The following is a 144,179-nucleotide window of genomic DNA, read 5'->3' as shown; positions in this document are numbered from 1 at the left end:
TTACAACATAATAATTTGATATATGTATATATTACAAAATGATCAGCACAAGTCTAGTTAACATCCATCACCACACATAGTTACAATTTTTCTTCTTATGATAAGAACTTTTAAGATCTACTCTCTCAGCAACTTTCAAATGTACAATACGGTACTGTTAACTATAGTCACCATGCTGTACATTACATCCCCATGACTTATTTTTTTTATAACCAGATGTTTGTACCTTAATATATCTTACTTTAAAGATAAAATACGCAGCAAAGTCGTTTAAGTCTCAAGGAAAACTAAAAACAATTAATATGATCAATTTGCTTTGTAACAACGATAGCCTTTCCTCAGGACCTTTCCTCTTAGCTCAGATGGCCAAACCCTCACTCCCTCAAAGGTCCCTCTGTTACGAACCCTCATATCTCTTGGAGACCCTCTCATGACTGTATTAAATGATTGTACACTTCTGGTTTTAAGATGCTACAGACTGACTTTTCTGTTCTGCCACATCACTTCTGAAAACCACCCCCAAAACAGTAAATGAAACAAGAAACAAAAACACAAGCTCCATCTCTATTGAGCCTAGGAGTCATCTGAAATCCTCAGCCATGGTTATATACACATGGAAAGCAGATGGAAGGTGGTAACTGACTTAACCAGTGGAAAGTTTAAAGCTAAGTGCCTGCAGAAGGATGTACTGAAGAGAAGCCAGCCAACAGAATCCCAAAACCAGGAAAGCCTCAGGTATGGGAAGCACCAGGTGCTGGAGAGATGGGGATTCAATGCCCCATGAAACTAGAGTGTTCGGCCAAACTCCACATATGGAGCAATTGTTCACCCCCTCTCCTATCCTGGATCCTCACCTCCACCCTGCAAGGCCCTGAGCTAAGGGACACGAGGCAGAGCAGAGAACACTGGGGAGGTGGCACTGACTGCTCATCTTCATGTTAAGCAGTGAGGTACCAGGCTCTCGTCCCACCTTCCTTCTGAAGCAACAATCAGATTGACACACTCTTCACAAGACATTATAGCCTCCTGATGGGCAGCCCCAGAAACAGACCAACAGATACCGTATTTGAGGGCTTGTCAATGAAAAAAGCAGTTCATAGTCTCATTATTATATACTGACTCTCACCACCTCACAAGTTCCTCACGTACAAGCACCTCCAGTCTTAAATATGTACCTCACTACGTTCTCAGCAACTTCCCTTTAGGAATTTCTCCTAAGGGAAAAATCAGACAAGTGGACAAAGATGTGTATACAACAATGCCTAGTAAATAGAATATTGTAAATCAACTATACCTCAATAAAAAATTAATTAATTTATTAATTAATTAAAAGAAGTATGAAAAAATGCCTAGTGCAGCATTACTTAGAATTGTAACAAATTAGAAGCCTAAATGTTTTCAACAATAAATGATTGGTTAAAGAAATGTTGTACCCAATAAAAAGGGTACAATACATGTATTGACATGAAAGATACTAATGGCCTAGTGATTGTGAAAAAGGCAGGTTTCAAACATGTATGTTACAGTTCCATTTATATAAGTATATCTTTATATATGCATAAAAATTGAAGATTTGTTAAATAGTGGTTATCTCTAAGAGGTAGAACTATGAGAAGTTTTTCATTTCTCTGTAAATGAACGTTTTATCAAACTTATATCAGAAACTCAAAGGGAATTCCTATTCAGAAAATAAAATATGTTACAAATAACTTTAAATATGGTCCTTGCTCTTAATTATAAACTTATAGCCAAGAAGTAGCAGACATTTGAGGAAATCTTCAAATATGAAGGACAGAAATCTAAATTAATAAACTTGGTAGGAAGGAAAGAACCTTAGAAGTAAGAGAAACAATGCAGGGAGAACTGTTGGAAAACAGCCAAAAAACTACCATTAATATCCTTAAGGGGAACACCTACTGAATGCTGGCAGAAGACCTCAGACTTCCCAAAAGGCAAGAAACTCCCCACATACCTGGCCGTGTGGCTGACAGGGTCTTGGTGCTGTGGCCAGGTGTCAGGCCTGTGCCTCTGAGGTGGGAGAGCTGAGTTCAGGACATTGGTCCACCAGAGGCCTCCCACCTCCACGTAATAACAAACAGCGAAATATCTCCCAGAGATCTTCATCTCAATGCTAAGACCCAGCTCCACTCAACAACCAGCAAGCTACAGTGCTGGACACCCTATGCCAAACAACTAGTAAGACAGGACCACAACCCCACCCATTAGCAAAGAGGCTGCCTAAAATCATAATAAGGTCACAGGCACACCAAAACACACCACCAGATTCGGTCCTGCCCACCAGAAAGACAAGATCCAGCCTCATCCACCAGAACACAGGCACCAGTCTCTCCACCAGGAAGCCTACACAACCCACTGAGCCAAACTTAGCCCCTGGAGACAGACACCAAAAACAATGGGGACTACAAACCTGCAGCCTGCGAAAAGGAGACCCCAAACACAGTAAGTTAAGCAAAATGAGAAGACAGAGAAACACACAGCAGATGAAGGAGCAAGGCAAAAACCCACCAGACCAAACAAATGAAGAGGAAATAGGCAGTCTACCTGAAAAATAATTCAGAATAATGATAGTAAAGATGATCCAAAATCTTGGAAATAGAATGGAGAAAATACAAGAAACATTTAACAAGGACCTAGAAGAACTAAAGAGCAAACAAACAGTGATGAACAACACAATAAATGAAGTTAAAAATTCTCTAGAAGGAATCAATAGAAGAATAACTGAGGCAGAAAAACGGATAAGTAACCTGGAAAGTAAAATAGTGGAAATAACTACCACAGAGAAGAATAAAGAAAAAAGAATGAAAAGAATTGAGGACAGTCTCAGAGACCTCTGGTACAACATTAAACGCACCAACATTTGAATTATAGGGGTCCCAGAAGAAGAAGAGAAAAAGAAAGGGACTGAGAAAATATTTGAAGAGATTATAGTTGAAAACTTCCCTAATATGGAAAAGGAAATAGTCAATCAAGTCCAGGAAGCACAGATAGTCCAATACATAATAAATCCAAGGAGAAACACACCAAGACACATATTAATCAAACTATCAAAAATTAAATACAAAGAAAAAATATTAAAAGCAGCAAAGGAAAAACAACAAATAACATACAAGGGAATCCCCACAAGGTTAACCGCTGATCTTTCAGCAGAAACTCTGCAAGCCAGAAGGGAGTGGCAGGACATATTTAAAGTGATGAAACGGAAAAACCTACAATCAAGATTACTCTACCCAACAGGGATCTCATTCATATTCGACGGAGAAATTAAAACCTTTACAGACAAGCAAAAGCTAAGAGAATTCTGCACCACCAAACCAGCTTTACAACAAATGCTAAAGGAATGTCTCTAGGCAGGAAACACAAGAGAAGGAAAAGACCTACAATAACAAACCCAAAACAATTAAGAAAATGGTAATAGGAACATACATATCGATAACTACCTTAAATGTAAATGGATTAAGTGCTCCAACCAAAAGACATAGACTGGCTGAATGGATACAAAAACAAGACCTGTATATATGCTGTCTACAAGAGACCCACTTCAGACCTAGGGACACATACACACTGAAAGTGAGCAGATGGAAAAAGATATTCTATGCAAATGGAAATCAAAAGAAAGCTGGTGTAGCAATTCTCATATCAGATGAAATAGACTTTAAAATAAAGACTATTACAAGAGACAAAGAAGGACACTACATAATGATCAAGGGAACCATCCAAGAAGAAGATATAACAATTGTAAATATTTATGCACCCAACATAGGAGCACCTCAATACATAAAGCAAATGCTAACAGCCATAAAAGGGGAAATTGACAGTAACACAATCATAGTAGGGGACTTTAACACCCCACTTTCACCAATGGACAGACCATCCAAAATGAAAATAAATAAGGAAACACAAGCTTTAAATGATACATTAAACAAGATGGACTTAATTGATATTTATAGGACATTCCATCCAAAAACAACAGAATACACTTTCTTCTCAAGTGCTCATGGAACATTCTCCAGGACAGCATATCTTGGGTCACAAATCAAGCCTTGGTAAATTTAAGAAAATTGAAATCGTATCAAGTATCTTTTCTGACCACAACACTATGAGACTAGATATCAATTACAGGAAAAAATCTGTAAAACATACAAACACAGGGAAGCTAAACAATACAGTACTAAATAACCAAGAGATCACTGAAGAAATCAAAGAGGAATCAAAAACTACCTAGAAACAAATGACAATGAAAACACAATGACCCAAAACCTAGGGGATGCAGCAAAAGCAGTTCTAAGAGGGAAGTTTATAGCAATACAATCCTACCTCAAGAAACAAGAAACATCTCAAATAAACAACCTAACCTTACACCTAAAGCAATTAGAGAAAGAAGAACAAAAAAATCCCAAAGTTAGCAGAAGGAAAGAAATCATAGAGATCAGATCAGAAATAAATGAAAAAGAAATTAAGGAAATGACAGCAAAGATCAATAAAACTAAAAGGTGGTTCTTTGAGAAGATAAACAAAATTGATAAACCATTAGCCAGACTCACCAAGAAAAAAAGGGAGAAGACTCAAATCAATAATATTAGAAATGAAAAAGGAGAAGTAACAACTGACACTGCAGAAATACAAAGGATCATGAGAGATTACTACAAGCAACTATATGCCAATAAATTGGACAACCTGGAAGAAATGGACAGATTGTTAGAAAAGCACAACCTTCCAAGACTGAACCAGGAAGAAATAAGAAATATAAACAGACCAACCACAAGCACTGAAATTGAAACTGTGATTAAAAATCTTCCAACAAACAAAAGCCCAGGACCAGATGGCTTCACAGGCGAATTCTATCAAGCATTTAGAGAAGAGCTAACACCTGTCCTTCTCAAACTCTTCCAAAATATAGCAGAGGGAGGAACACTCCCTAACTCATTCTACTAGGCCACCATCACCCTGATACCAAAAGCAGACAAAGATGTCACAAAGAAAAAAAACTACAGGCCAATATCACTGATGAACATAGATGCAAAAATCCTCAACAAAATACTAGCAAACAGAATCCAACAGCACATTAAAAGGATCATACACCATGATCAAGTGGGGTTTATCCAAGGTATGCAAGGATTCTTCAATATACACAAATCAAGAAATGTGATACACCATATTAACAAATTGAAGGAGAAAAACCATATGATCGTCTCAATAGATGCAGAAAAAGCTTTTGATAAAATTCAACACTCATTTATGATAAACACCCTCCAGAAAGTAGGCACTGAGGGAACTTACCTCAACATAATAAAGGCCATATATGACAAACCCACAGCCAACATCATTCTCAATGGTGAAAAACTGAAACCATTTCCTCTAAGATCAGGAACAAGACAAGGTTGTCCACTCTCACCACTATTATTCAACATAGTTTTGGAAGTTTTAGCCACAACAATCAGAGAATAAAAAGAAATAAAAGGAATCCAGATTGGAAAAGAAGAAGAAAAACTGTCACTGTTTGCAGATGACATGATACTATACATAGAGAATCCTAAAGATGCCACAGAAAACTACTAGAGCTAATCAATGAATTTGGTAAAGTAGCAGGATACAAAATTAATGCACAGAAATCTCTTGCATTCCTATACACTAATGATGAAAAATCCAAAAGAAAAATTAACGAAACACTCCATTTACCACTGCAACAAAAAGAATAAAACACCTAGGAATAACCCTACCTAAAGAGACAAAAGATCTGTATGCAGAAAACTATAAGACACTGATGAAAGAAATTAAAGATGATACCAACAGATGGAGAGATATACCACGTTCTTGGATTGGAAGAATCAACATTGTGAAAATGACTATACTACCCAAAGCAATCTACAGATTCAGTGCAATACCTATCAAACTATCAATGGCATTTCTCACAGCACTAGAACAAAAAATCTTAAAATTTGTATGGAGACACAAAAGACCCTGACTGGCCAAAGCAGTCTTGAGGGGAAAAAATGGAGCTGGAGGAATCAGACTCCTTGACTTCAGACTATACTACAAAGCTACAGTAATCAAGACAGTATGGTACTGGCACAAAAACAGAAATATAGATCAATGGAACAAGACAGAAACCCCAGAGATAAACCCACGCACATATGGTCACCTTATTTTTGATAAAGGAGGTAAGAATATACAATGGAGAAAAGACAGCCTCTTCAATAAGTGGTGCTGGGAAAACTGGACAGCTACATGTAAAAGAATGAAACTAGAACACTCCTTAACACCATACACAAAAATAAATTCAAAATGGATTAAGGACCTAAATGTAAGGCCAGACACTATAAAACTCTTAGAGGAAAACATAGGCAGAACACTTTATGAAATAAATCACAGCAAGATCCTTTTGGACCCACCTCCTAGAGAAATGGAAATAAAAACAAAAATAAACAAATGGGACCTAATGAAACTTAGAAGCTTTTGCACAGCAAAGGAAACCATAAACAAGATGAAAAGACAACCCTCAGAATGGGAGAAAATATTTGCAAATGAAGCAACTGACAAAGGATTACTCTCCAAAATTTACAAGCCCCTCATGGAGCTCAATATCAAAAAAGCAAACAACCCAATCCAAAAATGGGCAGAAGACCTAAATAGACATTTCTCCAAAGACGATATACAGATTGCCAACAAACACATGAAAGGATGCTCAACATCACTAATCATTAGAGAAATGCAAATCAAAGCTATAATGAGGTATCACCTCAAACCAGTCAGAATGGCCATCATCAAATAATCTACAAACCATAAATGCTGGAGACGGTGTGGAGAAAACGGAACCCTCTTGCACTGTTGATGGGAATGTAAATTGATACAGCCACTATGGAGAACAGGATGGAGGTTCCTTAAAAAACTAAAAATAGAACTACCATATGACCCAGCAATCCCACTACTGGGCATATACCCTGAGAAAACCATAATTCAAAAAGAGTCATGTACCACAATGTTCATTGCAGCACTATTTACAATAGCTAGGACATGAAAGCAACCTAAGTGCCCATCGACTGATGAATGCATGGAGAAGATGTGGCACACATATACAATGGAATATTACTCAGCCATAAAAAGAAACGAAATTGAGTTATTTGTAGTGAGGTCAATGGACCTAGTGACTGTCATACAGAGTGAAGTGAGTCAGAATGAGAAAACAAATACCATATGCTAACACATATATATGGAATACAAAAAAAATGGTTCTGAAGAAACTAGGGGCAGGACAGGATGTAGAGAATGGACTTGAAGACACGGTGAGGGGAAAGGGTAAGCTGAGATGAAGTGAGGGAGTAGCATGGACATACATACACTACCAAATGTAAAACAGATAGCCAGTGGGAAGCAGCCACATAGCACAGGGAGATCAGCTCGGTGCTTTGTGTCCACCTAGAGGGGTGGGATAGGGAGGGTGGGAGGGAGATGCAAGAGGGAGGGGATGTGGGGATATATGTATATGTATAGCTGATTCACTTTGTTATAAAAAAGAAACTAACACACCATTGTAAAGCAATTATACTCCAATAAAGATGTTAAATATATATATCCTTAAGGGGAAAAGAGAAAATATTGTATCCATGAAATAAGAAGGAGGTATAAAAAGGGAACAAATAAGAAGGAAGAGCTTTTAGAAAAGAAAAATATGACAGCAAAAAGAAAAAGTCCAGTAGAAGAACTGGAAGATTAAGTTAAAAAAAAAAAATCTGCCAAGGAAATCCACAATGAAAGAAAAACATAAGAGAATCTGAGTATCAGTGTAGACTGTTGTTGAACAGCTGATGAACAGAACTGACAGAAAGGAAAGTGAAAGTGGTTGGGGGAAAATTATCAAATAAATAATATAAGAAACATTACCAGAACTAAAGTTTACAAATCTGAAAAATGAAAGGCCTTGTGAGAGTCTGGTATAACTAATGAAAAATATCCACATCAAGAAATTTTAGGACACTAGGGGTAAAGAGAAGATCCTAATAACTTCCAAATGAGAAAGTAGTAAACCCGGGACACACAAAGGGTTAGGAATAAGAATGGCATCAGACTTCTCAAAAGCTATATTGGAACACAGAGGACAATGAAACAATTTTTTTCCTCAGGAACTCTTTTTTCTCTCAAAACAAGTGAGCAAAAGAAGAAAGAGAAAAATATGCACTTCAAGAACACAGAAAATTCAATGAAGGAAAAAGGCAAAGGAAAATGCCAGGACCACAGGCCTCCAGAGCTACTGGTTCAGATCAGGGCAAGAGGACACAGGATCCAGGAGAGATGTTTCCAGGGAGAAAAAGTCAGGAGGGAGGGTACAGGGAGAATGTGAGAGAGAATCTGATAGATTAACCCCAAGGGAAATTGTACAGGGCGACCAGAAGAGAGTATAGAAAGACATATTAATGGGTACAAAGAAAATAAGTCCAGTGAAAATCAAGGGAGTTTGTAACTCTAGAGAAAGGAAAACATACATGAGAGAAGAAACGTAATCACGTTACACTACTTGGCTCAGGCAACAATATTTATAGTCATAATTTTATAAACTCTGAAATACTGATTGAACCAAAACTCATGGGGAAAGACTGGAGGGTTGTGTAAGAGAGCTAAGTTCTCTCTACCAGAGGAGATATTCCACAGATAGTGAGTAACACTGATGACTCAAGGGGAAGGATCATGCACTTATTGGGAAATATGGAAGTCATTCCAAGAGAAACAACTAGAAGAGCTGAACGTAGTCAGAGGATGGGAGGCAAAGCTTTATCATGTAGTGAATAAGACAGTTACTCTTCACGGAAGACTTTTATAGCTTTTACCTAACGATGAACATCAGTTCTGATACACTACTACAAAGTGCCTTAGTTCTACACTTTAAAACGTAGATTACCATGTCCCTGTAAACACTTAATATCAAAAGGCAAAGAAATTCCTCCCATCCTACCCCTTTCATCACAGGCCTGCAAAGCCCTCCGTGCCAAGATGAATTGAATCAGACTAGACAGTTTTCTGCTGGCCTGAATAAAATACCAACTGTTTCCAACTTGCAGATGGATTTGTTTCAGAAATCCCCAGGCCAGTTGTTTGGAACTTGGGAATGCTTTTTCTTCCTCATCCCTATCCCAGGAGACATATTTTAGATGATTATTCATCACAGGATTCTGGATGGTGGCTTCCTTGGATTGAGGAGCAGGGAAATGGATGGGGGGAAGGGGGGATGACCATAAGTAAGATGTAGGTTATTGTTAAGACTGGGCTTTTGTGTTGGATGGTGGGTTCATGGATACTTATTACCTTAGAAAATTATATTAATAAACAAGTAAACAATAAAAGCAGGACCAATAAGAATGTAAACCAAAAATTTGAACCAAAAATTATCAACCCTGGGGCTTTCCTGGTGGCGTAGTGGTTGAGAGTCCGCCTGACAATGCAGGGGACGTGGGTTCGTGCTCCGGTCCGGGAAGATCCCACATGCCGCGGAGCAGCTGGGCCCGTGAGCCATGGTCGCTGAGCCTGCGCGTCCGGAGCCTGTGCTCCGCAACGGGAGAGGCCACAACAGTGAGAGGCCCGCGTACCGCAAAAAAAAAAAAAAAAAAAAATCAACCCATTTCTACATACCTGAAGCCCAGTGGAGACAAAAACATATTATCCCAGGATCCTCTTTAACTGATAATATAATAGATGGCACATTTACCTATATAATCAGCAATTACCTGAAATAATTTTTTCAATTTTTATTTATTTTTGGTTGTGTTGGTTCTTCGTTTCTGTGCGTGGGCTTTCTCTAGTTGCAGCGAGTGGGGGCCACTCTTCATCTTCATCTTCATCGCGGTGCGCGGGCCTCTCACCATCACGGCCTCTCTTGTTGCGGAGCCCAGGCTCCAGACGCGCAGGCTCAGTAGTTGTGGCACACGGGCCTAGTTGCTCCGCCGCATGTGGGATCCTCCCAGACCAGGGCTCGAACCCACGTCCCCTGCATTGGCAGGCAGATTCTCAACCACTGCGCCACCAGGGAAGCCCTGAAATAAATATTTATTAAACATATCCTCAGGGGTAACACACTGAGCAAGTCCTATGGTTATGGTAATCCATAGAGACATGGCCCCAGGGCTGGGGGTACTGGAGAATCATCTTTATCTTTCAGAATTCATAAATTATATGTAAATAGATGGACCATTTCAAAGGTCTTTAAAACATACACGTAGTAGTTCCCTTATGTATCCCATGACTAGTCATCCAAAAAAAAAAGAAACACAACAGTAAAATACGTTAGGAAAAGTATATTTTAATATTGATTGTTGGGACTGTGAAAGCAGATTTGATTAGGAATATGGAGAGTTCCAAGAAGATCCAAGCAGGATATGAAGAGATACCAGGACCCTTTTGAGGCCTATAGTTGCTGATGATGCTGGTCCTTCCCTCTCCCTTGACACATATGTCCTTGAGTGCTGCTTTAAGCTTATCAGTCAAGATTAGGGACATATTTAGGTATAGTAAGTACATGTTAATACTGTGAAAGTAACTAAAGTCTCTAAATTCTCTACAAAAAACAAATTTTCCCATTATTTCTTGATTCTTCCTCTCTTTTAAACACATTCTTTTTCCAGAGTTTCTCTCTAGTTCTCTTGAGTTTCCTTCTCTCATTCTAAAAATGTCTCTGAGAGTCTTGAGTACAAAACAGGCTTTAACCCAGAGAGATTCTGGTTTGACACCATATTCCATACACCTCACAGACCACACACACTCACCTCACATATACCTGCTGGCTGCTGCATAGCCTGCAGGACCCTGAAGGTCAGGTCATACATCAGGGCCAAGGCTTCACATGGGCTCATTCAGAGAAAATGTACTAATCCTGCAGTTACACCTTTGCTGGGGGCTGGGCCTGTAGGCAGGTGATGCCTGATTCCTGGTCCCAAGACACACAGCCTTGTCTGCCTGCCTCCCAAAGGAACAAAGTTATAGGAAAATAATAGGCGAGGTAGTTAGCAGAAAGGTTTAGGAGGAAAAAGTTCTCATGATTTGAGCAACACTTCCATAGCATTTACTCTTTGCCAGGTCCAAGTGCTTTACGAAAACTATTAACCTGTGAGATAGACACTGTTATACGCATTAAAAGATGGAGGCCAGAGAAATTAAGTAATCTGTCTAAGGTCACACAGCTACAAAGTGATGGATTTGATCCAAGCAGTCTGGCTTCAGCCTGAGATAGGAAGCCTTCTCTCTACCCTTCTAATTCCTGGAATCACTAATGAGCTGATTTTTCTATAAGAACGAAGAGAGTGCTTAGCATAAACCCAGAAGCTACCTTTCCAGCCAAGCAGAGGGGCAGAAGCTACAATGGAGAGTGAGGGAAGGAGGGCCAGGGAACAGGTGCTTTAGACACTGAGAATCGGGTCTTCGTGACCAGACACACATGCAGTGGATAATCCTAGTGGCCAAGGGAGGGAGAGTTGATGCCAGGTGTGGAGGTCACTCACAGATAGAAAATAAACCATAAGAATCCACCTGCCAGTGCAGGGGACACGGGTTTGAGCCCTGGTTGGGGAAGATCCCACATACTGTGGAGCAACTAAGCATCACAACTACTGAGCCTGCGATCTAGAGCCCGCGAGCCACAACTACTGAAGCCCGTGCACCTAGAGCCCGTGCTCCGCAACAAGGGAAGCCACCACAGTGAGAAGTCCATGCACCACAATGAAGAGTAGCCCCCACTCCTCACAGCAACTAGAGAAAGCCCGCGTGCAGCAACGAAGACCCAATGCAGTCAAAAACAAATATAAATTTAAAAATTAATTAAAAAAAAAAAAAGAAAAGAAACCAGAAGTGGAGGTTAACGTCTGCCTGAACTGAGAAGAGGATGCTCTGGCTCTCTGTGGATGAAGCACATTGAAAAATGAAGCCAAACCACTCTCATCAGAGAAGCATATAAATAGCATTTACAGACCTTGGCTTCTTTGCCCATTTAACTCTATGAACTCTCAGAAAAAGCCTACTATGAGGAAAGCACGACATACGACAGAATGGAGTAAGGAACACGGCCCAGATTTTTCTCATCTCAGTGAAGTCTTGATTGTGGGCTTGGTATGCGTGAGTGGAGACCTCAGCTGCCAAGGGCACTTCAGAGCACCTGACAGTACAGTCTGCGGGGCTGAGAACAGCTGAGCTTCTTGGAAGCACCACCAGTTGGAGGGAAAATAAATAAATAAATGGGGAAAAAACAGAGGAGCCAACGTTAGTCAAGATAGAAGAAACCCACAATAGGAAGGTCAGCCACTCTAAGAATGACTGTCCTGCAAACACAAAACCAAGGCAAATATAACATCCCCTACCTCAGCTCCAATCATCTGCCTTTTGAAGTCAGTGTTATGTTTCTGTATTGTTTTCTCCTTTATTCCCTATGGGTTCTTCTAAGGTAGGCCATTCTCTGTGAAAAGATATATGTGAGGGAGGTTTCATTTGACATCCGTTTTCCAGCAACTAAATTTGCGGTGGTTATTTTTAGAACAAAAGATAGTTTAAGAAATAATTAGATGCCCATATGTGATACAGGCCAGATAGCAGCAAATGTTTTTATGTGTAAAAAATTCAAACTGACTGAAAAGAAGGAAAAAATAATGTGGATTTGAAGTTTATTAAAATGATCAGGTTTTTAAAATTCAGCAATATAATGTAGCTGTACCTCAATTTCCCCAATTGCATGCCTCACTGTTGTTTGCATAAAACAACTGCCCTGACCCCTCCCAGCCCCCAGTCTGTGAGGCCAGCATGATCAGTTGGGCTTCCAGCAGTGGTGATGGATTTGCTGTGATCCACCCTCACCCTCTCCTGTTTCTGCCCATGATGAATGGACACCATTACAAGATGGCGTCTGGGGTTAGGAGTGCAGCCTAGGGGAGCTCACCCCCATGGGGGAATCAAACACTGGACCTTGGCCTCTTTTGTGTGATGCCTTAACCTACAGAACTAATCAGCCACGGAAAAATAAGGATGCTTATCACTGACTTGCCAAATAGCTGTGCTGTGAGAATATATTCTTTTTAAAAAAGAAAGAAGGGTGATCTTAGAAGCTTTGCTTCCACAGTAAAACATCTATTTAAATACCAACTAATATTATTTTAAGTCAGGAACAGAGGCAGTGGCAATACAAGCGGCTTCTCTAAGTCAACAACTGGCTAGAGACTACATGTGCCTACAAAACGAGTTTCATAAGATTGTGCTTATTTTAGAAACATCAATACTAATACAACAGTAACAGTTTTTCCCCTTAGTTTAAGCACTGCTTGGATATGCATTATATCCAGCCAAGCAATAACTGAACAAATTCCCCTCTTAAATTTCCCCAAGTTCAAGTACAAGGCTTTGAGAATACCACAAGCTTTATAAAACAGCCCAGCTTTAAGTATGCAATAATCGCTCATTTCCTGGCCATTAATTCAGACATCATGCAATCACTCAAAGGCATCCATTTTCCTTTGCTGCTATTTTGGGGACTGCCGCCCTATTGTCATCCCTGCCTTAGACCCCTGACTTCGCCGTCTTTTAATTAGAGCAGCAAGAACGACAGGCGGAGTCAGTCTGCTGAGGGTGATCCATCACAGGGCTCACTTTGCTCCCTGGCCTCGTAGATGACAGTTTATAAACAGGACATCTTGGATATCAAGATAACTGCTTAAGGAAACAGAAGAACAAATGGTGACCATCTTGTAAGCTACTTGCCTAAGACTATAAACTCTAGTCTAGGGCTGTATTTACTGACACTGTGTTTTGATTAAATATCCAAATAGACTTTACCAATGATGATAGTTTAGAAGATGTTTTGTCTGAGCTTTCTCTCAAACTGATGTCATAACCTAAGAGTTGTCCAAGGTGTTAACTCATATTCTCACAACTGAGTGACGGGATCTGCTTTTGAGCTAAATCCTTTCCACATTGGTCAACAGCAGTAGTCCCAGTCCTGAAAGAGAAAAAAACTCAACACTCGTGGGCTCATTCATTGTCATTACAGAAAGCACTACATATTAGCCTGCAGAGTATTGAATACTACTATACAACAGTATTTTCCAGGTAAAACTAAAGGACTGATTTATGCCTGCTGTAATCTAACCCTGTTATCCGGAAGAGAAGACATAGGATGCAAAGTTATATTGCGCTGTAATTCAACTCTACAATGTGGTGAGCTGGTGCGTGTGCTAGGTGCTGGATTACAGATACCCAGCCTTGCACTGCAGAAGCTCGCTGTTATAGGGAGCGGTGCTGGTGAGGCTGAGGTGTACAGCATGACACACATAAAACCAGCAGTGTACAGTACAGAAGATGCTAAGACACAGGCTACAGCCAGTCTGCCTAGATTTGACTCCCAGCACCTCCATTTAGGGTGCAGTTTACTTAAAACATCTGTATCTGTTTCATTACTATTTTGATGTATTTCCTTCCAGTCCTCTGAGTGTGTCTGTATCTAATATATATATACATATATACATACAACAAAGTTGAAATCATATTTTTGCATATTTACATATTTTATACACTAAAGAATACATCAGAAGCATTATTCCATGTTAATATTATTTCTCATGCCTTATAAGAATACACTGTATAAATACCCATTAACTTATCAAGCAACTCCCTATTGTTGGACATTTACACTGTTTCCATTTTTCACTATGGTAAATTGTGATGCATATTTTTTTCCTATCTTCTAAAAGAGTTTAACAGTATTGGGTTGAAATATTCCAAGAAAGATTTAAAAATCTTAATAAGGGCCTCCCTGGTGGCGCAAGTGGTTGAGAGTCCACCTGCCGATGCAGGGGATACGGGTTTGTGCCCCGGTCTGGGAGGATCCCATATGCCGCGGAGCGGCTGGGCCCGTGAGCCATGGCCGCTGAGCCTGCGCGTCCGGAGCCTGCGCGTCCGGAGCCTGTGCTCCGCAACGGGGGAGGCCACAACAGTGAGAGGCCCGCATACCGCAAAAAAAAAAAAAAAAAAAAAAAAAAAAAAAAAAAAAAACTTAATAAAATTGTTAAAACCCAATAGTTTAAGAGGTAATTATTCCATAACTTTTTCAGTCTTCCTTGGTGATGTTCTATTCCATTTTTTAAAACAATACAGACTTTACAGATACTGTAAGATAGAAAATGAATTTGATATGGAACAATGAATGTTGATTGACTTCCTAGGCTATTTCCAGGCATTGATTTAAGTGCTGAAGATACAGCAGTGAACAAAACAGACCAGCTTCAGCCTTCATGGAGTTTACCTGCCAGCAGAGGAGACAGAAAAACAAATGCACAAATAAACATAAAGTATTTACATCAGAAGGTGATGGTACTTGAGAAAAAGCTTGAGAAGGACACAGGTAGTGCCTGACAGGATGGGGGAGGCGCTATTTTTTTCTAGAGTAGCCAAGGAATAATTCAGTAAGAAGGTGATATTTGAGCAGTGATTGAAGAAAGAGAGGTGAGAAAGTGGTCCAGGCTTAGTGAACAAGAAACAGCATGGAGATCCATTTGACTGGAGCCTGGTGGGTGAAGGAGGACGTGGTAAAGGTGTGTTCAGAGAAGTAGGAGTGGCCAGATCGTGTTGGGCTTAATACAACTTTGTAAGGACTTGGAGTTGAGTTGGTAGACATGAGTTCTTAATAGATGCTTTCATACACATTCTGAAAGTATCCACTTCTTTCTAAAGTCGTTACACTCCAAATAACATTATCTGGTATGCATTCTCATTGATGTATTTTTATAGACTTTCTTCCCATTCTAATAACCCAATATAAGTCCTATCAAAATCATTCTTATCCAAATGGCTATTCATGAATTTAAGAGCTCTATTCTTAAAAGCGTTGTGATTTTGTCAAGGAGAGAGAAGTATAAAGGCTAAAAACAAAAAGTTTCCATAGAGATCAGAATTGGGACCATCTGATGTTTTATAAGTATCTTGCAAGAGAGAACAAGAAAAACCTCCTGGATTATAAATGATACTAAGATAGCTAATATGTGAAATGCCCATAGAAACAAAATACTAGAAGGATCTCTCAAAATTCTGTGATTTCATGTAAATGAAATGAGTGATGAGTGCCAGCATTTAGAAGTCATGCAAAATGTACCTATGAAACTCCAGGATCTGGGCTTTCAGTTTTACCAAAGAATTCAGGGGCTTTCTCTACAGATACTGCCACCCTGCCATGGGTACAAAGAAGTGAATAAATGTAGGATGGCATCAGAAAATGTAACAAATAAACATTCTTTCAAATAAATATGTACTAAACACAGACTAGGTGCACTGTGTTTGCTGTTGGAAATACAAAGCTTATAGTCTCACAGCATGACAAATTGATGGAGTGTGATGAATTCTTTCCTAGATGACATCACATGATGCTACATGGAAAAAGAACACATAGCCTAGATGGTCAGGGGCAAGGAAGGTAAAAGAAGTGGTGGGAGTTAGCTGGATACAGATGGGTTGAAAGGATTTGGTGTCCCAGAATGAAAAAACTAGAAGAGAAAAGGCCCACAGGGAACCTAAGAGGTGTTGATGAAGCTCTTCTGAGTGGGTGGAATGGAAGTGGAGAGATGGGGTCTGGGAGTGATGAGGGGTGAGAGGTAAATACTTGTTCTTATCCTCCTGAGTACAATGGTACATCTGTATCTGGAAAAGTGAATGCAGTTCTGGTCCTTGTACTTAACATCCACACATGGCCAGAAGCTTAGGTAAAAGGCAAGTAAAATGATCATGTTCATGAAGCAGTTTTCATAGAAAGAGAGTCTTAATAAATTAAGATTCCCTACCTCATAAAGACTAAAAGGGAAAGTGTACCAAAATCTATGAAATTAAGATAAACGATTAGTAGGGTAACATGATGTACTTACTCATTAAATCCCACAGATCAAATTCTAGACAAAATCCAGCCAACCAGAGTATTTCATACATTAACCCTATCTAGGTCAATGTCTCCTAAACTTGCAGAATCTCCAAAAGATGGGCCTTGAAATTTATATTTTAACAAATGTCTCAGATGCTTCTTACACTTAGGCAAGCCTTATACAGCTTAATGAACATGGTATGTAGGTGCTTCTAAAACATACTTACGTTTCAATAGTTTGTAATAAATGAACGTGTTCTAAGTAAGAGCTCGGTTCTTACTTTGTAACTAGAATTTGTAACTAGAATCACAAATACAACTGTTTCACAGCCCAAATCCCAAACTCCAAATGTTTGGAACAAGGGTAAGAGCTTCATTAGTCTGAGTCAAACTTGATCCCTTGTTTTTTGGTCATTTCACTGCTTGCTAAAGCCTTCAACAAATGGCAGAGGAAATGTCACAAATCAACCAAGGACAGATGCTGATTCACTATATAGGGACACCCACAGTCTGAAAAGTCCAGAAAGACCTTTTCCTGGATAATATAGGAGACCAAGAGAAGTTTCTTCTGGGCAAAATTTCTCATATGCTAAACAAGTGCAACAACTGTACAAACTACGTTTACAACTTAATAAAGGTTACCAGCCAAGATCAGGATCACCCTACTACAGCCAAGTAACTTCTTACGAGAATTATGTGAATTTCTTATATAATAGGGAAAAGACACTATCGCCAAAAGAAGGCAACTGTTATTTTTAAAACACATATTGCCCTCACATGATGAGTGTGTAGGCCATTTGATAATGGTAATTCACCTATTCAGATGCTTTCCCAGGAATGGGTTGTGTTCATTCTATCACTTCTGTTTCTCCATATAATTAAAGACTGGCCACTTGTGATGTGGACCCTTATTTAGAAGAGGGGATAGTTCTCTAAAAATGTCAGCCCTAGTCATAGGTACCTATCAACTATCTTTCATTACTCAGCACTTTGTATTACAAGACCCTTTTCAAAATAAATTATGAGCCAATATACTTGTTCATCTGGTATATTTGTGGACCCCAGACACACATCAATGTTATTTTCTTATTTCCCCTTCAGTTCACTGGATGATAGATCTTAGCGCTGAAATGTTTCTTTCAATTAAGCTTGCAGTAGATCTAAAGATTCAGGATTGTAAACTCATTATGATGGGGGTAACATAGGAGAACAATACCACTGCTGGTGGCCCTGGATATCCAGATGTAAGCGGGTAGGGGTCCCTTATAACAAGTTTCAAATTATATCTTTGTGTGAGTGGACTCAATGTCTATGAAGGAGACAGAATAGAAAATCAAAATCCAATAAAAGGAACGCTGGGCATGCAAAATCCGTAGTTGTGAAATATTTAACAAAAGCCAAATATTGAACTTGGACTGGGGAAAGAAGACTTTGTTCCTATTTTGACCTGTTGGAAGTGAAGTGGAAACACCCAGTCTCACATCAAGCCAGAAAGCAGAAAGTGGCTGTGTGATCCAGCTCAGAGAGACTTAACTCCCTACAGAAGGGGGGTGTTTTCATTCTCAGAACATTGTACCTTACTATTTAATCATTCTAAAGGTTCTAAATGCCAAACAGGTAAGTTGTACCAGGGCCTCTGGACAAGGATTACAGACAGATGTCTATAAAGACAAAATAAACACATAGGTTTGGGCTTATTTTAGCCATAGTTCTGTGTTAAACTTTATAGATAGTAAATTCTTACCATATTTTACCATGAATATGGTTGCCAAATTTAGAAAAGATATATACTGAACACCAGTTAAATTTGAATTTCAGATAAATGATAAATAAATTTTTATTACTGAAGTAGGTCCCATACAATACTTGGAACATACAAAAATATATTCATTCTTTATCTGAAATTCAAATTTAACTAGGCATCCTACATTTTATCTGGTAACTCTACCAGCTCACTGCCACAAAGGGAGATCACACTTGAGTCTACTATAAGAAACTAAATTTGAACTAATTTGCCTGGTTCAATATTAGTTGAAGACCACGAGTGCTTAGGCCAAGAGCAGTAGATTTGGTACAAAGGAAAACCTCAGTGATAATCTTGTCCTTTCCTAAAGTAGAAGGACATTGCATGTTAATGTAATGCTTTTATTTTTGTTAAATTCCCTTGAGTTAACATAATACAAAAACGTAATACTTTGCATTTTATAGTAGCCTGTGTGAGGAATGTCGTCTCTACGAGAGTTTATGCACATTTCTCACGAGACTACAGTGACAAGGGACTACATACACACCTGAATTATATTTAACATAGGGAAGGAAGGGGTTGTTGATATGACCCTTAACACTTATAGATGGGCAAATTTGGGGGGGGTTGACTTGTTTGGGTTTAAGGTTTGTGTATATGTGTGTGTTTCAGGGTTCCCCCTTACAACAAAATAAATCTCAGAAAAGCACTGACAGGACTCCCCTGGTGGCACAGTGGTTAAGAATCTACCTGCCAATGCAGGGGACACAGGTTAGAGTCCTGGTCCAGGAGGATCCCACATGCCACGGAGCAACTAAGCCCGTGCGCCACAACTCCTGAGCCTGCACTCTAGAGCCCGTGAGCCACAACTACTGAAGCCTGCGTGCCTAGAGCACGTGTTCCACAACAAGAGAAGCCACCACAATGAGAAGCCCACACACACCGCAACGAAGAGTAGCCCCCGCTCGCTGCAACTAGAGAAAGCCCACGTGCAGCAACAGTGACCCAATGCAGCCAACAAAAAAAAGAATAGAAAAGCAGTGACTATTGCACTAATATGAACAAATTATTTTTTAAAGTCGGCAATAAAAATTAAAGTATAAATATTTTGGGCAATGCAGAATATGTTTATCTCTTGTTATAAAAAGGTAACTGTAAAGGGCACAGAATACCTCTAATTAAACATTTATTTGAGTTAAGAAATTAATTTGTAGTAAAATACCAAGGTGACTCAAGATCAAAGATTACCGTATATCATAACTATTACAACTGATTCACAATAAAGGTACCAGAGTAATTCAATATAGAAAGAACTGTCTTTTCAACAAATGGTGCTACAACAGCTGAATGACCATATGAAAAAAAAAAAAAAAAGTCTATGACCCTCACACCATATACAGAAATAAATGTAAAAATTAAGACTCTAAAATTTCCAGAATAAAATAATAGAAAATTTCCAGAATAAAATAATAGAAAATCTTTGTGGCTCTGGGGTGAGAAAAATTGTTTTAAAATGGGACACAGAAAGTACAAATGTAGAAAGAAAATAATAATAATTGTACTTTATCAAAACTTACAACTTTTGTTCTTCCAAAAACATTCTTTATAAAATGAAAAGGCAATCCACGTACTGGGAGAATATATTATAATGATGACAAAAGGCTTATACCCAGGATATTTTTAAATAAACTCTTAGAACCCAATTGAAATTGGACAAAAGATTTAAACATACACTTCACAAAAGGTGACAGATGACTGGCCAGTGAGCCTACAAAAGATGCCCAATATCACTGTCATCAGGAAAATGTAAAATAAAATCACAGTGAAATACCACTACTCATGCACTAGAATGGCTAAAATTTAAATGACTGCCAACACCAAGTGATAGCAAGGATAAGGAGCAACTGAAACTTTTAAATATTGCTGGTAGGAATGCCACATAGTACAAACACTTCAGAAAATATTCTGTAGTTATTAATAAGTTAAACATACATGTGTCATATGACTCAGCAATTCAACTCCTAGATGTTTACCCAAATGAAAACATATATCCACACAAAAACTTATACACAAATGTGAATGTTTATAACAACTTTGCACAAAATAGTCAAAAACTGAAAACAACACAAATGTCCATCAACAGGCAAATGTATAAACAAACTGTAGTATATCCATATGATTTATAAAATGGATTTTTAAAAATGCACAACTGATACATGGGACAACAGGGATGAATCTCACATAGTGTTGATTGAAAGAAGTCAGACACAAAAGAGTACATATAATATGATTCCATTTATATGAAATTCTAGAAGAGGTAAAGTTAATCTATAGTGATAGAAAGCAAATTAGTGGTGGTCTAAGATCAGGAGTTGGGTAGGGAGTGAGGATTGACTGCAAAGGGTCATGAAGAACTTTGGAGGATGATGGAAATATTCCATAGGTTGATTTTGATGATGGTCACCCAGATGTGTACTTTTCTAAACCTGAATACTGTACACCTAAAATTTACATTTACTATATGTAAATTATACCTCAATAAAATTGATTTTAAAAACTAGACTGAGATACTATTTCTTACCTATCAGATTAGTAAAAATCAAAGAGTTAGAAAACATACTTTGTTGATGAGGCTGTGAGGGGAAAAGGAACTCTCATACATTACTATGGACAATACAGAATTGGATTATCCATAGGAAACTTGCCAATAGTTACCAAACGACATATGCATTTACCTTTAACCCACAAATCTCACTTCTAGGACTCTATTACAAAGGTATATTAGCAAAAATATGGAAAAATATGCACACAAATTTTTATTACAGCACAGTTTGTTCTGCAATAGAATAGAGAACAATGGGAAAACACCTAGATACCTAGAGAATATGGTATATTCAGGACAGAGATACAAGCTAGACTTCTCTGAACATGCCTTGTGTATCATTTACATATATGAATATACTTATAATTATAGTTCCTAGTTCTGTTCACTGAAAATGCCTAAAATGATGATCAGCCCCAGGAGCAATGAGTATCACTAAATACCACTAACCACCAAAAAGAACCAGAGTTTTAAAGAGATACAGCTGATCCCAGGTCTGAGAAAGAAAATGTATAAATTGATCACAATAAAAACCAAGGAAGCTGCCAAATACTACCCCAGTCAAAAGGACTCAGAGGTCAAGCTGAAAAACCTCCCACTGGCCAAAGATGTGACCATCTGAGCATCAATAAAGATGATAAATACGTGGATTAAACAAACAAACTTTTAAAAATCCATTTGTTCATAATGATTCTAAAACAACAACAACAAATACACTCATTGGTCATTGAAGAGCATTAGGGAACAAATTCGTTTATTTAGAAACTGGTAAATAAAGGGAAAGAAGATGCCATCAGCAAATTCAGACTGCAGAAAAGGCTACAGGACAAATACCTAGTTTTTGCCACAACTAAATGCCAAGAAAAAATAAAGGGATGGAGGAGTTCTTTATAGCTTAATCAAGAGTAAGTGATGCATCAACCTGACAGCAATGTGTGGACTTTATTTAGATCTTTATTCAAACAAACCTAATTTTCAAAATACCTTTATGAGACAACAAAGGAATATGAACATTGACTGCATATTAGATGATAGTCAGGTATTATTGTCAATTTTGCTAAGTGTTATAATGGTACTTAATAAGGTTTCAAGAGAGCCCTTACCATTTAGAAATATATACTATGTTTAAAGATGATATATATCATCTAGGATCTGATTCAACACAATGACTTACAGAAAAAATGGGAAGAGAGGTATAGATGAAACAAGACTGTCCACGAGTTCATTACTGTAGAAGCTGGGCGATGGGTACAGGGAGTTTATTACATTAGTCTCTCTAGATTTTTGTATGTTTAAAATTTGTCATAATAAAAAAGATCTTTTAAGTGCCAAATGTTAACAGTTGAAAGAAAAAGGGAAATCAAGAACTGGACATGTGAGCTAAAAATAGATGTCACGTACAGGAGAGATCAGACCTGGTGAAAGCTATAATAAAATGTAAAGAATTAGTTCCAAAACTCAATCAATGCAAAAAGTTAACACTCAGATAATATTTGATAAGTCCTGTTTGATTAATCAATTAATTAATTAAGGCCATGAGGTCCCTGGAGCAGGAAGGGAAAAGCAGCATATGGACCATGAGGAAACAGGTGCCCAACTAGAACAGAGAAAGAAAGGGGGCACCTCAGTCTGGAGGGAATAGTTAGCAAAAAATAAGAGAACAGTGAGGACCTGAAACCAGGACCAAAACATTGGAATGAAGATGATGGATGAATTCTAGAGACTATTCATAAGAACAATTGACAGTACTTAATATTGCAACAAGGAAGAGAGAGGAGCCAAAGCTGATTCAATTCGATTCAACAAATATTTACCAAGTATCTGTGTGCCTTTCAAGATCTCAAAGAACTAACAGTCTTCTTGAAGAGATAAATAATTCAAACTATAACATATACAAATGTTTTATAACAGAAATTAGCATGAAAGTTGTAGGAGAACAGAGATGAAGGAACAACTGAATAAATATTGATATTAACCAAAATGGGGAAAATAATGGAGGAACAGTAGTTTAGAAAGGACTGTATTTTTTTTTACGTGTTCATGGGACATTCTGTTGAATAGGTTCAATAGAGATAAGACATAGAGGTCATACATCAGCATAACGGCAATGACTTTCAAAATAAATAGACTAGTTAAGTTTGTTGGAAGACAACTGCCACCTTTACACTTTGGTCCTATGAGTAAAATATTTGCTCTTATCAGTATCTTCATCACATCTAATTATTTATTTATTTAAAGCTTTCCTGAATGCTAAGTAAAGAATATTCTAATTTAATGTTACAATAAAGAAATCCTGAAATCACCTAAACCTTCATGTCAAATTCCCTGATGTAACATTTAAGTGCATCATTTAAAAGAGATTAAAACAATTTATTTATAAATGCTTGCCTCACTGTACTTATCAGTACAGATATAAAATAGCATAGTGATAATGGCTACCTTCAATGAGAAAAATGTTATTTCAAAGATGGAAATGTAATAAATCTTTGTTTCAAAGGTTATATAATGAGAGAAGGCAGATGCAGCTCTGTTGATATAACTGAATGGAAGTAACTTTTCCAAATGAAAACAAATCATATTTCTCTTTAGAAATTTTTGTACTCAATTTCTGAATGCCGTTTTAGAATTTATAATTTCCTATAATTTAGAATTTGTGGTTTTCTTGGAAACTCTGGGAAATTGAGAAACTGTCTCTAAAGTTCATTTATCAGTGATCCAAATACATGCAATAGAGCAATGACTCAGGGGAGTGTTTATAACATTTGCTGTGAATGTTTACACTGAAAAACACAGTTTTCAATATCAACTGGCATCAAGAACTCAACAGTAAAAAGGGCCATATGGTATTACATTCATTTGGTAGAAATGGGGACAATGCTGTCTCATTTTAATCACCACTTACAGTCATTTTCTTGGGTTGAAAAAGAAATCCAATAATACCATATATAAAATTAAAGGTCACTATGAGGTATCATTGAACATTTGCACCTTAACTTCTTAAATTTATTAGAAAACATAAGAAAAATCCTTATGATGAGCCATTTTCATCTTATACACATTCTATATATCTTTCTAGTGAGAAACAGAAGTCAATATTCTAAAAAATAGCCTCGCCAATTTGAAAAATGAAGTAAAGTTGAGTAATGGTGTGGATGGAAAAGTTTAACTACAACCTCACCTAGATATGGAACGGAAGACTGCCTCAAGATCCCTATCCCATACCATGCACGTTTTTATTTTTATCTAAGCACGATACAGTCCATGACTAAACATAATCCAATTTGATTTGTGTTGCCGTGGTTCTCCAAAGAACAAATCTGTAAAATTACAACAAGTGAAAGCTTAACACAGTGATATAAAATGGCAGTGGCACGGTTCATATCTTAAACTGACAGACTGATGGTGATTATTGCAAGGACAATGCCCTGCATATGTCAAACGATTTGCAAATAATTTATGTCACCTTCCCCTCCATTATTGTTTTTGCAGAGGACATAAACTGTGTCACCAATATTAAACTGTCTGCAGAAAGAGCCGAGCTCAGCTCTCCTCTCTGAGAATGCAGAGCCATCTGCACCCAGACAAACATGCACGTGGCCATCATTTGTCCAACATCTTACACAGTGTGAAGGTTTTTTACTTGAAATGCCAACCTGTGTGGCAGATGATGTATGTGTTTCCTCAGTCCTGTGATTACCCGGCCCGCGCCGCTGCGCCGCGCTCTCACCTCATCAGTTCCACAAGCTGCGCTCCAAGGTGCGTGAGGCATTTGCCGCAATATGGCTTCTGACACGCGCGGGGCGGAGGCGCTCTGGTGTGAATACCCGACTCCGGATTTTGTTCCAATCAGGGTCAAAGTCTGACCCGCAGAAATTAGTGTGGGTAGGGATTTAGGACTCAAAAACAGCGATTTAAAAACTGGAATGAATATATTTTGATAAAGGGGAAAGCAAAGGGCACTCTTGCTACCCCCTGGTTAACTATTGTGTCAAATGCCTCGGAAATGGCCTTTGTTTTGTTCCTTTGGAAGAGAATGCGGTGTAAGGTATACTTGAAATCACCGGTGGTAAACCGAACTGGCTACACCTACAACCAGAAGGTGTGATTAGTTTTAGGGATTTGCTACAGACAGGAAGTAGAGGTAATTGTCATCCCTGCGGACTCTCTCACACACACAGACACACGGTAAGAGGGAGATCGTAAAACATAATTTCTAAACTATTAAGAAATCTTTTCTTTTAAGAGCTCTGCAGAATCCAGACACTCAATTCAAGGCAGAATACAGCATTTCCCTCTGTTTTTATCAGGGAGGGAGAGAGAACCACAGAGGAAGAGAACTAAGAAGTTTAAAGATTGTCCCAAAGGGATCCGTTTAGACATCAAATAGCTTTTACAAAACCACACATTTTGATGAGTGAAGTGTAAGTTCATCAGAAACAAATGGATTTATTTTCCTATAAAATTCACGTGGACATAAAATATCTTCCCAACCTCCCTCTTTTGGTGATGGGTGGGCAGCGGGGAGGGGGAGGAGTACTAAAATCAGACATGATATTTAGTTCCTGTCCTCCGCCATTTATCAGATTTGGACATAAAAAAGTTTTCAAACATGGACATTGAAACTTCGACCAAAAGTACCTAATTTTAATTTAAGAAAATAATCCCTCAAAATTTTTGTTTGAGTTTTTTTTTTTTTTTTGGTACGTGGGCCTCTCACTGTTGTGGCCTCTCCCGTTGTGGAGCACAGGCTCCAGATACGCAGGCTCAGTGGCCATGGCTCACGGGTCCAGCCGCTCCGCGGCACATGGGATCTTCCCAGACTGGGGCACGAACCCGTGTCCCCTGCATTGGCAGGTGGACTCTCAACCACTGTGCCACCAGGGAAGCCCGCTGACGCTACTTTTTCTTTCTCCACATCTGATTAGCTATCAGCCAAGTAAGCTTTTCCTTCCACACTTTTCTCAGATCTGCCCTCTATTTCCTTTCACTTGGTGACCTTCCTAATCCAGGTCTCTTACCTCAATTTAAATTAATGAAACAGCCTTTCATTTTTGCCTCCTAGCTGCAGGAAGCATCTAACACCTCACTTCCTGATCAAGCTTGCTCAACAGCCAATTTCATCATATCTTATTCTTCTCTCCAATAACAATAACACTTTGGATTTGTGGAATGCTTCATAATCCACAAAGTACTTTCACATTAATTAATTTGTTTGATCGTCACAACAAGCCTGTGAGGTTGGCGGAACGGGTATTCACATTTCCATTTTGTAGACCAGGAAGCTAAAACTTGGAAGGGGAGTGACTTGCCTGAAGTTGGTACATAGCTACCAACTGGAGCCAAGGGTCCAACTCAAGTCTTTTTGACTCCAAGCCTGGAGCAATTTCCATTATACCATTCTGTGTAGGATGACTGCACATTGCCTAAATGTCAAAATTTCTGAAGTGCACTCAAAGCATTTTGTAATCTAGTACAAATTTACATTTATAACTTCATCTTTCATGGCTATCCTACAGAAACCTTCTGATCCAACCACATTGATTTACCTACTGTCCATGAACTTGCTGGGCCCTTTTTACTCATACTGTGACCTTCTAATAAAAGTTTTCCCCTTTTCAAAATCTACCTACCTACATTTAAAATTGTAATTTAGTTGACCTTCTCCATGAATCTTTCCACAATCATTCTATTAAATGTTTATAATTTTTCACGTTTAATCTCAGGGTCATTTCTTGAATACTTAACTATGTATTACCATGTCCCTTCTTAAATTGTTGCTTTTTTGTACTCTCATTTAACTTTTCACACATCTTTGTCTGATCTACCCATATAGATTATTATCTTTTTGACAGCAGGAGCTATGTCTATCTTTGTACCTCCTTCAGAACCTAACAAATGCAATATTAAAATGTTCAACAAATATGTTTAATTGAATTGAATTGATTTTGATTGAGTTTTGTTAGTAGATGGTTTTTACACTTGGAACTTCCATTCTGGCATTATAATAGGATTCCATATACAGATATCCTGACTACCCTCTCTTAGATACTTTCAATCTAATTTGATATATTATTTTAAATTTTATTTTAAATACTATATTATTAATCATCATTAAATGAGGAGTTTAAAATAAAGTAACCTTTTTCTTGGTCTCTTCTAGAAATCAAGTTTTCATGTGACACATTATTTTCTGATTAGGTTTACACAGAGATGGTGTTCACTGACTCCTATTAGAAAACCACTTGAAACAACTTCGCTAGGAGAAATGTGTCATTAATCAGTGGTAATTATTAAATACATTGTAAAGCTTTGATGGCATACCAAATGAAAAGAACATAAACCTACATTTTGTTTATTCCTTTGTACATTTTTAATCATTTTAGGATAATTTTAACACAAGCATAAATATAATAAAGTTCAGCATTTCAATTTGCCATTCAGGATAATTTTCCTATCGTTTGAAAATATAAATGACAAATTTTTCAAGGCTTTCTCTACTTACTAAAATGCATCTTCTGAAAAGTCAGTCATATTAATCCTGGCTTATTTGCATTGATTCAGTCCTTAGCACCCTTTCAAAGCTCTAACATCAATTGTCTACCTAGAATAACACTTTATTTTACGTAACATTCTCTCATCTACCTTCTTGTACATAGGGAGTATAACAGCTGTTGTAACATCCTTATGTACTAATTCTGTCACCTCTGTCATTTCTGGGTCTATTTCTACTAATTTTTCTCCTCATGTTTCTTTGCATGACTGGTAATTTTTTCTTGCAGGCCAGACATTGTGAATTTTACATTATTGGGTGCTGGAGATATTTATGTTAAGGTTTTGTTCTGGGATGCAGTTAGTTATTTGGAATTAATTCTGTTCTTTTGAGACTTGCTTTGAAGCTATAGTAGGCAGGTCCAGACAGCCTTCAGTCTAAGTCTAAATTGGCCCTAATCCCCTTCTGAGGCAATACCCTTCTGAGGACTCCACTTGATCCCCATGTTTACCAGGTAATCTTTCCAATCTGAACTGGGAGGACCACAAGTTCTTTGCAGCCCTCCATGAGCTCTAAAGATTGTTCTGCTTGTTCTTTTCCAATAGTTTTTTTCCTGAGTCTTGGTAGTTTCTTCATACCCTTGTGATGGTCAACACTCAGTTGAACACTAGAAGTGGAACCCTCTACAGCTCTCCAGAGTTCTCTCTCTGTGCAGTTGGCTTATCTCCAGTACTCTGCTTTGTGAATTCTCACCACCTTGGCCTTCGTGAACTCTCAACTCTTGTCTTCTCAACTCAGGGAATCTACTGAGCTCTGTTTGGGTTCCTCTCTCCTTTGCTGTGGCGTGGAGATGCTTTCTAGGCAGAAGCGGGGGTAAGTGAAGGTTCACCCTGTGTTTCCCTTTCATGCAAGGATCACTGTCCTGAACTGACTATTGTTTCGTGTCTGAAAACCATTGTTTCATCTATTTTGTCTGGTTTCTTTAGCTGTTTAAGGCAGGACAATAAATCCAATCCCTGTTACTCCCATAATGACTGGAAGTGGAAGCTCTTAGATGGCATTAATGAAAGGTAAAGATTACTCTAGAAGTCAGAGTAAAAATGAGTTTTTCTTATTTGGAATTGTGGAAAAAAAAACCAAAACAAAACCTAACGAACAGAAATGAAAATTTACCCTTTCTAAAATAAGCCCTTCAGAAATGGTATTTAGTTCAAAGTAGAAAAAGTAAAATACATTGACTGTTTATAGTCGTCTTTAATTTATACATATATGAGGAGATAATTCAACATTTAAAAGGTTATTTACCTAACCTCTTTTGAACTCAGTTTAATTTCTTAATGGTCACAAAAATCATTGCTTTGATAGTCAGAAATATTTCCTAATGTACTATTAAAATATAAAGTATTTGTCCATTTGTGTTATTTGGTAGCAAAAAGCAAAACATAATGTGACTGGCTACACAAGTCTGTTCATAGTAAAAAAAGAAAAAAGCGAGGCAGAATGGAGAAAGAGCAAGAAAAGAAAGGAAGGAAATAAACAGAAAAATTGGCCTGAGCAAGCTGGTACTTTTTTTTCTTCCATGCCCCACTTTGTATTGGTAAGGCCAGATAATGAGTAGCACTGTTTCTTTGTAACAATTCATTAATCAGAGACATGATCCTTGCTAGTGTTTGGATGTTTTACTTAATTTGGTACCTCTGGCCTGCTGCCCCACTAGGGCCAAAATTATTATTTCTCACCCAGCAGGTGATAAATAACAACTTCAGTCCTGATTAATACCATGAATCCTTCAACCTGACTAATGCAAAAAACTTAAGACCTACAGAACAAGTGGGTGATAATTGTTGTGAGAACTGCTGAAGCTCTGCTCAGCTTGTGAGGAAAGAAAGCCACAGGAAATGAAGCATTTGCTAGCAGTCCAGCTGATCCTAAGAGGCTTCATTAAGCCCATCTCAGTGACATTCACCATTTGAATACCAGTGCTAGATATTCTCCCACCCAACGCTAAGTTTTAAGTATCTTCAGAGAAAAGAAACCACTAACTCATTTTTGCATACATTTAAATATTTATTGAATGGATGAATAAATGGATACATGAATAATACATGAGAAAATAGAATTCTTGCCTAAGTACTCGACATTGTAATATGGGTCATTTGAGAACTACATATGGTTATCTCTTGTCATTTCTCTAATAATGCAATTGTGCACAAATGTAGTTTTGCTAAAACCCACAGCAAAATTAACATTCTCTGCTGGCAAAAAGAAAATTGTTAGTAATGGCCAGTAACTAAAGCCACATGGTGCCATCAACTTGATTATGATCATTTAGCACTGGATACCAAGGCAGTATACCAGTCATCCTCAATTAGGCAGATGATAAGGGGAATATGTACTGTTTGAAAAGCTTCCCAGGATATTCCTTGCCTCTTAATTGAGAAACTTCTTTAAATGATACTATATATTTTAAGTCACAAGTCAATGGATTCATAATGGCGTCAACCAGTTGAACGTGGCCTAAAGACATATTTGCTTGGCAGGCAAGTTGTTTTAATTTCTTTAGGCTATTTAAATGCCTTAGTCAGAGGGATGCATTCACCAGTTTTGCACAGCCTCCACCATTCTCTATTGTCTTAATATCCGTCCATCTCACTCATTCTGACTTCCAAACTGAGTTTATGATCCCTAGCTAAATGGAAAGATATAAATAATAACAACCAAGGGAAAAAAACTGATAAAGTAACCTGGATCAAGATATGTAGCTAAATATATCCAGAGATTTTTCAAGAATCACAAATTATCTAAGCATCAATTTCTTCAGTTAAGAAATATTTTACCTCTGCCCTACGTAAACAAGCAATGCCTGGCATGGTATCAAGATCTCTTGAAAATTGCACAATGTTATAAGTGATATGGAAACACAGAAGAGGGTAATGTAACCCAGCCTAGATCTCAGGATAACTCTTAAGAATAGTTTTAGCCAAGATTTGAAATAAATGGAGAAAGAAACGGAATGAAACAAGAACCCTCTTCCCTCAGTAACCAAACATCTCATAACGCTTAATAAGAAGTGAAGAGGGCTTCCCTGGTGATGCAGGGGTTGAAAGTCCGCCTGCTGATGCAGGGGACACGGGTTCATGCCCCGGTCCAGGAAGATCGCACATGCCATGGAGCGGCTAGGCCCGTAAGCCATGGCCGCTGAGCCTGCACGTCCGGAGCCTGTGCTCCACAACGGGAGATGTCACAACAGTGAGAGGCCCGTGTACCGCAAAATAATAATAATAATAAAAATAAATAAATAAAAAGAAGTGAAGAAAAGTACCTTAAACTGAAATTCTAGACTATTGATTCATCACTGATTTTCTCTTTAAATTAAAATATAAAATATAAATAAAATACAAATAATACAAATTGAATTGGTAGTCAAAAATCTACTCCTCCCCCAAATCCAATAACCTTTAAGAATGACAATCCCTGTAAGTTTCAGAGAACAGAGTGTCATCTAATTCATAACTTTATATCAACTTTATTTAGGTACAATTTGCATAGAAAATGCAGTTTGATGAGTTTTGACAAATGTATACAACTTATCAACAAAATCAAAATACAGAATTTTTTCATTCCCCCCAAAAGCTCCCTTGTGCCCCTCTGTATTCAAGCAAAAACGAAAACAACCCCCCCAAAACCAAAATACCTCACCCCAGGCAACCATTGATCTGCTGTCAATATAGGTTAACGTTCCCTATTCTAGGATTTCATATATCCATACATAGAGTATGTATTTTCACTTCTGGCCTCTTACCTTCAGCCTACGTAATGGTTCTGAGATTCATCCGGGGTGCTGTAAGTCATAGTAGTCTATCCCTTTTATTATGAGTAGTATTCCATTGTTTGAATAAACTATAATTTATCTATTCATCTGTGGATGGAATTTGTTGTGTGTTTTTTTTCAAATTCCAGGCTATTATGAATTCAACTGCTATGAACATTCAGGTACAAATCTTTATATGGATGTGGTTTCATTCCTCTAGGGCAAATACTTAGAAGTGGATTTGCTCAATCATACAGTAAATGCATATTTAAGAAACACAGTTTTCCAAAATGCTTGTACCAATTTATACTCTCACTAACAGTGTGTGAGAATTCCAAGTTTTCCACATCTTTGTCAACACGTGGTAATGTCAGACTTTCCAATTTTAGCTATTTTAATAGGTGTGTAATGATATCTTGTGGTTTAATTTACTTTTACCTGATGGCTAATGACATTAAGCTTGTTTTCATGTATTTATAGGCCATTTATATCTTTTCTTTTGTATAATGTCTGTGTTATGTCTTTTGCTCACTTTTTAACCTGGGTTGTCTTTTTATTAAGTTCTAAGAGTTATTTATCTGTTCTGGATAACAAGACTTTTATCAGATATATTATTACAAAATATTTTCTCTGTCTGTGGCAAGCCTTTTCATTTTATAAAGTGTCTTTGGAAGAGCAGAGTTCTAAATGAAGTCCAATTTTTCAATTTTTTTTTTCATAAGTGCTTTCTATGTCCTATCTATAAAACCTTTACCTACTCAAGTACACAAAGATTTTTTCCCAGTGTTTTCTTCTAGAAGTTTTAGAGTTTTAACTTTTACATTTAGATCTATAATACACTTTGAGTTAATTCTTATGTATGCTTGAGGTAATATTGGGATTTGTTTTCCATATGATATTGAGTTGTTCCAGAATCATTTATCTAAAAACCTATCTATTCTCCCCTTTGAATTATCTAGGGTTTTATTGATTTTCTCTATTTTGTCTCTGTTTTCTGCGTCATTTTGGGTTTATTTTCTCTATTGTTTGTCCATTTCCTATTTTATTGATTTTCATTCTTTGTTATTTCCTTCATAGTACTTATTAGGGGTTAATTGCTCATCTTTTTCTGGATTCTAGAGATGGAAGCTGAGATAGTTGATCGTAAACTTTTTTCCTTTTCTAATATAAGCATGTACAGCTATAATTTTCCCTCTAGGCACTGCTTAAATTAAATCACATGAGCTTGGATATATTTTCATTATTCCTAAATTCAAAACATTTTCTAATATCCTTTGTGATTTCTTCCTTGACCATGGGTTGTTTTGAAGTGTTTTGTTTAATTTCCAAATATTAGGGGATTATCCATGACCTAAATTTACTTGGCAACTATTTGTTGAGCACCTGCCATATGATCAACAAGTTAGTAAGTTTCTGGAGATATGGGACAGGAAAATAGCAGATCTTCATCCTGACTACTTAAACTTGCACAGTCCCTGGCAAATTAAAGGTGTTTACTGAATGAATGAATATAAGCACTTTGGGGGGATGTAAAAATGAAATTTGATTAGAACTTAACTCTCAAGAGTATTAATCTAGTGATGAAGAATATGATTGATACCAAGGGACAAAGACTACATGGGTATTCAAGAACTTGCCAAAATAATGCTTCTTGTGCTAATGAGAAATTCAGCACTTCTAAATTCTCCAAGGGAACAGATAATGGATGCCTAATCTGATACCGCTTTTAGTTGGAAAAAACTTTTAGCATCACATAGTCAAATGGTTGCCAATAAATGATAACAGTAGATCTACCCCATATGAATAATGTGTTAAATTCTTGTTTACACCATTATAGCCTTATATGCAGGAACATATCATAGACTGTTAACTAACTTTCCAGTCTATTTAAAAAATCAGGGACTTCCCTGGTGGCACAGTGGTTAAGAATCCGCCTGCCGATGCAGGGGACAGGGATTCGATCGCCAGTCTGGGAAGATCTCACATGCCGCAGAGCAAGTAAGCCCGTGCACCACAGCTACTGAGCCTGTGCTCTAGAGCCCCTGAGCCACAACTACTGAAGCCTGCGTGCCCTAGAGCTTGCGCACCGCAACTACTGAAGCCCGCACGCCTAGAGCCTGTGCTCCGCAACAAGAGAAGCCACCGCAATGAGAAGCCCGCTCACTGCAAAAAAGAGTAGCCCCTGCTCGCCACAACTAGAGAAAGCCCACACGCAGCAATGAAGACCCAATGCAGCCAAATAAATACATAAATAAGTAAATAAATAGTCAACTATCATAATAAACAACTAGCTAGTTGGAGAAAGATCTTTCCTATTTAAAAGCCTAGACATTTTTAAAAATTCAATTGACTTAATTTAATTATTAGCTTTGTCTTTTCATTTTGAAACTCCATGTATGGTCAATAATGAGACTCTCGTATGTTTTTCCTCATGCACTTTCTTCTTGTCTTTCAGTTTCCCTGTTTGTGATACAAATTCTCAATGATATCCTTAAGTACATATATTGCTTATTCCAACAGAAAAAAGTAAAGAGAACTGGGAATTCAAATTAAATATTTACAATAAAAAGCTAAAAATAGCAATATCCTTACTGTTTTATTTTTAAGGCTCTCTGGTTTTATAGGAGTGAAACATTACACTGATGAAAGTACATTGTATTAAACTCGGTAAGCCAACATTTCTGATTAAAATACCATAAAATTAGTCATTTTTCTGGTCTAAGCTATATTATAGTCTTTTATACATTATTTTAAAAATAATTTTTGTTTAGTTTTAAAACCTAGGCAATGAAAAACAATAAGGAGCTAATCCCCCAGAAACAACTTTGTGCCTATAAATGGTATTTCTTTTGAATGTATGATTAAACCAAAATGAAATAATTACATGTGCAACATTAACAAAATACACGTTATGTGGGCACAGAGAGATTTAAGTATGCTCTTCCCTCCCCAGTTTCAACTCAATAATCACTGAAAGTTCACATATTAAATATTTGGGTGTGAAACCCACAAACATACTGAATAATATGTAACACACCAAACTTAGGACATTGATCTAATACTCAGTATAAATTAACAATCCATCACCTAAGATATTAGGTAATATTTGTAATTTGGTAATGTTTTCAAAATACTTAGTAAATACAAAGGATATGATTGTTTTTTAAGGTATAGCCTTTTACTATCTCTCACTAATGGAGGAAGTTAGGAATCAGGGGGGAGAAACATTGTTTTTCAAATTAGAATCAATATTTTTTCCTCCAATACAATCTCATCAAGTAGGCAGGTGAGGATAAAATGAATACTTTATACCTTTAGTGTTTAAATAGAATGTGAGCAAATCAAATAAGCTATGTTTTAGAACTTTATAAATATTAATAATTATGATATATACAGATGTATCTAGCATTCTAGCAATAGATGTAATCAATTGGCACTAAAATTCTTCATTCTAATTTTAACTGATTTTCATAAAAATAACCTGAAGCATTATAATATCCTAGAATACCTTCTGCTTCATTCTGAGTAATTAAGTTATGCCTGATGCTATTTCACTATTAATTACATCCTACTGCATTTTAATGATTTGAAAACTGAAAATCCATGTAACAAGAAATACTATAATTTACCATAATAACAAAACTTAGTGTAACATTTCTGGACAAAATTTCAAATTGGAATTTAGTATGATAAGTATGGCATTTCTAATCAGCGAATTCATAAAATTCTGTTGGAACAACTGGCTAGCCATTTGTATGAATAGGTAAATAAATGAACATACAAATAATAAAGCCAAATCCTTAACTCTCTCAATTCTTGCCTCAAGATAACTTCCAGTTAGACCAAAATAAGCATACAAATCAGAAAGCCATAATAAAGAAGAATATATGACAATACATTTTAAAAAATTTAACTTACTTCTGGAAAAAATGAAGTCAAAAGCAAATGGCAAGCTGAGGAGAAAGATCCACAATACCTATGAAAACAATGGGTTAATTTATGCATGATACAAAGATCACATGTAAATCAATAAGGAAAAGAAACAATCTAATTGACAATGAACAAAATCAGACATTACAAATAATAAAGATATGAAAATATGTTTAATCTCACTTATATAGAAACACAAAATCAAAGAGTAATGAAATACTACTTTTCACTTAGATTGGCAAATATTTAAATGTTTCATGGTGAAACACAGTTTTGTGTGATGTGAACTGATATAATTTAGCTATATGACCATGAACAAATTTCTTAATCTCTCTGTGCCCCCTTAGTTTTCTCATCTCTAAAATGGGGATAATATTACATCATAGGGTTATTGAGAAGAACACATTATTTAATATCTGTAAAGAGCTTAGAATAATGATTCACATCTGCAACTACTATAAGTCTTTACTAAATAAATACACTTTTAAAAAATAAGACTTTATTTTTTAGAGCAATTTTAGGTTCACAGCAAAATTAAAGGGAAAGTACAGAGATTTCCCATATATTCCCTGCACCCAAGTATGCAGAGCTTCTCCACCATTATCAACATCCCTCACCAGAGTGGTACAATTGTTACCACTGATGAACCCATAATGACACACCATAGTCACTCAAAGTCCACTGTTTGCAGTTCATTCTTGGTATTATACATTCTTTGGGTTTGAACAAATGTCTTTTTTAGAAGGATAATTTGACAACGTATACTCTTAAAATTTATCAAAAGCAAGAAACATATGCTTTCACAAAAAATTTCCATTAAAAATTTACCTTTCAGAAATATTTACATATTTTAAGATATATGTTCAAGAATGTTTATTACAATATAACATGTACACTGTAAACCACCTAAATCTCTTATTAATGAGGGTGATAATCTACTTATGGTACACCTTCATATAATGAAACATGCAACCACTGAACACGTGTCCACAATATTCTACCCTATAGCCCATAAACTGTCAGAAAAGATAAGTATTTTAAAAGAATATATCTATAGCAACAGTGGAAAACAAACAAACAAACAAAAAGGGCTACCAGAGGGGTAGAAATTCTGAAGAAATTCTGCTTTAAAAAATAATGCAGGGGCTTCCCTGGTGGCGCAGTGGTTGAGAGTCCGCCTGCCGATGCAGGGGACACGGGTTCGTGCCCTGGGCCGGGAAGATCACACGTGCCGTGGAGCAGCGGGGCCCGTGAGCCATGGCCGCTGAGCCTGCGCGTCCGGAGCCTGTGCTCCACAATGAGAGAGGCCACAACAGTGAGAGGTCTGCGTACCACAAAAAAAAAATAATAATAATGCAGATGGCATAAGATTTACACAGAAATAAGTTTGGAGGAAACCAAAGCTCCAAGTAGAAGCAGAAGGTTAGCACAAAAAATGGCAACAGTCCAAGGAAACTCCACTGGTAGGTACCACCTTATACAAATTGCAGGAAGGGATTTTAGGTATTCAAGTGATTAATTAGGAAAATTAATTCAGAGAAGGTTGGCTAATGGGGCTCTCCTCCATCTCCAGCTTTGGCTAAGAAAGAGGTGCTCAACAGCAATACAGTATTTGCTCTCAGAATGATATAGTGAGCATAGATCTGAGATTAGAGAGACAGTGAAGCACACAAGTAACTAATCCCAAGAATGAGGAACAACACACTCACAAACTGCCACCAAACTCTATTTAGAAGCACATCATGAAAAATGAGAAGAACCATACAAGGTAATATAACTAGCACCCACAAAGAAATGTGTAGCAATTCTCAAAAACAAAGAAAGACAAGTAGACAATGAAGAACTGGCAAACATATAAAGAAAACCAATTCCATGAGAGAAAGACACCCAAATTCAACAGAAAACTGCATCCCAGAACAAAGCTCAAGAATATTCATAGGAATACAAAAATATCCAGCCCCCCAAAAGACAAAATTAACAATATCTGACATCAAAAGTTACCAGGTATGCAAAGAAGCAGGAAAATACAACTTGTAACAAGGGGGAAAAGATCAGTTTATATGCAGCACAATATAAAACTTTCAAGAAGTACTCAAAAGAAAATCTAAATGAAAGGAGATATTTACCATGTTTTAAGAGCAGAAACTCAATATTTTTAAACTGTCAATTCCCATCTAATTAATCTACAAGAAAAGGATCTTCCATTTTTATTTAACATTAACATGGAGGTGCTAGTTACCACAATATGACAAGTAAAAGAAACGAAAGTTTAAAAGAAACAAAACTGCCATTATCTAGGCATTATATTATTTTATCTATAGGAAACCAAAAAGGATCCTTAGAAAGATTAGAATAAAAACATTCAACAAGATTACTGGATAGATTTCATACAAAAGTCATGAACATTTTTTATATCAACAACTTAAATTTTTAGTTGTTATTTATAATGGCTAAAAATAGAGTGAAAAATAGAAACAAAATCAACAAAAGATGTTCAAAACCTCTATGGTGAAAAACGTTATTGAAGGACATTAAAGAGATATGTGGAAGCATGACACATTCATGAATATAAAGACTCAATTTTGTAAACGCAGTGATTCTTCCCAAAATGATCCAGAGATTCAATGTAAACCCAATCAAAATTCTTCTTGTTTTTGATGGAATTTTAAAAGTTGATCCTAAAACTGACATTGAAGGGCAAAGGTCCAACTTCAATTTATGAAGATAAAGAATAAAACGGGGGATTTGCATTATCACATATCAAAATTTGATATAAACTATAGTAATTAAGAGAACTTGATTTTGATGCAAAGTAGGATAGTCATACATGGAATAGACCAATATAATAGAGTCATCATAAATTATCTCTAAAAAACTCTGTATAGAACACAGAAGCCAGGTAGACAGAGTTTAGTTTTTTGTAGAACAATTCTTCAAGCTTATCAGTTCTTGAAGAACTTTTTTTCTTTTCCTTAAGTTTTATATAGGAGTGCTATGCAGATGAAAATTATACCTTTCTCAACATATCTGCTGTCAGTTTCCCATTGTCTTTCTCCACAAATTTCAACAAAAAGTGCTTAGGAATTTCATAAAGTGTTCTTTGTGGTATTATCTTTAACATCTCATTTAAGGTCTCCACTCAAGTTGGTAAAGTAGGCAAGAACTTACAAGGGGAACACTAAAATAAATACACGGAAATATTTTGCTTAACATCATACAATGGGTATAGTTTCCAGTTACCTGCTCTATGACACTGAGATCTACTGGTTCACAAGACTGTGTCCACTGGACTGATTAAAATACAGAAAGTAAACTAGCCACAAGGCTTTAGGAGTCACTTCCCATGGAAAAAAAATTAAGGCCTTATTTTGGAGTCCCATGAATGAGAGGACTCTAAGACTGAAGCCTGACTTATACATAAGGATTGGGAAGGATGTCCTATATAAACTAGGCACAAAAATCTCAAATCATGAAGGAAAAGACTGATCATCACTATATAAAAATTGAGAACTTCTGTACATTAGAATACACCATAAAGGGAGTGAAAAGACAAACAACAGGCTAGGAGACATTTGTAACCCTTATAACCAAGTAGGCATTAATATCTATAATACAAATAGGACTCCCATAAATCATAAGAATAGGCAAACAACCCAACAGAAAAATAGGCAAAGGCACTAGGAAGAGTCATTTCAAAAAAAAAAAAAATGGAAGAAGAAAATGGCCAATAAATATAAATATGTACTCAGCTCATTGGTAATCTGGAAAATACTAACTAAAGCTCAAATGGAAAAAAAAATTGTCCAATAATTCCAAATGTCTGCAAAGTAGTAGATAAGTGTAAGTGTGTAAACTGGCACAAACATTTAGGAAAACAATTTGGAATTACCTAGTGAAAGACACATAGCTGACAACCCAGCAATTACACTCCTAAGTATATACCCTGGAAAAATTCTTACACATTTATATCAGGACACATGTACAGAATTGTTCATAAGCAGCATTTTTTTATAGCAGCAAAATTCCATACACAGCCAAAATGCCCACTGACAACAGAACAGAGAAATAAAGTGTTGTATTTGCATATAAAAGAATACTATGTAATTAACCACTGCTAGGTGCAATAAAATGAATGAAGCTTTTAAATGTAATATTGTGTGAAAGAAGAAAAACACAGCAGAATGCATATAGTATGATTCCATTTAGAGAAATTTCAAAAGTAAAAAATTAAATCATGGGAATGATTAACACAAAATTCAGGATAGCAGGAACCTCCAGTGGTAGAGCACGGAGTTGGGATTAGATGAAAATAGAGTCAAATAAAGGTTTTAAGATACCAGTAATGTTCTATTTTTTAACCTAGGTGTGGATATGATGTACATAACAACAAAATATTTTTAAGAACATGTTTATATATTACATCTTCAAAAGCAGACTTACATGAACTTTTGGGCAACATATATTATAAAGTAAATAAAGCATATAAAAAAGAATGGGGGTACAGACCACCCTGACTTGGTAAATGTTGAAGTGAGGTAGTGGTTCATAGGTACATGGGAGTTCTTCTTATTTTCTCTTCTTTTTGTATGTTTGAAATTTTCCATAATGAAAATGCTTTAAATAGTCAGCACTTAAAATTCTTAATGAGCACTTCTTGCCTCAAGAGTAAAAAACAGATGGCGGAGTAGAAGGACGTGTGCTCACTCCCTCGTGAGAGCACTGGAATCACAACTAACTGATGAACAATCATCGACAGGAAGACACTGAAACTCACCAAAAAAATACCCCACATCCAAAGACAAAGGAGAAGCCGCAATAAGACAGTAGGAGGGGTGCAATCACAATAAAATCAAATCCCATAACCACTGGGTGGGTGACTCACAAACTGGAGAATACTTATACCACAGAAGTCCAACCACTGGAGTAAAGGTTCTAAGCCCCACGTCAGGCTTCCCAACCTGGGGGTCTAACGATAGGAAGAGGAATTCAAGAGAATCAGGTTTTGAAGGCTAGTGGGATTTGATTGCAGGACTTTGACATGTCTGGGGGAGACAGAGACTCCACTCTTGGAGGGCACACACAACGTAAGTGTGTGCAACAGGACCCAGGGGGAAGGAGCAATGACTCCACAGGAGACTGAACCAGACCTACCTACTAGGGTTGGAGGGTCTCCTTCAGAGGCGGGGGATGGCTGTGCTCACCATGGGGACAAGGATACTGGCAACAGAAATTCTGGGAAGTATTCCTTGGTGTAAGCACTCCCAGAGTCGGCCATTGGCCCCACCAAAAGGCCTTAGGTTCCAGTGCTGGGTAGCCTCAGGCCAAACAACCAACAGGGAGGGAACTCAGCTCCACCCCTCATCAGACAAGCTGATTAAAGTTTTACTGAGCTCTGCCCACCAGAGGAACACCCAGCTCTACCCAACCACCAGTCCCTTCCATCAGGAAGCTTGCAGAGCATCTTAGATAGCCTCATCCACCAGAGGGAAGACAGCAGAAGTAAGAAGAACTACAATCCTGCAGCCTGTGGAACAAAAACCACATTCACAGAAAGACAAAATGAAAAGGCAGAGGACTATGTACCAGATGTAGGAACAAGATGAAACCCCAGAAAAACAACTAAATAAAGTAGAGATAGGCAACCTTCCAGAAAAACAGTTCAGAATAATGACAGTGAGATGATCCAAGACCTCGGAAAAAATAATGGAGGCAAAGATCAAGAAGATGCAAGGAATGTTTAACAAAGCCCTAGAAGAATTAAAGAACAACAGAGATGAACAATACAATAACTGAAACGAAAAATACACTAGAAGGAACCAATAGCAGAATAACTGAGGCAGAAGAACGGATAAGTGACCTGAAAGACAGAATGGTGGAATTCACTGCCACAGAACAGAATAAAGAAAAAAGAATGAAAATAAATGAAGACAGCCTAAGAGACCTCTGGGATAACGTTAAAAGCACCAACATTTGCATTATAAGGGTACCAGAAGGAGAAGAAAGGACCTGAGAAAATATATGAACAGATTATAGTCGAAAACTTCCCTAACTTGGGGAAGGAATTAGCCACCAAGTCCAGGAATTACAGAGTCCCAGGTAGGATAAAACCAAGGAGAAACATGCTGAGACACACAGTAATCAAACTGACAAAAATTAAAGACAAAGAAAAATTATTAAAAGCAATAAGGGAAAATGACAAATAACATAACAAGGGAACTCCCATAAGGTAAACAGCTGATTTCTCAGCAGAAACTCTACAAGCCAGAAGGGATTGGCACAATATATTTAAAGTGATGAAAGGGAAGAATCTAAAACCAAGATTACTCTACCCAGCAAGGTTCTCATTCAGATTTGACAAAGAAATCAAAAGCTTTACATACAAGCAAAAGCTAAGAGAATTCAACACCACCAAATCAGTTTTACAACAAATGCTAAAGGAACTTCTCTAAGTGGGAAACACAAGAGAAGAAAAGGACCTACAAAAACAAACACAAAACAATTAAGAAAATGGTAACAGGAATATACGTATCGATAAGAACCTTATATGTGAATGGATTAAATACTCCAACCAAAAGACACAGGCTCACTGAATGGATACAAAAACAAGACCCAGGGCTTCCCTGGTGGCGCAGTGGTTGAGAGTCCACCTGCCGATGCAGGGACACAGGTTGGTGCCCCGGTCCGGGAAGATCCCACATGCCGCGGAGCAGCTAGGCTCGTGAGCCATGGCCGCTGGCCTCCATGTCCAGAGCCTGTGCTCTGCAACGGGAGAGGCCACAACAGTGAGAGGCCCGTGTACCGCAAAAAACAAACAAACAAACAAAAAAAAAAACTAGACCCATATATATGCTGTTTACAAGAGACCCACTTCAGACCTAGAGACAGATACAGACTGAAACTGCAGGGGATGGAGAAAGATATTCAATGTAAATGGAAATAAAAGAAAGCTGGAGTAGCAATACTCTTAAGAGATAAAATAGACTTTAAAATAATGTTACAAGAGACAAGGAAGCACACTACATAATGATCAAGGGATCAATCCAAGAAGAAGATATAACAATTATAAATATATATGCACCCAACATAGGAGTACCTCAATCCATAAGGCAAATTCTAAAAGCTCTAAAAGAGGAAATTGACAGTAACACAATAATAGTGGGGGACTTTAACACCTCACTTACACCAACAGACAGATCGTCCAGACAGAAAATTAATAAGGAAACACACGCTTTAAGTGACACAATAGACAAGATAGATTTGATATTTACAGGACATTGCATCCGAAAACAACAGATTACACTTTCTTCTCAAAGGCACACGGAACATTCTCCAGGATAAATCACATCTTGGGTCACAAATCAAGCCTCAGTAAATTTAAGAAAATTGAACGTATCAAGCATCTTTTCCTACCAGATCGCTATGAGATTAGAAATCAATTACAGGGAAAAAAACGTATAAAACACAAACACATGGAGGCTAAACTATATGTTACTGAATAACCAAGAGATCACTGAAGAAATCAAAGAGACAATCAAAAAATACCTAGGGACAAATGACAACGAAACATGACAAAACCTATGGGATGCAGCAAAAGCAGTTCTATGAGGAAAGTTTATAGCAATACAATCCTACCTCAAGAAATAAGAAAAATCTCAAATAAACAATCTAACCTTACACCTAAAGGAACTAGAGAAAGAAGAACAAACAAAACCCAAAGTTAGTAGAAGGAAAGAAATCATAAAGATCAGAGCAGAAATAAATGAAATAAAAACAAAACAATAGCAAAGATCAATAAAACTAAAAGCTGGTTCTTTGAGAAGATAAACAAAATGGATAAGCCTTTAGCCAGACTCATCAAGAAAAAGAGGGAGAGGACTCGAATAAAATTAGAAAAGAAAAAGGAGGAGTAACGATGGACACTGCAGAAATACAAAGCATCCTAAGAGACTACTACAAGCAACTCTATGCCAATAAAATGGACAACCTGGAAGAAATGGACAAATTCTTAGAAAGGAATAACCTTCCAAGACTGAACCAGGAAGAAACAGAAAATATGAACAGACCAATCACAAGTAATGAAACTGAAACTGTGATTTAAAATCTTCCAACAAACAAAAGTCCAGGACCAGATGGCTTCACAGGTGAATTCTATCAAACATTTAGAGAAGAGCTAACACCCATCCTTCTCAAACTCTTCCAAAAAATTGCAGAGGAAGGAACACTCCCAAACTCATTCTATGAGGCCACCATCACCCTGATACCAAAACCAGACAGAGATACTACAAAAAAAGAAAATTACAGACCAATATCACTGATGAATATAGATGCAAAAATCCTCAACAAAATACTAGCAAACACAATCCAACAACACATTAAAAGGATCGTTCACCGTGATCAAGTGGGATTTATCCCAGGGATGCAAGGATTCTTCAATATATGCAAATCAATCAATGTGATACACCATATTAACAAATTGAAGAATAAAAACCATATGATCATCTCAATAGGTGCAGAAAAAGCTTTTGACAAAATTCAAGACCATTTATGATAAAAACTCTCCAGAAAGTGGGCAGAGAGGGAACCTACCTCTCAACATAATAAAGGCCATATATGACAAACCCACAGAAAATGCCATTCTCAATGGTTAAAAACTGAAAGCATTTCCTCTAAGATCAGGAACATGACAAGGTTATCCACTCTCACCACTATTATTCAACATAGTTTTGGAAGTCCTAGCCACGGCAATCAGAGAAGAAACAGAAATAAAAGGAATACAAACTGGAAAAGAAGAAGTAAAACTGTCACTTGTGCAGATGACATGATACTATACATAGAGAATCCTAAAGATGCCACCAGAAAACTACTAGAGCTAATCAATGAATTTGGTAAAGTTGGAGGATACAAAATTAATGCACAGAAGTCTCTTGCATTCCTATAAACTAACAACAAAAGATTGAAAAGAGAAATTAAGGAAACAATCCCATTCACCATTGCAACAAAAAGAATAAAATACCTAGGAATAGACCTACCTAAGGAGGTAAAAGACCTATACTCAGAAAACCATAAGACACTGATGAAAGAAATCAAAGATGACGTGAACAGATGGAGAGATATACCATGTTCATGGATTGGAAGAACCAATATTCTGAAAATGACTATACTACCAAAAGCAATCTACAGATTCAATGCAATCCCTATCAAATTACCAATGGCATTTCTTACAGAACTAGAACAAAAAATCTTAAAATATGTATGGAGACACAAAAGACCCTGAATAGCCAAAGCAATCTTGAGGGGAAAAAACGGAACTGGAGGAACCAGACTCCCTGACTTCAGACTTACTACAAAGCTACAGTATTCAAGACAATATGGTACTGGCACAAAAACAGAAATATAGATAAATGGAACAGGATAGAAAGCCCAGAGGTAAACCCACATACCTATAGTCAACTAATGTATGACAAAAGAGGCAAGGATATACAATGAAGACAGCCCCTTCAATAACTGGGAAAACTGGACAGCTACATATAAAAGAATGAACTTAGAACACTCCCTAACACCACAGACAAAAATAAACTCAAAATGGATTATTAAGACCGGACACCATAAAACTCTTAGTGGAAAACATAGGAAGAACACTCTTCGACATACATCACAGCAAGATCTTTTTTGACCCACCTCCTAGAGTAATAGAAATAAAAGCAAAAATAAACAAATGGGACCTAATGAAACTTAAAAGCTTTTGCACAGCAAAGGAAACTATAACCAAGATGAAAAGACAACCCTCAGAATGGGAGAAAACATTTGCAAACAAATCAACGGACAAAGGATTAATCTCCAAAATATATAAATGGCTCATGCAGCTCAATATTAAAGAAAACAAACAACCCAATCAAAAAATGGGCAGAAGACCTAAATAGACATCTATCCAAAGAAGAGATACAGATGGTCAAGGGGCACATGAAAAGCTGCTCAACATCACTAATTATTAGAGAAATGCAAATCAAAACTACAATGAGTTATCACCTCACACTGGTTAGAATAGGCATCATCAGAAAATCTACAAACAACAAATGCTGGAGAGGGTGTGGAGAAAACGGAACCCTCTTGCACTGTTGGTGGGAATGTAAATTGATACAGCCACTATGGAGAACAGTATGGAGGTTCCTTAAAAAACTAAAAATAGAATTACCATATGACCCAGCAATCCCACTACTGGGCATATACCCAGAGAAAACCGTAATTCAAAAAGACATATGCGGGCTTCCGTGGTGGCGCAGTGGTTGGGAGTCCGCCTGCCGATGCAGGGGACGCGGGTTCGTGCCCCGATCCCGGAAGATCCCACATGCCGCAGAGCGGCTGGGCCCGCGAGCCATGGCCGCGGAGCCTGTGTGTCCGGAGCCTGTGCTCCGCAACGGGAGAGGCCACAGCAGTGAGAGGCCTGCGTACAGCAAAAAAAAAAAAAAAAAAAAAAAAAAAAGACATATGCACCCCAATGTTCATTGCAGCACTATTTACAAGAGCCAGGACATGGAAGCAACCTAAATGCCCATCGACAGACAAATGGATAAAGAAGATGTGGCACATATATACAATGGAATATTACTCAGCCATAAATAAGAACAAAACTGGGTCATTTGTAGAGACGTGGATGGACCTAGAGACTCATATAGAGAGTGAAGTCAGAAAGAGAAATACAAATATCATATATTAACGCATATATGTGGAATCTAGAAAATGGTACAGATGAACCCATTTGCAAAGCAGAAATAGAGACACAGATGTACAGAACAAACGTATGGACAGCAAGGGGGGAAAGTGGGGGGAGGGGTGGTGGGATGAATTGGGAGATTGGGATTGACATATATACACTAATATGTATAAAATAAATAACTAATAAGAACCTGCTATATAAAATATAAATAAAATTCAAAAAATAAAAAGCAACTCAGATTTCCCATTTTAGAATGTAGAATGCTAAAAAGAGCATTGCTTCCTCCCTTACAGTAATGACGAACACCATACAATCTGCAAATTCACCCTGGTTCTTGAACCCAGCAGAGAGCTGAGGTTGCATAGCCAACTAACCCAAAATCTAAGGAGAAAAGGGACATAAGCACTTGTTTACCTGAGACAGACACTACTGGACAACAGTAAGAACTTAGCTAATATTTTAAACTAATGGCTAAAGGCTGAGTGTGAGCTAACAAAACCTATCAAAACCCTGGAGGCCACAAACGAAAAGAGGAATTCACATTTACTCACAGGGTCTTCTCGAAGGAATTCACAGGAAGTTCACACACACACAAAAAAAACCCAAACGGGAGACATGGTGGGAATCCAAGAAAGTGTCCCATGTGGTTCCCTGGAAAGGAGAACAGCAGCAATTACAGGAAAGGCACAAAACCCCACCTGGATCCTTCTTCCCTATTTCTCACATGAAACAAATATATCAACAAATCAGTTGTATATCCACATGCAAAAACACTCCAGAAAACACTTAAGACTCTTACCTCACCCCATTAAAATTAACTCAATATGGATCACAGATTTAAATGATATAAGAGCTAAAACAATATAACTTTTAAAAGAAACATGGAAGAAAATCTTTAGGACTTTGGATTAGGCAAAGATTTCTTAGATATAACAACAAAAGCATAATCCAGAAAGACATGATAAACTGACTTCATCAAAATTAAAAATTTCTGCTCTCCCAAAGACACCATTGAGAAAACGAAAAGACAAGCCACAGACTGGGAGTAAAGCAGTATACACTATTTGAACACAGGCTCTGATTAAAGATATATATTGTAAACCATGGGTAATCACTACCAAAAAAAATATTAAGGTATAAATAATAAGCCAATAGTGGGGATAAAATGGCCTCATTTTACAAAACACCTCAATCAATCCAAAAGAAAGAAGAAAGAATTAAAAGAAACAGAATAAAAGCAAATAGAAAATATCTGGCACAACGATATATTTTAACCCATTTTCATCAATAATTACATTAGGGCTTCCCTGGTGGCGCAGTGGTTGAGAGTCTGCCTGCCGATTCAGGGAACGCGGGTTCGTGCCCCGGTCCGGGAAGATCCCACGTGCTGCGGAGCGGCTGGGCCCATGAGCCATGGCCGCTGAGCCTGCGCGTCCGGAGCCTGTGCTCCGCAACGGGAGAGGCCACAACAGTGAGAGGCCCGTGTACCACACACACACACACAAAAAAAATAATTACATTAAATGTTAACACCTTAAACACATCAATTAAAAGGAAATTTTCAGGTAATCCAAGATCCAATTCTAAGCTGTTTATAAGAAAAAAAATGTTTTTAACTATGTAAGAAGGCTAAAAGAAAAATGATAAGATATATATAGACTTGCAAACTTTAAAGAAAAACTGAGTAGCTATATCAAATAACTAAATTAACTGAAATAACTAAATTAATATCAGACAAATAATTTCAGAGCAAGAAATATTACCAGGAATAAAGAAGGACAGTATATATCAATGAAGGGATCAATTTTTCAAGAAGAAATAATAATCCCAAATATATATATACCTAACAAAAGATCTTCAAAATGCATGAAGCAAACTGATAGAAATAAAAGGAGGGGGAAAAAAGCCACAATTCAACACCCCTCTCTCAGCAATGTAGAACAAGTAGGCAGAAAATTAATAAGGATATAAAAGACCTGAGCAACACTACGAACCAATTAGATGAGCTTAACATATATAGAATTCTCCATACAATAACAGAAAAATGCACACTCTTTTCAATTACACATGGAACATTCACCAAGATAAACCATACGCTGGACCATAATGCAAATATTAACAAATTTAAACGAACTGAAATATAAAATATGTTCTAGAAATACAATAGAATTAAACTAAGAAATCAATAATAGATATCTGGGAAATCCTCAAGTATTTTCAAATTAAAGAATACACTTACAAATAGCCCATGGGTCAAAGAAGAAATCACAAGGGAATGAGAAAATATTTTGAACCAAATGAAAATAAAAGCATGGCATTTCAAAATTCCCTCCAAGCAGTGCTTTGAGGGCAATTTATAGCATTGATGCTTATATTAGAAAGGAAAGCTTTGAATTAGTCTATGCTTCTATATTTAAAAACTATAAAATGTAGAGCAAGTTAAACTCAAAGCAAGAAGGAAGGAAATAATAATAAGGGTACAGAAGAAAATGAGAATAACAAAACTACAGAGAAAAATCAATGAAACCAAAAGCTGGATTGGGGAGGGGGCTGATCAATAAAAATTGATAAACCTAGCACAGACTGACCAAGAAAAAGAGAAGATAAAAATTACAAATATGAAGAAGAAAAGAAGGGACATCACTACAGGTACAGAAAGGATAAAAATGGAATACCAAGAACAACTCTATTCCCATAAATTCAACAACTTAGAGAAAATAAATTCTTTGAAAGGCACATGCCAAAGCTCATTCAAGAAGAAACAGATGATCTGAATAGTCCTAAATTTATTTAGTAAATAAAAATGTTTAGCTTAAAATCTTCCAACAAAGAAACCTTCAGGCCTAGTTAGCTGCATTGGTAAATTCTACCAAACATTCAAGGAAGAAATAGTACCAAATCTAAACTCCAGAGTATAGAAGAGAAAGGAATACTTCCTAACTCATTTAATGAGACCAGCAATAACCTGATACCAAACCCAGAAAAAAGCATTACAAGAAAGCCAAAGACCAACATGCCACATGAATATGGAAACAAAAATCATTAACAAAATACTAGGAAATCAAATCCAACAATATATAAAAAAGAGTAATACATCATGACAATATGGGGTTTATCCCAGGAAACTAATGTTGATTGAACATTTGAAAATCAATTACATAACTCACCATTTCTATAGTCTAAAGGAAAAAATACATATAATCACCTCAACAGATATGGAAAAAGCTTCTGATAAAATACACCATTCATTCATGATTTAAACACACACACACACACACACACACACACACACACACAAACTCTGAGCAAACTAGAAACAGAAATTTTCTCAACCTGATAACGGGCATCTACAAAAACCTACAATTATACTTAATGGTGAAAGACTGAATACTTTCCTCCTAAGATCATGAATAAGGCAAAGACATCCATTCTCACTACTCCTGTTCAACACTGTACTGGAAGTCCTACTGCAATATGGCAAAACAAGCAAAAGGCCTACCGATTATAAAGTATTAAATAAAATTATTTCTATTCACAGAAAACAAGACTAAGTCGAAATACTCAGAGACTGGGAATTCCCTGGTGGTCAGTGGTTAGGACTCTGTGCTTTCACTACTGAGGGCCCAGGTTCAATCTCTGATCAGGGAACTAAGATCTCACAAGCCAGCATGGCCAAAAAAAAGGAGAAATACCCAGAGACTCTACTACAGTCTTATGACAAATTCAATTACCATAATTTGATAAAAATGTAAAAAAAAAAGAAAACTAGACATCCGATCCCAATTCTTAGGAACTTAAAAATAGATTAGGAAAATATTTCTATCAATCTAGATATAATCAAACTTTTTAATATTTCCTTTTGACTCAATGAAATTTACAAATAATCTCATAAGAAGCAACTGGTTGTAATACTTTAAAACAAGAAAGTAAAATAAGTGCAAAAAATTATATCATCTTAAATTTTACTTTAGAATGTAGTATCTTGAAATATCTCAATGTACAACTGCTTTTTACCCATTCTCACTCAATGACAATCATAAACAACAGTAAGAAAGCTACTTGTTATCTATTCATCAAAAAAGTATCAAAATATATTAGTCTCTTAGATTGACATATTTTATAATTTCTCCTTTTCCTGGATTTAGGGATCCAAATGAATTAATACAATATCTACTCATTCAACATTCAAATCAATTAAAAAAGTAACAAGTTGGGCTTCTAAAGAGTTTTATAGAAGATACAGTTGGTCCTCCATATCTGCAATTTCCACATCGGCAGATTCAACCAACTGTGTACCTAAAATATTAAAAAAAAAAACAAAAAAACAGGAAGTTCCAAAAAAGCAAAACTTGAATTTGCCTCGCACCAGCAACTATTTACATTGTGTTTACAACTATTTACATGGCATTTACATTGTATGAGTTATTATAAGTCATCTAGAGATGATTTAAAGTATATGGGAGAATGTGTGTAGGTTATTGCAAATACTGTACCATTTTATATGAGGGACTTAAGCATCCAAAGATTTTGATATTTTTGGGAGGTCCTGGATGACTGTAGTTATTTTAAACCCAACAACGTACATCATTCAGAAGTCATCAAATGACAGGATAGACTATATCCATCTTGATATAAAGTTTCTCACTAATTATGACTTAAATTTTAATTTAAATAAGGAATCATGCTACTTACTTTAAAATTCAGTACACACCTAAGTGTTTTGGCAGCAAAACCTTTAACTCTTTGGTCAGCAAACTAGCTTTTCAGTGATAATTTTTAGCTACTGTGACTTGGCTTGATGGACCCAAATTTAAAAGATAAAAGCAGGTATTAAATAACCATAACTGAATGTCAAGGTTTCTACTTTTTAAGGCATTCTGTTTTGATGGTGATTCACTCAACACTAGAAAAAAACAAGACCTCTGTCAAAGTGATCCATAGTCAGTAAGTCTTAAATAAGAGTAAATATCTCAACTTGGAATAAACAACCATTGTCTGCCAATGTTTCTCGTATTAAGATAATACAGCCAGTTGTAATGATTAAGATTAAAATATCAGGGCCCATGTTGTTGTAATATCTTTATATCCAAAAAGCTCAAAGAAAAAACTCTAGATTTTATATACTGAGTACAGAAGGTACTTGTTCTATGAAATGAATGTTATGGCATTATTAAAAGAGCATCATTCAGTATAAAACAAGCATACAAAAATACATACCAAAAAAAACTGTCATAAAAATTGTACAAAAGCAAAGGTAACTTGGAATTTTTTATTTTAATAATAAAACAAATTACAAAATTAGTTCAGGAAAGCTATAATAATAGCACTATAGTCAAAAGGGAGTACCCAAAGTTTATGTGGGACTTGGGCTAAGGAGAACCTAATTCATCCCTTATAAGATATAAATCTATAATCTTTAAAAAAAAAAAATGTAGTGTTCTTTAAAAGCCAAACAGATGCCAGACGCCTAGGTTTGTATTCCAACTCTACCACTTACTAACCCTATGACCTTGGGCAAGGTATTACCCATTTTGTGTCTCCATTTCCTCCTCTGTGAACTGGGAATAACAACCTTCATAGTTTTTGTAAGGATTAAATGAGTTAAAATGTCTGGTACATAAAAAGGAATATAGAAGTACTACTATTCTACACATTTTCAAGAAATTATTTGTACATCTGACTCTTTTATAGCATCCCTGGCTTTACATAAAATATTAGAAAAATTGAAAGAAATACAGCATATAATCTTTTATGCTTATGTATAAATTGATACTTCTGTGAAATCTATCCTCCCTTCCCCACAAAAGGAATAAAACAGCATTATTAAAGTATTATTTTCTCCAAAAAGAAGTTTCAAAAAAATAAGGTCCTTGAAACTTATCCCTTTATCAAATGTAAATTATAGCTGCTCTGATAAAATGTTTTTAAGTTCAATAAAGTTTAGATAAGAAAAATGCTCTTAAATGGTAATCTGTTCCAGGATTTAATCACTTTGTAATCATGCGCATTTTCTAAGTCCTCACTGTTAAGAACATTCTTCCCATGACCAGGTTTACCATGCATTACATCTAGCAAAGTAATCTTGGGAGTATGGAATACAAATTATTGCCTTAGAAAAGACACTGTTGGGCCTCCCTGGTGGCGCAAGTGGTTGAGAGTCCGCCTGCCGATGCAGGGGATACGGGTTCGTGCCCCGGTCTGGGAGGATCCCATATGCCGCGGAGCGGCTGGGCCCGTGAGCCATGGCCGCTGAGCCTGCGCGTCCGGAGCCTGTGCTCCGCAACGGGGGAGGCCACAGCAGTGAGAGGCCCGCATACCGCGCGTCCGGAGCCTGTGCTCTGCGACGGGGGAGGCCACAACAGTGAGAGGCCCGCATACCGAAAAAAAAAAAAAAAAAAAAAAAAAAAAAAAAAAAAAAAAAAAGAAAAGACACTGTTTATTCCATATATAAAGCTCAGAGAGTAGCTTTCAGAAAGATGGAAAGAAAGTAAATACACTGGCCACACAGTTGTTTGAGCTTTATTTTTATATGCATACATGTGTCAAATAAACCAAAAATTTCAAGATATAGAATACAACATATCAAATGAAATCATTCAAAATTATTTTAATGTATACACAAATAGCAGTATAAGGTACACGTATATGATACATTAAGTAATTTGTTTTGAGGTTGTGAAAAGCAGTATTTTTGGTTTTAAAATTCTGATACCATTATCTATTACATTATTCAAGTAACATATATTTCAAAAGTTAAACTTTTTATAAATAATAATTAACACATAACCCTAAGACAATCTGATGGATGAGCTGACTTTACCAAAATAGTGTTGTTCGATTCTTCTACAGAAAGCAAGAAGGTTGCTATAGTTTTTCACCTTCTCAGAAAGTTCATCATTGGTCAACTGTGTAGTAAGAATGGTGTAGAGATGGCCAAATACCAGTGCATCTAATTCAGTAGGCCTAAGACAAAAGCAGAAATGAGAGTAACATGAACAGTGTTTAACTTGTATGGTAGACTATATACTATTTTTTAAACACTTTATTCATCTATTTAAAAGAAAAAAAGTCATGTAAGCAATAAATCCTACCCCGACTTGATAGAATTTATTCTATTTTATTGCAGTTTCTGTTATAAGATATGAAAGAAAAAAAGATCTTTTAAACTATGATTTGCTAGTTGTGTGACTTGCTTTTTTTTTTTTCTTACAACTTTACTGGAGTATAATTGCTTCACAATGGTGTGTTGGTTTCTGCTTTATAACAAAGTGAATCAGTTATACATATACATCTGTTCCCATATCCCTTCCCTCTTGCGTCTCCCTCCCTCCCACCCTCCCTATCCCACCCCTCCAGGCGGTCACACAGCACTGATCTGATCTCCCTGTGCTACGCGGCTGCTTCCCACTAGTTATCTACCTTATGTTGGTAGTGTATATATGTCCATGCCTCTCTCTCGCTTTGTCACAGCTTACCCTTCCCCCTCCCCATATCCTCAAGTCCATTCTCTAGTAGGTCTGTGACTTTATTCCTGTCTTACCCCTAGGTTCTTCATGACATTTTTTTTCTTAAATTCCATATATATGTGTTAACATATGGTATTTGTCTTTCTCTTTCTGACTTACTTCACTCTGTATGACAGACTCTAGGTCTATCCACCTCATTACAAATGGCTCAATTTCGTTTCTTTTTATGGCTGAGTTATATTCCATTGTATATACGTGCCACATCTTTATCCATTCATCTGATGATGGACACTTAGGTTGTTTCCATCTCCGGGCTATTGTAAATAGAGCTGCAATGAACATTGTGGTACATGACTCTTTTTGAATTATGGTTTTCTCAGGGTATATGTCCAGTAGTGGGATTGCTGGGTCATATGGTAGCTCTATTTGTAGCTTTTTAAGGAACCTCCATACTGTTCTCCATAGTGGCTGCATCAAGTCACATTCCCACCAGCAGTGCAAGAGTGTTCCCTTTTCTCCACACCCTCTCCAGCATTTATTGTTTCTAGATTTTTTGATGATGGCCATTCTGACTGGTGTGAGATGATATCTCATTGTAGTTTTGATTTGCAATTCTCTAATGATTAATGATGTTGAGCATTCTTTCATGTGTTTGTTGGCAGTCTGTATAACTTCTTTGGAGAAATGTCTATTTAGGTCTTCTGCCCATTTTTGGATTGGGTTGTTTGTTTTTTTTGTTATTGAGCTGCATGAGCTGCTTATAAATTTTGGAGATTAATCCTTTGTCAGTTGCTTCATTTGCAAATATTTTCTCCCATTCTGAGGGCTGACTTTTGGTCCTGTTTATGGTTTCCTTTGCCGTGCAAAAGCTTTTAAGTTTCATTAGGTCCCATTTGTTTATTTTTGTTCTTATTTCCATTTCTCTAGGAGGTGGGTCCAAAAGGATCTTGCTGTGATTTATGTCATAGAGTGTTCTGCCTATATTTTCCTCTAAGAATTTGATAGTTTCTGGCCTTACATTTAGGTCTTTAATCCATTTTGAGCTTATTTTTGTGTATGTATGGTGTTAGGGAGTGATCTAATCTCATACTTTTACATGTCCCTGTCCAGTTTTCCCAGCACCACTTATTGAAGAGGCTGTCCTTTCTCCACTGTACATTCCTGCCTCCTTTATCAAAGATAAGGTGACCATATGTGCGTGGGTTTATCTCTGGGCTTTCTATCCTGTTCCATTGATCTATCTTTCTGTTTTTGCGCCAGTACCATACTATCTTGATTACTGTAACTTTGTAGTACAGTCTGAAGTCAGGGAGCCTGATTCCTCCAGCTCCATTTTTCGTTCTCAAGATTGCTTTGGCTATTCGGGGTCTTTTGTGTTTCCATACAAATTGTGAAATTTTTTGTTCCAGTTCTGTGAAAAGTGACTTGTTTTTTTAAATAGCATCATTTAACTGTGTTAAAATAATATTGGTGTAAAAAAAAAGAATGTCATACAAATGGAATTATATAGTATGTAACCTTAAAATAATAATAATATTGGTGTAAATGATCATATTCATCTTATTCATTGATTTATTCACTAAATATATACAACAGGTCTCCAGTGTGCCAGGAATTATGCCAGATGCTAAAGATATAAAAGCAAGAAAGATATTCTAAGACATGGACATAAGACATAAATTACCACTACACAATTTAGTAAGTGCTTTTGTAGCTGCATAACCAAAATGCTGTCAAAGCAGAGGATTTCACTGTGGTGCTAGGAAAACAGAATGATACCTGATTACCTGATCATCATATTACATGATTTAATTTTAATTTTACCATTTTAAAAGTAAACTTAGCTTTCTGAAGGAGATGTAAGAATGGCTTCAACAAAATTTTTTCTATGTTTTTTCCCTTTAATTATATATTACTAACAAAAAGATTAAATTTATCTACCTTGCTACTAACGGTCTATAAATGGGACATCACCAATCTATATTACGTTAAAATAATTACAGTAGACCCTTGAACAACACTGGTTTGAGGGCTGCCCTGGTGGCGCAGCGGTTAAGAATCTACCTGCCAATGCAGGGGACACGGGTTCGAGCCCTTGTCTGGGAGGATCTCACATGCCGCGGAGCAACTAAGCCCGTGCGCCACAACTAAGCCCGTGCACCACGCCTCTCTGAGCCTGCGCTCTAGAGCCGTGAGCCACAACTACTGAGCCCGTGCTCCACAGCAAGAGAAGCCACCACAATGAGAAGCCCGCACACTGCAACAAAGAGTAGCCCCCACTCGCTGCAACTAGAGAAAGCCTGTGCGTAGCGACAAAGACCCAACGCAGCCAAAAATAAATTAATTAATTTTAAAAAAATACTGATTTGAACTGTGAAGGTCCACTTACACGCAGGTTTTTTTCAATAAATACGTACTATAATACTACACAATCCAGGGTTGACTGAATCTGCAGATGCAGAACCACAGATGCAGAGGTCTGACTGTAAAGTTATACATGGATTTTCAGCTGCAGCAAAGGGTCAGCACCCTGAGCCCCCTCATTGTACTGTACTAGTACAATATTACTAAAAGGAGAAAATACCATCATTATTATGAACTAATTATTGCTGTCAGCCCTACAGTGAAAAAGTTACTGAGAAAGCACATTAGTCGACCTAAAATGTAAAAATATGTTGCAGTAATGTGGTTTGGCAAAATAGATTTGGGGGTCCGTCAAATCCTAATTCTGTTACTTACTAGCTATGTGGCCTTGATCGCCACTGATGAATGACTTCTTCTAATAGTTTCATGGGGCTTCCCTGGTGGCGCAGTGGTTAAGAGTCTGCCTGCCGATGCAGGGGACACGGGTTCGTGCCCCGGTCTGGGAAGATCCCACATGCTGCGGAGCGGCTAGGCCCGTGAGCCATGGCCGCTAAGCCTGCGCGTCCAGAGCCTGTGCTCCACAACGGGAGAGGCCACAACAGTGAGAGGCCCACGTACCGCAAAAAAATAAAAAATAAAAAATAAATAGTTGTATGGCTTTGTATCTCTTCATGCCACTAATTCCTAAAATATTTATCTCCAATCTGAGTCTCTCCCCTAAAGTCCAGAATCATACATTCAAAGGCCTATATAACAATTCCACTTGAATGTTGAATAAGCATCTCAAACCTGCTTGTCCCCTCATCTTCCCAAAATAAAAGTCACCACTACCCACCACCTGTTCAAGCCAAAAATCTGAGTTACTCTTCAATCCTCTTTTTCTCTTACCCTCCCATATCCATTAGCAAGCCTGGTGAGACACAACCACCAAAAATGCCACCACTTATCTATCTCTCCTCCAAGCATAAAACATTGGAATGAATTTCCACTCCACTTACACTAACATGCCAAACTCCTTATCCAAAACATACAAATCTTAGATGATCTGGCTCCTGCTTACCTCTTCAGCCTCATCTCCTACCATTTTCTACACACAACCATAAATGGTTTTGCTTTTTCCATTTGAACATAAACTCTAGCCAATCTTAGGGCCTTGACCCAACTATTCCTGCTGCCTGGAACACCCTGCCCTTGACTTCATACTGCTGGCTCCTCCTTGTTTTTCAGAAGACAACTTAAATGTCACATCTTAGTTTGAGTGGTCAGCATCCCCTGACCACTCAATCTAAAGTGGACATATAGCCGCTGATTGTGATGTGATTCTATTTTAATTCTCTATATGGCACTTAAAACTATCTAATATTTGTTTTTAATTAACTGTCTATCTCTTTCTACCAGGACATTGTCTACTTGTTTCCTGCTGTGTTCCCAACACCTGGAACAATGCCTGGCCCAAAGCAGGTTCTCAATAAATATGTGTTTAATGAATCGATAAAAAGGTGAAGTACTTCTCATACCATACTATAACTGTTTACTTAATGTTTCCCCTATTATACTCTAAGTTCTCTAAAGATAACACTGCATATATCTTTATAACCCCAGTTCTTAGCAGAGTATCTATGGAACTGAATGGTTATTTGCTGAATGAATACATGAAAGAGAAAAGAAAGTATCCTGCCTAAGTTGTATAGGATATTTAATTTTTCAATAGTAGTTATTCACATTCTTCCAAAGCCTTCCCTCTTTTGACACATTCATGAAGTACTAATCAAAGTCAAATGTGCAATTTATGGACATGTTTAAGAGGGCAGTCAATAGGATAGTTGAAAAAAATCACAAGTGTCCTGGGACTTAATAGCACCATGATCCTAGCATTACAGATGAAGAATCAATAACAAATGGATACCTGAAAAAAACCAAGGATGTAGAAGGTGGATAAATATTGAGCTGAGGCACTTTGTGAGAAGTAATATAAACACCAACTCTTCCAGATCCCTAAACATATTTCTTAAAACGTGTATCTTACCAATTTAGGATTTATTTCCTTAATCCTTATTTAGGATTAACTACCCTCTGCTTCTTATACTAGAGCCTAAAAAAAGGTGAATATATTCTCTGATGCAGCTTCCAGTAGGGTAGATGGGCATCTTTTATCAATAAGTGAAGGTTCTGAATGAGCTCAGGTATGAAGGTATGTTCAAACCAGAGTAGTCTAGAAGTACCCCTGAAGTGGTCAAAGTATTATTTGCTTCAAATATACATCCACATAACTCAAAAGGTGCTGAATTATGTAGGGTAATGAGCATACAAAAACTGATCTTATGTTACCTAAAGATAGCAACTTCGTGACAAATTACTTTTAGAACATCTAACAGGAAGTAGAATACACTACACTAAATCAAACAAAACACACACATAACTTAATGCATATTTTTTGTAATGCTTACAAATTTCAGCAACTACTTATATTAGTTGACTCTGACATATATGTTATCAATTCCCACAATTCTTTCTTTTTAAAAAGTACACTGTGGGCTTCCCTGGTGGCGCAGTGGTTAGGAATCCACCTGCCAATGCAGGGAACACAGGTTCGAGCCCTGGTCCGGGAGGATCCCACATGCCGCGGAGCAACTAAGGCTGTGCGCCAGAACTACTGAGCCTGCGCTCTAGAGCCCATGAGCCACAACTACTGAGCCCGCGTGCCACAACTACTGAAGCCCACGCGCCTAGAGCCCGTGCTCTGCAACAAGAGAAACCACTGCAATGAGAAGCCCACACACCGCAACAAAGAGTAGCCCCCCAATCGCCCCAACTAGAGAAAGCCCGCACGCAGCAACAAAGACTCAACACAGCCAAAAATAAATTAAAAAAAAAAAAAGTACACTGTGGTAGTGGGGACACAACTGTATACCACTGCTAAAACTCACAGAACTATACACATAAAAGCGTCAATTTTACTTTTTGTAAATTATGCCACAATAAACCTGACTTTTTAAAAAAGCAATAAGCTCAGAAAAATATTTGCAACTCCTATGAGAGACAAGGACAAAAAATTACACTTTAGCCAATACTTCCACTGAATTATTTAATCAAGCCAAGATTTCATGTACCTCCAGTTTTAATTACCTTTTCTATACAATATGGAGAGAAAACATAACATTTCCACCCTTCTGCTTACTAAGTAGTTTGTAGATTGTAATTTGGATATAGATAGCAACTCTCCTCCTAAGACCTTCAACGTCTTTCACATTATTGCCTTCTCATCTTGCATTATCATTCTTTCCACATTTCTGTTGGTTACCTACTATTCTTTTTTTTTCCAGTTTTATTGACAAATAATTAACATACATCACTGTATAAGTTTAAGGTGTAGAACATGATGGTTTGATTTACATAATTACATATATTGTAAAATTGTTGCCACAATAGGTTCAGCTAACATCCACCGATTATCTACTATTCTTTCATTTGAATATCAAAATAAAAACAGTACCATAAAATGCGAATGTTTTCCTAACCTTTCCCACTAAAAATTTTTTTGTACTTATCTTTTTCATTTTCTTCAATTATTATGGTTCCACATTTCTTTCTCTCTTTCTGATACGTTTCACAGTCTAGTTTCAAAAACATTAATTTTGTCTGAATGTTCCCTAATTTTTCTTTCCCACTATACTACTAACTTGTCATTTCTTCATACTAACAGAAACAATCTACATATCCTTTCTTTATATATCAATCACTGATCTTTAGGACTATCATTCAAATTTGTAAATCAAGCCCCTTGCCATCAACTTTGCTATATTTTGCTTTTGGATATTTTGAGCAATTTCCCCTTAATTTTCTTAACTAGTGATTTCTCAATTGAATAAACTTCAGTGAAATCCCATTACCCCCTGAAATTTTTCTTAAGGTTCCCAAGTATAATTTTTGCATCATTTCTTCAAAATACCTTCCTATCAGTATATGAAGGTATATTTTCAAATTTTACCATTTACTTAATGGTTAATAGCAGTATTTTTTCTTTTTCAAACCTAACTCCTTTTCCAATTTCTCATTCAATTTAATCTAGTCTTAACCAATATTTACTGAGCTTCCTCTAACAGGTTTTGTTTGGAAAACACAAACCCTCAAGGAGCTCATAAATGCTTTGGAGTAGTATTAACTCTTTCTATCCTGATTACATTTAGAAAAATTATTTTTTTCTTCTTCTTCCCCTTTATTAAAAAGGTAACATGAAAATATCACTTCAAGAAAAGTTTTAGTTTTTTATTCCAAATCCACTCACCAGGTGAAAGGGAATAAATTACCCAGTCTTTGTATAGGTGTCTTAACAGATATCACATCAGCAAGATCACACATACAACAGATAACACAGATTTTGTTTGAGTTGCATTTTAGAAATATGATTTAAATATTTAAAAGCTACCAACTATATATTATGAAGGATAAAAAGGACAATTGTTAGTATCTACTTTGTATTATTTCTGATTTTTTTCAAATTCACTTTCCTTTTTCCTTTCCACCATTTAGCTTCTTTGTCCTCTTTTCCCAATTACTATTCTTGCTGCAAGATCTCCCTCAACTATCTTTCCCTTTCTCTCATCAAGGAAAGCTACTGAGTTTCTTTCATGAGGCCTCTCAACACGTCTAGTAGGTAAGCTAGAAGAAAAGCTGATTCTAATTTTAGTGGGTAAGGAGAGGATACACAGGGAAATAAATTTTAGTATTAAACAACTGGGTAAAATTAAAATTAAAAATGGAAACTATTCTATACTTCAATCATAAAAATGTGTATCTAAGTCTCATATAAGGTAAAATTATTTCAAAAACCTACATCTTAATACCAGTTCAACAGTTTCTCAATTGTTTTTGTACCTATTCTAAATCTTGAATTTTTCATTACAAGTTTAAAAATAATTATACCCGAGCTGATCTCCCTGGGCTATGCAGTTGCTTCCTACTAGCTATCTATTTTACATTTGGTAGTGTAAAATAGCTCGGTGCTTTGTGACCACCTAGAGGGGTGGGATAGGGAAGATGGGAGGGAGATGCAAGAGTGAGGAGATATGGGGATATATGTATATGTATAGCTGATTCACTTTGTTATAAAGCAGAAACTAACACACCATTGTAAAGCAATTATACTCCAATAAAGTTGTTAAAAATAATAATTATACCCTTATGAAGAAAAAAATTTTTTGATATTTCCACTGAATCACATGCCAAATGATACCTGGTTACTAACTCTTTGACACTGAGTTTCAATGAGGAGAAAAATAAGTTAGATCTATTATCCTGGCTTCCCATGGAGACAGGGTGCATAACAAAACTAACTCCTAAAACAGAGTGATGCACTTCAAACAATAAAATGCACCCCTTCTGAGCTTTTCAGCTCCTAAGAATTCCTATATCAGAAAGAAAGGGGACTACATAATACTAACATTTTGATACCTTTCTTTTGTATTAGAGACTGAACAACTAGAATCAGCATAGAAAACATCACTAGAAATAAGAACATAGCTGTAGAAACTTTACCTACCAGGATTTCATGGTTTGAACTCTATGACCTTTCTGCTTCAAAGATCAACAGAGCCCAATTTTATTTTAATATCAGTTATATAGCACATACATTAATATAACTTTAATATTTCCAAGCTATCATGATAGTCATTTTTGCTACAAATATTAATATCTCTACCAAAAGATGTTTGATATAGCTATAGATGAATGCCTATGAAGATGTAATATATAATAGTAAATGAACCTTTTAAAAAATTATCAATCTAGGCTGGGCCCGTGAGCCATGGCCGTTGAGCCTGCGTGTCCGGAGCCTGTGCTCCGCAACGGGAGAGGCCACAGCAGTGAGAGGCCCGCGTACCACAAAAAAAAAAAAAAAAATCAATCTAAAAGTCAAGACACTTTTATCTCTCTTAAGAGAGATAAAAAGATTAGAAGATAAAAAGATAAAAAGCCAAGAAAAGATTAGAATTCTAAGCAAACCAATGAGGTTAAACTGCTAATTTAAACCCATCTTAAACTGGATCACAGGATAGCTGACTCTGATATACTAAAATTGTAACTTTAAAAAAAAAAGGAAAATTCATTCTTTGCCTACGTTAAATATTATTTTCCAAATTACAAAAAAATTCTGTCTTAATAAAACATGAATTACTCAATTTACATATATACACATACATATATTTATCTATATCCTTCACAATTATTTCTATGCTTTACAAATATTTTCATTAAATTTTAAAAGAAAAGTTCAAATAACGCTTGTCCATCCAACAGTATTTTTTACAGTTTAGTTTTATTCACTTTTCTAGTCCTCAGGGTATCATCCTATACAGACAGGTATGGCTACACTTCATGTTTTAATAGTAGTTTGCAAGCTCAGATTTTGTTAAGATGTCATAGTTCCATACAAAGCACCTTGAACTACCTCTAGTAGAACCTCTATGATATCATACAATAATGACTGGTTTACATTGTCTTCCCTCAGGAGAAAATTCTTAATAGCTAGCACTGCATTTTAGAAATCTTGGTCTCCCAGAAGCTAGTGCTATGCCTGACACCCAAGAAATTAAATGGTTAATGAATGCAAAAATGAACTTTAATATAACTAAATCTTTTCATAAATATTTCTTGATAAAACAATTCCTCTATGATAAAATGTTTGATACGACATGTATGATAAAATAATAATATAGAAAAGAAACTAACTAAAAAGAATAAATTCTTACTGCTTATTGAAGAAATACGGTTGTGTTCCCAGTCTTTGAGAAAGAGCTTGACAGCACTGGTCTACATCTTCTAAGACCTAACACAAGCAACAGACCCCAGAGAAAAATATTTAAATTAGCAAAGCAATAAAATGTGTCTAAAACTTAATATGTATCATAGTTTATAATAAAAATATAAATTTAGGTAACCATTTATAGTATATTTAAATCAGACTATAGACCACATAGAGAACATACGTAATAATTTCTATACAAGAAACAGGAAGAAAATTTGAGAGCAAATTTCCTTTAAATACAAGTACATTTAAGTTACTTATAAGGATTATGATCAAGAAAGTTTTTTTCTCAAAACTCTACTCCCTACAAAAATGTTTTCCTGAATCCATATAATCAAATGACTTCACATGTATTAAAAAATCTGCTTCATAAAGATGACACTGCTGACCTACCATGAGTAAAAATCATTTGAATTGTTTCCCCACTAGTGGAAATAGATTTTATTTACTCCATCCCTATTCATTTACCCAATCCCCCTTGTGGCCAATGGCACACATCAATGAGCTGGCTGACTAGGACTAGGGGTATCCTTGAAAAAGAGACATTAATTAGCTTAATGATGCTCAAAGTCATGACCTTGACAAGATATATATTTTTATAATTTTGCTACTTCAGTAAATTTAAGACCAAAGAAAAGCAGGTATATTAAGCACTGCATCTAACAGGGTTGGGTTTTTCTTTTTAAGCCCTGATGCTGTAGATCTATATTTATTGGCATAAAAAAACGTCCACAATGTATTGCTGAATGGATAAAAAAAAATTAGGTTATAGAGTGGCAGGTATACTATGACCCCATTTAAAGAAAATGTTATTAAGAGACACCTAGGGCTTCCCTGGTGGCGCAGTGGTTGAGAGTCCGCCTGCCGATGCAGGGGACATGGGTTCCTGCCCCGGTCCAGGAAGATTCCATGTGCCACGGAGCGGCTGGGCCCGTGAGCCATGGCTGGTGAGCCTGCGCGTCCGGAGCCTGTGCTCCGCAACGGGAGAGGCCACAACAGTGAGCGGCCCACGTATGGCAAAAAAAAAAAAAAAAGAGACACCTAGAAGAATGTTCTCCATATAGTTATTACCAGTGGCAATTTCTAGATGGTAGGATTCCAGCCAACTTTTATTCCGTTTTTGAAGTTTTCGGTATTACGTAATTTGTTTTACAATAAGCATGTGTGATTTTTATAAAACAAAAAAGTACTTCATGTCAGAGAAAATAAGAACAAATGTTTTGTTAATTTTTTTTTTTATTATGTTGGGAGTTTTTTTTTTTTTTTTGGCTGTGCCACGCAGCATGTGGGATCTTAGTTCCCCCACCTGGGATGGAACAGGCGCCCCCTGCATTGGAAGCGCAGAGTCTTAACCACTGGACCGCCAGGAAGTCCCCTGGGATTCTTTTTAAAGGACCAACAATTAAAAATCTTTTTTCTTTATGTATTAAAGTTGAAGGTTTTATCAACTTCAATCTGAACTGACCTGGTCCAGAGTCTTGTTACCCCATCCAATAGCTTTCATCTTACGTTTGACTTCCCACTGTTTCTGATAGGCCAAAATATGATTCAGAGGCCAAGGGTAAGGAGATCCATACCTAGCATGAGTGATCTAAAGCAAAAAGATTATGTTAAAAACATGATTCTAAAGACATAGCCTGTTTTCACAAATAAAATTCTAAGGGAAATATATTTCCAGAGACCACAAACAGAGCAATCTGAAAAAATAAAATAAAACAAAACATAGCTTGCAATCTAAAAATTAAGATTTTAAACCACTCCCTTTAAAAATATATAAACTTTCACATACTCTGCAACCAGTTATATCAATGACACACAGCTTCCCTAAAATGTATGTGCAAGCAAAATTAAAGTGAAAAACTATATCACTAATGGTATAAACCACAATGTTTCATTTATGAGCAGGGACTTATGATTCTGAGCAAAAGTGTTTTTTCATTAAATTTTAATTAAGATAAATGTTGCAGAACCACTCACCTCCCCTACAGTAGCTTCATCACACCACTGAAGATACAACTAGGAAAGAAAAAAACAGTCACCAAAACTTTAAAGTATCAAAGAGAAAATGGATAAAGAAAGTTATTTCTTGCCAGGGTAATTTTTTATAAGCCAACATCATAAAAGTCACATATGTGAGGGTTGTTTTTGTTTTTTCTAGGCTAATGTTGCTACATAGAATTATTAAACTTAACAGTGGTACCTATAAAAATATTTCTTATTCATAGAATACATCTCTAAATGCCAGTAAGGTATTTTACAGATACCATTTAAGAGAATTTCACAAGACCAAAATAAAATAATAGTGGGCAAGAGTCACTCCTGTTTACAAACAGAAAAACTAGAAATGATAATATCAGGCAACTTGTTCAAAGATAATGATCAAATAATTTGGGTAACCACACTAGCCCTAGAATTTGCTTGACTGTTTTCCTATTTTTCAGTAACTTTAACATAACCCATAAGAAAGATGATCTTTTATGAGAGAAAAAGCTTATTTTCAAGGCCTATTATCTTCTATTATACCTCTGCAGTCAACAGCATATTGTTGACTAATTCCATGTAGGCTTTCATTTCTGCTTTTTGGACTTCATCCAGCCCATCACTAAGAGAATGGCCCTAAAGGGAATTTAAAAAACTTTAAAAGAGCATCATATTAAATATACAAAAACTTTCAGTTATCTTACTACCAAGTAATACAACATCAATGTTTTACTGCAAATGTTCAATGGATTAATTTCCAAAATGCCCCCTAAAACATAATTATTTTATGTGAAAAAATAATACTTTGCTATCACTACAAAATATTAATAAGAAGTATTTACTTGTCATTATAAAAACGTATCTTTCAAGAGACAAAATTACATTATTATTTCACAAAAGAAGAAAACAACGATGGTCAGTAAACCTTGTTTTTTTTAAGAGACTAACCTTTTTAGTAATAAAATAAATTCCAAAGATTGACATGTGTTACTTATAAAGTGGTCAAAGATTTTTTAAAATATTATTAGTAAAGGATAGGGAAATAGACACTAATTTTTAAATTCTAATACAGTATAGTAATGAGTAGATGCATAAAATAGTATAAGCTGTAGTTGTAAGATTTTTTAAATGCATACCCTATAACACTGTATTATCACTCTTAGGAATTTATCCTAAGGAGATAATTTAACAAGTATACAAAGGTGTATATACAAGAATATTTGTATTAGCACTCAATAACAGCAGAAAATTGGCAACAACTTCAGTGTCCATCAATAAAGACTTAAATAAATAAATTATAATACATCCATATGATAGAATATTATACAACAATTTAAAAGGATAACATATATTTATAGTCATTAAATGGGAGAATTTCCAAACACATTGATGATTTTAAAAGGCAGGTTGCAAAATAATACATAACAGTATGACCTGTATTTTTCTATATATGCAAAAAACAATTCTGGAAGCACGTTCCCCAAAATGTTAATGGAGGTTGTTCTTTGATAACTACTAAAATCTAAACTGAATAATAATTCAAATGGGTAAATTAGTATTGATACATTCAACTTTTAAACATATTCTATAACTCCCTTCTCAAAGGTTAACCTGATATTTTACAACAATGAAGAGTTTTCATTTGTGACCAAAATTCTCATAAGCATGAGTTAGAAAATTATCTATCACTTTGTAAAGATCAAATGGCCCCTTTTGCCATTGACTTACATTATGGGGGAAAAAAAACTTACTCTTTAGAAATATTTCTCTGGTAGTTTATATCAGCATTTTGTAAAACTAGGTTAAAATCAACGTAAATGTTACAACACCCTAAAGAATGATGAATGACTTATTTAAAAGTAACTGTGATCAAATGCATTTAATATCTTTTCTATTACCTTGGCTTTAACGAATTGGACTATTGGACCAAGTTCCGATACTACTTGATTTCCTACGTGAATAAAAGGTACTTTACCTGTTGAGGGAGAAAAAAAATGTGAAAACACTCTCCATAAATTAAAGTTTGTGCTAAAAAGGTAATCAACACAAAACTGGGATATGTTTTATTAATACACAGTTTCCTAACCCTATGACTTTTGAAAATTATAGTTAAATGCGTATGTTAAATTCTAAAAATTTTTAAACATTAATTACTAATTTTAAAACAAAAGAAAAAAACAAGGAGATTCATTTCTAGAGTTCTTATATGTAATAACAGATCACAATATTCCCTTTTCAGAGCTAACACTAATAAATCACTATATAGCAGTAAATACTAATTATTCAAATTATATGAAACAAGCCTAGTCATTGGTTCATGACCACTGACAGATCCGAAAAAATTAAACTGGGCCTTCTCTTCAGAGTACAATGTATCAATCTACATTTAAGCTACATTTATGAAGCTTTTTTTTTTTTTACATCTACTACTTTCAAATCTCAGGTACCCATTCAGATCAATTGTTTAAGCACATAATGGTGCATTAATAAATGTATCTGACTCAAAAATATCAGGAATTAATAACAATCTTTGAAGGTATGCTAGCTTATGAATTATAATACAAAGTATGCTCTTAACACATGTGGGGAAAAAAGAAGTAGCATGCTTACAAAAACTGGTTTCCCTAAATAAATGCCACATTAAAAAAGTAATATTTCATTTTTTAAATACTAATAATAGATGAAATTATCAGCGATGACGATCTCCAAATAGCAATAAAGTCTACCTCAAATGCTAGAGGATGAAACTCTGTCAGACCTAGTTCAAATAGAGTTCACACTAACAGCAGGCTTCTTCGTGGTCCTTTTCAACAGATTCACTCCTCTCTCTGGCTTAGACAGCCTGAGGGTAATGGTTTAGGTGCACAGCACCAACAAAAGCTTCATCTGCATCCACAGGACATTACAAAGGAAAGGCAGGCCTTTTGGAATACAACTCAACAGAGGTATTTAGAAGACATTTCCATTTACCAATATAAAAACACTGAATTCTGCATTCCTTTTTTCTACCGCTTTATAAATCTTTCAAAAGAGAAAAAATTTTCTTATCTGCATTAAGAATTAGATCATACTCTTTTTTAACTTGGGATAATATCTTTGTAACTACTGTACTGATAGAAATAATGCAGGTCCTCTGAGATAATATGACCAGAGAATGAAAACTATTTGTGAATGAATGTCTAGACTGAAGAGTATTTTCTGGTGGTACATTTTGAGATCAAAGTATATTTCTCATTTTCATTATCCAGTTTGGAGTTCTTGGAAGACAGAGTTTATACTGGCATACCTTGTCTTATTGTACTTGGCTTTATTGTGCTTTGCAGATATTGCGTGTTTTTAGAAACGGAAGGTATGTGGCAACCCCGAATTGAGTAAGTGTATTGGTGCCATTTTTCCAACAGCATTTGCTTACTTTATGTCTCTGTATCACATTTTGGTAATTTTCACAATACCTTAAACATTTTCATTATTATCATATTTGTTATAAATATAAAACTTTAAAGGATGAGGAGTTGCTTCTTATGGATGAGCAAAGAAAGTGGTTTCTTGAAATAAAATCTACTCTTAGTGAAGATGCTGTGAAGACTGTTGAAATGACAACAAAGGATTTAGAATATTATATAAACTTAGCTTATAAAACAGCACCAGGGTTTGAGAGGATTGACTCCAATTCTGAAAGACGTTCTACTGTGGGTAAAATGCTATCAAACAGCATTGCATGCTACAGAGAAATCGTTTGTGAAAGGAAGAGTCAATCAAAGAGGCAAACTTCAATGCTGTCTTATTTTAAGAAATGGCCAGGGACTTCCCTGGTGGCACAGTGGTTGAGAATCCGCCTGCCAATGCAGGGGACACGGGTTAAAGCCCTGGTCCGGGAAGATCCCACATGCTGCGGAGCAACTGAGCCTGTGCGCCACAGCTACTGAGCCTGCACTCTAGAGCCCATGCTCCGCAACAAGGGAAGCCACTGCAATGAGAAGCCCACACACCACAATGAAGAGCGGTCTCCGCTGACCACAACTGGAGGGAGCCCGCGGACAGCAACGAAGACCCAACGCAGCAATCAATCAACAATCAATCAATGAGTGAATGAATGAATGAATGAATGAAACAATAAGAAATGGCCAGAGCCACCCCAACCTTCAGCAACCACCGCCCTGATCAACCAGCAGCCATCAATATGGAGGTAAGACCCTCCACCAGCAAAAAGGTTTTGACTCACTGAAGGCTCAGATGATGGCTAGCATTTTTTAGCAATAAAATATTTCTAACGGAGATCTGTATAGTGTTTTTTTAGCCACAATGTTATTTCACACTTAACAGACTACAGTATAGTGTAAACATAACTTTTATATGCATCGGGGAACCAAAAAAATTCCATGTGACTCATTTTATTGCGATATTCGCTTTACTGTGGTGGTCTGGAACCAAACCCCACAGTATCTCAAGGTACGCCTGTATTTCATTTCTTTTCTTAAAAATACTATGAGCATTGTAGATTCTGAAGCAGGGAAGCAGTGTGGGTAGTCAAATGAATACTCATATATCTCTAAATATAAAGAAATAAATACAAATCAAGGCAACAAGGGACTTACCTGGTGGCGCAGTGGATAAGAATCCACCTGCCAATGCAGGGGACACGGGTTTGAGCCCTGGTCCAGGAAGATCTCACATGCCATGGAGCAACTAAGTCCGTATTCCACAACTACTGAGCCTGCGCTCTAGAGCCCGCAAACCACAAATACTGAGCCTGCGTGCCACGACTACTGAAGCTCAGGTGCCTAAAGCCCATGCTCCGCAACAAGAGAAACCACCACAATGAGAAGCCCGCGCACTGCAATGAAGAGTAGCCCCTGCTCGCCACAACTAGAGAAAGCCCGTGCACAGCAACGAAGACCCAACACAGCCCCCAAAATTAATTAATTAATTAATTTTTTTAAAAAATCAAGGCAACAAATTAGAAGTAAATAATGTTTTCTGTCACTAGCCTGACTTAAGGTGGAGCCAGTGTTATATCCTTATTATTGGAGGTGATCAGGCAAAAGCAGAGTGAGACAGTTATCCTCTGGCACCAAAGGTCATAAAAAAAAAAAAACCCAAAGGCCCTGCTTCTCATTTTAGGCAGAATAATCATTTTTGGAACTTTTATATTTAAAGAAAGCAAGATGTTGCCAAGCAAGTTTATTTATTCAGAGAATATTAGAAATAGAAAGGACCTTGGATGTCATCTAATACAACCACCTCATATTACAGATGAAGTCACTGAGGCTCAAAGAAAAGTGAAATTTCCCAGGAAAACTGTTAACATGTGACAAAGTCACAGAAGGGTTAGACTAAAAATTTCCTAACTCTTAGCCAAGCGGTCTTCTGACTATTCCATGATGTTCTCTGCTTTAAAAATCTACCAACAACCAGATCAAACAAGCAAATAAAATATAACACATTCCCATGGTCACCCAAATCATATGATGAAAGAAATACTAGAGACAATGAAATTTAAATACCTTAATAGAAAGTGCCATTTTCATCTACCTATAGGAGACTTCTCCTATGCATATATGTATATATGCATGTATTGTAGTCTCTATAATATTTATGTTTGTCTTTCCTAGAATCTATAAAGATGGATAACTACCTAGGTAATACTACATATAGTACATTCATTTTAGGAAATAGGTGGATAAGCTATATGGCTTCTCCTTGATTTGTCAAAGATATTAACTTTAGTATTAGATTACTAACCTTTTTATATGTATATCTACACTCTTTGTATGACTACACAGAGGAAAAAGATGGACAGAACCCAATATAATTCATTTCACCAGAATTCAATAAAGTTTATAAAACCTATGTATAAATTTAAAGCAAAATGATTCAATTAATAGCCTTCAATAATCTAAAAGATGTGTATGTTTATAAGTCTAAAAATTCATTTATTGAAACATTTTTAAAATGTATATTCATAAACCTATAAATGTAGAGGTATTCATATAGAAATTTCAGTGTGTATAGAGAGGGTGTCTTCACAGCTGTTGACAATTATTATCACCCTTAAGAGTTTATGATGAAAAAAATGTCATTTCTAACGATCCAAGTCATTCCTAAATTATCACCACAATAAAGAGATCGATAAATGTCTCCCTAAAAAGCAATGTAACACACTTATACCAATCAGTTATATTTAATGAATTTATTCATAAAGCAGTGGTTCTATATGTTATTATTGCTCCAGCAAAATGACAATTATAATAACCCATACCAATTCTATTTATTTATCAGATTTGGTGGCACTATATTTTTATATTAAAAATTACCTGAATCATATTTATTTAAAACTGTACCTTAATCTACTAATACATGATACACAGAAAAGGCAATACTATTAAAAAAATAGCAGAAAGGCTAAAACCTTATTAAGAAAAAGTACCTTAAAAACTTAAAATGAAACAAAAAGAATCAGAAACCAAAGACATTCAGATCTATGACATGTTAATTTAATTATTCCACAATCTCTCTTCTTCCATTGGCATAATGGGAGAATAAAATTTAGAGAAGTGTATTTAATAATAAATGGATTCACATATTAAAATTTGTTTTCTGAAGAAGGAACAGTCTTACGTAAATAAGACTGGGGGAAATCTGAGATTATGTATTTTCTTAACATTTACTATTTGAAACAATTCCCCTAACTTTCCAGTAATCACCTCTGACCACAGAGTTGAAATGAGTAGACACGTCACCCCAAGACTGTCAAGTTTGCAACTGTAACTTTATAGAATGGGAAAATTCTTCAAAGGGTAAACAAAAAATATAGGCATTTAAAAAATCTAGGTACAAACTGGACTATCACTGCAATTTTATCAATGCAGAATATTAACAGAGAAGAAAAACAAAACTAAAAAACACTTACCAGATGGAGACATATATTCTGCATTTGCCCTGCAAACCACTTTGACGGGCAGATTACACATCTGCAAAAAGGCCTGTCAACCAAGAGAAGTCTACAGTAAGTCTAGTGAAAGTATATGCATATTCAAACACAACTTTTCATTTATTTCTTTTCTAAACTTAAGTAATAGCTCAGGAAAAGAAAAAGAATGAATCAACTTAAAGAAAAAGATTTGTACTCTTTCAAAAATAAAATGTCATTTCAATACTAAAAATCAATATGACTTAAGACACCAGTAAATGTATAAAACTTAAAGCGTTTATACACACAAATGTAAATTATCCACTTATTTTACTGCATTAGTTTATGTAAGTCAGCAATACTGTATATTTATTTAATTTTCTTTAACAGATGACTAAAGTCCAAACTTTATAAGCTAACTAACTTCCACTACTCTTTACAGAATCCTTATCTTTCCTGTCTTAGGGGAAAACTCTCAAAATGTTATTTTTACTACTTCAAAGTTCTCTCCAATAATACTTAACATCCTAATGTGTAGCTTTCATGCTTATTAACTCACTTTTTAAAGATATAGAATTGTTTATTTTTACTTTGTTTATAGCAACAAAAATTTTATAAGTGACTTAATTGTCTAACAATAGGGAACTGTTAAATTATTTATGGTAAATGCAAACCATATAATTTTATACAACAATTTTTAAAAATCATTAATTATATCTTCACACATGACGGCCTGAAATAAGAACTTTATTTCCAAAGCTTCCTTCCAACTGGGTGTGACCAATGTCTAAATTCTGGCCAACGGGACTCAAAGTTCTGGGCAACTGCTCAGGAAGTTTCTTTAAAAAGAAAAGATATGACCTCTCCTCTTTTTCCTTCTTGCTGACTAGAATGTGAAAAAAATGATTTACAGCCACCATAGCCAAACTGAATCACAGTAGAAGCTGAGTGTTGAAGACGGTAGAGCAACAAGAAGAGGCAAGAAGCCTAAGTTTTTGATAATCATTCAGTCCCAAACCTGGATTACTTGTATTAAAAAAAGAAAGAAAGAAAAGAAATAAACTTCTATCTTTTTAAGCCACTGCTATTTTGGGTTTTCCATAACTTACAGCCAAACCTAATCCTGACTAATTTACCAACAATTACTGTTTCTAGGTTTAAACAGCACCTCACCCAAACAAAAGTTGACTCCTCTATGTCTATATAAGTATAACTAACAGTCCTCTAAATACTATAACCTATGCTCTGAATTTATAACAATAATAGTGAGCTTCTTGGTTGGCCCACAAGTATGGACTCCAGGTAGTGGTTCTCCAGCTTCAGTGTACCATCAACGTCATGTGGAACGCTTGTTAAAACACGGATTGCTAAGAAGGGAAGAATTAGAATAAGTATAAAGAGAACTTTCAAGAAGACTGAGAAGGAAGAAGGGAATTAAGAAGGGTCAACTCCCTTCTATTATATATGTATCTGTACCCAATGATGGAAAAAGGTTGAGCTCATTAAAACATATATAGGAAATAGGCTGAAATGACAAGAACCAGGCAGAATAACTGACATACAAGATCCTTGAGAAGATAAAAAGGAATGAAATAAGAGCACAAGTGGAAGCATCTGTTTTTTTCAGGAAACAGGACACTTTTTCCACTGTACTTGCAAGGGGTGGTCAGCATCAGTGATGATGACTGCAAGCTGATAAGTGAGAAGGACAAGAAAATGAGGGAGTGCTCATATTCTGTGAAATGGGAGAAAAAACTGTCTGCCGAGAATGTAGGACTAAGAGGGGGTTTAGGCCTTCAGAAGAACAAAAAGAATTTGAAAGAACGGCTTAATGCATCTTCTCAAAGGTCAGAATAATACTCAGTTGTTAGTTAACAATCATAGCACTATATAAAATAGTAAATATGGTATATTTTGCTAACCTCCATGTACATTGGTAAATGTACTAATCATTGTTCCAAAAAGCTGTGTTTCACTAAAAGAGATTAAGCAAAATTGTAACGTTCTACAATCAAAGCCGTGTTTCCAGTCCTGTGAATTTTTTTTACTTCTTTACTAAAAAATAACTGGCTTAATTTTAACCAATTTAACAACATTCAACTTACCACAGACCTCAATTGATGGCACAATTCTACTTAGCCAAAGATTAATTTTATAGCATTTACTGCAATTATTCTTCATCCCTGATTAAAAAGAAATTTTCTGAATTAATCTGAATTAATCACAAAGAAGTCTGATGTCACAAACACAGTATTTTCATCCAAACATTAAAAATGAAAACCAAAACATTACCATTACTGTCTTCAAGAATATTAAAATTCCAAATCCAGGGCTTCCCTGGTGGCGCAGTGGTTGAGAGTCCACCTGCCAATGCAGGGGACACGGGTTCGTGCCCCGGTCCGGGAAGATCCCACATGCCATGGAGCGGCTGGGCCCGTGAGCCATGGCCGTTGAGCCTGCGCGTCCGGAGCCTGTGCTCCGCAACGGGAGAGGCCACGACAGTGAGAGGCCCGCGTACCGCAAAAAAAAAAAAAAAAAAAAATTCCAAATCCAAAACAGACTTTGATTCAACAGTATTTCTCCTTTCTCTTGTAGCACAGGAGAAAAATCTCTGAGGCTCCAAAATAGTACTTTCACCTTTCACTTGCATTTTCAATCTATTATTAGCACCTCAAATACTCTAATTAAAACAGGTATGATACACCAACCTAAAACACATTTTATTTTCAATTCTGAATAGCAATCTGCATAATTTTATTCTTATGTAAATACAAAGAAAAATGTAGTTCTAATTATAATAAGGAAAGTTAGGAAAATTCAGCCAACTCCTCTTCCTCTGTTGGATACATTATTCCAAACTAATTCAAGTGATTGACAACATAAAATAATTTAAATAAAAAATTTAGCACATCCTATGAGAACAATGATTTATAACTGTGCTGTCTAGTATGGTAGCCACTAGTCACCTGTGGCTACTTAACTTAAATTTAAATTGATTAAATTTGAATAAAATTTTTAATTCAGGTCCCCAGTCACACTAGCCATTTCACATGCTCAATAGCCATATGTGGCTAGTGGCTACCATATTTATTGGCCAGTACAAATAACAGAACGTTTCCATCATCACAGAAAGTTCTACTGGACAGTGTGAGTCTATTGCAATAGCAATGGTAATAGCAATAGCAATAGCAATGGTAATCAGTGCATAAAAGATACCTTAGCAAAACAGGCTGACATCATCTGAAAGAGATTAGGCTAAATATTATAAAAACAACCTGCACAGTATTACAGTGATGACTGTGAGACATTAAACACCATAATATTTTCAATTTTCAGAAAGAACTAATATAGGGTTTACTCATTTGCTGAGCAACCCCAATTGACAAAATGGGTCAGGTAAGTTTATTAAAATGTGAAAAATAAGAACTTTAGAATGAATAAATTAAAGCACAGCCAATAAATATATTCTTTGAATATAAATTTACTGAGTACCTAAACATATGACATGGTAGGACTTTTTTAAACACACACACGCACACAGAACATAATACCCAGTACCTAAAGTCTAAGACCCTGAAATTTAATTAGCTTCATGTAGTTTCAACATATTGAGTGAATTAATTAAGTTCATAGCGTCAAAAAAATTCATTGAAGGGTATGTCTGTATATTTTTTTATTTCCGCAAAAAAATTCAAAGGAAAAAAGTAATACTAGATCATCGAGAACCAGTTAAACATGAAGGACTGAACTTACACATTTATCTCTGCAACCTCTCAAAAAATCCAATGAAATAACAGTGAAGAAGCAGAAAATGTGTAAACCCAGAAAAACACAAAGAATGGAAGAGGAGACCAAAGCAGACCAGAGATGTCAACCCATTTTTATAAGATAAAAAGCAGACTTAGCAGGGCAGAGGAAGCTGAAACCTAAGGGCATGCAGAGGAGAAAATGAATACATTTGCATCACAGAAACTGGGAAGATTCCAAAACTGGAGGTACCAAGTACCACAGAAGGCAGAGGTGAGGTAAAGGACTAAAAATAGGAGAATTGGATGAAAGTCTGTAAAAGCATCAGACAACTAGCCCGCCCCCAATCTGGCAGGAGACAGGGTTTCATTCTCTGGAGAAACCCAACCAGAGAGGCTCCTGACTCAGGACCCAAAGCACAGCAGAGGGCCCTGGGTAGAGGGTCACACTGGAAGGAAGGTTAAGGGAAAGTATGTACACTGTAGAGAGCCACAGCACCCTCTCCCTCTCAGCTCCCAAACACTGGCAGCCACATTAAGTCCTCCAGAGTACCCCTCCATTGAAAACACCTACCAATACTGATGATTTTAGTGAGGGGTAGGGACAGTCGCCAAAAAATGGCCACTGTGCAATCAGTCTATAGTGAAGCCCGCACGTCAAAAAGTCCCTCAATGCCCCATCAGCTTTTTAGTGCCTCACTCTTAAATATAAATTGTTAGCAGAGATCAACAGATATTTGAGGAAAGCCTCAAACATACAGAGCCAAAACAAACTACAAAAAAAAAAAGAGAGGAAATAGAAAATGCAGACAGCAACTTCAAAGAAAAATTATAATGGCTAATATTCACTGAGCACTTACTATGTGCTAGGTATTTGCATAAGAGCTTAACTCTATGAGGTAGGTACAAAAAAAAATCCCTATCTTAAGATGAGAAAACAGAAGTACAGGGAGGTCAAGGAATCTATTCAAGGCATTTAGGAAGAAAGGAAAGGAAGGAGGGAGGGAAGAAAGGAGAGAAAAAGGGAAAGAAAGGAAAAAAAGAAAGAAAAAGGAAAATGAAAAGAAGCAAAGCATACAAAGGACTGAGATGACACTGAATGTCTCAGAAGAAGCTCCAAAAGCTAAAGGATGACAAAAGGCTTTCAAAATTCTAACGAAAAATCTTGCCAACCTAAAATTCTACATGTGGCCAAGGAATCAATCAGGTGTGAAGATAGAATTTTTTAAAAAAACATAACACAAGGTCTTTTTTAAAAGCCTAAAATAAAAATAATAAACCAAGAAAAAAAAAAGAATATGGGATGCAGAAAATTAGGGAATCCAACATAAAAGGCAGGCAAGAAGAATTCCCTGAATGATGATGAATAGCAGTCTTAACAACCAGCTATGACGCCAACCAAGAAAGAAACTGTCCCAATTAAAGTAGAAGGAACAGGGCTTTCAACGGTAATAGTTCCAAGAAATAAGTAAATAAAGGACCTGACGTGTTTGACCATTGTGAGGGGGAGTTTTACAGTTCAGTCAAAGAGTTTAGGAGAGAAAACTACCCAAATGAATTAAATAAAGCAATTACTTACTCAATGGAAAAAAAATCATATAGAAAGAGTATGTTCATTGTACACTAAGCCACTCAGCTGGGGTAAATATTTACATTCTAATTATAATATAAACACTGAATATTAATTTAACAAAAGTTAAAGAACTATTGGGAAGATGGGGAAGGAGAAGGGGAAGAGAGCTGCAAATGGTAAATTTCGTAGTGGAATTCAATAGATATATTTAAATTAAAAAATGAAACGGCAACACAAGCATCTTACTTCGAAATATAGAGGTAAATATACCCAGGGGAAAAAAAATACAGCTGAAAGAACGGAAAGTGGTTGTTTCTGGGTATCAGGATTTGCGGTGAGGTAAGGGTGGGACAGTCGACTGTTTTCTGTGTGTGATAAGACTCCCATACATTGATGGTGGGAGTGGTAAACGAGCTAACCACTCTGAACTGTTCGGTAGTATTGACTATTAAGCAGATGCCTACTCTGTCAGCCAACAATTCCCCTCCCAGAAATACACCGAAAAGAAACGAGGCATATAGCCACTAACACACAAGAATGCTCCTAGCAACTTCGTCCATATAATCAAATAAAGGAACTCAAATGTCCGTTAACATGAGCAGCAACTCTAAAATTCCGAATTCCAAGCTAAAAAGGATATATAATGTTATCAATTGCTATTATAAAAAAGTGAAAAATATAAAAAGATTACACATTTTTCTTAACTCTAAATTCTTTAGAAATAGCATACTTGGAGAACTTTTAAATCAGAGAAATTCTAGAAACAGTCCCAGAAGGTAACACCTATGATAATCCATAAAGATTCTAAATTCTATTTCTTCACTAATTACTTCTGAATCATATCTTCTGGGAACTACAGCTCAAATATTTTGTAAAAACTAGTTTTGAGACATAAAATATATTTCATTTACATATAATTGAAACTAAGGCCAGGAGTCTAAAGAAATAAGAACAATCTGTTACCAATCAATCCGACCCTTACAAATACTTTAAATCCTATATTCAAAAGTTATTTTAGATAACAGTGCCACTCCTTTTATTAGATCATAAAACTAGCATCTTAAATGTTGGGGGAAAACCTAACACATGTTGCAGATAAAAGAATGTCTTGTGATTGCTGGGGTGGGGTCGGGGGCAGCAGCAGCGGGAGGGATGAATGAACTGGGGGTGTGGGGTTAGCAGACACAAACGACTATATACAGGATGAATAAACAACAAGGTCCTACTGTAGAGCACAGGGAACTACATTCGGTATCCTGTGATAGACCAGAATGGAAAAGAATATGAGAAAGACTGTATATGTATGTATAACTGAATCACTTTCCTGTATAGTAGAAATTAACACAACATTGTCAATCAACTATACGTCAATAAAATAAATTAAAAAAAAAAGAATGTCAGGAATATAGACAGGGATCCTGTAACAGCAATCCTTCAGTAACATGGTGGCAAGGCTTCTGATTCCTCTTCCTTCTCATTTCAGAACACTCTGTCTTCTAAAACTAGCTTTTACTGCTGTAATTCCCAGTTATGTGCCTGGTACATAACAGATAATAATTATCAGCTCAATGAATAAATGAACAAACACACAAAAATCTGAACAATACATAAACCACAAAATAAACAAAAAGTAGAGAATCCAAAACTCAGTACACCTAGTTCTAGTCATACATGAATTTTTCTAAATGAAACAACAGAAACTTCTGATAATAAAAACACAGGGGGGAAAAAAAGGCTGCTTTTGTCAAAATTCAAGACAAAATTTATACTCAACCACTGGTCGGGGTATAAATCAATGTAATCTTTTTAAAGGGCACTTTGGTAACATCTACCAAAATTCTAAATATACATAGCCTTTGACCCAGTAATTGTATTGCTAGAAATATACCATATGGGCATATTTATATAAGATTATATAAGATATATGTAAGGATATTCACACCTAAGCCCTATTTATAGTAGCAAAGTCATAATTATTACAATAGCCTAATATCCGTCAATAAGAGACTGGTTCAATAAACTGTGGTGAATCTATTAATGGAATATTTGTAGCCTTCAAAAAAGAATGGGGTTGCCCCTCAACTGAACTTCTCACACTAAATTCCAAAGACATTTCTCATCTGGGCTACTGAATGACATAAGACAGTATACGCCAAATGCAGAATTCCTTTTTGTGTTATTTTTCTTCTAAAGGCCTGGAGCAAATCACTTAAACCATAGCTTAATAATGCCTGCAAAAAGCTAATTTATTTGGTCCATTGCATAGCTTCCTGTGAGCTAACTTAGTAGGAGGATATAATTTTGAATATCTAGAAGAATGAATGGAAAGCAATTATTCACTCATTCACTCACTCAATAAATATTATTGAGCATGTGCTATTTATCAGAAACTGTTCTTGGCACTGGGAATAGAGTGGTCCCAGACCTCATGGAGTTTACATTCTAATGGAGACAGATAAGCAAATAAACCAGAATAGATCCACTGTGATTCCTGCTACTTAGAAATACAAAGCAGTGTGAGGGTATTGCCATTATATGTAGGATGGTCAGATAAGGGTTCACCGGTAACATACCATTTGAGCATAAACCTGAAGAAAGTTAGGGAGCAAGCCATGTAGGTTTCTAGGAGAAGAGCAGTCCAAGTTCAAAGCAGTTCTGTGCTTCAACTGGAGTGTTTGAGGAACAGCAACAAGACCTGTGTGACGATGCAGACTAAGGAAGTGAGTGGTAAGAGACGAGCTCAGAGAGACAACCAGGAGATCATGTAGGACATAGAGATAATTGTAAGGATTTTGGCTTTTAATTTGAGTGAAACGAACAATCATTACAGGGGGTTGAGCTGAGGACTGTTGGAATCTGACTGACATTTTAAAGGATTACAAACCACTATACAGAGATTACATTGTAAAGAGTAGAAGGGTGGAAACACAAGAACTAGTTAGGAATCCAGGCAAGAAATGGTGGCAGCCCAGGCCAGGATAGGAGAGCTGGAGGTGGTAAGTCAGATTCTGGCTATGTTTTCAAGGTAGGGTCAAAAAGATTTGCTGGTAACTGGATGTGGACATAGCAAAAAAAGAGAGGACTCCAAAGATGACTCAAAGTTTCTCACATAAACAATAAGAAAGATGGAATTGCCATTTACCAAAATAGGAAGAACTGTGGGATGAGCAGGTTTGGGTGGGAGGAGGAGGATTCAGGGGACTTTAGCTGGTCTTCTCTAATTATCACTTCTCTGTTAGACTTCTGACAGGCAATGAATAGCAGAAAACTCTGCTCTCTTTTCAAAGGCCTGGAGTTGCAAATGGCACAGTTATATGCTTTGAAACCAGATAAACAGATTCTAATGAAACATCAAGAAGCCCCATCTCAAAGGCCACCCCATCTCTTTTATGAACAAAGGTGACAGAAATACCTACAAATCAGTATCATCTTTGTCAACACTTTCCTGCAAGTACGGTAATATCAAGGTGTTAAGAAACTGGTAGAGCTACAGATATTATGCAGAATAAAAACACAATCAAGGACCGTTTTTATCTTTGATCTTTTCTGCATCTATAGCCCACCACGCTTAAAAACTGAAAAGTCAATTTAACACCTGGTTAAACAAGAAGCTTTAAGAAGCTAAGAAACCATCTGATAAGAACAGTATTATCTTCTGAAAATTTACTGAGAAGTACCACATGAAGGAGCCACTGTCAGCCGGGCCCTTTAAAAACTCAGCAACTATGGCTCAGTTGTCAGAAAATTTAAAATAAGCATGCAAGTCTCACAATTAATATAAGCAGGTAAGCAGAATAACATTAATGAGCAAATCAAACAAAACAAAACATCTCAAATAGTATTCCAGAAAGAATCTAGGGGGAAATCAGTGAAATTAAATTTAAGCCAAAAAGTCATCAATTTCTTTTACAGAAAACAATAATTATGATGGTCCCTGACAGAAGTAAGGAAATAGAATCTACAACCTTAAAAACCTTAAAATATCAAATACCCTTTGTTTTAATTGCATTATGTTAACAACAACCAAAAAGGTAATTAAAAATATTCAGTTCATGAAATGGTGTAAAGGGCTCAACCCTGGCTGAATGGAAACACAGCCAGCCAACAACAGGCCCACCCTGGTCACTGCATTTGCACACGGCGGACGCTGCCTCATTGAGATGCTGTCCTTACCATCATTTAGAGTAATCTGACTCTCTGTTGCTGACTCATAAGCCACACCACTCTTATGACTGGGCTACTATTAGCACACTCTCACTCCTTATTTGTCACTGGTTAAGTGCCCTAGCAGAACCTAACAGATCCTAACAGAGTAGATATTTAAGAAGCAAACTGTTTAAGTGGGAGACTATAGTGTCTTTTGAAAAATGGGAATCCCCTGCCTCAGTCTTAAAAGTCAATATAGAACAAAAAAAAGTTAATAGAGCAGTGAGACGGCTCTGGGTGGAATCTTGGTGATGACTGTTAATGTGAGAAAGTTCCTTTACCTTGTGAGCTTTCCCATTTCTAAAATGAAGACACCTTATTATGCAGATTAACTGAAGTGTTGTAGGTAAAACACTTTACATACTGTCTGGCACATAGTATTTCAATAAATATAAGGTATTATTATTAAAATTAGTAGTAATAATATTAGTAATAATAAATACTCATAGAGCTATCTGCAAAAGAAGAAAGACTATTTAATCTTGGTGATTTCAAAAGAAAACTTCACTTATTTTATTACCTATTAACACCTCCTTAAGAGAAAAGGGCAAATAATAATTACATACTGTAACAGTTATACTTATTTATAATCAAAATAGAAAAATTGTGCACTAAGACAGAAATCTTTAAGTAGATATTAAAAGAATAAATAAGGGAACATAACCAAAAGCTTATACAATATAAAATCTTCTCAACATGGCAAAAACAACTGAAGACATTTTGATATTGACATCAACTTTTACTTTACAAATAATTTTTCAAAGTCATACATACTGATGAAACTGATAAAAGGCCTCCCCCTCCAGAACATAAGTTCCATTAGTACATGATGACCACGCCTATCTTGCTCACTACTTTATCCTCAGCACACCACAGGTTCTCAATAAACGTTTGCTTAATGAATAAGACACAGATATTCATAATAATAAATACAAACATACCTAAGTTCATAGAAAACCAGTAAGCTACAACAAAGATTAGCATTTTGTTATTTTATGTTACCAAAGCTCACTGCATTAAAAAGATCAATGTAATCCCTGTTATATTCAGAGGTATTTAAGCAGGTATGTTTTAGAAAAACAATAACAGGAATTCAACTTCTTAAAAAATTAGCTATGCAGAAATCATCAGAAACCACAATTCAATATGCACAAAAAGCTCTAAATAGAGCAAATTTGTTACCAAAAACATGAAATGCTATTGGGAGTGCATACAAAACATCACATCAGAGAATAGGACCTTCCTAATTAACACAACTCTCACCTGAATACCACTCTTGGAATATATGACTCAAGTTTAGATATATCAATATCTGACAGCTGTAGAAAAAAATCAAGTGCAGAAAGAAAGCAACAAAAAAGATAACCAGAATAGGAAAAGATATAAGCTTTCCCTGTTAGAATTAAATATAAATAAAAGTAAATCGTAGGGTCAAAATTAAGTAAAAGAGTTATAAAATAGTCAAAGACACAGAAAGAATAATTCTTGTAACCCAAGAACCTAATACAGTACCAGTCACAGAGTTGGCACTCAGTGAACAATTTGGGAGTAATGACAGGAAACTACTTTTTCTCTGAGTTCCTATAATGAATGTTGTAAAGTTTTGTGATTTACAGATTAAATATTCCCAACTGAGAAAAATAACAACAAGAAAAAAACCCTAAATTTAAAATTCTTAGGATAAGTTAAATAGTAGATGGCAGCAGTATGAAATGTATTCATTTCATTTTAATAACCTAATGGTAACTTGATACTGAATCATTTACCAATGAGCAACACCAATTAATTTATTTTCTTTATTCCAAAAATAAAATGAACATTTATCTTATAAGTTAAATACATAACAATACTCTTTAATTGCACTTAAGCAATAAAATCAACATTGCTTGCCAATAAAAATATTAAAAGAACTCAAAATTTTAAAGAATTGTCCTCAATAACCTTTTAAAAGATTGGGTGCTTTAAATTGATTAACACTGTGGAATTTAAGGGATTATAAACATAGTTTCTAAATGTATGTAAACTTAACATTAACAAAATTATCCAAAGTCTAAATAGAAAACAATCCATTTTCAGTCCAATCATTACCAGTTATCCTTAGACAGCAGGCCTCAGGTTTTCTTCTTTAGGACAAAGCTTCTATTTATTTCATAATTAAATTTGAATTATTTTAGGTAAGAACTCACTAAGAACTATTCTAAAACACGCAATACCATTTTCAGGGCACAAAATAAAAATGGTTCTGAATTTTAATTCATATCTTGTTTTACCCAAACACAAAGGAAAATCTGTGACAACAACTGAAGGATTATTTTCCACCTTACTGAAGAGACATGTTTTAAAATTAAAAACGATGAACAAATCTATCTACAAAGTAATTCATTTTTTATATCAAACAGCTGCAGACCCTGTAATTGAAATAATGTATCTAAGGTTACAAATGAAAAGTGTTAGGTATCATTCTTGAAGTGACAGATTAAGTTCCTAATCCAGTTAAAGTAATAGCCATATTTGTAGTTTAACATAAATTAAGACCTTAATTATATTTGTGACCATTTTAAACAAAATAACAAATTCCTTTGTACCTGGCAATGTAATTTATATCAAAGCCAGGTTCATTTTCCAAACCAATCTATTTCACACTGCAGAAATACTCTGGTATAATGGTATAATGTAATTCTTGTAGAATGTTGAAAGAGTAGATTCACTAAAAGCACAGAAGAGGTTTGAAGATAAATGAAGATGCTATTCATTCAAGGGTAATTTCATCTTAGAACTATATGAAAGATGTTTCGCTCACACGGGGTAGCGTATGGTCTCAAATTTAAGTGCATTTTCAGCTCAAATATAATGCTGCTAGATCGATTACATTGATACGTATATCTAATCATGAAGAATTCTAGCCTTTTTCTGTTTAAAAAACAGACTGTCATTTTCTTCATCTTACTGCTATGTCTTTATTGTTCTGTTTAACAGCAACAAATCTTAAAATCCTGCTTGCTATTTACTTTTTAAAGAGAAAAGTATACGGTTGATACTCTAACTTGCCATCTCTCAGAACTACAGAAGTGTAAATTTCTGCTAAGTTAAATAGATATTTATATTAGCAAACCATTACCCTGTATAACCATTTTACATTATTTCACTAATTACTAAAAATGACAACTCCAATAGCCACCTAATTCTATTTTGAATATACTTTTCACAAATCTGTAAGATTAATTTAAATGTTTTATATACACCATACCATTTATGTGTTGAGGGATTAATATTAATACTGAGAATTTTTTTTTTTTTTTTTTTTTTTTTTTTTTTTTTTTTTGCAGTATGCAGGCCTCTCACTGTTGTGGCCTCTCCCGTTGCGGAGCACAGGCTCCGGATGCGCAGGCTCAGCGGCCATGGCTCACGGGCCCAGCCGCTCCGCGGCATGTGGGATCTTCCCAGACCGGGGCACGAACCCGCGTCCCCTGCATCGGCAGGCGGACTCTCAACCACTGCGCCACCAGGGAAGCCCAATACTAAGAATTTTTTTAATCTGCTAAATTCTATTTGCACTTTAAGTTCACAGACATCCTTCCTAAAGGTCACATTTTATACATTTAAATCATTCCAGGTGTTTTATGCATATATCACCAAAATGCTTTATAATACTTCTGATATAAAAAAGGAAAAGGTAATGTAATGTAACACATTCAATCTGAAGAATTTAAATTCAGTGATATCAAGGAAACATCTGCAGCCTCTATTTTGCTCATTTTAGAACACTGAAAAGGATCCACTAAATTCTCTCTGTCCCTTAGCTTTCCTTCTCCTAATCCTGAAAGTGAACACAGAAGCCTCATTTTGCAGAAAATGATCAAAGTGGAAGGGATAAACATACTTTAAAAAACTAAGATTTTACACTTTATAAAACTTCAAGAAAGTTATATCAATTTTAAAATGTTTTACATAAAATAGTATTCTATTAATTCTCTATTAAAATAAATGTATCACTGCATTCCCACCTATTGTATTTGTATCAGGTTTAAACTGACACTTAGAAACTACATATAACCATAAACAAGTTGTTTAAAGTAGAAAATGTATTAAACCAAACTGAAAATTCAAAATCATTTCCTCTAAAATTCTATAGGTAAGTTGTCCACTGTGACCATCTGAATGACACAACAAGTTTACAACAGCTGTAATTTCATAATCACAGTTCTTTCTCCAATGCAACAATTGACCTGCAGTCCTGAAGGAGAGATACTCCTCTTTCCTGTTCTTCCCCAATCACTACATTAGGATGTTATCATTTAACTTCAAATTAATATGTCCACCTAAAAAGCATCAATTGTGAAAAGGAAAAAGCAAGGGTCAGCTAACTGCTTATCAGCAGATCTGGCATGTTAGTGTTCATGGCCCAGTATTAATGGGGCCTATAAAAATGCTGACATTTTTAATGATTAAAGTTGGGGGAGCATATAGAGAGGCAGGTTCTCAATGGAATAGCTTAAACTATATTTTCCTACTGTTAAAATAGGACTTCGGTCTCCCAATTTATTTCCTTTTGTACCAAAAGTAAATAATTATTTGGGGTTATATGACTAGATAAAATGTTTAAAAAGCAAAACAATTTTTTTATAACAGCCTGTGTTAATAAAAACCACAAAACCTGAAGGAAAAAAAACAACATATTCAACAGAAAGAACATCGTTTTTTTCTGTTGTGTTCCCTTTCATTTTTAGAGATTAAGTAGTTATTCACAAAGGATAGGAAAAAATAAGAATATTATTTCCTTTAACCTCAGCTTAAATGTTATTCTTACTTGAAGTAACTAAAAAATGAAGAAGTAAAAAGTAAGATTACTTTTTCATTCAGCATTCTAATAATCATCAGTTTGAGACACTAAAAAATAAATTCAATAACTAAACTTTTACAATATTTAGATTAAGCCATACAAAAAAGGAAAACAGGTTTCTTTTTAAATTGGCTTCATATATATAATAAACAAAAATCCTTTCTAAAACTTACTAGAAGTAACATTTTATCATATAAAGACATTCACAAAATACGTATATAAATCTTTGAAGCAAAAATTGGCACTAATTCAGCAATCAACATCATCTTGTAGTTCTATTGCTTTCACTTTTTTCAAAAGAATTTCCCATTTATTACCTAACTTGAGCTTCCTAATAACCCATAACATAGGTAATACTACCTTTATCACATCTCAGAGATCCAAAAGCTGCAACATATCTATCTCTCACATCTTAATGTAATCCATAAATTGTAAGATATAATTCACTAAGAAATGTCAGAAATGATTTTTGAATTAAGTGTCTACTTATTTTTGGATAAAACTCCAAAGGTCTGTATCACTGGACTGGACTGGTATGCAGCAAAGTGTTACAAGGGTGGACTCTAGACCCAGACTCCCTGGATTTGCATTCCAGCTCTGTCAAGTACTAATTATATAAGTTTGGGCCAATTGCTTAACCTCTCTGCCTCAACTTCCTAATCTGCAAAATGGAAATAATAATGCTACCTACCTCATATGGTGCCTGTGTGTAAGCATTATCTATGATACCTAAAGTACACAGAACAAGACCTGGCGCATGGAGTAAGGGCTGTGTAAATTTTAGCTTCAGTTATTGTTGTTCTTATTAATATTATCTGCAGAATGGGGATTATAACAGCACTGACGTCATACAGTTATTATAAGGATTAAATGAGTTCATAAGAATTAAGTGCTCAGCACAGTGATGAGCACATAGTAGGCACTCCACCAGTGCTGTTGGTGTCTGTTTACCTCCTCAATTTCTAGGCTCTATGACCTTGGCCAGAGCTTTCCTGAGCTTCAGTTTCCACATCTTTAAAATGAGCTTAATAATAGTGCCCTACACTAGGGTTACGATAAAGATTGAAGGAGATACCACACATAAAAGCTCTCAATAGAGTGCCTTAGACAATAAAAGCATTCAATAAATACTCAACTTTAAAACAAACCTTATTTAGTATTATTAAAATAATGGTTTGTTTGAATTCAAGCACTCTATATTAACAACTTTTAGTTACGGAATGAAACAATGAATATAAAAATTATTAATGTTCATACAGATTTAAATATGTCCAAAAATAACTCTTACACCTAACATTTATTTTAATTACTTTAGGCATTACAAAGCCGGCAAGCTTCCATTCCTGATGCTGACACTGATTATGTATATTTCTGTCAAAGAATCAGGAAAGAAGGAAATAATAACCAATGTTCATTGCATGTTTACAATATGCCAGGTGCTTTTCTAAATGCTTTAATTTTTATATATATTTTACATATTTTTTAACACATTCAGTCTTCATAACACCCAGTAGGATAGCTTCTATTATATCTCCATTTTACAGATGAGGAAACTTGAAACAAAGAGTAACGTTTAAGGTATTTGCAACAGAGACCAACCACCCATTTCATTTGTGGAACCTGCTATAAAAGACAACATATACTGAATCAGTAAAGACATAAACTTCTTGGAGAAAAATCAAATGAAACATTTTCTGCAGAAAACTTTGAAGTCCATATGCATTTGCTCATACAGTATTTCTGGACATGTGCTGCCCAATACAAGAGCCACCAGCTACATACAGAGTACTTGAAATGCGGTTGGCAGAAATTGAGATGTGCTGTAAGTGTGAAATACACAACAGATTTTGAACTTAATATAAAAAAACCAAAAAACATCACATTAATAAATTATGTACTGATTACATGTTAAAATTATAATATTTGATAATATTAAATAAAATATATTATTAAAATTAATTTCACCTGTTTCTTTTTACTTCTTTTAGTGGGGCTACTACAAAATTTTAAATTACATATGTGGGCAACATTATATACATTATATATCTACTGGACAGTTGATTTAGGTTTAGGGGATGAGAGGATAGTAACAGAGAATTGTTATCAAAATTCTTTTACCAACCATTACAAGCTTCAGAGCGGAAGTAATATTATGAAATAGAAGATTTCTCTCCCCCATGTTTGTGTATGTAATACTGTGTATATGCATCTTGCCATATATATGTGTGTGTGTATATATATTTATACACACACACTGCTCATGAGAACCAGAGGAACACGCTACTCTAATACTTCAAAATATTCAACATACAAGATTATTTTATGAGGCAAACACTTCAGGTAATACCAATACTTTGTGGATGAAAGAAGGAAAGCAAATCTAAGAGGAAATAACAGCCATGGGGAAAAAAAAATTTATTTTCTTTTAAACTGAAATCATAAAATTTCATTTAACCAAAAAAAAAAAAAAAAATCTAACCACTTAGTTCCAGGAATATAATAAATGCCAATTCTATGTGGTAAGTAAAATTTAAATTTCCTGATGGCTTAACTGGCAGACTACTAAAATATCTGATGCTTGATATCTGATATCTTCTAGAAAATATCCAGTTTATGGATACCCATCACATTGTTTTGATCAATTTTATACATTTAACTGATTCTTCTAAACGGATACTGGTCCACTATATAGAAGAAAATTACTCCATAAAGTTTACATCAGATATCTGGAAAAGTCACATTTATAGTCATGGCTACTATCAGCTGTCAAGTCAAAGAATATTGAAGAAAACCAAGAATTTTTAATATATGCTGGTTAATTTATCATCTAAGTGACATACGTAGGATAACAAAAAAAATTAAAACGGTTATGCAAAATTCTGCATTTTAAATGGTTCTTATTTTCTGGTTTTAATTGCAACTGTGATTTGAGATGCCATGGTGAGAAAGCAAATTAATAAGAACCATAAAAACAGAATTACTAGATAAGGTACACACTAAGATTTCTTTTTTCTTTCCTTCCCCAGATTATTTAAAATGTTAATTTTTTTTAACAGTAATATAATGATATCTTGGTTTGTGCTGAAAACTAGTTAAACCATCTATTCTAGGGTTTCTCAACATTGACACCATTTACATTTGGGGCTGGATAATTCTTTCTGTGGAGGGACTGTCTCATGCACTGCTTCACAGCATCCCTGGTGTCTACCCAATAGATGCCAAAAGCAGCCTCCCTAGCAGTTGTGACAATCAAAAATGTCTAAATATTGTCAAATGTCCTCTTTGGGGTAGTAATCCTCCCTCAGTTAAGAACTACTGGTCTATTCCTACCCAAAATACAAATGGGACCTAATGAAACTTAAAAGCTTTTGCACAGCAAAGGAAACCATAAACAACATGGAAAGACAACTCTCAGAATGGGAGAAAATATGTGCAAATGAAGCAACTGACAAAGGATTAATCTCCAAAATATGCAAGCAGCTCATTCAGCGCCATATCAAAAAAACAAACAACCCAATCCAATAATGGGAGGAAGACCTAAATAGACATTTCTCCAAAGAAGGCATACAGATTGCCAAGAAATACATGAAAAGATGCCCAGCATCGCTAATCATTAGAGAAATGCAAATCAAAACTACAATGAGGTATCACCTCACACCAGTCAGAATGGCCATCATCAAAAAATCTACAAACCATAAATGCTGGAGAGGGTGTGGAGAAAAGGGAACCCTCTTGCTCTGTTGGTAGGAATGTAAATTGATACAGAACTACCATATGACCCAGCGATCCCACTACTGGGCATATACCCTGAGAAAATCATAATCAAAAAGAGTCATGTACCACAATGTTCATTGCAGCTCTATTTACAAGAGCCAGGACATGGAAGTAACCTAAGTGTCCGCTGACAGATGAATGGATAAAGAAGATGTGGCACGTATATGCAATGGAATATTACTTGGCCATAAAAAGAAATGAAATTGAGTTATTTGTAGTGAGGTGGATGGACCTAGAATCTGTCATACAGAGTGAAGTAAGTCAGAAACAGAAAAACAAATACAGTATGTTAACACATATATATGGAATCTAAAAAAAAAAAAAAATGGTCATGAAGAACCTAGAAGCAGGACAGGAATAAAGACGCAGACCTACTAGAGAATGGACTTGAGGACACAGGGAGGGGGAAAGGTAAGCTGGGACAAAGTGAGAGAGTGACATGGACATATATACACTACCAAATGTAAAATTGATAGCTGGTGGGAAGCAGCTACATAGCACAGGGAGATCAGCTCGGTGCACTGTGACCACCTAGAGGGGTGGGATAGGGAGGGTGGGAGAGAGGGAGATGCAAGAGGGAAGAGATATGGGGATATATGTACATGTATAGCTGATTCACTTTGTTATAAAGCAGAAACTAACACAACACCACTGCAAAGCAATTATACTCCAATAAAGATGTTAAAAAAATATATTCACTGTGCCCTGAAGTTATCTTTTCAAAAGTATAAAGATTGAAGACACTATTTCACACACAGCAAATAATTTACTTGTGCTATCCGTTATCAAGCAAGATTGCTTCTACCACACTTATAAACCCTTCATTCAACAAATATTTACTGAGTACATTTTATAAGCTAGGCACTGTGTCATTAGTATTTGAAAACTAAACTTAAATTTCAACTTCCTTATCCCCCCTGCCAAAATGGCAGTATAAAGTCCATATTTATTAAATATAACCAACTAAGAAGTTCTGCCTCTCAAAGGTTACCGTAAGAAAGAAAATACACTAGTTATAGTACTAGTGCCTAAAGATAAAATAAAGGTAAGTAAATAAAATAAACAAAATTTATATTCTTGGTAAAAATATATAAATCTTCTAAAAGAAAGAAACTTTAAAAAGCTCATACTCATACAAATAAATTATTGTCCAAACACATTTCTATCTTTTCCTTCTTTCCCTGCCTTAAACGAAATTAAAATGTACTGAATGACATACTATGTATCAGACATAGTTATTAAGCCCAGATGATTATCAACTTGAATTTAAAAAAAACAAGATGACCAAGTGCCTAGCATCATGCCTAGAATGCAGCAAAAGCAGTCCCTCTTCTTCCTTTTCTTTCTGTCCTCAAGAAGCTCACAGTCTCATCTGCAACAAATGTCACGTCTTAGATTTCTCTTTTAAGCTATCTTTTAGGTGCTATACAATAAAATCCTCTTTGTGATTCAAACTATGTAAGCTAACCAAACAGCAACTAAATATGTAAAATGTTTCAATAATTATAATTCCATAATCTACATAAACATTTCTCTTTTTTTTAAGGCAAACAATTCCCAAGTATCCTATATTTCCTATAGAGCAGGTTAAAGTTTACAGGGCCACTAAGCTTTTGGATTACACAACTGTGATATACAACTTGAAGAGTTATTATATTCAGTAAGTGGTCTGGGGATAACAGACACTAATGTAATCGATAAATATATAAGGAATGGCTGGAAAAGAATATGTTTGCTTCATGATTACCAAATGGATTAAGGCTAGAATGAGAAGAATGAGAGAATGATGCTTAAAAATATGCAGTGAATAAAACTTTACAAATAAGTTAGAAAATAGTTTTGTGCCTATAAATGAACATTCACCCCAACTAATCAATACCATCATATCTAGCCAAAAGCAAAACAGCAAATAAAGAAAATGCACCCACAACATAAGTGATGTTTATAAAAAGAATGAATAATGAAGATTTTTATGTTCATTTTACATACTGGCAACAATTACCTGAATAATATTACATAATAAAATTATACTTCACAAAGAGATGTTATACTGATAATGATAAATCACAAAAAAAATTCTAAACATACAGTATCAGACTGGAGAGGAAAAAAAATTTGCAACTCAAAATTTAAAAAATTACATTATTTACATACTTACCTGCACAGCAAGAGAAGCTGCATTGTCAGAAAGCAAAATTTGCTCCCCTGTGGAAATACAATGAAAGGTCTGAGTCAAAAGCATAACTGCTAAACAAGTAAAATACATTTATAAATGTTTTTATTTTTAAAAACTATTCCTATTTCTAAAAAGAAAATGTAATCATTAAAGTTCTATATCAATGCTGTTGTCTATATGTCTATATCAATGTGTGATTATAATTTTGATTAAATTATCATAGTATGTAAATAACAATGAAACAAAACTATTTACTCTGAAACTATTTGATCACTTATTGTATTTTATCAACAATTTCCCCTAAAACTAATTGATCACTTACTGTATTTTATCAACAATATATTATGAAAATCGCTCACTTAAAAACAAATTCGTTTTCCAAGTTTTCAAGAAACATTCCTCTTCTTTTCATTAAAATTAAGTAAAATAGTATCTCTACTCAAACCTCTCTAGTTAAAAGTAAAAGCATTCAAAATCATATAAAACCAGCTTACAGTTAATATTACACAGTGTGTCTAGGTCTGTCACACAAAAGAAAGATGACAAGTTCGCTGCAATAAAAATTCCATGCTTAGAAGACTAGGGCTGCTGCCTATTAGTCTTCATTACTTTGCAGTCTTCTGACAACTGTAGCAGGCTGCTGAGCCCCAAATGGGGTCCATAATGTGACCTGATGATATATGAAGAGCTGCTAAAGGGAGCCTGAACCATCCTAGCCTATACATTTTAACAGTTCCTTTTTACTGAGAGCCCACTTTACCACAGGACTTCAAAAATCTGCTGTGTCAGCTATTGGCACAGTAAATCTGCCAACTGCTCCTGCAACCACATCATTTTACACTGCCTACAGCAGCCAATATAATGAGTCAATAATAAACTAAGGACCTTATAGGCCATGAATAGTTGGTTTACACTGGCAGATATAAATTTAGGTAAAATCTCCTAGACAAATTATACAAGGGAATCCCTTCTTTACGTTTTATGTTCTCTTTGCAAAGGATTATATTATTGAAGGGTGTTTTTGGTAATAAATATATTTTGATACAAAGCCATTTTTAACTGAGAACAAGTACCTACCTTTCAGCTGCTGATATAATGTAGCATTTTCAGGCCACGGTTCTGCAGCTGTGGAAACAAAGCAGTGATAATTAGGCACATAGGGCAAAAACATATCAATAACCAACCAAATTAATAATCACATACATTTGCCTAGAGCATTTAAAGTCAACTGCCAAGGATACCTTAAATATGGCAACTAGTCATACTACTTTAGATTCTATGGGAACCTATATAAGCAGGTTAGATAATTTCTTTTAAGTGAATGTTTAGTGGCAGTTTCATTTTTTATGGGGAGGAGGTGGAAGACATCTTGCCCAATCAAAAGGGAAAATTTTAAAAATAAAACAGCCTAAATGCTACTATTCCTTTAGCCTCCTTCAAACACAGACATATCCAAAATGTTACTCATGCATATAAAAAGATACTGAATTTCAGTTCACTATCAAAAAGAAAAATAGTGAAGCAATATTTATAATATTTTACTGTAAACTTTTAACGAAGTAAATTTTCAAGACAACACTGTATGAAAGAATCAAATACATCTCTATCAGGCTGTGCATCTTTCCTCATAAGCTGGTAGTATTTAAACAGACAGAAGAATCCTGTTGTTGTCTACATTTCATTGCCTTGACCTCACCAACACCATCTCACAAAAACAAAGGGAAGTAACATGATGAAGCAGTTAAGTACCTACAATGTGAAATAGAGCTGCTAAAGCTAATTTTAGGCCTGAAGCCAGGCTTGACCTTGACTCAATTTCTCATCCAGAGAAGACTCCAACTACAAAGAGAAGATTAGCAACCTACCAGTGCTTGGAAAAAGCACTAGATTTGAATTTGTCTAATCAACTGCACTTAAGAAGCAATGCCTCCACTGACAGAATATACAGTATATCATTTGTTGAATTCTTCTTTGTAAAAGCCATAGAACATCAGAATCACCAATTCTAACACTCTAACTATATTTGCTGTCAGCAAGAAAGTCAAATATGAAATTTGATAATAATTGGTATTTTTCTTACTGTGTTTAAATTAATACAGTCTGTGACACAGTAACAAATTATTTTTTAATATATACTTCCAGCTGGTTTTTTAAAAAAGAAACTTATACACATGAAGCATTTTTTTCTTAAGACTGATCATTTAAGATGCACTAAAACAAAACAGTCTTACGAGTGGGAGGGAGGGGTGGATGCCTTAATTTCCTTTTACTTCCACTTTAGGATGAAAAGAAAAACATTGTATTATTGTAAATTATAAATTTTGGTTTGGTCTGGGCTACACAAAATTAAACTCATACTTAGGGATAATACATGAAGTCACCAAGCAAATAATGGACCATACACAGTTTTGCACACTGTTATCACAGTATTACAGACCTCCCTTGACCTATCATGGGTTTACATCCCGATAAACCCACTGTAAGTTGAAAATGCATTTAATATACCTCACCTACCAAACACCATAGCCTAGCCTAGCCCACATTAAACGTGCTCAAAACACTTACATTAGCTTACAGTTGGGCATCTAACACAAAGCCTGTTTTATAATGAAGTGTTAAATATCTCATGTAATTTATGGAATACTGTACTGAAAGTGAAAAACGGGATGGTTTTATGGGTACTGAATGGTGGTAAGCGTATCAGTTGTTCACCCTCTTGATTTTGTGATTTCGTGGCTGACTGGGAGCTGTGACTCCCTGCTGCTGCCCAGCATCAAGAGTATCCAGTTACATATTGCTAGCCCAAGCAAAGATAAAAATTCACAACTTGAAATACAGTTCCTACTGAATGCGTACTGCTTTCAATCTATCATAAAGTCGAAAAATCGTTAGGTCAAACCGTTGTTAAGTTAGGGACTGTCTGTATACATATACATAAAGGCTACTGAATTTCAACTCACATACCAAAAAGGCAGTGCAACTAAATATTACTATATGTTAGTGTAAACTTTTTAACAAAGTAAAATTTCAATAAGAACCCAATTAACCTGTGTAACAGTTTTAAAAATAAAAGTCAGGGAAACAAAAACAAGCTGACATCAGCAATTTACTAAAAAATAACCTTTTAGGATAAACTGTATGATCAGCACACCTACACTGTTTACATCTATATAAGAAACAATACAATGAGGTTCATTCATTGTAAGAGTCTACATCATCAAAGACTCAATTATATGCATTATATTAATCTTATTAAAGAAAGCAATAAGGCATAGGAATAAAATTTACAAAAGTTCCAAAGACATTGAAATTAAGTTCCTTGAGGGCACAAATGTGTCATATGCATCTGTGTATGCCACACTGTGCCATGTTTTGCATACAGCTGGTGATCATTAATTGTGCATGGAAAGAAAGAAACCTACCAGTCAATCCCCTAAACATTCTGGCTAATCAAAGTTTTACTGAACTTAATTATCAACTATGTTAAAGTAATAGGGTGCTCTAATTAAATATTCTGGTAATTTTAACTTTTGGTTAGCTATTTTGTGTACATATTAGACATGAATTACAAATTTTCAAAACAATGGAAAAACATACATTTAGCATTAAATATATGCTGAGTATAATTTAAGTGTTCTTTGATAACTCAGAAGCTACATCACTACTCTGCAGTATCAGAGTTCTCATACGAATAGGAACTTCCGTGTTCAGTAATTCCAGTTAAAAGTTCATTTATCATCACCCCCTTTCTCCTGATGTAATACAACCGACATATGTAAAAGTAACAGAAATCTTGCAACATATTACCCGACTGCAAGTAAGAACAAAGGAGTTATCTACAAATACTAAAAGCTCTGCTATTAAGAACCTAAAGCTGGAAATGGGGATGACAGAGTATATTTTCCTTGCTCCAATATACAAACTATGTTCCAACTCAGGAATTATTATTGAAAGTAAATTCTCAGAAAGTAACTCTGCCAAAACATTTGATGTTATCTTCACAAACTGAACCTATCATTTAAAAAGAGAAGGGGGCCTCCCTGGTGGCGCAGTGGTTGAGAGTCCGCCTGCCGATGCAGGGGACACGAGTTCGTGCCCCGATCCCGGAGGATCCCACATGCCGCGGAGCGGCTGGGCCCACGAGCCATGGCCGCGGGGCCTGTGTGTCCGGAGCCTGTGCTCCGCAACGGGAGAGGCCACAGCAGTGAGAGGCCCGCGTACAGCAAAAAAATAAATAAATAAATAAAAAATAAAAAGAGAAGGCAAGTAGGCTGATATAAACCTATATAACCATGCTACTTTAGCAGCTTGGAATTCCAGTATATCCATAGTCCAGGAGGCAAGAAATAGCAGAGTATGCAGGGAATGATCCGGGAATGAATGGCATGGGAGAAGAAATGGCTGGTGTGTTGTTCAACAGAGAGACAATAGTGAAAATCCTAAGTTGTGTGGCAATGGATCTACAGATCAACCATGTAGGTTTCTTTCTAGGAAATGAGCTTTCATAAGTAAATCAATGAATCATGAACATTATCCACACATAACAAAGTACAAAGCCTATTTCTTGGTTTGGGTAATATTAATTAAAGCCTTTTCGTTGAGAATGCCTGTTATGTGAAAGACAAAGTCCAAAAATACAATTTCTTCCCCACTCCTCTTTCCCAAGGTTAGGGAAGTTAATATCCACCCTTGTCCCTGATCATGTGTAAAAGAGAGGGAGATTAAGAATTCAAAATCATAGTACTGACAACAGACCTTAAAAATCTGCCGCATTTTAAAAGAAAAATCTTTAAAAATAAATAATAAAACATTTTCATCTCTTACTAGTTTTACTTTAGTCAACCTAAAATGTTTTAGACCACAGACTAATTCAATAGCGAATAAAATTTCATGACTCACCTATCCTATTTTCCATTTCTACCACCAAAATCTCTCCCTGATGTGAAGAGGCTTTTTAAACCTGCCTTAGGGAAGGGCCAGGCTTAGAAATATAGAAGGTGAGGATAAACGTTTCTGAAAAGGAGACTGATAGAAAATGAGGATTGAGAGACAATGTTGTCCAACACTGTCAAGGTGCCAATTACTGGTATTATTTGCATATCAAAAGTAATTTTTATGCTTCATACACATCAGTAGTTTGTGTGGCTCTTGGAATAAAGATCGACTTGGCCTTACACATCAGCCTCTCTCCCTCTCTGGCCTCATCATTCCTCTCCACCCACTCTATACACCAGCCACAATGGCCTTCACCCAGTTTCTGAATGCATCACGTTCCTTCCTGCCCCAGAGATTCATTTAAGCTGTTTCCTCTACCCTGGAGCTATCTTCCCCTCCTTTCATGTCCTTACATCTCAGCAAAAACATCACTTCCTCAGGTTGGGCCAGCTTCATGGACTTACAACCTGAACAGCTGCACAGGGCCCATACTTAGAAGGGCTCCACGGGTGCTTTTATGTTCTGCTGTGCCAGTCTTGAGGCCCCTGTTCTTTTAAACAGGGGCCTCATATCTTCATTTTGCACTGGGCCCTACAAATTATGTAGCTGGTCCTGTCTTCAGGGAAGACTTCAGTGACCTCCGGAATAGTTCAAACCCTCTCTGTTTCAAGCTTGAATAAGATGCACACTTCTTTGATCCACTTATCACAGTCAACACTTTTACAAGGATTTGAGGACTACTTGTTTACCTCCCCCACTAGAAAATAAGCACATGAATCCAGTGTTCATATCTGATTTTTGCTTACCACTTCATTCCTAGAACCTAGCACCAAACAGGCAATCAGTAAATGCTGGTTGAATAAATGTTTGTGTTTACTATTACTACTATCATTATTATGATTCTGTACTGTTTAGGCTAAGAATGAATCAGGGAAGATAAGAAAACTACACAACCTGGACAAAAAAAGGGAAACTTTTACCCAGAGAACTCCAATACTACAACCAATAACACAACTATAAAAATGTTAAACAGCTGCCTGAAATAGTTGGCAGAATCTAATCCTGTAAACTTACCTATGCACTGACCCTAAAACTGGAAATCTGTTTCTATGTTTTATACCAAATATACAATTTTCACTGGATATTACTGTTGAAATGCTCCTAAGACCAACACAAGGCCCTCAACCATCTGACAAGTCTTCTCACTATTCGCCTTTCCATATTCTTTAACTCTAACATAGGGATTATCACTTTTTAAACTCTCATGTCCCCATCAATAAAATACTTGAGGGGGCTTCCCCGGTGGCGCAGTGGTTGGGAATCCGCCTGCCGATGCAGGGAACACGGGTTCAAGCTCTGGTCGGGGCAGATCCCACATGCCGCGGAGCAGCTGGGCCCGTGCGCCACAGCTGCTGAGCCTGCACTCTGGAGCCCGCGAGCCACAACTACTGAGCCTGCGTGCTGCGGCTGCTGGAGCCCGTGCTTGACAACGGGAGAGGCCACCCAGTGAGAAGCCTGCCCACCGCCGCGAGGGGTAGCGCCGGCTCTCTGTGCTAGAGAGGGGCCGCGCACAGCAACTAAGACCCAACGCAGCCAAAAAAAAAAAAAAAAACCTTGAGTATGCAGACCCAAATAGATTTGGAAATCATATGGCTGGTATTCCTAAGCTAATAAATCATGCACATTATAAAACATACACTAAAAAAGAAAACAGTTAAAAAATAAATTGAAACCTAAGTTCCAATATTTTATTCCTGTACTTCAAAGGACTGTCCTGCATAAAACAGGGTGTATATATACCTCACCCCACCTTGGAAAACACTGTTCTAATTAAATAACTACTTATTTGAAGTTTCAGCAGGGAACCCAGCCATTCACGTACCCTTGAACAAAGAAGAGTCCTCCTCTATTCTAGTGAAATCACCTTTTTTGACCACGAAAAAAGCTTGGAAAGAACACACACAAATTAATGGGGGGGGGGGGGATACCTGCCTACCCATCTACCTAATAATAGTACCCTTGTATCCTACCAGAGTACTTAAAATTTCCCCCATATACTTCATACTTCCTCACCTTAGTGACTTTGCTCAAATTGTTCCCCTCGGTCCAGAATATTCCTTCCCCACCACATACCCAAATCCTACACCTTTTTCAAGACCAAGCTTAAAACGCTACCTCTATCAAGAAGGCTTTTGTAACTAAACAAATCTACTTTCTCCTTTATCTATACTGCTCATAGCAGTTTGTACTTGTCTTATATCATATATTGCTTTCTTCTCTATTCTATTATTATGTCAATAACTTATCTCTGTTTCTAGGCAGTAAGTTCCCAGAATGTGAAAATTCCTATGGTCCTGAGATTATTTATTAAAGACTAGGCTTCTCAATTGCTCCAAACTTGAATATGGCATTTATAATAATATGTACAATACATGCCAAAATATGAAATTCAAATTAAGCAATATTTAAATTTTTTTGGTCTAAGTATCATTTAAAACTAATCTTTATCACAAGAGTTCCAAAGTAAAACTACCCACCTTTCAGAAATGAATTCTTTCACAATCAGAAACTACTATATCATTTTCATACCAAAGCAATAACTTACTCCAAGATACTCTTAGTGACCTACATTAATTCATGCTTGAAAATTAGAAGGACTTCTTATTCCCTAGCAAAAGGTCCATGAAAGTGTTTATCATTTTTATAAAGAAGAAATATATTCCTATTTTACAGGTATAAATAAAAATCTAGAAATAAAGCAAATATCAGAACACCACATAACTTTCTATCCAAATAACATTATTAAAGGTCTTTTAACCCCTTTATCCTTTACTTTCTTTTCAATTTTGCCCAGGTAAAACTGCCCTGAGTATTTTACACTAGTGTCTCTTTTACCAGGAGCAAAGGTGATTCCTCTTAAAGTCTCAGCCTTTAGTGATAGCTTTTTTTATGCAAAGGAATGTTTTTAAATTTTTCAAAGATATTTTCTACCTCCCATAAGTATTTATCTTGGAGGAGAATAAAGCTTAGAAAGAGAGAGAATATATACTTTTGGACTTTTGAAAGCCCTAATATAAAATAAACAATACATAAATAAATGAATTTGTGCTAGAAATACACACATGATAAAGCAAAACCCATAGCCCCCCAAAATACATACTTGATTCTCATTTAATTATCTTTAAGGTACCTATTATTTTTAAGCTTTATCAACCAATATAACAAAAACATCAATACTCTTTACTACAAATCCATTACAATTTTTAGAGAAATGACTACTGGCCAACAAATTCACATATGTATATACCTAGTTTTCTTAAAGACTCCATTTTACCTGCAGTATTCTCTATAGTATCAAGTTGGGTGATAAGTCATTCTGGTGGCAAATGATCTACCTATTCCATTCAATTCAGGGTATTTCACAGTATGAAAGTGCTATGACCTAATAAGTCTAATTCTAAAGTCCATCTCTTGATGATCTAATCTAAAAGGACAAGAGAAGGGCCATAAAAAGAGATGCCCTCTGTTGTCGGGGTTTTTTTTTTTAATTCTTCATTCTTAATGTACAACATGACTCCTCTGGCGTATGAATGTAGGTGAAGACATAATTTGTAGGATAATAGGCACTAATATTACATGCTGCTTCAGTACTGTCATATTTCCAATCCATCAAATAGATTAATGCTATAATAACTGTACACAAAACTATCATTTGTGCACTAATGAAGTCAAACCCAGTTTATCCTTAGGCAACTAGATTCCAAAAGCTCATAGATGTCATCTCTTCCTCTTCCAAAGACTATTTAGACAGTCTAAAGGAATAAGAAATGCATGCAACCTATCTCCAAATTTGGATGTCGTTCTGCCAAAGGTGTAAATGCAAATATGACTAATATAACAAAATGCTCAAAGAACATTTGACAGCTCTTAAACATGGACAAGTTACTGCAAGACACACAGAGAAAAGAAGGAAATAAATATACTGTTTGACATAAATACTATACTGATGATCTCAGTGATATCAACATAGACACTAAGTTCAACACCTGTCAAGTTTTAGGCAGTTATGATATGAAGCCTTCATTTAAAATAGATTTTTAAGATGTTTAGAGTTAAAATATGATGACATGTGACTTTATCAAAGCTAGAATTTTAAGAGCTATATATTAGATTCAACAATTCAGACTGCAAACTATAGTACAATTCAAAGATGTGTAAGCAGGACATGACTCTTCACACAATAAGAGTTTAAAATCATTCTCAGACTTCCCTGGTGGCACAGTGATTAAGAATCCACCTGCCAATGCAGGGAACATGGGTTCGAGCCCTGGTCTGGGAAGATCCCACAGGCCGCGAAGCAACTAAGCCCATGCTCCACAACTACTGAGCCTGCGCTCTAGAGCCCGTGAGCCACAACAACTGAGCCCACGTGACACAACTACTGAAGCCCACGCGCCTAAAGTCCGTGCTCTGCAAGAAAGAGAAGCCAACGCAATGAGAAGCCCGAGCAACACATCGAAGAGTAGCCCCCGCTGGCTGCAACTAGAGAAAGATTGCGCACAGCAATGAAGACCCAACGCAGCCAAAAATAAATAAATAAATTTATTTTTTAAAAAAATTCTCCCATCACCTCAACAGTTGGAGACCAATGTTCATGTCAGAAAGTGGCTCACGTATCGCACAACCCAGGGAATATACCCAATATTTGATAATAATTATAAATGGAATATAACCTTTAAAAATTGTGAATCACTACATTGTACACTTATAACTTATACAATATTGTACATCAACTATACTTCAATTTTTAAAAATTTTAAAGAAAGTGGCTCATGTTAGAGAATGGAGAGGTGTAGTGCCATGCTGTCATTTCCATAAACCTAAAATAGTTCCAATACTTAAAATACTGACAGGTAGTACTTTGTAACACAGTGGTAAGGCTACTCTCTGTCTTAGTCCACTTGGGCTACTATAACAAAATACCACAGATTGGGTGGCTTATAAACGACAGAAATTTGTTTCTCACAGTTCTGGAAGCTCAAAGTCCAACATCAAGGTGCCAGCATGGTTGGGTTCTGGTAGGAGACCTCTTCCAGGTCACTGACTGTGGACTTCTTGCTGGGTCCTCACATGGTGGAAGGGGCTAGGGAGCTCTCTGGGATCTCTTGGCACTAATTCCAATCATAAGGGTTCTGCCCTCATTACCTAATCACCTCCTAACGGTCCCCACCTTCTAACACCATCACCTTGGGATTAGGGTTTCAATGCATAAATTTGGAGGGGACACAAACATTCAGATCACAGGAGCCACCTAAAAAATATACTGCAAGGAAGTGCAGATAGAAAGATTAAAGAATACCTTAGGGCTTCCCTGGTGGCGCAGTGGTTAGGAATCTGCCTGCCAATGCTGGGGACACGGGTTCGTGCCCCGGTCCAGGAAGATCCCACATGCCGCGGAGCAGCTTGGCCCGTGAGCCATGGCCGCTGAGCCTGCATGTCCAGAGCCTGTGCTCCGCAACGGGAGAGGCCGCAACAGTGAGAGGCCCGCGTACCGCAAAAACAAACAAACAACAAAAAAAAAGAATACCTTAGATTGAAATAAGGGTCCTGAAGCAAGGAGCAGACATTCTAAGACAGACTAGAGAAGTGTAAGACAAAAATACAAAGGGATTGCCAAACTTTGGAAGAAGATACACACTAGAACCATCCCCTTGGCTACAAGTTATCATCAGTCCTTAAAAATTTGTTGATTGACATCAGAATCCACTGAATATTCTTTATTGCTTGTTGCATATGTCTAGTAAACTGTACACAGCTCTCATTTTAGAAAGCAAATTAAGCCACATTCTACAAATCCGTTTTATCATTCAATAAATATTCACAGAACACACACACACACACCCTGAATATAATGTGCCAGGCACCATTCTAAGCACTAGGGATAAAATTATAAAGAAAATCAAGTGGGCTTCCCTGGTGGCGCAGTGGTTGAGAGTCCGATGCAGGTTTTAGGCCGATGCAGGGGACACGGGTTCGTGCCCCGGTCTGGGAAGATCTCACATGCCACGGAGCAGCTGGGCCTGTGAGCCATGGCCACTGAGCCTGCGCGTCCGGAGCCTGTGCTCCGCAATGGGAGAGGCCACAACAGTGAGAGGTCCGCATACAGCAAAAAAAAAAAAAAAGAGAGAAAATCAAGTAACTGCCTTTAAGGCACTTAGACTTTAGTGGTACCATATGGCCCATCTCCCTATCTGTTATCTTTATAATGTTTCAAGTTTAAAACTCTAACGAATACTGGAGCCTATCTGAAAATAACAATAAAGATTATCTGATACACCCATAACAAGGCTTAATTCTGTCTACATGTTACACAGAACTAAGAAAAAAATTACATAAAACAGTGCACAGGGCCTCCCTGGTGGCGCAAGTGGTTGAGAGTCCGCCTGCCGATGCAGGGGATACGGGTTCGTGCCCCGGTCTGGGAGGATCCCATATGCCGCGGAGCGGCTGGGCCCGTGAGCCATGGCCGCTGAGCCTGCGCGTCCGGAGCCTGTGCTCCGCAACGGGGGAGGCCACAACAGTGAGAGGCCCGCATACCGCAAAAAAAAAAAAAAAAAAACAGTGCACAATCTCCAGAATGCCAAATGAATGCCAATTTACTGAGCCCATAGCAGACAAATCATCAACCCCACAAATCCCTCATCAATATCTCCAACCACCTGTTCATTTGTAACAACGTGGTAAACAAAGGACTACAATGATTCAAAGTGAGGGCACATGAATGAATGATACATTAGAATTAATATCCAAGGCAAATGGGTTCTAATATCCTGCCATTCAGGAGGCAGAAGAAGGAAAGCAAAACAGATTGAAAATTCAGGAAAACTTGTAAAGGGCAGAACTTCTCTCTTACAACCAAAGTTGGTGCCCAAATGAAACTAGAGAATAATGAGAATCTACCTCTTTCTGGTCAAAAACTACCTAGACTGCTACTGAGGCAGATGATAATGGTGGGGGGCGGGGGGGATGGTGACAACAGTTAAGAGTCCCTTAAGACTCTTACAGCTAGTATCTAGAATATACAAAAAACTTACAACTCAATAACAAAGATGACAAATAACTCAATCCTTTCCATGGGCATAGGATATGAATAGACATTTCTCCAAAGGAGATACATGAATGGCCAAACAAGCACATGAAAAGATACTCGATATCATGAGTCATTAGAGAAATGCAAATCAAAACCACAATGAGATGCCACCACCTCACACCACTAGAATGGCTTTAATCAACAAGACAGACAATAACAAATGTTTAGAGGATGTACAGCATTTGGAACTCTCACACATTGCTGGTGGGAATATAAAAAGCTTGGAGGTTTTCAAAATGTTAAACACAGAATTGCCATTATGACTCAGCAATTCCATTCCTAGGTATTCACCCAGGAGAAATGGAAAAACATATCCACACAAAGATTTGTACAAGAATGTTCACAGCAGTGTTATTCACAGTAAACAAAAGGTGGAAACAACCTAAATGACCATCAACTGATGAGTCAATAAACTAAATGTGGTATATCCATACCACAAAATACTATTTGGCAATAAAAAAAAGAGCCAAGCATTAATATCTGTTATAACATAGATGAACTTCAAAAGCATTATTCCCAGTGAAAAAAGCCAGTCACTAAAGAAAACACATTGTATGATTCCATTTATATGAAATGTTCAGAATAGGCAAATCTACAGAAACAGAAAGTAGGTTAGTGGTTGACTCAGGCTGGGATGGGAATGGGAATGACTGTAAACAGGCAAGAAATTTCTTTTGGGGGTGATGAAAATGTTTCTTCTACAACTGGATTGTGGTAATAATCACAACTCTGTAAATATATTTTAAAAATTAATTGTACACTTTAAAAGGGTATATAAATTATACCTCAGTAAAACTGAAATAGATTTTAAAAGACTTATTGCATTTATTGTGCACTTAAGTGCTTGACATAGTAACTACCTCACAACAACTTTATGATGTAGACACTACTATTATTATCCCTATTTTACAATAAGAAAATTAAGGAACAACCATAAGTAATTTGCCAAAGTCACAGTGACTAATAAGTGACAAGAGCCAGGGTTTGAACTCAGGTAGTCTGGCTCTGGATTCAATGAACACAGAACTGTATTAGCTAACTTCTTACAAAGCCCACAAATAAACGTTCTTAGGTAATAATTATAATAATTAATTAATTATAATTAAAGAAATTACAATCATCCTACAAGAATGGTTCTCAACCATTAATGTATATGAATCCCCTAAGGAACTTTGTAAAATTGCATATTTCCACCAAACCCTAAACTCAGAGATTCTGATACTGTAGAAACGAGGGTCAAGAATCCAAACTTGCCACACACACGCCAAGTAAATCTGATGCAGATGGTCTGCGACCACCATCAAAACAAAAAAAAAAAGTACTGTCCACAGGACATGGAGTACACTTGAAATAAGATTAAGTTCTTTTCACCCCTTTGATTCATTTGCCTCATAGAATGTGGCAGTAAGGATCTATGCAGATTAATTTTATTCAAGAAGATTTTTACCCATCTTATTCTACTTAAGTATTTGTGGATATGGCTTAAAGCCATGTTTTAAAACATGCTTTAGTAACATGTTGAAATTTAATAGTGTTCCAGAATAAGCTTTTAAGACTAATGAACTGAGGCTCTGCACTTGCTTTGGAACCAAAAAGTGGTTAAATGATAGTTTTTCCATTAGATGTAATCAATAAGGAAAGTAAAATTAAGTTAGTAGTTATGAGACTTGAACGTGAGCCATCTGAACCCATCTATGTGACACTAGAGATCAATTTCAAAATGGTATTCAAGGATCAATTTCATAAAACTGACAAACTTCTGGAGGTTAACAAGGGTGAAGAAAACAAATTCACAGCATCAGCAAGCCAATAACTCAGGCTAAAATGAATACAAGCTAAACGGAAAACCTTCCATTCTTAGTAAGGATTCATGTGTCATCCTCTCAAATGGTTATGTTTAGACTTTTCCCCATTATAAAAAAGATCCACCATTTTTCATTGATTTCCAATAAACAGCAGGCCAACTCCAGGTGACTATGAATAGATATGAACCTTGTAGCTAGGACTCAAAATTTGAATTCTCTTTTTAAAAATGGTAATCTGTAATTCATAAAAGAGGAAACACTGACACCATGTCTGAACTTTTCTCAGAAATAGAGATGAATATGAGATCAATAGCAGAACTATGCAAAAACAGCTGGTTAAGATTAAAAGTGCAGTATCTGGCCAAAAAACAGAGAGAAGACAAACAGTCCCACACAAGTATCAGACCTCAACATTGTTAACAGTGTTACCCTTCAAGATTTAATGGTTCTCTAAATCTAATCCTAGAAAATGGAAAATAAATGTCCCTCCAACTATGAAACAATCCTCCCCACTACTCTAAACCAATTACAATCACTGTAACAATAGTACCTATTATTTTAAGTATCTGCCCTTTTCTAGTACATGACATATACTCACTCTCTCATATCAAGCTAGGTAACCAAAGAACTCTCTATTCCTCCTCCCTCACTCCTCTCAGCTAGCCGTGAAACAAATGACTCCCTACAGAGGATGTGATCTGTTGTTATACCTGCAGAAGTCTTGGCAGAATTGCCAGATTCCCCAAGAACAACAACAACAACAACAAAAGAAAAAACAAACAAGAAATAAGATAACATAGACTAACCATCACAGAATCCCTTCATGAACAGAAGCACAGGGATAGAAAATCCTGAGAGAGGCTGAAAAAAAATATATTAAAGCATTTAACTAAACAACCATAGGTTATTAAACTTGGAAAATGCACCAGGGACTATGATAAATAGACAAAGATGAATATAAAACTGCCATTACTCTCTAAGATCTAATTTTGTTGAGCGCGTGGGGGGCACAGAGCAGAGGGAGTGAGAAGAGGTGACTGAGATGCACATAACCATTTACAATACAATAAATGAATACAGGTGTTGTAGGGAAAAAACATAGGTCTTGAAGTGAGACATGCCTGAGTTCCCCTCCCAACTCTACAACTTATTGCCTAAGTGACCTTAGCCAAGTTGCATAACCTCTTCTTGCCTCATTTACTTCATCTGTAAAAAGGGGAAATATCATCTACCTTGTAAGGTTCTTGGAAGAATAAAATTAGATAAACTACGTAAATGCCATATACAGTCTCTAAGCTCACAGAATGTACTCAATATCAATTATTAATATAAGCATCAGACCAGAGGGATGTATAAAGCACTATAGGGATCCTCTTGAAGAAATAACAATCTGCTTGAGGAAGACAGGAAAGAATTCACGAAAGGAGACGAAATATGAACTGGGTAAAAAAAATAATCACAAGTGCGCTAGACAGAAGGTGAGGGGCAGGGAGAGTTGAGATGTTCACGAAATATCTAACACCCCTAATTCAGTTTGTATTTGTTTCAATGGATCTGTCCAACACAAGAATGTAAGTTCACCAAACTCAACAACTGTTGCTCATTTTTGTACCCCAGCACTTAGCAGAGCACCTAATGCAAATTAGATACTCAACCTAAAAACGTATTCTGTGGGAAATACAAGCAGGTCTTTTGCTATCTAAAGCCTAAAAGATACCTGACAGCAAAAAACTGCTATAAGTCTGGAAATAAAACCATCTAACCAAATTAGGAATGATAACATCTCAGGTTAAGCCATGAAGAAACTTCTCTGGTTTATAAAAGTTCTTAGAGATAAAAATATATAATCAGTACAAAAACATAGCTAAGTGTACAAGCATAATGAAATGCTTTTTATGGTTTCTATTTTGCTAATGCAGTTACAGTTAATGGAATTGCCATGACAAAATGATTGTTTTTATGAAAAGAATCTTCTTTATTACTAACCAATCAAATTTCATTTTTATTACTGATGTAGGAAAGTTCAAAACCATGATTCATTTATAGAGCATACAAAAATAAGAAAAGTGCTCAAGAATAGAGTACAGGATCATTTACAAAGCAATAAAAAATTAAAACGTGCATTTCTCTTACTGGCAAGGCAGAAACTTCTACACATAAATGTCTGTAGCTGGATTTGCTGAATATTATAACTTCTGCCTTTGAACAAAAAATGAGAAGCCTGAATTTAATATCTCATTTCATGTGACATCTTCAGCCCATCTGAAAACTGCTTATCAAGAAATCAAAAATGTGTGAAAAATGTTAAGAAGTTTGATGTTTTCTTTCAATTTTCACTCATATATGAAAGGCTTGAGCTAACATTAATAACTCGAAAGTCTTCACAGAAGAAAGACTGACAAATTTTATGGGGCATACATCACCGAAATCTTTTAAGTTAAAAATGAAAAATCATGTCGTTTCAGAGTACAGAATGTTAATGAAGCACGCAAGAAAATCAAAACTCACATTATGCTTAATATGGACTATTATACGATCAAAAACAAGCCTTTCAAGTGATCTTAACAGCATACCAAAGTTTTCTAAAAGGAAATAAACACTGCCTTTAAGAATTTGGTTTTCGTGGGCCGTGGCCCCGTGGCCCGTGGCCCCCATGGCCCGTGGTCGCTGGGCCTGTGCGTCCGGAGCCTGTGCTCCGGAACGGGAGGGGCCACAACGGTGAGAGGTCCGCATACAGCAAAAAAAAAAAAGCAATAAGATTGGTAAGTAACTATTATAAAAAAAAAAAAAAGAATTTGGTTTTCAACCTGTTCATATGATAAAAGAAAATAGGTCACACTGCTGTCAGTAAACTGTATTTTGCCTCTAATCTGAAGTATAACCTGTTTTGTCTTTGTTTTGCTTCTCCATCTGCCCCTTCAATATCAACTTTACATGTGCCAAGGTGATAAGCACTACGGTATGAGTCTATTCATACAACTAATACAAATGAAAAAAGATTCTCTGAAATGTAATGGCCACTTCAATAACCTCTCAATAATTCCTCAGTGCCTTCCTCAATACTGGAGAATCCCCAGAATGTAGACTACAAATAACTAACAAAATACCTTTATTCTCAAGAGCAAAAGAATTGAATGCATTATATTTTTTCAAATATCTGTTGCAATTATTAGATATTAGATATACAGATGTAAGAGCCTTGACTACCATTTTCTTCACTCTTAATAAGTCTTGTGAGCAATAGCATCACTTCTATCTTACAAAGGACTTTTAACCCGTAGTTTCCACTTGGGGCCTCTAAGACGCTTCTGAAATGCTTTCAAAGTCCAAATTTCCCAGTATTCATGTGGAAGAAAGATGGAATAAAAAGCACTTTAGGGCCTCCCTGGTGGCGCAAGTGGTTGAGAGTCCGCCTGCCGATGCAGGGGATACGGGTTCGTGCCCCGGTCTGGGAGGATCCCATATGCCGCGGAGCGGCTGGGCCCGTGAGCCATGGCCGCTGGGCCTGCGCGTCCGGAGCCTGCGCGTCCGGAGCCTGTGCTCCGCGACGGGGGAGGCCACAACAGTGAGAGGCCCGCATACCGCAAAAAAAAAAAAAAAAAAAAAAAAAAGCACTTTATTACTGATATAAAAACAAAAATTTTTAAACATGCCTATATTGATTATACTTACTTTCAAAATGCTTACATATGGGTGCCATGGAACCTGTAAAACTACTTTCCTAGATCATACCATAAATTAATGCAACTGCAAGAATGAAATTAATAATAAACTTAAATAATTAAGCATCTGCATGCCCACAATGAGATAAATGAAATATTCCAAGTCTTCTTTTTCATCCTTTACATAGTTTACAGAGCTTCTAAATAAAGAACAGAACAGATATTGTCCTGATTTCAAAAGATTAATAATCATAGTATGATGAAATTAACTAATATGCTTAAACTATATCAACACATTAGTGAAGTAATAAGATCATTCAGAAATGATGGTATAGAAATTAATAAAATAAAGACACTTTGGATATTTTGCTGACCAAAATGGTAAAGGGATAACAGTACAAAGGTAACATCCTCAGAGGCACCTAGGGAACAAAAGCAGTAACAAATTACCACATACTGAACATACCATGTACTACCCTAGGTACTTAGAATACATTATAAAATATACTATCCCCTTTTCACAAATAAGGAAACTGTGGCCTAGAAAGCTCTGCCCAAGATCATAAAACAGAAAGGAGAACTGAGCTTAGAATTCAGTTCTGTCTCACTCCAATGGCCTTGTTCCTACCCTTTATACTCTATTACCTGACAGAGTTTCAATTTCCTCATCCATAAAACAAGAAAAATGCCTAACATGATCAAATTGCTAATACTAGCAACTATGTATCAATATATCATCTAGCACAGTGGGTCAAAAATGGATGCTTACTCTTATCATCAACCAGATACTTAGCAGCTAAGTTTTTAAGGCTAAAACCTTTTGGCAATGCTAACAAACAAATCACCACTGAAAAAGTCTCAGAGTATTTATACCTATGACCTATACTGAAGATCCAATTATATAATGAAGATAAATATGGCTGGAACTTATCAAAGGTATAATCTTGAAACAAATATCTTAGAATAATTTATTACAGGAGTAATTTTAATAAAAGTAATAACTGTTTACAGATGTTCTATATTATTGAAATAAATTATGTATTCTATTTATAAGTAATTTTAAAAGCTTTACCAAACTTGTATCTTCACACAGGAGGACAGAAGCAAAGTCCAGTAAGAGAAAAACTGATAGGTAAGTGAGCTAAATATAATATTAATGAACACTTATTGAGTGCTTACTATGTGCCAGACACAATGCCAAGCATTTTCTATCTTTTGTCATCTATTCCTTAAATAATCTATAATTATCTTTACCACTTTGCAAGTAAGAAACCTGAGGCTTAAAAAGGCAAGTAATTTGCCCAAGGTCACACATTTAGCAAGTAGCTGAATAAAAACCCAGGTCTGACTCTCACTTCCAAGTCCACAGGAAGAAAGCAAGGTGAAGGAAGTGATCAACACTATAGGAGATTCCTGCAGTTTAGCGCTCAGCACCTCTCTAGCTTTTTGTGTATATCTGGTGGCCCTAAAAGCTGGAGTCACTCCTGGTAAATAGATGGGCAAGTGAGTCAGGCCTGTCCATCACAGTACTCTGTCCTTTTGGCTACAGTGACTACTCCAAATATGGTCATACAACCCAAATGGGAATACTCAATCCTTCCCCGGGATATGTGCCTACCCAACTATCTGAAAAAAAATATTTTTTTTAACCTGAAACTCAACTAATGTATTGGAAAATTTTGCCATTTAAAATACAAGTTGGGGCCTCCCTGGTGGTGCAGTGGTTAAGAGTCCGCCTGCCGATGCAGGGGATACGGGTTCGTGCCCCGGTCTGGGAGGATCCCATATGCCGCGGAGCGGCTGGGCCCGTGAGCCATGGCCGCTGGGCCTGCGCATCCGGAGCCTGTGCTCCGCAACGGGAGAGGCCACAACAGTGAGAGGCCCACATACCGCAAAAAGAAAAAAATAAAATAAAATAAAATAAAATAAAATACAAGTTAAAATGTAAAATACACAGGCTGTTACAAAAGATTTTGAAAACCACTCAATATCCAGGACTACTTTATTCTTCTTTTTAAAGTTCTTAATCTAGCATATCATTATCTAGAGATCCAAGCTATTAATTCAAAATGTTACCATTTATTTCCATGTCACTGAGTTAAAAGAAAAATTCAAAATTCTCTCCCAGTTTAAGAAATTTATCCAAAGAAACTACTCAGATACACAAATATGTATTTGTAAGCACTGTTTACAAAGTCATATACACCTGTGATGGTTTTGAAGCGCATGAAACTGGCTAGACTGAACTACATCTGCCAGAATATCCTTTCTACTGTTTATTAGGGTGAGCTACAAGGGGTATCCTCCAGCAGATGTTGGGAAGACAGAAGGGAGGCAACCGCCATTTTGTAGCAAACACCTCCCAGTTATTCAAATACTAATCTAGACGTTGCTGTGAAGGGATTTTGCTGATATAATTGAAGTCCAGGATCAGCTGACTTTGTGTTAATCAAAAGGGAGATTATCCTGGGTGGGCCCAACTTACTAACAGAGGACCTAAGTCCTCCCTGAGCTCGGGCTCTGCAAGCAGCACCTGCGGCATGTGCTCCCTCCTCCTCCTGGACCCCCTTCAGGGCTGTCTGCCTTCGGACTTAGCATTTGTTTGGCCAACCCCACAACAACAGCATAAGCCAGTTCCGTGCGCGCGCGTGTGCATGCGTGGGTGGGTGGGTGTGTGTGTGTGTGTGTGTGTGTGTGCATAGACAGAGCTAGAACTAGCACTAGAGCTCCTACCACTTCTGCTTCTCAGGCTGAACTAATACAACACCCAAATACCCATCATAATAAGACTAGATAAGCTAATTATGATTTCTCATTACCGTGAAATACTAATGCAACCATTTAACAATGATGATATATATGTCAGTCCATTCATAGACATGGAAAGAGATCTCGATATGCTACATGACTAAACAGATTACAAAAAAGTACTCATATTATATATTATTTATGTTCATTTTTTTATTTGTAGGGAGACTAAATGAGGTAGCTTTGTTCACCAAAGTTTTAATGATGAGGATGAGATTTTAAATTTATGATTTTAGGTGATTTTTACTTTGTATTCTTTTGGATTGTTTTCATTTTCTACAGTAGTAATGTATCATTTTTATTATGAGAAAAAAAGAAAAAACAATAAACCTTTCTTATTACACAGGAAAAAAATGTCAGGTAGACTTACAGGCTAAAATGTGCTCAGTCTTAAAGGACAGACAGGAGTTATCCAAGCAAAGTGGACAGTTCAGGGAAAAGGCAACATTTGCCAAAGATGGACACTACTAATAGTTTATTTATTTACTAATAGTTTAGAAAGGCAAGAGTTCAAGGAAAGGGGTGATGAGAGATGAGGCTGGAGAGACAGACTTGGAATAACTCACGGAGGCTCTTGTATGCCTCACTCCATTCTACTGACAGTGGGGAACCAATGAGGTGTTAAAAACAAGAGGAGTTAAATCTGCATTTTAGGAAAATAAAAATAAAACAACACAAACAGACAAAAACCCACTGAGGCTTTGCAGTGTAGAGGCTGTACTAGAAAGACCAGACTGAAAGCAGGAAAACCTATTCAGACACTACTACAGTAATCCAAGCAAGAAATAACAAAGCCCTAAACTAAGGTAATAATATAGCAGTGGAGATAAAGAGAATAGCTACTGAGTCATAATAAGGAGTAAGAACTGAGAGGACTTGGTGAGGGATACACAATACACTAGTGGTAAAGAGACAGAAGTGGTTCATTTAAATGGGGGAGTTCAGAGAAGGCTTTCAAAAAGATGTCCTTATGAATGAGGTTCTCAAGGAGGGCACTTCATGAATATCACAGATAGATGTAAGATGCCGTTAAATGTTTCCAAAAGAAATACCAGTTTGTTGGCGCACTGAAAGAAAGAATAATAAGCAAAGTGTTAAACGCATTAAAAAATAGAGCTCTCAACTACAAAAACAGATTCACATTTACTTATTAAGTTATAACGGGACTATGTAGATATATATCTCTAATCTCTTGAGGTTGATCTCTTCCAAGAAAACCGTATTACTGCCAGAAACAGAATGCTGTGATTAGTTGTTGGATTTGAGTCACACTTAAAAGTCAATACAAGGTTTCATATAAATTATTGGTATAGCCACCCTTTTTTCGCTGTTGCCAAAATGTAATCTTTCAAATTTTTTAAATTAGAACCATTTAAATTCAAAAGTAAAACATCCTCACTCCACCAACATCCTATCCTTATTACCCTGACATTACTAGTTAAAATTAGTTGAATATTCTTCTACATTTTTCTTTGCTTACATATACATGTTTATACAGGGTTCATTTATTTAACAGTGGGTTCATACTATATACATATACACACATACACTATTCTATAACTTGTTTTTACTTAAGATAATCAGAGTTTTCAAGCCAATGTATTTAACAGATATACCTCTTCATTTTTAGTATTTGTAATAATGTGGGCATGCCACAGGACATTTCTGGGTTTTTGCTATTACAAATAATACTACAATTATTACTGTTGTATATTTCTTTAAATACTGGCCCTTCGGGCTTCCCTGGTGGCGCAGTGGTTGAGAGTCCGCCTGCCGATGCAGGGGACACGGGTTCGTGCCCTGGTCTGGGAAGATCCCACATGCCACGGAGCAGCTAGGCCTGTGAGCCATGGTCGCTGAGCCTGTGTGTCCGGAGCCTGTGCTCCGCAAAGGGAGAGGCCACAACAGTGAGAGCCCCGCATACCGCAAAAAAAAAAAAAAAAAAATACTAGTCCTTCTATTTCTATCAGATAAATCCCATGAAGAAGAATTTCTGGGTCAATTAACAGCATTTAAATAAATATTGTTATGTTAAGTTCCCAAAAAGCAGTGATTTCTTACAGACTCACCAATAGTTTGAGGGTCCAACTGAGTGGAAATTAGTGGAGAGCATCTTTTCATACCTTCACTGCTGATTTGCATTTCCCCTTTTGTGAACTGCCTGTTCTTGTCCTTTATCTTTGATTCTGTTGGACTGTCTTTTTCTTAATTTGTAGAAACTTATGTCTCTTATCATACAAAGCTTTTTAAATTTATGTGCAATAAAATCCATAATTTTTTTCTTCCATGAACTCTTAATTCTGTGTCTTGCTTGGGCCTCCTACATTATATCTCCTATATTTTTTCCTAATTATTTTATTACAATTTGGTTTTTGTTCTTATTTTACACTTAAATCTTTAATTCATCTGGAATTTATTCTAGCAATGTTATGACTTAGGAGTTGTCCCAACACCATTTATTGAATTATCCATCTATAAACGCCTCCTCCTAGAGTGACCACTACAAATAGCAAAGATGACAGACTGATAAAATTCCTAGAAATTCTTAAATTTCACTAATGGACGCAAAGTTCCAAACTTATTAAAAGCAGGTCCTCAAGACACTAGAGACAGGGACTTTCCTGGTGGTGCAGTGGTTAAGAATCCACCTGCCAATGCAGGGGACGGGTTCTAGCCCTGGTCCGGGAAGATGACACAGGCTGCGGAGCAACGAAGCCCGTGCACCACAACTACTGAGCCTGCGCTCTAGAGCCCACGAGCCACAACTACTGAGCCCATGTACCACGTACTGAAGCTCACATGCCTAGAGCCCGTGCTCTGCAACAAGAGAAGCCACTGCAATGAGAAGCCTGCGCACCGCTCACTGCAACTAGAGAGAAGCCCTCACGCAGCAATGAAGACCCAAGGCAGCCAAAAATAAATAAATAAATTTAAAAAAGAAAAAAGATACTAGAGACAAAATAAGTATTATCCCAGCTTCATGAAGCTTGCAATCTAGTGGGAGCTTCCCTCTCTTTTAGAAAACAGTCTTTAAGTGAAAAAAGGAAAAAAGAAGTATATGTTCACACAAATGCAATGAAAAACATTTTGGCAAATTCTGTAACACATTCATTACTTTCCATTTCAAAAATACTACCTTACTGTAAATGTACCTATTTATCCTTGTGACTGAATATTTACCGTACTCACCGTGAGAATACTGCTAGGATGTTTAAGATTAACTCCATTTAAAGATTAACTATTACCCATCAACCTACACCTACAATAGCCTCCTCACTTTCTCAACAATATGTACTTTCTTTCACTACAGTAAGAACCTCGATAACAGAAATACATTGTAAATCTGTTTACATCAGTCATGTTCAGTCCGTCAAGTCAAAGGTGTTTCAAAAAATTCATGTAGACTTAAAAATGTGTCAATGAATCCTAGAGACGTAGCAAATGATAATACTGTGCTGCTCGGAGAGGAAACTTCGGTGGCCACTCAAATGACAACGGCGACTCACTAGTGACCATCACCTTAAACTTCAGGTCCCACACCGAGGCTGCCCCCATACTTAATCACTGAAGCTTTCGGAAGCCCTGCCCCTGTGGCCACGCCCCCACCTTAATTCCAACCCACGGCGTTCTCCACGCACCCCAACACCTCCAGACCCAGTGAGCAGCTGGACAAAGCAGTGCCCAGGAAAAGCAGATGGAACTCCCAGTCCTACCGGGTGACCTTGGCCAAGTTTCTCCCCCTCCGTTTTCTCATCTATGAGATGCGGCTGGTACTCAGTGCCCACCTCCATCCCCAGGCCTGGGTTCAGCGTCTAATGCTACAAGGCTGGAGGAAACATGCAGTCCTAAAGCCCACAGTGCTCCCCACGACTGCCCCACGCCGGTCCCCGCCTCCGTCCGGGTCCGCGGCCATGTACGCTACCTGCAATCTGCGAGACGAAGGCTTCTGCCACTAGAGACATGTCGGCTGGGCGGCCCTGGGCCCGCGGTTCCTACACCCCGGGAACCTCAGCGAACTCCTGCGCAACCCGGCGATTTCTGGCACCTAACAGACCTGGCCCCGGCTGAGGCTCGGACTAGCAAAGCCCACTCCCGCGGCGGCCGAGGCTGCTCGGGCGGCGAAGACCCCAAGGTTACCGCCAGGCCAGGCCAGGAACTTCCGGCGCAGCTGACAGCGGCGAGCGAGCACTTCCGCCGACCCCGCCTCTGACTCCTCCCAGCGGTGCGGTTCCGGGGTCACGGCAGCTGGGGGCCGCCGGTGGGCGGGGGGAGGGGAGGGAGAGGGGAGAAGGGTGTTTGATTCCCGACTCCAGCCTACCCGGCAGGCGGGGGTACCCCAGAGGTTTTCAGTTTCCTTTCTAAGCGAGGATTTTGTAAGTAATTTTTTTTTAAGTCGTTTCAAACAACAAGCGTTTGTTTGCTCTTGATTGTATAGGTTGGTGATTTTTTTAATTCTATTTTTTATATAAGTTTTAAAGGTTAAACTTCATTTACAGTTATTATGAAATATTGGCTATATTCCCCGTGTTGTATTGATACAGTGCATCCCTGTAGCTAATCTTACACCCCGTAGTTTGTACCTCCCACTCCGCCACCCCTGTATTGCCTCTACCCGCCGCCACTGGTAACCATTAATTTGTTCTCTATATCCGTGAGTCTGCTTCCTTTTTGTTATATTCACAAATACAATATTTGTTGTATTTTTTAGATTCTACAAATAAGGGATATCATCAAGGCAAGTAACAGTTTTAAGTGTCCACTGGATACTAGGCACGTAAAAAATATATACAGTATTCTATTTCATGTCATCCTCTAGATGACCAATAAGATGATGTTATTGCCATTTTACAGATAAAGAAACAGCCTTAGGGATTTTAAACTGCCTGCGCAGGGAGTCCACTCAAGCCCAGATTCAAACCCACATTAATTTCCTCTGTTCAACTATACTGTTAGGTTGATTAGTCCATGGACAGACGTTAGTGTTTATTTCTTTATTCAAACATGCTTGCCAGAGAGAAGGCGGCTTGAGCAGCACCTAAGCTAAAAGTTTGCCCTTCATCTCTGTACACCTAAAATGAAGCTCATCTTGGAGAGTAAAATACTCTAGTCACACACTTCAGTTCATCCCTTTCAGGGGTAAGAGGGGCCGGAAGAGGAGACACCTAAATCCCATAGGTGACTTTTTACCCCTTAACCTAATAACTTTTTAAATTATACATAAACAATTCAAGAAAAATCAGACTATATTACAGATTTAGAGGAATGAAATATTACAAGTGAAACAGACTTCAGAGATCATCTGGAGGGCCAAAGCCCCTCTTTCACTGATGATAAACGGGTTCAGAGTGATGAGGTGACTCATTTTAAATCACACAGTAATTGGAAATCCAAGCCATAGCAATTAGGCAAGAAAAGGAAATAAAAGAAATTCAGTTTGGAAATGAAGAAGAAAAACTGTCACTATTTGCAGATGCTATGATAGTAAATGTAGAAAACCCTAAAGACCACCAAAAAAACCTTAAACTAATAAATGAATTCAGTGAAGTTTCAGGATACAAAATCAATACATAGAAATCTGTTGTTTCCATACAGTAACAACAAAATGTCATAAAGAAAAATTAAGAAAACAATCCCATTTACAATTCCATCAAAAATAATAAAATAGGGACTTCCCTGGTGGTGCAGTGGTTAAGAATCGGCCTGCCAATGCAAGAGACACAGGTTCGAGCCCTGGACCAGGAAGATCCCACATGCCGCGGAGCAACTAAGCCCGCGTGCCACAGCTACTGAAGCCTGCTCACCTAGAGCCCATGTTCCACAACAAGAGGCGCCACCGCAACGAGAAGCCCACGCACCACAACGAAGAGTAGCCCCCACTTGCCGCAACTAGAGAAAGCCCGTGCACAGTAACAAAGACCCAATGCAGCCATAAATAAATAAATAAATAAATTTATAAAAAAAAATAATAATAATTGATTTTAAAAAATTGAAGAAGACACAAATAAATGGAAAATATTCTGTGCTATGAATTGGAAGAATTAATGTTTCTAAAATGTCCATAATGCCCAAAGCAATATACAGATTCAATGCAATCCCTATAAAAATTCCAATGGCATTTTTCACAGAAATAGAACAAACAATTCTAAAATTTGTATGGAACCACAAAAAACTCCAAATAGCCAAAGTAATCTTGAGAAAGAAGAGCAAAGCTGGAGGCATCATGCTTCCTGGTTTCAAACTATTTATATTACAAAGCAGTAGTAATCTAAAGAGAATGGTATTAGCATAAAAGCAGACACATGGATTAATAGAACAGAATAGAAAGCTCAGAAATAAACCAATGTATATGTCAGTTAATTTATGACAAAGGAGCCAAGGATATACAGTGGGGAAAGGACAATCTCTTCAATAAATGATACTGGGAAAACTGGACAGCTGCATGCAAAGGATGAAACTGGACCGCTACCTTACACCACACACAAAAATTAACTCAAAATGGATTAAAGACTTGAATATAAGACCTAAAACCATAAATCTAGAAGAAAACATGGGTAGTAAGCAACTTGACATCAATCTTGGTGATGATTTTTTTGGATTTGATACCAAAAGTAAAGGCAACAAAAGTGAAAATAAACAAGTGAGACTACATCAAACTAAGAAGCTCTGCACAGCAAAGGAAACAATCAACAAAATGAAAAGGCAACCTACTGAATGGGATAAAATATTTGCAAATCATATATCTGTTAAGGGGTTAATATCTATAATACATGAAGAACTCATACAACTCAATATTTTTTAAAAATATGATTTAAAAATGGGCAGAGGGAATTCCCTGGCAGTCCAGTGTTTAGGACTCTGTGCTTTCACTGCTCAGGGCCCCAGGCTCAATCCCTGGTCAGGGAACTAAGATCCCACAAGCTGTGCAGTGCAGCCAAAATAAAATAAAATAAAGTAAAATAGAAATGGTCAGACAACTTGAACAGACTTTTTTCCAAAGAAGACATACAGATGGCCAACATGAAAAGATGTTCAACATCACAAATCATCAGGGAAATGCAATTCAAAATCACAATGAGATACACCTCACACCTGTTAGAACAGCTATCATCAAAAAGTCAAGAAATAACGTTGGTGACGATATGGAGAAAAGGGAACCTTGTGCACTGTAGATGAGAATGTAAATTGGTGTAGCCACTATGGAAAACAGTATAAAGTTTCCTCAAAATAATTAAAATTAGAACTACCATACAAACCAGCAATTCCAATCCTGGGTGTTCATTTGAAGAAAGCAAAACACTAACTCGAAAAGATATATGCACCCCCATGTTCACAGCATTATTTACAATAGCCAAGATTTGGAAGCAACCTCAGTGTCCATCAGCAGATGAATGGATAAAGAAGATGTGGTATTCATATATACATGCGATGGGGTATTATTCAGCCATACAAAATAATGAAATCTTGCCATTTGCAACAACATGGATGGACCTTGAGGGCATTATGCTAACTGAAATAAGTCAGAGAAAGACAAATAACATATGATCTCATTTATAAGTGAAATCTAAAAAAAAGAAAGAAAGAAAAGAAAAAAAGCTTATAGATACAGAGAACAGATTGGTGGTTGCCAGAGGCGGGGTGTAAGTATTGGGTGAAATGGCTGAAGGGCGTCAAAAGGTACAAACTTCCAGTTATAAAATAAGTCAAGGGGATATAATGTACATCGTGGTGACCATAGTTAACAATAATGTATTGCATATTTTAAAATTGCTAAATCTTAAAAGTTCACATCACAAGAAAAAATAGAATAAATCTTAAAAGTTCTCATCACAAGAAAAAACTTCTGTAACTAGGTATAGTGACAGACTGTTAACTAGACTTATTGTGGTGATCATTTTGCAACTGTACATACAAACATGGAATCATTTAGCTGTACATCTGAAACTCATATAATGTTGTATGTCAATCATACCTCAATAAAAAAAGAATCACACAGTACATTTAAAAGTCAGATAGCTTACTAAGTTTCTGCAAAGAAACCTGATATTCCAAAAATTATTGCCCATGACATTTAGAAAGCAATGTCTCCTTTCTTTATGCTTCCATAGGTCTCTAAAACTGTGTGACAGTTTATTGTTCATATTTCTGCCTCCTTAACTAGTGTGTTAGTTTCATAACAGATAACCACAAACTGAGTGGCTAAAAACAGTAGAAATTTATTCTCTCAAAAATGTGGAAGCTAGAAGTCTGAAATCAAGGTGTGAACAGAGCCATGCTTTCTCTCCAAGCTGCAGGGAAGAATTCTTAGGGAATTCCTCTTTTTCGGGGGTTGCCAGCAATCTGTCCTTGGCCTTCTTTGGCTTATAGACACATCACTCAAATCTCTGCCTCCGTCATCACACGGTGTTCTCCCTCTGTGTCTATGTGGGCACATTTCCCTCTTCTTATAAGGCACCAGTCATTGGCTTAGGGCCCACCCTAATCCAGTATGACCTCATCTTAAATTGGTTTCATCTGCAAAGACCCTATTTCCAACTAAGGTCACATTCACAGGTACCAGGGTTTAGAAATGTGTACATATCTTATTGGGGGTGTGGGGAGGGAACACAGTTCTACCCACTGTACTAGATAATAAATTTTTAAGGATAAGTCATCAATATTTGTATCACCCTCTACAACTAGGAAACTTGTTAAACTAAATTTAACTTTACCAAAAACTCACGGGGACATAAACATAGTAGTGTTTAAGAAGCACCATCGGGCTTCCCTGGTGGCGCAGTGGTTGAGAGTCCGCCTGCCGATGCAGGGGACACAGGTTCGTGCCCCGGTCCGGGAGGATCCCCCATGCTGTGGAGCAGCTGGGCCCGTGAGCCATGGCCGCTGAGCCTGTGCGTCCAGAGCCTGTGCTCCGCAACGGGAGAGGCCACAACAGTGAGAGGCCCGCGTACTGCAAAAAAAAAAAAAAAAAAAAAAAAGCAGCATCTTCTCTCTGGCTGAGATTCAGAGTTGCCAAGAGGCAGAGATAATAGGTTTTTTCTTGTGCTGAAGGATTTTGAAGGACTTAACACTGATAGTAAAGTGTATGTATGCTATGCCCAGTTTCCTCCTCCTCATCCCATGGATGACATTGACCAAGGGAAATGAACTGTTCCGGGTACTTTGGTGTCAACTGAAAGAAAAATTTTCAGTTCCTGTCTGTTCTCTCACAACAGGGAATTATATATAACTTTTAAAAGTGAAGAATATCCATCATCTGTTCAAGTTCTATTACCAAGTTTAGTTTGTCACCTTTAAAAAGCTGAAGATAGAATGTTTTGACTGCTTTTTGACACAAGCAGTGTTTTTTTTTTTTAAAGAATTCTCCATATCATAGACTCTGTGTGGGAACCTGAACAAAAGCCCTGAGAAAGTGCTGAGGATTTGGACTGGCAAAAACAAAACAAGTCCAAAGGGCAGAGGTGAGCCCCAAAATGGAAGAGAATGGCAAGAGCCAGGGACTGGGCACACATGTAAGAGAAACAGAACAAGATTAGAAGAAAAGGAGAATTCACCCTCGATATTTCAGTTAAGCGTCTATGACTTGATGCGTGGTACATGGATGAGCTGGGCTGGCTGAAAGGTACTGCGTTGGGACTGACACCAATCCTGTTCTAGCAAGCTTTCGAGAAAAAAGCAAAGATCTGCTGGGGAAACTGTCTATGCTCAACTCTTTCTTCCCTGTAGCCAGGGAAAGAGAATCATTGGCACCATATGGATTCACTTTTTCTCCCTGACTGATGGTTCTTTACTTCCCAAACAGGCTAATTTGTGCTGGAAAGAATCTATAAATGTGGGAGGTCTTTATTACTAAAAATTAAATCCAATAAAATGCAGATGTCCTGACGGTGCCCACAAGCTGTCTTTGTAATAAATAGCCAACTGGAGAAAATATATTTATGCATCTGTATTAGAACAACTGTCAGATTTAAAACTGAAGATCTGTTTAAGATCACCACAATTAGGGAACATACAAGAAAACAAGCCACTGGAATTTCTAAGAATGAGGTTATAAAACAAAAGTGCTAGGAAATTCATATGTTACTAAAAGGATAATCACACAATTATTTAAAATAAAATATTAATGCATGACGTTAACAGCCTTACTGTTTGCCCTAACAAAATCACTCTTCTTGCAAAACTGTTCCATCAATGTCATTTTCATGTCTTAATCTGGATTTTATATTACCATGTTAAATTAAAAATATATAGTGATCATGATGAATATATGCTTTATTAAGCTTAAAGTACTAAGGCATTTTATCTTCATTTCATTTTCCTGTAGCAGAATGTTAATATTTTAAATGTAAATATTTTCTTTTTTCAAAAATGCCTGCAAGAGAAAATTTGAGGCTGAGATGTCTTCAAAATTATACTATTTACTTAAGAATGATATAATAAATTCAGGTCTTTTTTATCAAATTAGTTCCCCCAACTCCCATCAACAGAATTAACTATGATTAATTCAATCAATCCAAATAGAGTGTTAATATAGTTAAAAACACTAAGGTAACCATGTTATGCACCAGAGCTTTTCTGTTCAGCTGTTAACAGTTTTTACTTCTTTAAAAACAATGGAACTGTAGGCAACTATAAGCAATCTAATATATTACAGAGATTTTTTTAAGGGTACAGAAATGTGACAGCTGTTGGTTCTTATCTCTCTCAACCCCTCTTTCCCACATTTTGTTTAATTCCTAATAAATCATGGTCAATCCAGGACTATTAGGTTCTTACCTCTTTCTCACTTTCTGATCCCACCCTCCTGCATTTTAGGTTAGCACACCCTCATATGAACTGCAAGTCTATTGGCCTACACTTTGGGAACTATCTACATTATCAATTCTAGTGGGCCTAGATTCTTTGAACATTAACTGGTTATCAAAAGAAGTGAAAATGCTTAATTTCCAGAATATTCTGCAGAATATGTATGTTACCTCATTTTCACAACTTTACGCTATTCTTGGGAGCTGAGTCTCTTAACCATATCTACTGAGGGTACTCTTCACTGGTGGTGGATAAATGTCTTATCTACAGTTACAGGAACTGAATGAGTTAGGACTTTTCTGGTTGCAAGTTATAAAAACACAATTAAACCTAACATAAGAAAGTTTAAGTTTTTTGCCTCATAGTGGCAGAAAAGACACGAGAGTAATTCCCAGAACTAAATGAAGAGCTCTAGGAACCAGGACCTTAGTGCTTCAGCTCTCTGTCTCACCACCTCTCATCTCTGTTCAGCTTTATTTTTTTTTTTATTGAAGACACACCTTCTCCCAGATGGCAGGAAAAGTAGCTGCCAGCAGCACTGACTTAACGTCTTCCTAGTTGGGCAACCCCAACTTCCTTAAATCAATCCCAGGGAAGAATGATAATTGCTTGGATGTTCTCACCTCTGGATTAATATTTTGTCCAAGTGAATGGGTTCAGTGATCAACCAGGCCAGGGAGAAATGGGACCTGTTATAAGAAGGAAACATGGAAGAAAAGATGCTAGGAGCCAAAACCATAGTACCACAGTCTACAGTAAAACTCAAGAGTGCTACACTGTGGCTGCCACTTGCTTTAAAACTAGAAAAGCCATTTAAGCTCTTTGGTATTTTTCATCTCCACAAAGGGGATAATAAAATGTAATGACGCCTTAACTACAGTCTCTGAGGTGGGGGAAGGAGAAAGAAATTCAGATGATTGTGTTAACTAAAAGGAAGAGCTGAGGATACCTTCAACAAGTTATATTTATTATTTATGTATATTTATTATGACATTATTATACTTACAGAGAAGTAATTACTTTTACATAAATGTAATAAGCTAACTCAGTCCTAAATCACTATAGCAGTAAACTTACAGGTTTGCAAAACAAAACGAAAAACCCACACACAATTGTCGCATCCCTTGGTGTATATATTATCCTTCCAGAGCTGGCTAACAAGGATATACACTTTCTGAAGCTATAAATAATATGTGTGAATATAACAACATGGAAACATGAAAAATATGAATGATGCAATGTTAAGTAATAACAGCAGAATGTGAAATGTATTTTATTGTGAATACCACTATGTAAAAATGTGTACGAAAAAAAACTGGGTGGGATTTCTCAAATGTGGTAAAACTGCCACAACAAAGGGATGGGATTTTGATTTTTTTTTCTTTTGGCTGTCTTCTAAACTTTCTGTCATATTTTCTACCACTTTTACGACTTAGGAAAAAAGTGTTTTTATCACACTGAGTAGAAGATGGCTAAGAGGGCAAGCACGCCGGCCTGTCTACATGCAGGCCTCACAGTACAGGTCTCCACGGCCTTAATTATACTCTTGAGAACCTGCCTTAACCAGTTCCATGTTCCATAGCAGAGATTCACTGCTACGGTAATGAGAGAAGTACACGTGCAGACAGAACAACATCCAAAATACATTACTGCTTGATTGCATGTCCTTAGTCAATGCTGCACACACCTGGATGAGACATATCTCAATGCGTGACTCCTATCGTCAAATACTGATTGGTGCATTGAATAGGGAGAAACCGGCAAACTTTGTAGACTGGTTATAGAGACTCTTGCTTTTGATGATGGTTTGGCATTGACTTTAAACTTTGTCTGAGTTTTCATATTTTACCGTATAACCCTTAAACAAAGCTGAAGAGGAAAGTGGTTAAGGAACCTGAAGCAAGAGTGTCTACAACATGAGTGTCACCAACAACTGGTAAAGAATGGGCCTAAGACAGCAGAAATTTGAAAGGACCCCTGAGCACTTGGAGACACTTCGAGGAAAAGGTTCTCATTATGAAAAAATAGGTCACCTCTGATATAGAGTTGGCATCTATAAGATTATGTACATCAACATGGCCACCACTGTTTTCCTTTGCCCTTTTTTCAAATCAGAATCTGTATTAGAGCATGAGATTTATTCACTCATTCATTCATTCATCAGGTAATTATTGGACCCCGTTTTGTAATGCTAGGCCCTTAACATGATCATGGAGATACTCTGGTGAACAAAATTCAGTGTCTGCTCTGAATTACCATCTAATTGAGATGGACCCATTGAGAAGATGGACAAGCAAACAAGCCATTTCAACAGTGTAACAAGCGTTATGAGTGTTCAAACCCATTCAAAGTCACAGGCAATGTGACCTAAGAAATATTTTAAGTTGCTGTGTTGCCATAGCTACCACAACTCTTCAGGGCAAGTGAAATGCTCTTGCCAGGACACCAAATGCCTTTCTGAAATTCGATGTCTGAAAATTAACTCCTTAGGCTGGTACGTAGTGCACCTTCAGTAACCTGAAAACCCATCAAATATCTTAGCCTTCACAGGGGTAATCAGCAACTTTATTTTGGCACATGTGTGAACCTCACAGTCTCTCAGGGGCACAACGTGCTTCTGTTCATGGCAATTCATCATTTTCTTCCTTTCTAGATAAATTGAAAATATCTCACCATATACTCCTCAAAATTAAAAGCAACGATTTTAAGCTGTTGGTCAGTTCAAATTTCAGCATGAAACATTTGGTATCTTACCAGCTTCCCTTTTTTTTTAAAACAGTATCCCAGAAATAAAACACAGGAACTCAAAAGGAACAGAAGCAACTAATATTGGAAAGCAGCACTTCTCATCAATCACAGCAATGTTTCCCATTTTCTTCCTGGAAACTTTTTAATAAGTGACTGAATATTCCTCTCTTTGCTGTTGAACCCGGTCATTCACATGAACCCACATGAACTTTACTGAGATCTTCTATTTAGTTTTGTCTGTATTTTACTGTCAGTAAAGAACCTAATTCCAACTATAAAAGTCACAAAGAATAACTGCCTTTGCTTTGTTTAAAGTCGTATTTATAACACCAGTAGTGTTGTTAGGCTACTACTCCAAAACCATGAGAAAAAGGTGCTGTATGAGGAGCACTCAAAGCACATCAGTTGCATCTCAACTGTAATCTAAGGCTGAAGTATTAAAAACTCAAATAGGAAGGCCTTTCACTAGCTAAGGAGGGATAAGAGAATTTTGTTTCTTTGCACAGGACTCCCTCATCCAGTTTTCTCCAGAGGATTTGTAGCTAAACGCCCCCATATCTGAGGAAGAGAACCTGCATATATAATGTATCTAGAAAGATGTAGTTTCACACATACATAAACACAAGTGTGAAAAACAATGAATCTCAGTATCTTAAAATGCGATGAAGACAGAATGAAAAAAGATGATACCTAAGAGAATTTTTTTTAATAATAATAAATTTACTTTGGTATCTAACAACTTAAAGGTCATATAAGTAGCCAATATGTTCCTATGATAAACTAAAAATATATCCTTCAACTTTTCTTTAATGTCCATCATGTTGAAGTGTATGTTAGCAGCAAGATATAAGGCTTTTAGAAAAAGAATGGCATACTGGAAAACACTTTAAGCTTAGCAGCACTGCCTGATCATTTTGTGGTAAGAAAGCAAATTAAGGAAAGTGTAAGTTGGATTAAAACACACAATAACAAGCCTAAAATTAAAATTCGTATCATAGCCTTTCCAGTATTTTTTTAAATTTCAGTTCCTGAGTATTGAAGTATATCTTCCTAGTAGCTGTAGTTAAGTCCTTTTATCTAATTATTTTTAACTATTGCTTTGAATAATTTTAGACTTACAGAAAAGTGACAAAAATTGTACAGAGTTCCCATATACAATTTATTCAGTTCTATCTAATGTTAATATCTTAGAGAAAAGTATAATTTTATATTTTTTGTAAATACAAAATTGTATTTGTAAATGTAATGTATTTGTAAAATGTATGTACATTTGTAAATGTAAAATAAAACATAATAAAATTACTGAAACCAAGAAATGAACAGTGATATAATACCATTAGCGAATCTACAGACATATACTAATTTCTCCAGTTTTCCTACTAACTTACTTTTTCTGGTCCAGGTTCTCACGTGCATTTAGTTGTCATGTCTCTAGTCTCCTCCAATATGTGACAGTTGCTCCGGTGTTCTTTTTCTTTGTCTTCCATGACATTGACACTTTTGAAAAATACTGCTCAGTTATCTTGTAGAATGTCTCTCAATTTGAATTTCTCTGATATTTCCATGATAAACTGAGGTTATGAGTTTTTGGCAAGAGTCCCCCAGAAGTGATGTTGTGTCTTTTTCAATACATCATATGAGGGGTACACATCAATACCTCTTATTACTGGTCATGTTCAATCTGATCATTGGTTAAGATACTGAGTCTTCTCCACTGCACAGTTACATTTTATTTTGTAATTGATAAGTACATTGTGGAAGATACTTTGAGACTATACAAAATCCTGTCTCTGATCATACTCCTGTCCATTAATTTTGATATCCATTGATGGTTCTTGCCTGCAACAATTATTACTTTGATGTTTGCCTAATGGTGATTTTCTACTTTTGTCTTTCCTCCCACATTTATAAATAGAATCCTACTTCGAGAAAGGGCTGTGCTTTCTCCTCTTTTTAAAATTAATTAATTTATACGATTTTTCATTTATATCAGTATGGATTCTTGAATATTAATTTTATTCTACTGGTTATAAACCAAAGCTATCATAGTTTATTTTGTTGCTCAAATTTCCCCAGATTTGGCTATTGGTAGATCTTTCAAGTTGACTCCTGTGTCTTTTCAAAATGGCTCTATCATTTTTTGAGCATTTCCTTATTTTCTAGCACTAGAAGATGTTCCAGGCTCATTTTGTATTTTCCCTGCTCCAGCCATGGAATCAATCATTTTCTAAGGAAGCCTGATATCTTTTAGTGGAGTGGTAGTTAGAAACCAAGATCTGGTTGCTAGGTATGCCCAATGGTACTGGGTTGTTATTGCTTTCAGACCCACTCAGTGAACAAAGGTAGGAAATAAATGTGTGTCTAGTAACGCATGCACACACACGCCTATATTTATTTCTAAAACTATTCATCCGTGTGTGTGACTATATCAACACATACATATATGTATGTGTATATATATATATATATCAACATATATAAAACAAAAGGGTAAGTGGTTTAGCTAGCAAAATTAAGTTTATTCAGGAATAGCAGAGGAATTGCAGTTCAGGACATGCAAACCATGGTGAACCATACATAGACAAATCTAGAGAACAGAGGAGAAGCCATCTTCTTTTACAGAGAAAAGGAGGAAGTTAGGAGGGGCTATCTGCCACAAAAGTTTATTGGAGGAGAGCAGGAGTTCAGGGTGGTGGTAGCTTCTGGTTGGCTGAGTGTAGTGGTTTCTCATTGGCTAGGGAAGGAGAAAAATCTTTCCACCTTCTGCAGAGGTGCAAAGCAAGCTTCTTCCTGCTGGAGTCTGCAAGGAGTGGCAAGTGGTAGTATATGAGAGCTCCTCCTTCAGGACTTCCCCACTCCAGTTTAAATAAGGTTTCCTTTATTTTCACAATACATATATGTATACATTATATAAAATATACATTATAAATATATACAACCATGAGTTCATACTGATACCTTCAATTTTAATCCAACACCACAAAATTCATTTTAGCCTTCCCCCTTTTCCTTATTTGTAATTTCTTTCTCTGACAGTGAGAAGCCTGGCTCGCATTATCCACAATATATTTTATTTGTTCAGTCATAGTGTACACATAAAGTAGTTTCAGAATTGCAAACCCATATCCCCATGGGAAACAAATTTACTAAGTAGAGTACAATATTTCTGTGCAGGATTTTTGGCTTTAGCCTTATAGTTTATAGCTAAAAAACTATTTTTCCAAGGTTAGTTAAGTTAGTTCTTTTCTTCCCCACCCATTTCAGTGTGACTATGTTATTCATTTCATACATTTAGGTTCATTTATGGCTCTTCATGTTCTAGTTGAGGTTACCCCCAAGTCCTGGCTTATTTCAGTTATTTGTTTTGGGGAGGGGGGAGCAAGTGAAACACTACCATGGTTCTAAGAGTCAAAGCAATATAAAAAGACAGTCACAGAGAAACATCAGTCTCCCTCATTCATAGTACACATTCTTTCTACCCATTCTCATCCACTCCCTATAAGTAACCAATCTCATTATTTCTGGTTTATTGTTCCTGCATTTCTTTTGTAGAAGTTAGCAGATAAATGTTTCTTTTCTTAAAACCTCCTTCCTTTTTACATGAAGTAATTTATCTCCTTCAGTATCTTTCTCTTCTCATAAATTTTGAATGTTATCCTGTATATTCTTGCATGTTTACTTTTACACATGAACTTCAGTATCAACTTATATTGCTCCATAAAAAAAAGCTTGTTGGTATTTTTATTGGAATTGCATTAAATCTATACACTGATTTAAGGAGAACTGACATCTTTATAATGTTGACTCATCCTATCCAGGAATAGAGAATGTCTTTCCATTTGTTCAAGTCTACATTTTTGGCTTTCAGGGGTGTTTTGAATTTTTCACATCTAGGTTTTTCACATTTCTTATTATGTTTATTCCTGAATATTTAATCTTCTTTATTGCTATTAAAATGGGGTTTTCTCCAAATTTATAGACTGTAACTGGTTATTGTTTGTGTATATACACAGAAAGGGGCACATATTGTGGGAAGAGAAGTGTAGACACGTCGAATTTGAGGTGGCAGAACAATATACAAGTGAAAATGTTTTGGAGGCATTTTGAGATGCAGGACTCAAGCTAGGAGAGGTATTAGGGACTGATTTTTTTTCTTTTAATCTAGATATGGATGATAATTGAAACCAGGAGAGGGAATGTAGTACCAAAGCAAAAGAGTTTTAAAAAAGAAGATGAAGAAGAAAACTGGGAGCTGAGGCCTGAACCTTGAAGAACACCCAGGCTTAGGACACAGAGTGGTAGGAGGAACATCAGAATAAGGGAAGTCACAGAGGCCAAGAAAGAGGAAAGATCCAGAGAGTAAAAGTGAGCCTCTATGCAGAAGCTGCAAAGTCAGTGAGGCCTGAGCAAACGTCATTGAATGCAGGTAATTCTGGTGTTTTCCAAAGCTCAGTTCCCAGCATTCTAGTTCCTTCAGGATGATAACAGGTATTATTCAAAAAATGTTAATGGAGATCAAAAAGTTTTGAAAAACATTGGATTAATCAAAATTAAACAGGATTTCTCAGAGCTATTAACATGCTTCCATGGATTATGAATTCCCATAAGAGAGAACAGTATGCAGATCTCTACACTTTTTTTTTAACTAACTAAAAGTTAAAGAAATTATAGTAACAGTGGAAGCCAGATAACAAAGAGTTGGATGGATTTCTCATAAATCTGTTCATTGATATGTAGCATTCATTTAAATAGAGGTCATACTATGTGCAAAAAGAAATATTTTGCATATGTTTTGTAGTAAATTAACCTAATGATGTCTTTTTTTTTTTTAATTTATTTTGGCTGTGCCGGGTCTTAGTTGCAGCAAGTGGGATCTTCACTGCAGCATGTTTAGTTGTGGCATGCAGGATCTTTAGTTCTTAGTTGTGGCCTGCAGACTTCTTAGTTGAGGCATGCATGTGGGATCTAGTTCCCCAACTAGGGATGGAACCCGGGCGCCTGCATTGGGAGAACGGAGTCTTACCCACTGGACCACCAGGGAAGTCCCACCTAATGATGCCCTAACCAATTTTTTTTCCAAAGGGATTCTCAGGACAAGATGTATCTTGGAATACACTTTGAAAGTTTTAGAGCACACTGTAAACCAATTTTCTTCAGCCTCCTCTCTGCCCTCCAAGTCAACACAGAATCTAGGAATTTTATTTTTATTTTACAGGAAACAGAACTTTCCTACCCTGGAAGATTGCCACAGAGTTCTCCTAGTGTTGACACACCGCAGCCCCAGCTGAACAGCATGCTGAGAATTACTCTAAAGCAGGCACCTGTGAGCTGGGGGGAGCAGGAGGGTGCTCTGAAGACGAGAGGGACGCTGTTGAGGGTTAGGGAGAACACCAAACCAATGGAATCAAAAGACCCAGGAGGGGCTTCCCTGGTGGTGCAGTGGTTGAGAGTCCACCTGCCGATGCAGGAGACACGGGTTCGAGCCCTGGCCCAGGAAGATCCCACATGCCGTGGAGCAACTAAGTCTGTGCGCCACAACTACTGAGCCCTCATGCCACAGCTACTGAAGCCCACACACCTAGAGCCTGTGCTCCACAACAAGAGAAGCCACGAGAATGGGAAGCCTGCGCATTGCAAGGAAGACCCAACACAGCCAAAACAAACAAACAAACAAATAAATTTTTTTTAAAAAGTACCTTCAAGAAAAATAATACAAGATCTTACAGTGATGTATTTCAGAGAATGTCTCACTATAGTTTATATATTAGTTATAAATCAGAAGTCTTAGGATATAATTTCTGCTCTGTGAAATAATAAAATATCATTCATTTCCTATTATCTTTTTTCATATTCCCTGTACATCCACTATCACCCTGGTTCAGGCCAGTACCTCATACCAGGATTTATAAAATAGACTCAATCAATTTTACCATTTCCAGTCTCTCTCAATTCCAAATCATGCCACAGGTAACCACCAGATTAATCTTCCTGAAAAGCTGCTCTTTGAGTGACGTGCTTTCTACACTTCTCTCATACTTCCCTACACAACTTAGACATTTACTCACTATCCACCTGTACTCCTTGTTAATTCTTGTTTTTGTTCATAATCTTACTCTCATCTAGAATGCCTGTCTTCCTTCTCTATTCCTTTTCAATCCCTGCCCATTTTTTAAAGTTTCTGTTCAAATCTTTCATCTTGAAAAGCTCTCTCACCTACCCCCTGGAAGGAATCTTGCCCCTCTGAGTACACCATTAGGTTCTAGCATCTCAAATATTCACTCATCATTGTCACATAGAGTACAAAGAATCCCCAATTTACAAACAAGTTGTATTCCAAAGGTATCTTTATAAATTGCCCGCTTGAAATGCTGAATACGATCTCCCTCAGAAGTCAGATTATAAATGCTGGTTGGATTTTTTTTTAACTTTTTATTTTATATTGGAGTATAGTTGATTAGCAATGTTGTGTTCGTTTCAGGTGTACAGTAAAGTGATTCATTTACACATATACATGTATCTATTCTTTTTCAAATTCTTTTCCCATTTAGGTTGTTACATAATATTGAGCAGAGTTCCCTGTGCTATACAGTAGGTCCTTGTTGCTTATCCATTTTAGATAGAACAGTGTGTGCACGTCAATCCCAAACTCCCTAACTATCCCTCCCCACTACCCTTCCCTACTGGTAACCATAAATTCGTTCTCTAAAGTCTGTGAGTCTATTTCTGTTTTGTAAAAAAGTTCATTTTTATCTGCGTAGATTTTGAAGCTAGCTCACAGAAGTCTACTTAGCCTTTAAGGAAACTGAACCCAAGAGCTCAGGACCAGTTTAAGAATCTGTGGGTCAAAATTTTATGCTGTCCAAAAAAAGCAAAAAGATGAATAATAATTTACTCCTCCCTTTTGATAAAGCAATAATTTCTGCTCTTGGACAACTTTCTACTTAATTTAACAAACATTTATTGGACAATTACTAAGTGACAGATTCTGTAGAAATACAGTGATTAAGACAGGCACATCGGGGGCTTCCCTGGTGGCTCAGTGGTTGAGAGTCTGCCTACCGATGCAGGGGACACGGGTTCGTGCCCCGGTCCGGGAAGATCCCGCATGCCGTGGAGCGGCTGGGCCCATGAGCCGTGGCCGCTGAGCCTGCGTGTCCAGAGCCTATGCTCCACAACAGTGAGAGGCCCACGTACCGCAAAAAAAAAAAAAAAAAGACAGGCACATACCTTGGCCTCATAATGGTTCCTTATCCCTACCCACTTCGTGTATGCAATACTCCCTCATCTCATCATGCCCTTCTTCCAGGGTCCAAAATTTCTGACCTACTGACTGGGTTATTGGAAGTAGTGCCATTCACCAAGGTGGGAATTGCCAGAGAAAGGACGGGTTTGGATTTGTTTGGTTTGGAGTTTTTTAGTGGCTGCTTTTTTATGATAGTAGTGGCAATGGAAGTGGTTTCTGCTTTTGTTATATTTTGTTTAGGAAAGAGATGTTGTGTTGGGGAGAGAAGATTATGTCAAAATCTATTGGAGCTTAAAGTTTGGCATGCTTGTGAGAAACCAGGTAGAGATCTGCAGAGTGAAAAAAATAAAGGAAATGCTGTTTCAGAGCTTATGAGGATAAGAAGTGACTTGGGGGAATTCCCTGGCAGTCCAGTGGTTAGGACTCCTCACTTTCACTGCCGAGGTCCTGGGTTCAACCCCTGGTCAGGGAACTAAGATTCCGCAAGCCATGTGGCACGGCCAAAAAAAAAAAAAAGTGACTTGGACCAGAGCTAGAGGTTTAGACTGATCAGCATACCAAGATAATCATTCGCATCATGGGTATGAGTAAGATCATTTTTGTAAGTATAGGTGGCTTGAAGGTTTATTTTTTAAGGTGCTAAACTGGCTATATGGTCTTGTATTTTATTTTGCTTTTCCTCAAGGGCATTTTATAACAGCAGCTAGTGTTCTCCCTTCAGGCCAGAACCTTTCCAATCCAGCTTTAGGCCCCATAAAGACTTGCACACTATATGGATTCAATAAATATTTGTCGATTGTTCCACTGTGTCAATGTTAGATTTTGAGGCACATCAATAATTTCCCTAGGGTTAATAAAAGTAATTGTAAACAGTTGGATAGTCTGATGCACCACAGGCTGGCTAAATATAGCAATAATAACTACCACATTTGCTAAAATAACAGCTAAGCTGCTGTACACAATTTGGGATTAAAGACTCATTAAATAATAACACAATTCTTTCCAGCTGAACTGGCCTACGCATTATTCCAAGACAGACATTAAATATTCCTGCTGCTATGTTCCCAGTGACTCTGTTTATCCCACTTAGAAAGGCCTTATCACTCCTTTGCACAGGTCCACCCTCTTCTACCTTGTTAACTCTTTCCAGTCCGATCTGTGAAGGCCTTCCTCAACACTCTGGTCCTAGGGCGTCATTCCCAACCAGTACACACTATTCTGTTCCCTTAATTTTATCTGTCTAACCTATCTTCCCAATCAGACTGAAGAGGAATCTTTTAAACTTTTTAGTATCCTCCTTGCCTAGCCCAATAACACCCATAACACATTGTTGTTGAAGATGATTGAAAGATAGCCACCAAATAAGTCATAGGATCATAGACGGTTAGAGATGGAAGGAAACTTTGAAAACCCCATCATAGCCTAACATCAAACAGACATTGTGCATTTGCCCTCAGATTGACTACATAAGCTAGTTGGAAGTTCCCAATTAGGACACCTCTGACAACTGCTGAAATGAGGTACTCTGATGATGAAGCTAACTTCATCAGTCTAACCTAACTTCCTTATTTTGAAGATAAAGAAACATAGTTCCAAAGAGCTAAAATTACTTTTCCAATGTTTCACAACTGCCCACTGTTAGAGTTTAGAAACCTCATTTACTGACCTATACCTTGAAGGTTTTTGCACAATGCCAGAATATTTGGAGACTGGTACGTTAGCTGTATTACTTTTATGAAGGACAACTTGACAACTTTCCCTTTCTGCTTTCTATAATGATATTTTGAGTTCAAAATCTATTGACTAATTGAACGAGACAGTGACTGGATAAAAATTTTTCTTTGGGGCTTCCCTGGTGGCGCAGTGGTTGAGAGTCCGCCTGCCGATGCAGGGGACACGGGTTCGTGCCCCGGTCCGGGAAGATCCCACATGCCGTGGAGCGGCTGGGCCCGTGAGCCATGGCCGCTGAGCCTCTGCGTCCGGAGCCTGTGCTCCGCAACGGGAGAGGCCGCAACAGTGAGAGGCCCGCGTACCGCAAAAAAAAAAAAAAAAAAAAAAAAAATTTTTCTTTGGGTTAACCAAAATAATTTTGCACTTAAAAATGTCCTTGGTGGTTATTATCACTGAATCTCAACTCCGAATGGAGTTAAGTAGGAGAAGGTTTCGAGAATGAAACTGCTTTTACTATTCTATTGTTGCTACCTACTCCCGCAAGGGCAAGGATGTTATGAATTCTCCAAAATACTTCTGTAATGTAGGTGTGGCTTTTTGATGTTGTGAAGTCACCATGCTTCATTTTGTTTTGAACATCTTAGATAGAATTCAATCAATTGTCTTAAAATATAGGAAGCTTTAAAAATGGAGTATACTATAACACAGTCAATACCTCAACAAGAGAGTTTATTAAGTAAATGAGTATATTTACTTTCCATTACTTCCTCCTGAAGATCTGTAATAGGAATATTCAATGCCAAAATAAAAAACCATTCATTTCATATCTATCTTATTAAGAATTTGCTTATAATCTTAATAAGAAAAAAATATTGTTTAATAGAGGAATTAGCTCTCTTGCTCTTTCCCTCCCCCATCTTTCAAACTAACAATAAAAAAGAAATATGAATTTTACTTTTCAGACAATTTATTCAGTCTTGCTATCGTTATATCTCCAGGGACTAGATTTACATTTTGAAAAAATACCACAGTGTACAAATGTGCATACCCTACTCAGCCAGCATATCATAGATACTGTATAATAACATCTGGGAATATTAAACTTTGCCCTTACTGGCAACCCAATTGGCATCTTTAACTTACAGTGCAGATGTTTTATACTGATGTGTTTTGAAAATATTTGAAGTATTCTCAAGACAGTATTCTGAGGTTTCTGCAGTGGTCCACTTTAGTCTTTTGAAGTTTTCTATACAATAGGATACATGCATAGATTTTCCAAAACATGCTTTGGTGGGAAAAAGAAAAAAAAATCAAGGTGGCATTATACAAAGCTTCCCTGAGTGGTCTGTACCTAATTCCTTTTGGGCACTGTTGTTTTGGCAGTTCATGAACTTTATGACACGCATCTAATAAAACCGTTCCTGTTCCCACACTGCTTTGTGAAATCTAAATCATTTTAATGCCTTGTATTTATGAAATACTTATATTTATAAAGTACAGATATAAAATTTTAATTTTACCTCTGAGCACATCGTGTTTTGGCTGTGCGTTGTCCAGAGGTGATGCCCCATGACAGCAATTACTCCCTGTGTGTGCAGAGATGGCTGAGGAATCCGAGGTATGTTGGTGAGTCCTTCAGCAGTGTTCCCACTGAGCAGTGTTCTTTCATTAAAGGCCTCGGCCACTTCTCCTGGAGCTTGCTCTGGTTCACAGCACTAGCTTTTCAACTTGAGCACAGTCTGGCTTTTGTCTAAAAGAAGCTGCCTTAACTGTCTGTTGCTAGTATTTGCCAGCAGTCCGCTACTGTGCCACATGCTTAAAATGTGGACCTCAGAACATTTTAAAAACAGAACTGACATCTCCCCTATTGCAGTGTGATGGGGTTAGCATGTAGAAAGCACATACACTTTGGAGACACGTTTGCTTTGATATAATTCCCAGCTCCATTGCTTACCAGCTATATGACTGGATAAGAATACTCTCTGGCTAACAACAAGGACTTACTGTATAGCACAGTGAACTATATTCAATATCTTGTAATAACCTATATTACATATACATACTTTTTCAGATTCTTATATATATATATTTTTTATATATGTGTGAGTGTGTGTATATATATGTGTATATGACTGATCACTTTGCTGAAACTAACACATTATAAATCAACTAAAAAAGAAAACAAACAAAAAAAAGGAACACTCTCTGTCTCTCTGTTTTCCTTCTTCTATGATGAAGATAGTTATACTTCCCTGATGAGGCTGAGTGAGGATTAAACAAGAGGAACTGAATAGAACACTTTCCACAGCATTAGATCCCTATTAGTGTGTGCAATTGACATTCTGTGAACTCACTTGGATTAGCAAGTGTTAAAATGCACACTGCTTCAATTTTTTTATTGTGGTAAAAAATAAATGACATAAACTGTACCATTTTAACCATTTTTAAGTGTGCAGTTCAGTGGCATGAAGTACATGCACATCGTTGTGCAACTATCACCACCACCACCATCTATCTCCGGAATTTTCTCATCTTCCCAAACTGAGACTCTCTACCCATTAAACACTAACTCCCCTCCTTCCTCCCTTGGCCCTTGGCAGCCACCATTCTTTCTGTCTCTATGAATCTGACTACTCTAGGTATCTTAGGTAAGTGGAATCATACAATATTTGTCCTTTCTCTTCAATTCTTATAAATTAGATACAATTTGGGACTTCATTATTGATTACTTGGCCTTGGCATTAAATTATTAAGTTAACATTGCCACATGTATATCACATTTAAGATGTTAGGGTCCAACCCAATGCATCTATATGTATATGTATCCCTACGACTCTTCTAATAGGCTGTTAGACTACATGGTGATGACAACAGTGATGATGATGATGATGGTGATGACATAACCTCCCAGTGTTATCTCCTGAGTCTTCTCCTTTGTGCTCTCTGAACAGTAATTCTAATGTTAGCAAATTCCTCTCATCCTCAGTCTCTTTACAAAATCTGACTTATCTCTTGCCTGTGGAGAATCTGAGAACATTCTGTGCCCCAGCAACCCTCTGCAGCCCTCTGGAATGGAGGCTGCTCATTTTCCATCCCCGTATTCAATGGGCACAGAGGCTATATTGGCATTCTCCTAGTATTTCTGTTTTAAAAAGTATTACTCTTCAATCTTTATGCAAAAACTTTTCATCATTTGGATAAACTGAGATACCTAACAAGAATCACTGAGGGATTAGATGTGGTGTGTGAGAAAGAGAAATGCCAATGACGATGCCGAAGTTGTAGGGCTTTGGAAGGATGGAGTTGCTATTAACTAAAATACAGAGGACTGAGAAAGTATTTGGGGGCAGAAGGAAGTATCTGGAGCCATGCTGGAACACATTAAGTTTGAAATGTTCAGTTGTTCACTAGACACCCAATGAAAGATGATAAGCAGGTGATCTGGGGTTCAGGGGAGAGGTTCCGAGAACCTCAGATTCATCAGCCTATAGATGATACTTAAAGTTGTGAAGTGGGCTTCCCTGGTGGCGCAGTGGTTGAGAGTCCGCCTGTCAATGTAGGGGACACGAGTTCGTGCCCCGGACCGGGAAGATCCCACATGCCGCGGAGCGGCTGGGCCCATGAGCCATGGCCGCTGAGCCTGCGCATCCGGAGCCTGTGCCCTGCAACGGGAGAGGCCACAACAGTGAGAGGCCCGCGTACCGCAAAGAAAAAAAGAAGTTATGAGGGCCAATTTCTTTTCATCTGCCTTCCTTGGAAGTACCACAGTGTTAAGATATTCAAGAAATATTTTTAAACTGAGAGTGTTTTATTGATCAGTGTTAAACTGATAATATTTTAAACTGATTCGTCATAATGGTATTCCAGAAGGCTTTTTGAAGTTCCCAGATTGTAAGGTTGTTTATAATGTAAGACACTTAAGCCCTTTCTCATTTTTAATTATTGTTGAGCTTGTCCCTTAGGATCCACATAAGGCTGGCTAAGCTCTGAAAAAAGAGTTGCTTTTCTTTTTCTTTTCCACTTCTTTGGCATTCACAGATCACTGTGTTGTTTAGCAAAATCCATACAAGGCTTTCAATTTTTAATTTCCAGCAAAATACTTTATTATGTAACATCCTTCAAGTTCAGGCTGTAAGATACCTGCTTTTGCATATGGGGTGAGTAAGGGGTTGCCTGTAAGCATAGAGTTAGGCTTGTGTGCTCTCGCCTCTGCCATGAGTTAGAGGAAAGCCATCTTCCTGAGCTTTAGGGTCTTTTTTTTTTTTTTTGCCTCTGAATTAATACTTCCTCAAGTATGACACAAGGTTTTGTCACTATTAAGTGAATTATTACTTTTAAAATTGTTTGAAGAGTATGAAACAACAAATAAGATATATTTGGTCAAGCCAAGGGGGCAAAAATAGATATAGATATAGATATAATTTTTATACTCTAAGAGGCCCAAGAAGTTGTAAATTATTGAAGAAATGAATGATTTGGCAGAGCTGCTTCTGACATTGAGGGGGGGAATATTCCTCATCTCATATAAGCATCATTCCAGAGTGACTCTCCCCTCTACCTGTGCCTGAGTTTGCCATCCCACTATTTTTCTTATTTGTCAACTCAGTCAATGCCTACCTTGATCTCCTAAAGGCCACATTTGTTAAGTAAATATCACAGAAGCTTATAAGCTAACTGCAACAGGTTTCACCTGAATCTCCTAAGGATAAATTGAGTAAATAGGCTGGCATAGCTAAAACAGGAATGTCTGTAAATCTGCTTGGGCTGCCAAAAGAAAAAGAAGAATTGTGCAGGAAGTAAAAGAGTCAATGAGACAAATTAAAGGAAATAAAGAATTCTGGTGTGGACTGAACTGACAAGCTCAAGAATAAAATGATAAAGACCTTTAATCAGGTCAGAAAGTCTATAAAACTATGTAAGTACAAGAACAAGAAAACGTTCATAATAAACCTTATCCTGTTACATAAGAAACAAAATGAACTGCCAAAACTTCAGAAAGGTCAGCTCTATCAGATAGTGTATCTGTATTGAATGCTCATATTGAAAACTAACTGGAAGCCTAATGAAGAATTTGCTAAGAAGGATTGCTCTTTTTAATGACTCAGATTATATCAAATATGGAAACTCTTGGACCTTTGTAATTACCCATGAGAACATGCTTGGGCTCATCCCATCCCACTGGAGGCCACCTTAGATCAGACTGCTAGTTGACCAACTAGTGTGTGAGCCCTAGATGAGCCCAGAAAAATCACCCAGCCAAGCCCAGCCGACCCACAGAGATCAGTAGAATCACCCAGCCAACCCACAGCTCAGTCCCCCCAGAAAATACCCCTTATGGAGTGGGAGCAAGGGCAAAGTGGGGAGACCAGTGAGGAGGATACTACAGTGTGCTCTACTGACAGCCCCTAAACTGCCGGTCAATGCTAACCTCACACAGAGAGAGACAACCAGGCATTATGCAGCTTCCGAGGTGATGTAGCAGGGAGTACACAGTACCACTTATGAAGCAGTCTTCCTCAATAATAGGAGATGCTCTGACCAAGCATCCAGATCTAACTACTAATTTACAAGAAACACAGGGGACAGAAAACATGTTAATAACAGGGGGATGCAATCAGCAAAATTGAAACTAAGGAAAACTCTATGGGACAAAGTACCTGGTTTCTTCAACAAATAAAGGGTAAGGAAAAAAATAGAGACACAAGTCAAATAAAAAACATTTATGAGACAATCAGGGAAATTTTAAGAGTAACTGGATACTTAACAACAGTAAGGAATTCCTGAGAATTTTCTTAGATGTGATAATGTATTGTGGTTATTTTTTTTATAGTCTTCGTAGGAATACATACTGAAATATTTATGGATGAAAAGATAGGATATTTGGATTTGCTCCAAAATAATTCAGTTGGGAGGGGGGGATGGGTGGGAGTATAAACAAAACAAGATTGTGCATAAGTTGACCATGGCTGAAGTTGGGTGATGGATACGTGGGGCCTCGTTTCTCTCTACCTTTGTATATATCTGAATTTTTCCATTTAAAAAATGTTTTAAAAGTGTGAGAGAATATCATTTACATACAACATATGACAGGAAAAGGTTCATGGATACTGCTCTTCCTCATGATTGAAAATTGAGCCTTTCTATTGCAAGAAGTGTCTGTCCTTTGCAGACGCTTGTTTCTCTGGGGACCCCCAATGACATTATTAATGCAAAGATTCCCCCCTGGCTAGAGACCGGCTGCAACCAACCTAAGAAAGAAATGAAGGCAAGGTAGAAACATGTATCTTCCTTGTGTGCCTGTAGACTGTGTTTTAGTGTATACACACTGAATGACTACCTTTGTTAATTAACCAGTTTTTAAATTATTAAAACAAAATCAAGTTCATGACAAAAAATCCAAATAGCATAGAAGATAGGGAAAGGGTGAAAAGTAAGTCTTTCTCTCAACACCCAATCTCACTCCCAGAGGTGTGGAACCACCTAACTACACATTCTTGAACGTCCTTTTAGAAATATTCAATGCATAGTCAAGTGTGTGCATGTGTGTGGGTGTGTGTACGTGCACGCATGTGTATGTGTTTGGAAGACTTATTTTTAAGGAATATTTGATTAAGCACAAGAATAATCTGGCTTTTGGTTAATTTTATTATAAAAAATTATTAGTGAGTGTATAATACATCTTTATTTGGCAGCAACACTTTAATACTCACAGAGCTGTATATTCATACAACTTAATCATGGCCCTCTTGTCACAAATGATTTTCTGTATCATTCTAATATGGTTATTTCTATTTTTATTGATCATTTGAAAATATAGCTGAATTTTTCACCCTAATATAAAACAAGATACATTAAAATGAAAACAAATTAATGGCTTATTTATCATTGTTTCTTTAAATTCTTCAAGTTGAAAATGTTTAGATGGATTTTCCTTTGGGGTTATTATGGTGCTGACTCTCATCAACAAAGTTATACAAAATTTGAGTGCATGAAAAGAACAAGACTGTTTATTCTTAAGTCATCTCCCTGATTTAGGAGTAAAAATGGTTATGTTAGAGATATATGCAGCAGATTTTTCAAAATATATTAAAATTGTGAGTAATTTTTTAATACGACCGCTCTGTAATTTTTAAACTTTCGTTCTTAAAAGTTGTAAGGTTTGCAGCAATAAACAAAAATATTTAATTCTTTAAAAAATTTTAATCCACTAATTTTCCACACAACTATGTAATTATTGCACTTCAGATGTCTCTCAATTGAACTTTGCCTTCAGAATCTTTTTTTCCTATTAACTCTTTTAAATATTTCAAGATTCACCTCAGGCTTGAGTTACCCATTACAGTACTATTTTTTAATATTGCCTCTATTGGCATGTGCTCATTTTGTTTGTGCTTTTCCTATGATTACACATTTTTCAAATTATTGAAAAAGAAAGAGTAACTCTTACTTTGGTTACTTGCAGGGCTGGCTTCAGGGATGTGTGACCTGGGCAGTCACATAGCCCCACACTCAGAAGGGCCCCATGATTGGCTTAATGTGCTACTGTCACTGTGTTGAAATTCATAATAATTTTATCTTTGAACTTGTGTTTTGTAAGTGAAGTCCAAAGGCCCAACGTAGTGCAGCATAAGCAGATATGCACAATATATGTGTGTCCATAGTTCCTTGCCAGTTCATTTGCATGTAGCATTCCTGGTGCTGCATGAGCACAGAATTCCAGTGGACTCAGCATGGCAGTTCAGCAGGACTCAAAGCAAGTACAAGGTAAGCATTTTATGGAAGACATTGGCTTCTGTGGAGTGTTGGTAGAATGTGCATGTATCGAGAAGTGAAATAAAAAACAGTTGAAGGGGCTTCCCTGGTGGCGCAGTGGTTGAGAGTCTGCCTGCCGATGCAGGGGACACGGGTTCGTGCCCCGGGCCAGGAAGATCCCACATGCCGCGGAGCGGCTGAGCCCGTGAGCCATGGCCGCTGAGCCTGCGCGTCCGGAGCCTGTGCTCCGCAACAGGAGAGGCCACAACAGTGAGAGGCCCGCGTACCGCAAAAAAAACCCCAAAAAAACAGTTGAGGTCATTTTTTGCAGCATTTCCAGTGTTCTAGTAAGAACAAAATACATATGCAGGTAATAGCTACAAGATACAAATTGTGTAATTTCGCTGATCCTGCATGCAAGTTAAATGTTCTCATATTTACATTTAAAACTGGAATTCCACGATAAAAAAATGAATGGTAAAAATCATGCCAGTAATTTAAACTGTCTAATTCTTCTTTACTTAGAGCAAAACTAAGTAATAATAAAAAGCAATGTGACAAGCCAAGAGAGAGGTGGTGGAAGAAAGGAAAAAGCTTTATATTTTAGTAACTTTAATGGCACTTTTTTCCTGACTTTTGAACAGAGGGCCCCAACATCTTCATTTTGCCCTGAGCCTCACAAACTCTGTAACTGGTCCTAGTTACATGTTTTTTGTCTTCCCCGGGAATCCTCCTGCAGGAAACATGTCTTCCATTCTGAACTCATTAGTTCACTCTCACAGCTGAGGTTTGGCTGGAGAAAGGACGTCTTTATTTTGGCAAACGGGCAGAACTGGCAAACAGACGTAGCAAAAGGAATAATCGTGTAATCCTGAAATGTAGTATGGAAAAATGCTTAAGCTCTTATAGATTAGGTTCTCTTTGCTTCATTGTGGTTTACAGCTGTGGATTTTTCACACTGAAGAGCAGTTGTCAAATAAATATTTTTCCTTCATCACTTCTTTACAAAAGCTCAAGACTTCCCAGGGCCGTCTTGCTGTGAATTTTCTTTTCTCTTAGAAGTACTAAAAACAACCCAAGACTAACTAAGAGCTGTGTTATTAATTTTTTTTCTGTGCTTTTCTGTCAATGTCTCTGATGAGCCATCTTCAGACTATTTCAACAAATGTTTATGGAGAGCTAGCTCTGTGAGAGCCACTGTGCTAGGCACTTGGGATACCAAGTGAAATAGAAAGATTCCCTAGCCTCAAGAGATTTTGATCTGAAAGTCCTCCAGAGGGAACAAATGAGGCCGATGCGATGGTAAGTGATCTGGGTTCATAGGGAACATCCTTTTGGGTTTTTTCCCTAAATGAATCATTCCCTCATAACAAATTAAGCACATTAAGTTAACTTGGAGTACACGGGGTAAATATATTATTGCTTCAGGAAATGGCAAGAAGGGACTGAAATTGACTCATTTGGGAGGAAAATGCTACTTTGAAAAAAATTGGTATCCTTTGGAGTTGAGATTTCAGTTTCTCTGATTTGAAAATCTAAGTACAGAAATGCTTCCCATGAGAAGCTGACCCAAATAAAACTCTGCAAGTCCCAAA

At 36.7% G+C, this 144,179-nt stretch overlaps 1 protein-coding gene across 1 annotated transcript; it reads right to left on the bottom strand.

Annotated features, from left to right (window-relative positions):
• Window positions 1–52,787: 52,787 nt before the first annotated feature.
• Window positions 52,788–116,551, bottom strand: MTX2 (metaxin 2). Its single transcript, XM_060106454.1, has 10 exons — window positions 116,293–116,551; window positions 93,088–93,135; window positions 91,993–92,039; window positions 71,696–71,768; window positions 66,684–66,760; window positions 65,329–65,421; window positions 64,783–64,821; window positions 64,271–64,396; window positions 62,750–62,826; window positions 52,788–53,136 (listed from the first exon to the last, which is right to left on the bottom strand). The coding sequence occupies exons 1-10, from the start codon at window positions 116,330–116,332 to the stop codon at window positions 52,962–52,964; spliced, it is 795 nt and encodes a 264-aa protein (XP_059962437.1). The 5' UTR covers window positions 116,333–116,551; the 3' UTR covers window positions 52,788–52,961.
• Between the last annotated feature and the right edge of the window lie 27,628 nt (window positions 116,552–144,179).

Source organism: Mesoplodon densirostris, chromosome 8, assembly GCF_025265405.1.
Source record: "Mesoplodon densirostris isolate mMesDen1 chromosome 8, mMesDen1 primary haplotype, whole genome shotgun sequence".
Lineage (NCBI taxonomy): Eukaryota > Metazoa > Chordata > Mammalia > Artiodactyla > Ziphiidae > Mesoplodon > Mesoplodon densirostris.
This window is presented reverse-complemented; position numbering and strand designations above follow the sequence as displayed.

What these genes read in the sequence shown, in the direction of transcription:
- MTX2 (XM_060106454.1), bottom strand. Translation starts at nt 116,332, where the DNA reads ATGTCTCTAGTGGCAGAAGCCTTCGTCTCGCAGATTGCAG. An exon ending in CTTCGTCTCGCAGATTGCAG is followed by an intron (nt 93,136 to 116,292) that starts GTAGCGTACATG and finishes TTGTTTCCACAG; the next exon opens with CTGCAGAACCGTGGCCTGAA. An exon ending in TCCAATTCGTTAAAGCCAAG is followed by an intron (nt 65,422 to 66,683) that starts GTAATAGAAAAG and finishes AATTCCCTTTAG; the next exon opens with GGCCATTCTCTTAGTGATGG.